Source organism: Pantherophis guttatus, chromosome 16 (assembly GCF_059756535.1).
Source record: "Pantherophis guttatus breed Tessera chromosome 16, ASM5975653v1, whole genome shotgun sequence".
Classification (NCBI taxonomy): domain Eukaryota; kingdom Metazoa; phylum Chordata; class Lepidosauria; order Squamata; family Colubridae; genus Pantherophis; species Pantherophis guttatus.
Window position 1 is genome coordinate 1,851,663 of NC_142078.1, and position 121,896 is coordinate 1,973,558.

The following is a 121,896-nucleotide window of genomic DNA, read 5'->3' on the forward strand; positions in this document are numbered from 1 at the left end:
ATTAGCCCTGTTTACTTGTGAGGAGGCTGTTTTCCCTGATTAAACAACCTAAATCAGACAAAGCTCCCTCAGTCGCTGAAACTCAAGAAAAGGGACCTGCAGTAGTGCCCAAAATTGTGGAAACCTTTTGGGAAAATTATATTTTCTAAAACTTAGCTAATAACATCACTTTTTTCTTTTGAGTAGTACCATAAAATTATATATCAATGGAAAGATTATTTAATCAAGAATGTAATGCAATAACTTTTATGAAGGATTTGCTATTAGAGTAAAAGTTACAGTATAAAGAAGAAAAGTGAAACACGTAGAAAAAAATGAGATATACAAAAATGATCACCATGTCAGTTAATACTTTGTTGGGTAACCTTTAGAATGAATTATAACATCTTCCCATGGAATAAACGAAGTCTTTGAGTTCTGCAGCTGTTATCATGTGAAACCAAGATTGAAGGATGGCTTCTATTAACTGGGTTTTATTGCTGGGTTGCTTCTGACTAACAAGTTTCTTTAGTCGGCTGCATAGATTTTCAATTGGGTGAAGGTCTGGCCTATTCCCAGGCTATTCATTCCAGCAGTGGAATAGGATTATCTTGGAACTCCAAAAAAAAGTTGTGTTATTAGCCATCAAAAATACACTTTTCCCAAAAGGTTTCCACAATTTTGGCCACTACTGTAATCCACTGAACTATCACCATATCCGTCAAGTTGGCAGCTTGTGTTAAAAACACAACAAAACCCATCAAAATGCAAAATGTTTTTAAAAAGCAAACAGGGCTAGAAGGAAGTCAGAATAACTTTATGTTGGGCATTTATGGTGGAAATGTTCCATAGTTTTAAAAAGAAAAGTGAAACTCACAAAATGCCCTTGTCAGTCTTAAAAGAAAGATTTCGGCTGAAATTACAGCACAGTTGTTGTTTGTAGTGTATTGATAACTATTCTTGTATTAATGCACTAATTGGTGGGCCGATGACCCCTTCAAAAAAGAGAGGACAGATAACAAACCGGGGTCCTGATTAAAACGGTGTCCAACAAGGTTGTCTCTTGACCTTATGATGGTTTGATGTCAGCATCAGATCTTCAATACGCAATGTTGCCTCCCTAATGCAGGATGAGCATTGCACAACGAGCGTGCTGGTAAAACAGTTTTACGGCACCCAGATGGTGGTGTTGTGATCTCACCAAGGGTGGTTGGAAACTTTTGGGCAGTTTGAACACGAATGGTTCTCACAGGAGAATTGTCCAAACGTCAACAGCAGATGGATAGGCAAGAAACGAGGGGAAGAAGATTGCTATCTGCTGGTGATATTGCAGAACAAGGTGGTGGGCTGTCTCACCCACCCAGCAGAATTCAATCAGAATAGAGCTGGAAGGACCTGGGAGGTCTTCTAATCCAACCACCTACTCTTAATAGGAAACCCTATACTATTTCAGACAGGTGGCTACCCAGTCGCTTCTTAAAACAACTTCTGGTGGCAAGCTGTTCCACTGGCCTCACTGTTAGGAAGTTTCTCCTTAATTCCAGATTGCTTCTCTCTTTGATCAGTTTCCATCCATGGTTTCTTGTCCTGCCTTCTGGTGCTTTGGAGAACAAGTTGATCTCTTCTTCTTTGTGGCAGCCCTTCAAATACTGGAATCCTGCTATCATGTCCCCCCTAGTCCTTCTTTTCTCTAGACTGGCCATACGCAAATCCTGCAACCGTTCTTCATATGTTTTTGCCTCTAGGTCTTTAATCATCTTAGTTGCTCTTCTTTGCACTTTTTTTCCAAAGTCTCAACATCTTTTTTGTAATGTGGTGACCAAAACCGGATGCAATATTCCAGGTGTAGCCTTACTAAGGATTTATAAAGCGGTACTAACACGTTCATAGGGACCTGGTGGCTCAGTGGCTAAGATGCTGAGCTTGTCGATCGAACGGTTGGCAGTTCAGCGGTTCGAATCCCTAGCGCCGCGGAACGGGGTGAGCTCCCGTGACTTGTTCCAGCTTCTGCCAACCTAGCAGTTCGAAAGCAGGTAAAAAATGCAAGTAGAAAAATAGGGACCACCTTTCGTGGGAAGGAAACAGCGTTCCGTGCGCCTTTGGCGTTGAGTCCTGCCGGCCACATGACCGCGGAGACGTCTTCGGACAGCACTGGCTCTTCGGCTTTGAAACGGAGATGAGCACCGCCCCCTAGAGTCAGGAACGACCAGCACAAATGTGCGAGTGGAACCTTTACCTTTACCTTTACTAACACTTCACCTGATTTTGATTCTATGCCTCTTTTTATGCAGCCAAGGATTATGTTAGCTTTTTTGGCTGCTGCATCCTCGGGAGATCCTTGTTAAAATGGCAATGATCCCCCACCCGCCTTGCATGGCTGAGTTTTCCCCCTCTGCGTCCATCCTTTTTGAGACAGAAAAGTGTTTATATTTTTTTTCCGGCAGGCTCGATTCTGCTCAAGCCTATCTTTTTCTAGGAGCAGAGAAATGTGTCTAGAGTTGTGAGAATGTGTGAAATCTCCTTGCTGCCGGTGCACAATAGCTCAGTTATTGTTAATTCTGGCCATGGGGTGGGGGTGGGGGCTTCTTTCCAAAAAGGGGGCTTCCTTCTGGAATGGGGAGGAGGGTCTCACATCCAGCCCTCCCAAGCCAAGAAACCTCCCCTCCCCTCCCCTCACTTCCCTCCCCCCCCTTTGTTGGCAGCCTGTGGGAGGCCATGATTTATGGCAGGGCTGGGGAAGGGGGTGGCCGAAAGGAAATGCCTGGGCCAAAAGATTGGAGCACCTTTGAATAGACTTCTCTCCTGGAGCCTTCAAATGGCGTCTACATCCTGCCCTTTCTACCGATGGTGGGGCCAGTTGGGAAGGCTGGCACAGGGTTGATGATGGCCTCTTTGGTCTCAAAAGATGTAAAGTTGAACCATTCCTACAGCTCAGGTCATTTTTATCCCATCTTCAGGCCAGGAAAAAACCTTGCCCCATTTTGCAAAATGACACCCATTTGGGGGTCATTTTTCACACTGAATCTGTTTCCCCGAATTGTCTGGAGCTGCACCAGTGCCATTTTGTGAGGGTCCCCATTTATTCGACATCAGTGCCCACCGAGCAAGTTTCAAACTTGGGGGCTTCAGGTTTGAATTGAAGCCTGCAAGTCTTAAAGTTGCCAAGTTTTGGAGACTCCTGTTCTACATCATTGGGTGTTAAGCTACAGATCGAAGCTGGGATAATGGAATGGGAATGGGAATGGGAATGGGAAGAGGAGAGGAGAGGAGAGGAGAGGAGAGGAGAGAAGAGAAGAGAAGAGAAGAGAAGAGAAGAGAAGAGAAGAGAAGAGAAGAGAAGAGAAGAGATATCCGTATCCATTTCATGTATTCATAATCATGTTTATACTTTTATCTGTTATCTTATATATGCTTGACAAATAAATAAATAAATAAATAAATAAATAAATAAATAAATAAATAAATAAGTAAGTAAGTAAGTAAGTAGGTAAGTAAGTAAGTAAGTAAGTAAACAAATAAGAGAGCTGGAAGGAATCTTGGAGGCTTTCTAATCCAACCCCCTGCTATATCATTTCAGACAAATGGATGTCCAGTCTCTTCTTGAAAACCTCCAGTGATGAAGCACCCACAACTCTGGTGGCAGGCTGTTCCACTGGTTAATTGTCCTCAAATTTCTCCTTAATCCCAGGTTGCTTCTCTCCTTGATTAGTTTCCATCCATTGTTTCTTGTCCTGCCCTCTGGTGCTTTGGAGAATAATTTGACCCCCTCTTCTTTGTGGCAGCCCCTCAAACACTGGAATACTGCTATCACGTCACCCCTAATTCTTCTTTTCTTTAGACTAGCCAGACCCAAATCCTGCAGCCGTTCTTCATATGCGATTTGAAGCTTCTCAGCACCCCTAAACAGACTGTTGACCATGAAATAAGTTCTAACGCACACAGAAGACCTTCCCTGGCAAATCTCTTTAATTTCCTCATTTTCAGACATATAAAATTAAAAACATAAAAATTCTGCAGCTGAAGGCAAACAGATCTGATCCTGAATGGCAATCATCTTCTGTGTTGATCTTATTTCCAGCTCTATTGCGCTCAATCGGTAAAGTGACCTGTTGCATTTTAAACACAATCATGCCAGACAAAAATACTGTTATCAGTTGCACAGAATATTATCCCAAGGAGGGAAAAAATGCCGCCAAAGAACTGAAAAAGAATAAGGGCTGTGACGATTCAGATTGTAAATGAACAGTTGCAGGAACTGGGCACGGCTAGTCTAGCGAAGAGAAGGACCAGGGGAGACAGGATAGCAGACTTCCAATATTTGAGCCACAGAGAGAGCCCTTGACTTACAACAGTGTCTATTGCAGTGTTTCTCAACCTTGGTAGCTTGAAGATGGGTGGACTTCAACTCCCAGAATCCCCCAGCCAGCAGCGCTGGCTGGGGGATTCTGGGAGTTGAAGTCCACCCATCTTCAAGCTTCCAAGGTTGAGAAACACTGGTCTATTGGAAGTTACAATGGCACTGAAAAAAGTGACTTATGACCATTTTTCACACTTACGACCATTGCAGGGTCACGTGATTTACATTCGGATGCTTGACCACAGAGTAACATTTATGACGGTCGTCGTGTCCCAGGGCCACGTATTCAGAATTCAGGTGCTTGGCCATTAGTTCGTGTTTATGACCATTGCTGTGTCCCCGGGGTGTGACTTTCCGACAAGCAAAGTCAACGGGGAAACCGGATTCCCTTAACAAGCGTGTCACTGTTCAACAACCGCAGTGATTCGCTTAACGACGGTGGCAGGAAAGGTCGTAAAATGGGGCAAAACTCACTTTTTCTCACTTCGTTGGGGTCATAAATCGAGGACTACGATTTATAAGCAGTTGTGGGGTCCTGCTAGGAAGGGGCCCTGGAAAAAGTTTCACACACATTGGAGCCTTTTTTTGCATTTTTTTTCTCCCCCCATCAAATCTTCTGGCCCTGTTTGGACTGCACGAATCCAGGAATCGGTCCAGTTGTCTCGAAGGTGCCACATGTAAATTTTCTCCCTGTAAAGAGCAGCTCCTGTTGAAACTCATTTCCCTTTGGCTCCTCCGGCCGTTACCACCCCACTCATCCCCAGCTCTCATGGGCTTTGGAACGGCAGCTGGCCGTATCTGAGAAGCTTTAGGTTTAGGTTTATTAAATTTGTATACTGCCCTTCTCCCGAAGGACTCAGGGCGGTGAACAGCCAAGATTAAAACACATACAATATAAAAATTAAGATGAATTAAAACAGAATTAAATCAAATTGGCTTCCCAAAAATGTAAAATCCTTTGCCCATAAAATAACCCATTAAAATTTTAAGCCAGCCCAGCTTGCTGGAATAGGAAGGTCTTCAAAGCTCAACGGAAAGTACGGAGGTCCAGGATCAGTCGTATCCCTGGGGGTAGCTCATTCCAGAGGGTGGGTGCCCCCACAGAGAAGGCTCTCCCCCTGGGGGTCATCAGTCGACATTGCTTGACCGAGGGCACCCTGAGGAGACCCTCTCTGTGGGAGCGTATTGGCCGGTGGGAGGTTATCGGTGGCAAAAGGTGGTCTCGTAAATACCCGGGCCCTAAGCCATGGAGCGCTTTAAAGATGAGGACCAATACCTTGAAGCGCACCCGGAAGACCACCGGGAGCCAGTGCAGTTCGCGCAGGAGAGGTGTTGAATGGGAGCGCCATGTCGCCCCCACATTCACCCACGCGGCTGCATTCTGGACCAGCTGGAGCCTCCGGGTGCTCCTCAAGGGGAGCCCCATGTAGAGAGCATTGCAGCAGTCCAGGCGAGAAGTGACGAGGACGTGAGTGACCATGCATAAGGAGTCCCGATCCAGAAAGGGACGCAACTGGCATATCAGGCGAACCTGATAAAAAGCCCCCCTGGCCACGGCCGTCATGTGCTCTTCTAAAGACAGCCGTGCATCCAGGAGGACGCCCAAGTTACGAGCCCTCTCCAGATTCAGCCATTGCTCAGGATTTGAAGCAGGGTGCAGAATGGTCCAGTGGCATCCTCTGTCTTTCTTCCCAAACTGGGCATTGGGCTGCCAATCAACCCAGCCCCTGGCTTCAGCTTGCCAAGGAAGCTGCGGGTGGGCGGGGGTGGGTGGGTTGAGTTTGACCTGAAAGGCCCAGAGGCTTTATTTTCATTGGATTCATTTTAAAAGCCTTCATTTTTTGGTCTGTAAATCGGGCACCTTGGTTGATTTTCAAAGTCCTGTCATTAATCAGGGGAGGGGAAGCAAGAGATCCCCCCCCTCCCTACAAAGGCAGAATTCCACTCGCTAAGAAATGATGGACACCCTACGAAGAGCTGAAGGACCTCTTCAGAGGCAAAAAAATATGTTCTCCTCTTGCAGTTCTGGTCCCTGGACCACTGGAGAAACTTCTAGCAATGCTTTTTCTTCTCTTTCTCCTCCTCCTCACCTCCTCCTTCCCTTTCCCTTCTCCTTCCCCTTCTCCTCCTTCTCCTACTCCATCTTCATCTGCTCCTCCTTCCCTTTCTCCTCCTTCCCCTCTCCTCTTCTCCCTCCTTTCTCTTCTCCTTCTCCTCCTCCTCCTCTCTTCCTCTTTCCTCCTCCTCTTCTTTCTCCATCTCTGTTTTTTCATCCTTCTCCTCCTCCTCTCCTCCTCTTTCTCCTTCCCCTTCCCCTTCTCCTCTCCTCCTCTCTTCCTCCTCTCCTCCACTTTCCTCCTCCTCCTTCTCTTTCTCCTCCTCCTCTCTTCCTCCTCTTTCCTCCTCCTCCTTCTCCTTCTCCATCTCTGTCTTTTCATCCTTCTCCTCCTCCTCTCCTCCTCTTTCTCCTTCCCCTTCTCCTCTCCTCCTCTCCTCCTCCTCTCCTCCACTTTCCTCCTCCTCCTTCTCTTTCTCCTCCTCCTCTCTTCCTCCTCTTTCCTCCTCCTCCTTCTCCTTTCCATCTCTGTCTTTTCATTCTTCTCCTCCTCCTCTCCTCCTCTTTCTCCTTCCCCTTCTCCTCTCCACCTCTCCTCCTCCTCTCCTCCACTTTCCTCCTCCTCCTTCTCTTTCTCCTCCTCCTTCTCCTTCTCCTTCTCCATCTCTGTCTTTTCATCCTTCTCCTCCTCCTCCTCCTCCTCTCCTTCTCCTCCTCCTCTCCTCCTCCTCCTCCTCTTTCTCCATCATCTCCTCCTTCTTTTCCTTCTTTTTCCTTCTCCCTCTTCCCTGCCCACAAACGACTGTCACACCAACATCGGATGATGCCCCAGGCGTGGCTTCTACAGAACCAGCCAAGCTCCCTTGACCAAGGGGTTTCACCTAAGCTTTGAGAGGGAAATGGGTTGGGTAGCCCATTTTCACCCGGCGCTCTGGGTTGCAAAGAGCTGGTTGATGGGCCACCTGCCAGACCACCCTCTCCCTCCCAAGGCCCCCAGGGAGAAGAGCCAGACCTGCCAGCACGATGGCCAGCCGAGCAGCTCTAGGAAACGCCACGGGACACTCCTGGACAGGAAGCCTGGAAGAAGCCGAGGACAAAGGGAGGAAGTAGCAGAGGAGTTATCTCAGGGCTGCACTCGCTGGCTGTTGATGGAGGAGGGGGGGGTGTCTTTTTCAGCTTGGCTCCAAAGGGCCGGAAGCCTCCCCTCCCCCGCCTCATCCCACTGCCCTTCCTGATTTGGCTTAACGTTCACCGTGAGGTTTCCAAAGTGAGGGCTGAGCCCGTCCACACCCACCTGCCTCTACGTGGCCCAGGACGTGGCTCAAGGGCCTTAGTGCCCTTTGGTCTGCTAAGGGCTCTCTATGTCTTTGATTAGCATCTTTGGCCAGGGGAGGCTGCCTTTCCTCCAGGGAGTTTGCCTGGGCCACGGATGGTCCTTGTGCAATATTGTTCCTTTTCTCTCCCAAAAACATGTTTTGTTTGTTTGTTTTTGCTAGACAGGGACAAATAAACCCACAAACACTCACGGTTTGGATGCGTCCGTCCAGACCTTTGCCCCATGAAGCAAAGGGTTAAGAGAATTCCACAATGACTTTTGCAACTTACAGCTTGAGCAGATCAGGAAAAATGTTGAAAAAGATTTTTAGAGGATGCCCAAAACAGAAATGCCCGACAAAATGTTTTTTGGCTGAAGCTGAAGCCAATGGGCAACCAGAAGGAAAGGCCTTGCATCAGATTATGAGCATAGGTGCCTGAAGGCAGGACAAGAAAGAATGGATGGTGGATAATGGAGGAGAGAAGCAACCTGGAACTAAGGAGAAACTTCCAAACAGTGAGGACAATTAACCAGTGGAACAGCTTGCCACCAGAAATTGTGGGTGCTCCATCACTGAAGGTTTTTAAGAAGAGACTAGACAGTCAATTTATCTGAAATAGTATAGGGTTTCCTGCTTGAGCAGAGAGCTGGACTAGATAACCTCTAAGGTTCCTTTCAACTCCGTTATTCCGTGCTGTTATGCCTTTCCCTGTATCCCTCTTTACTCTCACTGTAGAGAAGGGGAGTGGAGAGTGGGAGAAAAAGAAAGAGAAAGCATTACCTTCTAGAAGTTTCTCCAGTGGTCTAAGGCAGTGGTGAAATCCAATTTTTTTTACTACCGGTTCTGTTGGCATGGCTTGGTGGGCGTGGCAGGGGAAGGATACTGCAAAATCCTCATTCCCTCCCCACTCTGGGGCCAGCCAGAGGTCGGTGGTATTTGCCGGTTCTCCGAACTACTCAAAATTTCCACTACCGGTTCTCCAGAACCTGTCAGAACCTGCCGGATTTCACCCCTGGTCTAAGGGCCAGCAAGACTGAACCATTGATTTTTTTTGCCTTTCAAGATATCCTTCACCTCTTTTTAGAGTCTCCCATCATTTCAAGTTGTCCGAAACACTGCTCGAAATATTTTAAATATTTAGAGCTTTAAATATTTTAAAGCCGTTGGAAATAAATAATTATGATATTATTATCATATAATGCAATGATATTAAGTTTATAATAACATAAATGCTCCTATTACAAATTTTCACTTCTGGAAAAGTAGGTTGCCGTGTCTTCACGTTTTCCTTTTTCCTGCAAAAGCAGCTTCTCCCTACTTTATTCTCGGGGCGCTCCAGAATTCTTGGGGATGCCCGTTAGAGGCTTTTTAGGAGGGGAGGGCACAGATTGTGGAGGGGAGGGGTGATTTCTAGGGCATCCTTTGCAAAAGGCAGCCTGAGAACCCTGCATGGCCCAATGCGGGATCCCAGAGACATTTTGTGTTTATTTGTGTGTGTGTGTGTGTATGTGTGTGTGTGTAACAACATGGAAGGTGCCCATCCTTGCCACTTCATCACTATAAAAAGTACAAGAACATCAGCCTGTGAGGGTGTTGCTGGCACTCAAAGAGAAATAACGGAGAAATAACTTGTTGTTCTGAGTTGCTTTTCCTTTTCTCTCTCTCTCTCTCTCTTTTCCTTTTTCCTTTTTTTAAGTAGGCGACATGATTATTTATTTATTTATTTATTTATTTATTTATTTATTTATTTATTTATTGGTTCGATTTATATGCCGCCTTCTCCGGAGACTCAGGGCGGCTTACAATGCGTTAAGCAATAGCCTTCATACTTTTGTATATACCTGCTTAGTAGGGCTTTTGGGGGCCCCCCAAGCGGTGTTCCTTTTTATACAAAGTCAGCTTATTGCCCCCACAAACCGGGTTCTCATTTTACCTACCTCGAAAGGATGGAAGGCTGAGTCAACCTTGAGCCTGGTGAGATTTGAACTTGCAATAATTGCAGGCAGCTGGTGTTACTTTAGTCTGCTGCGCCCCCAAGGCTCTTTAGTAGATAAGAAAGAAAGAAAAAGTCTTAATAAAGGGTGAGATGATTAAAAGCTAGAATAAGTGATAGAAATAAGAGAAGGGGGAATATTAGTGTATACGTTTTCATATCATAAAATGAAAGTAATAACAAGAGAAAACGTGGAATAATTGAACAACGATAGACTATAATTTAGGAGCCTGGATAGCTCAACAGACAGAGCACTATAATTTAACACCAGCTGTCTGCAATTAAAGTAAGATCGAATCTCACCAGGCTCAAGGTCGACTCAGCCTTCCATCCTTTCTATGGTAGGTGAAATGAAGACCCTTATTTGTGGGGGCAATAAGCTGACTTTGTATAAATATACAAAAGTATGAAGGCTATTGCTTAACGCCTTGTAAGCCGCCCTGAGTCTCCGGAGAAGGGCGGCATATAAATCAAATTAAAAAATAAAAATAAAAATTAATGCAAGTGTGTATTATTATTAGAAATACGTAAGCGGATTGAATGTAAGGATTGTGATGAACTTGATTAGTTTAATTTGTATTAGAATGTAGGACACCCAAATTCCACACTGTTCATGTCCTGATTTGATATCTTTATAAAAAATAAAAAAAAATGAAAAAAATGAAAAAAAAAGAAGAAATAACTGGAAAAAAAAATCCTGTTTCATCCCGGTGGCTTCAGACTTGAAGAAACCAGAGTTTGCAGCTCAGAATAGATGCCAGTTTGCTTCTGAACGTGAAAAAATCACCCACACCTGCAGGAAGGGAAGGCACTTCTGGGCGCCTCTAGTGCGGTCCTTTACAAGAGATTCCAGCGTATTTCCCAAACTTGCTCACCGACTCCCCCGCCCTGCTTTCCTCAGCAGACGCAGCTCCCTTCTCCGAGCTTCTCCATTGCAGGACGGAAGAGCTATTTCCATGATATCAACCGTGCCAAATAAATTCCTTCCCCCCCCCCTCTGCCCCCCAGTTCATTTTCATACAGCCATACAGACTTTGGAAAAAGTGCAGAGAAGAGCAACTAAGATGGTCAAAGGCCTGGAGACTAAAACATAGGAGGAACGGCTGCTCAGGATATGGGGGTCTGGCTAGTCTAGTGAAAAGAAGTCACGTGATAGGAGTCTTCCAGTGTTTATGGGAGAAGAGAAGAGGAGGGGGTCAACCTATTTTCTAAAGTACCTGAGGGCAAGACAAGAACCAATGGATGGAAAGTAACTAAGGAGAGAAGCCACATGGAATTAAGGAGAAACTTCCCAACAGTGAGGACCATTAACCAGTGGAATGACTTGCCTTCAGAAGTTATGGGTGCTCCATCACTGGAGATTTTCAAGAAGAGACGGGACATCCATATGTCTGAAATGATAGAGGGTCTCCTGTTTGAGCAGGGGGTTGGACTAGAAGGCCTCCAAAGTCCCCTCCAGCTGTCTTGTCTTGTCTCTTCTCTTCTCTTCTCTTTCTCTTTCTCTTTCTCTTTCTCTTTCTCTTTCTCTTTCTCTTTCTCTTTCTCTTTCTCTTTCTCTTCTCTTCTCTCCTCCCTTTCTCTTTCTCTTTCTCTTTCTCTTTTCTCTTTTCTCTTTTCTCTTTTCTATATTCTACCCTACCCTACCCTACCCTACTCTACTCTACTCTACTCTACTCTACTCTACTCTACTCTACTCTACTCTACTCTATTCTATTCTACTCTACTCTACTCTACTCTACTCTCCCCTCCCCTCCCCTCCCCTTCCCTCTCCCCTCCCCTCTCCTCTCCTCCTCTCTTCTCTTCTCTTCTCTTCTCCTCTCCTCTCTTCTCTTCTCTTCTCTTCTCCTCTCCTCTTCCCTTCCTTTCCCTTCCCTTTCATTGCCTATTCCATTCCATTCCATTCCATTCCATTCCATTCCATTCCATTCCCTCTCTCTATTCTATTCTATTCTATTCTATTCTATTCTATTCTATTCTATTCTATTCTATTCTATTCTATTCTATTCTACTCTACTCTACTCTACTCTACTCTATTCTTTGTTTCAAAACATCTTCCCTGGAAGGGCTAAGTTAACAGTCTCCTTGGGGTGCTGCGCACAAAGATAAATGAATTGGGGGGAGGGAAAGGGAAGGGAGCACCCAGTTAGATCCCCCAACGCACTCCTTTCTCATTGTTGGAAAAACTGCTTCTCTCCAAAAAATGTCAGTTTAGTCTTTTTAGGTTGGAAAACAAACCCAGCCTTCTCCACGAATGAAATGAAGTGGAAACAATGGACCGGGAGGGGCGGTGAGTGTTATTGCTGTGGGGAGGGGAGGGGGCAGAAGATGAACCTGCCTTGATGGCCAAGAGCCACATTCAACATGGGGGAGCTGAAGGCTTCCCCTCCCAGAAATGAGGACTCCCATCTGGGTGGGGCTGGCAGGATTTTCATGGTGATCGGCCTCTGTTCAGCCTTCGGTTTTTATCTGTTTCCCAGCTCATGGCAGGAAACGGTGCTGTTGCCCTCCGCTATCATGGCCAGCCTTGGTGTCCAGTGGAAAACCTGAGATCCACGTCCAGTTTGCTCTCTCCACGGCTAAACGTTGTCCACACTTTCCAGAATTGCCCCATTTCGGTGACAGCTCCAGCCTCCTCCCTTGTCTGTACTCAAAAACTGAAAGATTGGCACCAGTTACATGGGGATGGGGATGGAGCACCACCAGGAAATCCTACAGGGGATGCTCCAGACTGGGAAGAAAAGGAAAGAAAAGAAAAGAAGAGGAAGAAGACACTGGCAAGCTATTTCAGATGCCCATATGCTGATTTCTAAAATTTTTAGAAATTCAGCTGGGGGAAAAAACTCTCCCTGTGGGGATGAGACAGTGATTGGTTTCATTCAAGACAACGACGATGCAAATGGGAGGTTGAACAACTAACCTTGTGGTGCAATCGGAAGAATCTTGAACTGAACACACTCAAACCCATAGAAATGGTGATAGATTTTAGGAGAAACCCCCCATACTACCACCTCTTTCAATACTAGACAACATAGGATCAACAGTAGAGACCTCCAAGTTTCTAGGTTCTATCGTATCTCAAGACTTAAAATCATCAAAAACGGCATCAAAAAAGCTCAACGAAGAATGTACTTTCTGCGCAAACTCAGGAAGCTCAAACTGCCCAAAGAGCTGCTGATTCAGTTCTACAGAGGAATGATTGACTCTGGCATCTGCAGCTCCATAACAGTGGTGAAATCCTGTCTGGCTTGCGCGAACTGGTAGCAGCAGCGGCACATAGTTTGGCAAACTGGTAATGGCGGCACCCGCCTGGACGTCGTTACTTCCTGGTTTTAACCAGGAAATAACCCGTTTTTGACCCTCTGTGCATGCGCAGAGGGTCAAAAATTGGACCTGACAATGGTGCGCGCACTCGCTCTGCTCGCTTGCATGGAGGGTAGGGATGGTAAGTAGATTTCACCCCTGCTCCATAACTGTCTGGTTTGGCTCTGCAACCCAACAAGACAGACACAGACTTCAGAGGATAATTAGAACTGCAGAAAAAACCATGGCTACCAACCTGCCTTCCATGGAGGACCTGTATACTGCACGAGTCAAAAAGAGGGTTGGGAAAATATCTACAGACCCCTCGCATCCTGGACATAAACTGTTTCAACTCCTACCCTCAAAATGACGCTATAGGGCACTGCACACCAGAACAACTAGACACAAGGACAGCTTTTTCCCCTAACACCATCACTCTGCTAAACAAATAATTCCCTCAACACTGTCAAACTATTCACTAAAACTGTATTACTATTCTTCTTCTCATCCTTCCTATTACCTATCTCCTTTTTTACTGATGGCTGTAACCTTGCAATTTATATTGTTCTATTTGTTTCCTAATGTGATTTGATTGCTTATTTAGTACCCTATGACTATCACTAAGTGTTAATCACACTTGGCCAATAAAATATTCTATTCTATTTATCTATTTAACAAGAAAAACTCAATACAAAGGCAGAATCTTCGTTCCAAGAGGTGTTATGCTTTTCCAAGAGACCATAAAATCAAGATGGTGACCACACAGAAACCCCACCCCTTCTCACTGGCTGACTGGGGGATTCTGGGAGCTGAAGTTCACCCATTTGAAAGTCTGAGATCCACTCAACTCTCACCACCCTCAACAGCTTTTGAATTAGATTCCAGGTCCCACTTTCTATTGACATTCGCTCCTGACCTTACGTCCAAAGCAGGTCTAAGACCTGAACTAATATTTTGCTTGGAAGGGAGGAAAATTGCTTAGAAAATAAGTTTGGGTAAAACTCTTGGGAATAGTGAGTCCAGGGACCTCTGCCCTCTCCGAATGACCCTGGAGACCTTTGCTGAGTGCTCATAAAGATTTCAAAGCAAACCAGCCAACGACACAACATCCGAAAAGCCAAAAGCCATCAAAACCAGCCCCCCCTTCCTTCAAAGCCCAGAGGGCAGGTCCCTTGGCTCTGCCCCCCACAGCCGACCCCCGTCCATCTTTATTTGGCATTCTTGAAAACCTGCCTTAAAGATAACTGTCTATACACCCGTTTCCCTGGGCTTTTCATTTCTGTGAACCTGCCCAGTTTGTTTGGGCTTTTTCGTCTTCTTCCATTTAAATCTTTCTATCAACTTTGTATTTTTTCCTCAAACTTGGGGTTTTTGATCAGAGATTTTTGAGCAGAGAAGAGCAACCAGGATGATGAGGGGACTGGAGGCTAAAACATATGAAGAATGGTTGCAGGAACTGGGCATGGCCAGTGAACAGCTGCAGTGATGCACTTAACAACTGTGGCAAGATAAAGAGGGACTCAACTCATTGTCTCCCTTAGCAATGGAAATTTGGGGCTTAATTGTGATCATAAATAGAGGACTAAAGATGGAAGAAACAGCTGCGCTATCCTTGAGTTTTGTGTCTGGAGCAGCCCTTGGTCAGCAATGCCATGGGTTCGAGACTGCTAGAATAGAATAGAATAGAATAGAATAGAATAGAATAGAATAGAATAGAATAGAATAGAATAGAATAGAATAGAATAGAAGGGACCTTGGAGGTCTTCTAGTCCAGCCCCCTGCTGAAGCAGGAGAACCTATACCATTTCAGATAAGTGACTGTCTAGACTCTTCTTAAAAACATCCAGTGATTAAAAACATCCAGCCCATAATTTCTGGCGGCAAGCTGTTCCACTGGTGCATGGTCCTCGCTGTTAGGAAGTTTCTCCTTAATTCCAGGAGTTGCTTCTCTCTTTGTTTAGTTTCCAACCATTGTTTCTTCTCCTGCCTTCTGGTGCTTTGGAGGATAAGTTGACCCCCTGCTCTTTGTGGCAGCTCCTCAAATACTGGAAGACCGCTATCATGTCATCCTTAATTCTTGTCTTCTGTAGACTAGCCAGACCCTAATCCTGCAGCTGTTCTTCATGCGTTTTAGTCTCCAGGCCTTTGATCTTCTTAGTTGCTCTTCTCTGCACTTTTCCAAAGACTCAGTGTCTGAATTCGGTTGAGATGGTCATCTGAATTTCAAGTTACTGTTGTGAAAAACCATGGATCATCTATGTGACCCACTTTGGCATTTCCTTCAACTATTCCTCCCAAGGAAAGAATTGCACGGGGCAGCCAATGGGCCTCCTTCACCCCGGCAGATGGATGCTGGGCTGGGAAGGGTGATGGGAGTTGTAGTCCAGTACACCTAAAAGAACCAGGCTGAGAAAGTTGGTTTAATAAGGGTTCAGGGCGGCCATGTAGGTATACAGATACAGATTAACAGAGTTGGAAGGGTGTCAGCACTCCAAACTACATTCGTTCCAGTGCTGACATAAGGAGGAGAAGAGGGGGCAGCTGGCAAGAGGACGCTTGACTTTTCACCTACTTATTTTCCCTGAAGATAATATCCTCTAGGAGATGAGATGGGAGGGGGGACATTCCTGGGAGCTGAAGTAGTAATATGGGGAGAGTGATTTAGAAGATGGCCAATGAGACGCAGAGAATTGGGGAACGGAAAGGGAAGGTTTGGGGTCAGGAAGTCAGTGTTGGCTACAACATAATCGGGGACAGATTGTCGTGCTTAATAAATGAAAGATTTCATCAAAGACTGTTTGGAAATGCAATTTATTTGAGACGACACCAAAATCTGACAAAGGGATCTTGTAGGTCATCTAGTCCAGGGGTCTCCAACCTTGACAACTTTAAGACTTGTGGACTTCAACTTCCAGAATTCCTCAGCCAGCAAAGCAAAGGAATTCTGGGAGTTGAAGTCCACAAGTCTTAAAGTTGCCAAGGTTGGAGACCCCAGATCTAGTTCAACTCCCTGCTTAAGCAGGAGACCCTCCACCATTTCTGACAGATGGCAGCCCAGTCTCTTCTTGAAAGCTTCCAGGGATGAAGCTCCCACAACTTCCGAAGGCAACTTCTGTTCCATGGGTTGATTGTTCACAGTGTCAGAAAATTTATCCTTATTTCCAGGTTGAATCTCTCCTTGGTCAGTTTCCATCCATTGTTCCTTTTCTGGCCTTTGGGTCAGTGGTGGGTTGCTCCCGGTTCTGTCCGGTTCTTGCAAACCGGTAGTAAAAGCGGTGGGAGGCTCCGCCCACCCATCCGGATGTCATAATGGACGATCTGCGTGCATGCTCCTGTTGCGAACCGGTAGTAAAGGTAAGTAGAACTCACCCCTACTTTGGGTGCTTTGGAAAATAGCTTGACCCCTCTTCTCTGTGGCAGCCCCTCAAATATTGGAAGACTGCTATCCTGTCTCCCCTGGTCCTTCCCTTCACTAGACTAGCCATGCCCAGTTTCTGCAACCATTTATCGTATGTTTTAGCCTCCAGTCCCCTAATCCTCCTGGTTGCTCTTCTCTGCACTCTTTCTAGAGTCTCAACCTCTTTTTTATAGTGTGGGGACCAAAACTGGAAGCAGTACTCTATAATCCCAAACCAGAGTGGGTTTGATTCCTTATTGCAAGGCTCGGCCTGATGGTCTTTGGGGACAAACCAGTCCATTGATATTGTGCTAACTTGGAAGAGAATGTTGGATTTTCTACTGAAATGCCAGATTATTCCCCCCCCCTATTTTTGTGGTTGAAGGCAGACATGGATGGTCATGTCCTCCATCTGCACACATCTACACAATTGCTACTGCACCACAGTGGCCCCCTTGAAGAGGAAGGCCTGGGCTGCCGAGCACCCCATTCCAGGAAAGGCCTTGAGAAGCTATATTTGTCGCGGGTTTCCATGCCTCCCGAGTTCTTCGATGCAAAGGTCACTGCCTCTTCCCTTCCCAACAAAGTGATTTTGCTTTCCTGACGCAGTTCCTGTTTCCTCCAGGATGAGATTTGCATTGTTCTTCCAAACTCCCAATCTCCCAATCTCCCCCTTGCATTCACTTCCTGTTTCCGGAGAGGGACAGGAAACAGAGATTTGCTGCTGCTTAGTGTGAATTGTGAATGCTGGATTTGTGGGCACCCGAGGAGGGGTGGGCAGGCGGGTGGGTGAGGGGAACTGGAAGGAGAGAAGGCTGTTTTGCTGCTTGGGATAAAAACAATTTTTTTTTTTTTTGCACAAATAGCTCGCCTGCCCAGATTCTCTTTTCTTGCAGCATCTTTTTATGTATATAGTTTTATTAGTTTATAATATAACATACAAAGAGAATACAAAAGCCAGGATTAGGGAAATTAGGGAAGGAAAAAAGGGAAGGAAATAGTGGGGGGAAAGGAAGGGAAAAAGACCAAAAAAAGGGCATTGACTTCCAACTCCTTTGGTGCAGTTGAATATGACATTAAGATCTACGCTCAACTTTTAACTTTTTTCATAGTACTAAAAACTAGCCATTTCTATAACAACAAACCTACCTAATCGGTAAAACCCAAAATCAAAGTTTCATTTTTTTCCCCACCTCGAGCACAAAGTCCAGAAGTGGTTTCCAAGTGGAAGAGCAGTCAATTTAGCCATCTCTGCTAACTCCATCAGTTTTTGCAGCCATTCATCCGTTGTGGGAGTTGAGGTGACCTTCTCTTCTTGCAATATCAATGGGATTGCAAGCATTGATCCAACCCTTGATAGGACCTTCGGGGAGCTCTGCAGACCCGGGCCTTCACCTCAACTTCCCACCCTTCAGGGTCCATCTGGAAGTCCAAACTTTCTTGAGAACCGGGGGGACCAGGGAGTCCAACCAAGCTAGTGAGCAGGAGGGTTAGGGTGTTTATGGACCCTGAAAAGTTGGAATAAAGAATGGAAGGGGACTTCCTTCATTCAGCACTTCTGCCGAAAGCGGTCTGTGGACCTCATCGAACGCTGGACAGAGCCAAGGAGAAAAGGGTTGGACTGCCCTACACATTTTTTTATTTTTTTTTTAGTTTGTCAAACACGTATGAGAAAACAGGTATAAGTATAAACATGGACATGATCACAGGAAATGAGTACGAATAAATGGGGACAGTAGGGCAGGGATGGTAGGCACGCTGGTGCACTTATGCAAGCCCCCCTTTACAGACCTCTTAGGAATGGGTTGAGGTCCACGGTAGACAGTTTAAGGTTGAAGCTGTGACGGTTTGAGGAAGTAACAACGGAGTCGGGGAGAGCATTCCAGGCATTGACCACTCTGTTGCTGAAGTCGTATTTTCTGCAATCGAGTTTGGAGCGGTTTACCTTGAGTTTGTATCTATTGTTTGTCCGTGTATTGTTGAGGTTGAAGGTGAAGAAGTCGTTGACAGATAAGACGTTGTAGCAGACAATTTTGTATACTATGCTTAGGTCAGATTGAAGGCGGCGTAGTTCCAGGTTGTCCAAGTCCAAAATTTGAAGCCTGATGGCATAAGGGATTCTATTGTGAGCAGAGGAGTGGAGGACTCTTCTCGTGAAATACCTCTGGACTCGCTCAATTGTATTAATGTCTGATATACAGTGTAGATTCCAGGCAGATGAGCTGTATTCAAGAACTGGTCTAGCAAAGGTTTTGTATGCCCTAGTTAGCAGTACAATGTTACCGGAAAAGAAGCTTTGCAAGATTAGGTTAACAACTCTTAATGCCTTTTGGGCAATGTTGTTACAGTGAGCTCTGGGGCTTAGATCGTTTGAGATGAGCACTCCTAGGTCCTTGACAGAGTGAGAGTCATCTATGAGGTCGTATCCGCCCAGCTTGTATTTGGTGTTCTGATTTTTGTTGCCAATGTGTAAGACAGAGTATTTGTTAGTACCGATTCTCCGAACTACTAAAATTTTTTACTACCGGTTCTTGTGAACCGGTGTGAACCAGGAGCAACCCATCACTGGAGTGATAGCATCTTCCAATATTTGAGGGGCTTCCCCAGAGAGGAGGGGGTCAAGCTATCTTCCAAAGCACCTGAAGGCCAGACAAGGTTAATGGATGGAAACTGATCAAGGAGAGATTCAACCTAGAAATAAGGAGGAATTTTTCTGACAGTGAGAACAATCAACCCATGGAACAGAAGTTGCCTTCGGAAGTTGTGGGAGCTTCATCCCTGGAGGCTTTCAAGAAGAGACTGGGCTGCCCTCTGTCAGAAATGGTGGAGGGTCTCCTGCTTGGATGGGGGGATGGACTAGATGACCTACAAGGTCCCTTCCAACTCTATTAATCTGTTAATCCTTGTGATTTATATAAAGTCCAATTTTGCATCAGTCTTCCTGAAAGCCGAATTGCAGTGGCCTCCAGTATACCGGGTGATCTGGTCCAGCTAACTGTGGCAGGCATCATATCCTCTGCAGTGTCTCCACCATAGGGCATTCACAGATACACTGTTTCTGAAAGTGGAGGCTCCATTTACCCAGCACGGATATTTGTCTATTTCTTTTTCAGTACTTTCTGAGCTCTCAACAAACCGACTGTGCCTGCGATCTGTCAGATGAAAAGATATATATCCCGCTCGAGTTTCTATCATGAGAAAGGAAGAAAGCTGTTTCCCCAAGCTAAGCGATTCTTTCTTATTTCTGGCTTCTCTGGAATTGTGCAACAGCTCAGGAAGTGGTTTTCTGAGATGCAGTTAGTTTGCATTTATCCTCAAGCTCTGCGGGCATTTGAGAAGATTATTCTTTCATCCTGTTCCCTGAACTGGCAACCTCCCCAAAGTTCTGGAAAGGTACCAGGCTGGGGACCATTGTTTTCGCTAATCGCTAGCAAATTTGCAAAATGTGCACTCCTCGTGATCAGTGACCATATTTGGAGGATCAAATTATGACTCTGGCAGCCAAGTGGGACCGGTATCCATCCATCTGCTTTACTTCCTCCTTTACAATGGTGTCAAGGAGCTGTTGCAATTGGCACTTCTCCGTTCAATCAATCAAAATAGAGATGGAAGGGACCTTGGAGGTCTTCTAGTCCAACCCCCTCAAGCAAGAGACCCTAGACCATTTCAGACACGTGGAGCTGTCTAGTCTCTTCTTAAAAACCTCCAGTGATGAAGCACCCACGATTTCTGGAAGCAAGCTGGTTAATTGTCCTCACTGTTAGGAAGTTTCTCCTTAATTCCAGATTGCTTCTCTCCTTGATTAGTTTCCCTCCATTGTTTCTTGCCTTCTGATTGTTTGGAAAATAATTTGACCCCCTCTTCTTTGTGGCAGCCCCTCAAATACTGGAAGACTGCTATCCTGTCGCCCACCCCCCTCAGTCCTTCTTTTCTCTAGACTAGCCAGACCCAAATCCTGCAGCCGTTCTTCATATGTTTTAGTCTCCGGGCCTTTGATCATCTCAGTTGCTCTTCTCTGCACCTTTTTCCAAAGTCTCAACCTCTTTTTTGTAATGTGGTGACCAAAACAGGATGCAGCATTCCAGGTGTGGCCTAACATAAAGCGGTGCTAACACTTCATGTGATTTTGAGTCCATGCCCTGTTTATACAACTAAGAATTGTTCTTTAGGTGGGGAGTCTTGACGGCACTCTATGCCATCACCTTGAGTGGGTTTTTTTTGTCCACACCCTGCAACCACAACCTGCCTCTTTGTGTAAGTGGGGAAACAAATCAGGGATCCAAAACGTTGCTTTCTTGAGATCCAAACTGGGGGGAAAAATATAGCTAAGCTATGCAGGGCATCTATAGCAGAGTTTCTCAATCTTGGCAACTTTAAGAGGTGTGGACTTCAACTTCCAGAATTCCCCAGCCAGCGTTCTGGGAATCGAGGTCTGCTTAAAAGTTCCTAAGGTTGAGAAACACTACTCCAGAGGTCTTCAAACTTGGCAGCTTTAAGACTTGTGGACTTCAACTCCCAGTATTCTCCAGCCAGCTTAGCTGGCTGGAGAATTCTGGGAGTTGAAGTCCACAAGTCTTAAAGCTGCCAAGTTTGAGGAGCCCTGCACTCCTCTAAGGTGTGAGGTCCAGGTTATTCCCCAGCTAAGTAGACCCCTCCACTAAGTAGACCCCTGCACTAAGTAGACCCCTGCACTAAAGTGTGAGGTCCAGGTTATTCCCCAGCTAGGCTCACCCCACCTGCTAAGCTTCAACCAACCCAGGCAGTGGTGACTCAAGGACTCAAGAGTCTCCCCATTGAGGGCACCCTCATTTAAGATAGATGTCCCCAGGGAGACCCCTCCTAGCTACGGAATCTGAGGCAGAAATCTGCCCTTTCTCAGAAGCTGGTTAGGAGAAACCAAGTTAGAAGTTCAGGTGGAGAGAGCTGTTCCCGTCTCATGGCTTCCTCCTGAGTCAAGTGGGGGAAACCGGGCATTCCTGAAGTGGCTTCTGTATGCAGAGCCCCTCCCTGATCGAACCTGCCCCCCCTCCTCTCCTCCCAATCCCCCAGCCGCCTCTTCCTTTTGGCATAAGATGGCTGTTTCGTACCAAATTCCCTGCTGAGCTGTTCGGTGTTTGCTTCTGCTCGCCCATCTCCTTATCAGGCACCAACATTCACAACACTTCCTGCCTGGATTGTCCATCCCAGGCCTGATTTATACAGGAAGGAGGACATAAAAAGCCGCCCTTCCACTTCCAAAGGGACCGTCATTGCTGCTGACCGCCATTGTTCCATGACTTGGACAGCAGAAGCAGAGTAGAAATCCCAGAGTCAGCCCCAACCAGGGTGGGGAGGCCTTGAACCATGAAGAAGCAGAGTTCAGCAGAACTTGGTCAGGTGGCGGCAGGACGCCAGGAGAGCTGGTGGGGAAAGCTGGGCAGAGGAAGCCCCGTCCCAGGCCCACCAGAGAAGACAAGACGAGAAGATCCCAGGTAGGTATGAGAGTTGATGGGTCAGGTTTCCTACGATGTGGGGCTTTGGAGGGACTTCTATGCAGTGGTGGGTCTCCATTGCTGGTTTATTCTCCACCTGTGCTCAAGTGAGGACATTTGCATCTAGTAGAACGTATTTGCAGAGGAGACGCTCTTCAGAACAAGTTGGGTTGGGTTGGCTTCACATCACACATTTCATATGGTTGCAGAAAAAAGCCCATTTTTGCGATTCACACAATGCTCCACAGGCTGGGTTCACACAACCCATTTAGCCCCAAAGAGAGAGAGAAAAAAATCCCTGAATTGAGCAGGCTTATGTAAATGCAGTTGCTCCTTCTTTACCCGACTGTTTTGAACCTATCAAGGTTATGAACTTTACTCTGAACGCCACTTCTACGTTTTTGCTTAGCAGTTGGGTCTTCCTCTCAATCTTTGGCTAGGTTGATCCGTTGTGTGAATCTGGTATTCGGGTCTCGGCTGGAGCCAGAATGGCAGAGAGAAACTCGGGTTCCTAACGGATGGAGCTGAGCTTTTTAGTGCCTTACCTAATTGGATTCACATCCAAGCCAGATTGAAGGCGAGAGGGACAGCACTCCTGAACCCGAGGCTGCATGTGAAGCCAAGGAACTGAAATGGCCCAGGTTCGTTGGGAAGACCAGGACTGGATTGGCACAAAAGGCTTATCCTGGTTTCTAAGTGAGCCTATCTTCTAGCTTCATGCCATGTCCCAAGTCCTAAAGGGACCTATTAAGCTAAGCTAGCCCAACCTCAAAGCTGCTTATGAAGGTAGGCACGGTTTGTGTTCTGGCTTAGGGGAGATCTGGTTCTACTTTCCAGTATTCTGGGGATGAACAAGGGCAGGCGAGGTCCCCCAACAGCTCCATCACGGGGTGCTTCCAATGGCTTGGCAGCTGCCACTTTGGACTCGTCTGGACTGCCTTGAAGTGTTCCCAGGCACGGCCATCCGTGCCGGAGAAACTGTGTGCTGTACAACAGCTGGGAAATCTTTTTCTGTGCCTAGGATCAGCCTTCTATGTCCCAACCCACCTTTTGGGACTTGATGGTTTAACAGATGTTTTTTAAATAGATTTACAGAGTTGGAAGGGACCATGTAGGTCATCTAGTCCAACCCCCTGCCCAAGCAGGAGACCCTACGCCATTTCTGATGGATGGCAGTCCAGTCTCTTCTTGGAAGCCTCCAGTGATGAAGCTCCCACAACTTCTGAATGCAACTTCAATTCCACGGGTTGATTGCTCTCACTGTCAGAAAATTCCATCCATTGTTTTTTGTCCAAGGTCTTCGGATGCCTTGGAAAATAGCTTGACCCCCTTCCTCCTCTCTGTGGCAGCCCCTCAAATATTGGAAGATGCTATCCTGTCTCCCCTGGACCTTCTCTTCACCAGACTAGCCAGGCCCAGTTCCTGTAATCATTCATCGTATGTTTTAGCCTCCGGTCCCCTAATCATCCTGGTTGCTCTTCTCTGCACTCTTTCTAGAGTTTCAACCTCTTTTTTATAGTGTGGGATATTATGAAAATATGGGGCTTGGAAAGCAGCACCCTCTCCTTCGCCTTAAGAAACATGTTTCCACGTATGGTCTAAGGCAGGACTTATCTGAAATAGTATAGGTAGACAAGGTAGAGCAGGGAACTAGACAAGACCTCCAAGGTTCCTCCCAGCTCTATTTTAAGTCCTGATTGTCCAGGGAGAATTTGCCTGGGATGTCTGTTTGTCCCCAAGGATTTTGACTCCCCCATCTAATTTTGACAGAGTTCCCAGCAGCATGGGAGGTTTTTGCCCTAATAATCTGTTTTATAGTTCACTGTGAAAGCATACTGTGTTTCCCCGAAAATAAGACCCTGTCTTATATTTTTTTGAACCCTGAAATAAGCGCTTGGCCTTATTGCCATGCACTCAAAAAACCCGATTGGGCTTATTATCAGGGGATGTCTTACTTTGGGGGAAACAGGGTAGTTTATAGTTTAATGAGTGGTATCAACTCAGCCAACTTATTGTGACTTATTCAATAAGCAACGTACAAACCATGGCTTAAGACCAGGCGTAAACCCAGCCACTAACTGCAAGATCATAGCAATGTCCAGCACCGAAATGAGAGAGAACAAACAAAAACTTTATTCTTTAGAAATGACTCCCATTTTCCCATGGGATATATATATATATTTGAAATTCATCTTTGTTTTTCCAAGGTCTGAAAGGAATAGAAAAGATTGAGGCTGTTTCGTTGTGATTTTTCATTTCAACGGATGCCTCACCCCCTCGGTTTTGAAAATTCCTGGAAATCCTAAATAAAGGGATTTTTTTTTCCCTTTCTGAAAAAGCAGGCAATTTGATTTCTTTCCTGACTTGAAGAAGAAATCTTTTAGCATATTTCAAAGGTGCAATAAAATAAAATAAAATAAAATAAAATAAAATAAAATAAAATAAAATAATAAAATAAAATAAAATAAAATAAAATAAAATAAAATAAACTGCTCTCTCTCTCTCCCTCCCGAAGAAAATAGCAGGTTGGTTTTTTTGGCAGGACTCTTGCCAAAAAAAGGGTCTTGGGACAAGGGACATAGCTGTCCTACAACTTGGACAGAAGAGCTGAGTTTTAGGGGAGAAGAAAAGGAACAATTTCAATCCATTTTTTTCTCCTTCCCAGCTCCAAAATTTGCCCAAGAAAAACGTTTTTGTTTCTGGATGTGATTTGTATCTCTCCATCCTCCCTTCCCAGCCGTGTCTGCGACTTTCCATTCAGTTGCAGGGCTTAAACTATACAGATAGAGATTAACAAGGAAGAGACCCTGGGAGGTCATCTAGTCCAACCCCCGGCCGAAGCAGACCCTACACCAAATTCCAAATATTTGCTTTGCTCTCTTTGCACTCTTTTACCTGAGAGTAAGAGAGTAGGTGTGTTCCTCTTCTTGCACTACCTACACGCCTTTTACTCACGGATCCTATTGTAAGGCTGCCTCTGTTTCTACAGCATCATTTTTTTATTTTTTTTTTACTTCTGAGGTTTTGCTTGGCTTCGTTTCAGGAGGAATGAACGTGGTGTAGTTGTGGGTTAATTGTTGGGAATTGTCTTTGTGGTGGAGAGAATTACACACATTTCCTTCTGGGCTTCCCTCTTTTCTCCCACACTTCTTGCCTTAACCAGGCAACCTAAAATCTTAGCAAATTGCAACGGTTTCAAAGTATTTATAATCCACCCCAATCACAAAGGATTCTAGGCGGTGTCTGACATCAGACATGAAAAGCCTAATGAGATGACCCTAGGCTAAAATGTCACTCACTTCCCCCCCCCCTCAGATTCTTTGCTCCCCTTTTTCCTGAGAATATGATTTTGTATTATTCCCAGTTACTTTTGTTTCTGATGGAATGTGCTGTCTTCAGCTTACTTTATTTTTTTTAATTTTTTTAAAAATTTGATTTATATGCCGCCCTTCTCCGGAGACTCAGGGCGGCTTACAATGCGCTAAGCAATAGCCTTCATCCTTTTGTATATATTTTATACAAAGTCAACTTATTGCCCCCACAAACTGGATCCTCAATTTACCTACCTTAGAAAGGATGGAAGGCTGAGTCAACCTTGAGCCTTGGCGAGATTCGAACCTGCAGTAATTGCAGGCAGCTGGTGTTAATCACAGTGCTATCAGTCTGCTGAGCCACCAGGCCCTTTAGAGGGAAGCCCCCAGTTTCAACCTTGATAGTTAAAAAAAACCCACCACTTTATTAGGATTAAAGAAAACAAAAATAATTATGCGATGGGTTTTTCTAAAAGACTGCAAGCAGGAAGGAAACTGAACTGGACAAAGCAAGACCAGGGAGAAAAAAAGGAAAAATTAAAAGAAAAAAGAAAAATAATGACTGATTTTGCTCCTGTGTGTTTAAAAACCTGAAAAAGCCAACCAACATCTGTTTAGCCATCTTAAGGTGGTCAAGATGGGAACAGACAAACATTGGCCTCAGGGATGACTTCATGTGCTGAATGGACACTTGAATATCTGTGTTTTTGTTTTTTTGCTCCAGCAATAAGAAATCAAAATACCTGAAAAGGAACAAGTTCTGTTTAATGATGAATGACCAAGTCAGAAACAGGTAAGGCCTGAAATTAAGTTTATTTCCTCTGCTGTCCATTTTAAAAGAACTCCAGGTTTCCAGGAGCTGCATTTTTTTAATATTTCTAATCCACCCTCCCTACAACTGCTAAATTTCCTCTCCCATCATCCCCAGCCGGAATGGGCAAAAGGTAGGGGAAGATGATAGTAAGTAACTACAGTTATCCTGGGATTTCTTGAATCAAAATTTGAAGGAAACTGGTTTAAGGGAGATGCCCGAAGTCCTTAAAAACCGCATCAGAGAAGCCTATTTCCAAATCATGGCTTATGTTCAGTTTGCCAGCTGATCTTTATAGGCGTATCCTGGCTAAGTGCTGTTAACCACTTTTAAGCTGCAGTCCTAAACAAGCCCCATTAAATAGTAGCTACAATTTACACCTTCTAGGAGGCAAGGCTGTGGGGTAGAGAGACCGAAGGTTGCCCTTGGACATAGGAAAACAATTGATGGTTTCTAACTTGCACTTGAATTAAATAAATGTGATAAATTAAATGCAAGGAGCCGATTATGTTGATGGGGTTTAATTAATTTCTCTACATTTAATTCAAACAGAAATTAAATAATTCCTGTAAATTTACTTGTGTGTGTGTTTATATATATGTGTGTATATATATGGTTCTAAATTCTATATGTGTATATATGTGTGTGTGTGTGTGTGTGTGTGTGTGTGTGTGTGTGTGTGTGTATGGTTCTAAATTCTATATGTATATATATATATGTGTGTGTGTATAAGAACTTTTGGGGTTCTTATGAACCCAGAGCTGGAAGGGCATTTTGGCAGTGTTCTGCTTGAATCTGGCGGAAGGGATATACTGGTGACTCATACAACAAACCACAATCAAGCACACCTTGCTTAGTATGAGAGCTGGGCACAAACAAGGTTAGTGCGCCGTGTGCCAGAAACTCTCCAAAAATTAAGCAGTTATGCTACAATTTTTAATGCGCGAACTAAGGTGGCATGAGACCTGGGGGGGAGAGGGCTTTACCACAATGATTGTTCCTTGACTGTACCAGTAGCAGCGGGAAGGGGGGGGGGCATCAAGAGCCCCAAAGAAGGTTAACATTGTAGTCTGGATGGGAGACCACCAGGAAACCCACTACAGCTGTATACTATCTTGGGAAGTAACTCCTGCCCCCACGCCCAAAGGGAGTCACATCTGTATGGTTGCAAAAGAAAACCTCTGGAGATATCTAGGTCCCTATCCCCCAGGAGATGCGCTCTACAGAAGGAAGCTACTGGGACTTTGGAAAAATGGGGGGGGGCTGGCCAAATTTAGGATGGAAGACCACCAGGAAACCTAAGAAAATCTTCCTGCCAGAATGCCAGGGCCAAGGGGCTTTGGTAAGGGAGAGGAGCGCCTGGTTGCAGTTGGAGCCCACCTCCCCAAATGGGGCTCTACCCCCAGATCTGGAGACGGGGGGAGCCAGGACCCCTTCCAAGCATCTCTCCTCCGCTGCGTTCCTGACCCGGGTTCCTGGCTCTGCTGCATCCGGGAGAGACCCGCTTCTGTCTTGCCTGCCTCCCACCCCCAAAAGAAAGGAGAGAGAGGGGGGGTATTTTCTTCCCTCTCTGGAAGGAAAAAGCGGGCGGGGGGGGGACACACGAGAAAGACCCGCTTCCTCCTTGCAGTTGAGAGCAGCCCAAATTGGGCGGGCGAACCTTCCCGCGGGCGCATCCTTGGAGGTCAGGAGCCGGGCAGGGAGAGGGAGAGAGACGAGACCCCCGGGCCGGGCGCATTGGGGGGGACTTGGGGAGGGGGAAATCCCCCCTCCCGCAAGCCCCGCCGTCTGCAGCGGGGAGGTCAGAGCGGGACAAGCCAGTCCAACCTCCGGCGGCGCTTGCCTGCCTCGCTGCCTTGCCGCCCCCTCCCCAATTTCCCTTGGGCGAAGGAACTAGCAAACCAGGTTTGCATGAGGGGTCGTGGGGGGGGGGGAAGGGGGGGCGGCTGCCGGTGGAAAGTAGCCCGTTGCTGGCCAGGAACTCCGGCTGGAAGCAGGCTGTGAATTTGGGGGTGGGGTGGGGGCGAGGAATGGGGGGGGGATGCTGAGACAATGGGGCGCCGGGGGGGGTCAGTGGGGAAGAGTGGGGCGTCTCCCCGGGGGGGGTCTTTCGGGAGGGGGGGGCGTCGGGATACTGAGTCAATGGGGCGCAGTGGGGAAGAGTAGGACGTCTCCCCAGGAGGGTCTTTCGGGAGGGGGGGCGTCGGGGTGGGGGGATGCTGAGACAATGGGCAGCCGAGTTGGGAAGAGTGGGACGCCTACGGAGAGGGGGGCGTCTTTCGGGAAGTGGGGGGGCTACCCACGGCTGGTGGAGCGGGGGTGGGTGGGGGGGGGAAGCCCATCATCCCCATTGAGTTTCTCAAACTCCAGGTATTAAAAAAGCGATCTCGAAGGGGGCGCCCTCTAGCGGCGGCGATGGGGAGGCGCAGCCGAGCGGAGCGTGGGAGCGAAAAGTTTGGATTTCTTTTGGCAAAGTCCGTTTTCGGAGCTGCCGGGCGCCGGTTGGGCTGGGCAATCCCGCCGCCCGAAGGACGCGCCCGAGGCTCCCGACCTGCCGAGGCCGCGCAAAAGGAGGACCTGAACTGGTCAACGGGCAGCTGATAACTTAGGGGCTTTTGTCACCAGGGGGGAAAAAAGTCGACTGTCGGAGATGCATTTTTTTCTTACTACGGGTCTTCCCCGATTTACGACCGAGATTGAGCGCCCCCCCAATTTATCTTGTTAAGTGAGACGTTTGTTAAATGAGGCTTGTCCCGTTTTACGACTTTTCTTGCCCCGTTTGTTAAGCGAATCACTGCAGTTGTTAAATTAGTCACAAGGTTGTTAAGTGAATCGGACTTCCCCCCATGGTCTTTGCTTGTCAGAAGGTGGCAAAAAAGGGATCACGTGACCCCGGGACACTGCGACCGTCATAAATGTGAAACAATCGTTTAGCATCCGAATGTAAATCAAGCAACCCTGGGGATGCTGCAATGGTCATAAGTGTGAAGAATGGTCGTAAATTACTTTTTTCAGTGCCGTTGTAACTGTGAACAGTCATTAAGTGAATGGTACAGGCATTCCCCAACTTACGACCCTAATTGAGCCCAAAATTTCTGCTGTTAAGTGAAAAAATTTGTTAAGTCAGTTTTGCTCCATTTTACAACTTTTCTTGCCACAGTTGTTAAGTGAATCACCACAGTGATTAAGTTAGTAACATGGTTGATAAATGAATCAGGCTTCCCCTTACTTGTTGGAAGGTCACATGATCCCGGGACATTGCAACCGTCATAAATATGAATCAGTTGCCAAGCATCCAAATTTTGATCACATGACCGTAGGGATGCTTGCAATGGTCGTAAGTGTGAAAAATGGTCATAAGTCGAGGACTCCCTGTATATGTGTTTCATACATCCATATTTCTCAGGCTTGTTTGTTTGCAGGTAAAGCGATTCTGGCATAGCATTTTGTATGAATCCAGTCTCTGCAGCCTGTTAATCATGGTTTATGATCCTGGCCGGATATCCAGCCATTCTGGTGTGTTCAACAAACTTAGCATCGTTACAGCAAACTTTGACACGGTGCAATGTGTGAACTAACTCGCCCAGTTTTTAATTATTACGTATTTTCAGTCCACCGCAATCCAAAAGCTTCTCAGCCACTTAGCCAGAAGAACTTATGCTCAAAACATCCGCAGTAAAAATGAAATAACTCAAATACGACTTGGCTTGCTGAACAGGTGGGGGTAGGCTGGGTTCACGCCAATAGCTGCCGCAATCCCCATTTTGCATGCCATAATGGCTGAGTTTGCGCCACACTTTTAAAAGGAAGAATGGTGTGCACAAATTCAGCAGACGGCGGCGACCTCCCTGCTTGGAGACACTTGGAAATTAATCCTAAATTTCTTTTAATTCTGTCCTGGGTTGGAAAGCTGTAGGGCGATGCAGAACTCCTGCAGTTTCAGCTCCGGGGCGCTTAGATGTGGCCCATGGGCCAGCCTGGAAATAGCAAAGGACTGGCCCACGGTGCCTCTGCTAGTGAAAACAGGGTGTGGGGAGGCTGTGGCCGGCCCCATATGCCCCGTTTTTGGCCTGGACAGCCTCCTGCAGCACCCTGCCAGCCAAAATGAGGCATGAGGAGGCCCCGGGCAGCCCCCGCATGCCCCATTTTCGGCCTGGACAGCCTCCTGCAGCACTCTGCAGGCCGAAACACCCCCACATGCCCCGTTTTCGGCCTGGACAGCCTCCTGCAGCAACCTGCCAGCCAATACGGGGCATGTGGTGGCACCCCCCCCCCGGTGCCCTGTTTTGGCCGGCAGGGTACTGCAGGATGGCGTCTGTTATGTCTCCTCCTCCCCCATCTCCCAGGCTGGCCCGTGGAGGACAACTACAATGTTTTTCCGGCCCTCTAAGAAATCCAGTTTGACACCGCCGGTTTAGGTGGTTGCAGAGCTACAAAGAAGCTGCCACTTTTTTTTGTTTCATTCTGCTTGGAAGCTTCTCACATTTGTCAACAAGAGTTCAAGGAATGCCACGGGCACCTCATGCTCCAAATTGGCCCCCACTTGCTGGCATTTCAGCCACTAAAATGGCTGAAATATAAGTGGGCTTTCCTCACTTACAGATCTGAAGAAGCTTCTTCAGTTCTCAGTTCTGATGCTTGCAGATCTTGGGGACATCGGAGGTTGTCCTCCCTCTGGCCTTAGGTTTCAGAGTCTCCTTCTGGATTGCCGCCCCATAGATCCGCTCGTCTGCTTTGCTCCTTAGGCACTGCTGCTCAGCCTGGCCAAGGAATGGCTTTGGTGTCTGGGAACAGGGCTGTTTGCAACATGTGGAAGGGGGCACCCCAAGGCAGTTTGCAAAGAGCCTGGTGGCAGATAGGGATAACAAAATAACAGAGTTGGAGGTCCTTGGAGGTCTTCTAGTCCAACCCCCTGCTCAGACAGGAAATCCCATGCCATTTCAGACAAAGGATTGTCCAGTCTCTTCTTAAAAACTTCCAGTGTTGGAGCATTCACAACTTCTGGAGGCAAGTCGTTCCACTTATTAATTGTTCTCACTGTCAGTTCTAAGTTGCTTCTCTCCTTGATTGGTTTCCATCCGTTGCTTCTTGTCCTGCCTTCAGATGCTTTGGATAATAGGTTGACCTTCTCTTCTTTGTGGCAATCCCTTAGATATAGGAACATTACTATTATGTCACCCCTAAGTCCTTCTTTTCATTTCAGGCTGGCAAGAAAAGGCATTAGGGCTGGGCTACCTTGATCTGATCCAGACAGGAATTTTCCTTCTTTTAGGTCAAGGATGTCCAATCTTGGCCACTATAAGACCTGTGGACTTCAATTCCCAAAATTCTCAGCCAGCACAGATTGATTGGACACCTAGAAGTCTAGGTTCATTGCTTCATTTCCTGTGGTCCAGATACTGTTTGAATCTGTGACCATTGGGCATCCATCTCAGCCAATATGGCTACCAGGGAAGTGATCTGATGGCCATTCCCCATCTGAAGTTGGTCTCTCAGCTCATGTGAAGCCACAACTGGGTTTCTTCAGCTTTGTTCATTCTCTAGCATTGTGTTACAAAGCCAGTTTGTCTTTTATAGCAAACGAGGATTGCTTCTCTTGGGGTTCGTGCAACTTGCTAAACCTTTAGCCCAGTGTTTCTCAACCTTGGAAGCTTGAAGATGGGTGGACTTCAACTCCCAGAATCCCCCAGCCAGCAGCGCTGGCTGGGGGATTCTGGGAGTTGAAATCCACCCATCTTCAAGCTTCCAAGGTTGAGAAACACTGCTTTAGCCCAACTTCACAAGACAAAATTAATTTCACGTGCTTTTTCCAATCACATAACCTCCGACCCACAACAGCCCTTCAAATAACGCAGCCCCGTTTTTAGCCTAGATGAAGGAGGTTGTGAGAACGTGGACTTGGGTTCAGCTTGGTTTGATCTTTGGTTGTGTAATTATTTAGATTTTAGATTTGGGAATGGTATTAAAAAAAACCCCTTAACTTTTAAAAACTTTCTTGTTTTCCTCCTCCGGAGAGAAGGGGATTGTCGGAGAAAAGACAATACAGGTTCTCCTTTTTCATGTCAGCAAGCTTGTTTTTAATTTCACAGCTAACTTGGGACAAGTTTTTTCCCCGGTCTTTCAAAATTGATTAACATCTAAGTGGAAATTTGCAGAGGTGAATAGAATGAGCCTTCTCGAAGGGGTGAATTTTGATTTGGGAACGGGAAAGACTTCGGAGGAGGATGGGGTGGGTGGGTAACTCATTGCAATGGTGTCTCTTGGCCAATCCTTGGAGACGAAGCATCTCTACCTTCAACACAAATGTCCAGTTGGAGTCAGAGATCATTTCATTCAAGACCACAGAGAGGAAAAGTGGCCAAAATTGTGGGAACCTTTTGGGAAAAGTGTATTTTTGAGGTTTGATGGCTAATAACAGCACTTTTTTGGGGGGGGGGAGTTTCAAGATAATCCTATTCTACTGCTGGAGTGGCCTGGGAATAGCCCAGACCTTCAACAATGGAAAATCTATGGATTTTCCGACTAAAGAAACGTGTTAGTCAGAAGTGACCCAGCAATAAAACCCAGTTAATAGAAGCAGTCATTCAATCTTGGTTTCACATTATAACAGCTGCAGAACTAAAAGACTTGGTTCACTCCATGGGAAGACGTTGTAAGGCCGTAATTCATGCTAAAGGTTACCCAACTAGGGATTAACTGACATGGTGATCATTTTTGGATATCTCGTTTTTTTCTATGGTGATAATTTTTGTATATCTTGTTTTTTCTACGTGTTTCACTTTTCTTCTTTATACTGTAACTGCTATTCTAATAGCAAATCCTTCATAAAAGTGATTGCATTACATCCTTGATTAAATTATCCTTCCATTGATGTATAATTTTATGGTACTTCTCAAAATAAAAAAGTGGTGTTATTAGCTTGTTTTAGAAAATACACTTTTCCCAAAAGGTTTCCGCAATTTTTGGCCACTACTGTATTTGAGGAAACTAGCAATATCTGACTTAAGCCAAAGGGTTGATGTCCTGAAGTCGCCCACTCAGGTGGAACCCCATTGTATGGTTTGACATGACGTGATGCACAAAGCTAGACGATGGTGGTTGTTTTTGCCAAACCATGATCAACAACCTGGGTTTGAATGATTGAGGCTTATTGCCACATAATGGTAAGAACAGCCTTCTTCAAAGCGAAGACTCCATTGTCTGGGGAACTGAAATCCAGCATATTTAAAAGGCCGAAATAAATGCATGGGAGTGGTCCTTGGTGGTCTCTGAGCTGAGTTGTTTTCTTGAAGATGTTTCATTACTCAACCCAGGTAATATGATTACGTCACCTCCCGTCTTGATTGTTGCAACACGCTCTACATGGAGCTGACCTTAAACAGCTTCACTTGGTCAAAAATGCAGCAACACGCATGGTTTTGTGCAGACCTCGGTGTGCACATGTGTCACCTCTTCTGCAGGAGCTGCATTGGTTGCCGATTTGCTTCCGGGTGCAATTCAAGGTGCTGGTTGTCCCCTTTAAAGCCCTTCATGGCTTGGGACCAGCTTATCTGAGGGACCGTCTCTTGATGGTCACATCTACCCGACCCACAGGAATATTGCGGGTCCCGTCGCTGAAGGAAGTATGTTCGGTGGGACCCAGGAGAAGGGCCTTCTCTGTGGTGGCTCCCTCCCTCTGGAACATCATCCCTTCAGAAATTAGACTGACCCCCATTCTGACACTCTTCGGTTGGCCCTCAAGATGTGATTTTGTCAGCTGATGTGGTCTGGGGAATCCAGAGTGGGAAGGATGGTTGATTTGAGTGTGTGGTGTAGCCGAGTTTTTTTTTCTTTTTTGTTATTTTACGTTTTATTATTTTTATTTTTTTCTACGTTGTGTTTTTGTTGTCTGTAAGCCTCCTAGAGTCGCTGTGAGCAAGTAGGTGGCTATATAAATTCTCTAAAATAAATCAGGACCCAGATTGTTGGGGACAATATGCTGACTCTGTAAAGCGCTTAGAGAGGGCTGTAAAAGCACTGTGAAGTCTTAAGTGCTATTGCTAAAATGAATAAATAAATGATGAAAACACCCAGAAAACACTCATTTCAACCCTTTGTGCAAGAAATATTCTCCCCTCTCCTGATAAAGGATGCAATTTTGCCAAGGGTGGATAGGTAGGATTCTGCCTTGGGCTGCATTCCAGGACAGCATTAGAAGCCATCTGTCGAAAATGATTTAGGATCTCCTGCTTGGACGGGGGGTCGGACTAGATGACCTACAAGGTCCCTTCCAACTCTGTTCATCTGTTCAAAGCCAGCTCATTGATCTGGGTGGACTTGACTTCTGAGGAGGCCAGCAGAGAGCAGCAGGGCTCGTGACCCTGAAGAGATGTTTCTGGGTGCAAAAAATTCCTTTTTCTTTCTGCTTCATTTGTCAGCAGTGGCTGGTTGCGTGGGATCTCATTCTTAAAAAGCTCATTTTTTTTCCTCTTTGGGGCTCCCGGGGCCTGCGTTTCATCTAATTTTCAATAAAATGTGTGGTGAGTTGAATTATTGCTGCGGATTCCATGCAAAACCAAAAAAAAAAAAGATTCAAATACTTGCTTATCTTTTGCTTTGCTATTGTTAGCTGCAACTACTAATAGCTTGCAGATGTTTGGAATGGCATTGTTTCATTAAAAAAAAAACTGGTTTGTGTGTCTGTTTGTGTAATAAGCCCCCTGTTAGAATGTATTGATTCAGTGCTTAAATATGTGGCTGTTACTTGAGAATGGGTTTGCAAATATTTGGGGTTCGGTGCTGGCAATTCAAAACCGCTTCCATTCTTGCCTTCGATTTTCTGCAGGAAAAAAGGGGTTGTGAGAATAGCCGTGAAAACAGGAGTCGTTGCCGGAAGGGCCCGATGCCTGGATTTCTGCAGAACGATGCCTGTCTTTGCTCATTGTTGCTTAAACCCTTTTAATACATGATTTCCTGTGATGGCATTGAGATCCTGTACATGCGGCCATGAGCCCAATCTTAGGATTCACACCGTTTGTATCGGCAATCTGGGCTAAAAGTTGTTGCTAATAAACATTCCGAGTTACCATTTTTCTTCATTAAAAAATAATCATTCTATTTTCTTTTTTTTTCTTTTTCTTTTTTTTGGCTCCTTTTACACTCAAGAATTTCAAGCCAGGCAAGGGGGAAAAAAATCAGTGTGCAAAATTAAAACTTGCGTTCTGGCATGATTACTCACATGTAAATGCCTGGGAATTACACAACCCCTTCGCGATCTCTCCAAATTGTAAATATTTGCAAAGTGCGATACACATAAAGTTAAAAATTAAGAGAAATTGGGTTGCTTGTTTCCAAAAAACAGCACGATTAATTGCTGCTTTTTTAAAAATTTTCTTTTTGATGATAATTTGATGAAACTTGCTAAAGCTCCTTTTTTTCCCCCCATTCAATTTGTTTTGTTCTTTCTGCTTCTAGTCTAGCTTGCTGAACCGACCTCTGTTGCAGTCGCTCGTGGGAATCCTCCCTCCGTCCTTCAGGCGATAATGATGATGATGCAGTAGCGAAAAGGCCCAGCAAAGGGGAAAGGATGAGAAGGGGAGGCTGGCTGTGGACCATGGGGCTTGCCATGGTCGTGGCAGCCACCAGCATTGAGAGTTTCTCCAGCCCCAGGTGAGTCCTTGCCCTCATCCAGTGAAGAGGCGGCGCTGACTAAATTATAGCAAGCACTTTCAAGGTTTTCTGCAAAACTAACAGGGGCAAGCTTGGGTGGTCCAAAGATGGCCCTCACCCACCCAGGAGATGGGTGAGAGCAAGGGGCACCTCTTCCGCTACTTCGAGCCATGGTGGCGCAGTGGTTAGAATGCAGTACTGCAGGCTACTTCAGCTGACTGCTGGCTGTCTGCAATTTAGCAGTTCGATTCTCACCAGGCTCAAGGTTGACTCAGCCTTCCGTCCTTCCGAGGTCGGTAAAATGAGGGCCCAGATTGTTGGGGGCAAGAGGCTGATTCTGTAAACTGCTTAGAGAGGGCTGTAAAAGCACTGTGAAGCAGTATATAAGTCTAAGTGCTATTTCTTTCTTTCTTTCATCTATCTATCTATCTATCTATCTATCTCTATTATCTATCTATCTATCTATCTATCATCTATCTATCTATCTATCTCTGTCTATCTGTCTATCTATCTCTGTCTGTCGATCTATCTATCTATCTATCTATCTATCTATCTATCTATCTCTATTATCTATCTATCTATCATCTATCTATCTATCTATCTATCTCTGTCTATATGTCTATCTATCTCTGTCTGTCGATCTATCTATCTATCTATCTATCTATCTCTATTATCTATCTATCTATCATCTATCTATCTATCTATCTATCTATCTATCTATCTATCTCTGTCTATCTCTGTCTATCTATCTCTGTCTGTCGATCTATCTATCTATCTATCTATCTATCATCTATCTATCTATCATCTATCTATCTATCTATCTCTGTCTATCTATGTCTATCTATCTCTGTCTGTCGATCTATCTATCTATCTATCTATCTATCTATCTATCTATCTCTATTATCTATCTATCTATCTATCTATCTATCTATCTATCTATCTATCTATCTCTGTCTATCTCTGTCTATCTATGTCTATCTATCTCTGTCTGTCGATCTATCTATCTATCTATCTATCTATCTATCTATCTATCTATCTATCTATCTATCTATCTCTACCTAAGAGCTGGGGCCGAAGTTGGCTCAATGGTTAGAATGCAGTATTACAGGCTAATTCTGCCAACTGCCAGCAATTTGATCTGGATCGGCTCAAGGTTGACTCAGCCTTCCGTCCTTCTGAGGTGTGTAAAATGAGGATCCAGATTGTTGGGGGCCAGAGGCTGACTCTGTAAACTGCTTAGAGAGGGCTGTAAAAGCACTGTGAAGCAGTATATAAGGCTAAGTGCTATTGCTATATTTTTTATTTTCCTTACCTTTTAAGGTATAGGTGAAATCATTGTGGTGTTAACAATTTCACTTGTATATTGTAGAGACATCAATTGTGTACCTATCTAATATCTGCATAAAGCAATTTACTATTTGCATTTAAAATACAATAAATAAATAAATAACTTGGGGGAAAAAATACGTCAAAGCAGCCGTCACGACAATGTGAGGAAACTCTGCCTGTTGTTTTTTTTTACATGTGTCACATATTTGACAACGTAAAACATGTCAGTTGCACCATCTCGGGAGTTCTGTTGACTTTTCTGACCTCTGGACTCCACCCCTACCCACCCCATGGCATTAATTGACCCTTTTCTGCTCTCAGAGGCCGGCATCGGATTGCCAAGGTGCAAAACACACCCTCTTTGTGGCTGACCCTGCGTTGTCCTTTTGTGCTTCTCACCCATAGGTGTGGTGGATGCTCCATGAAGATGAGAAGCCACACCGTGTCCTACCTCGCCTCCCTTGTCCAGCCGGTCCACCAGCCCTACCTCACCCTGTGTCCGGGAAACAGGCTCTGCAGTACATACAGGCAAGAGAATGGAGAGAAACCAGGGGATGTTCTGGGCTTCTGTCTTGACCCTCCCACATCCTGTAGCAGGGAGTTCCAGAGGTTCATTGCATGCCGTTGAAGGCCTCGGCAAGTTCCACCTACAACCCATGACAGATTATGAAAAAGGACATAAGTGGAAGTTTCTGTAGCCTTCAATGGCATGCAGTGAACCTCTGGAACTCCCTGCTACAGGGTGTGGGAGGGTCAAGGTAGAAAGGCAATGCATTTTGCATTCTCCGTTTCATCCGGGTTTATTCCCTGCTGAGTGCTGATCGAAAGGCAGTGGGGCAGATAGCGGGCAACCTTTGGGTCCAGCCAAGAACGCAATGCTGGCTTCCTTCTCCTCAGTCATCTCCCCCCAGAGAGTGGGATTTCCCACGATCTAATTCAGGGTTTCTCCACCTTGTTAGCTTTGAGATGTGTGGACTTCAACTCCCAATTAGTAGCAACCATGTTACTAACTTAACAACTGTGGCAAGATACGTCGTAAAATGGGTCAAACTCGCTTAGAAACTCACTTAGCAATAAGAAGGAATCCATGTTCTCCTCGGCTTATGACTACGGTGCTATTGAGCTGAAACTTTCTGTTGCAAAGCAAGAACTTAGTCATAGCCAGGGAGAACATGGATTCCTTCTTATTTTCCCAACAAGAATAACCCTGTGAAGTTGCCTGGAGTGAGAGAGGGGGATTTCCCCTCCGGTACGTAGTTTTTGGAGTTGTTAATGATTCCTTCTTTGTATGTTGCTTTGAAGAGCAACTAAGATGATCAAAGGCCTGGAGACTAAACCAATTATGGGTTTCTAAAGTTTTTACTACCTGTTCTGTGGGTGTGGCTTGGTGGGCGTGGCAGGGGAAAGTTACTGCAAAATCCCCATTTCCTCCCAATCAGCTGGGACTTGGGAGGCAGAGAATAGATGGGGTCCGGGCCAGTCAGAGGTATTATTTCCCGGTTCTCCGAATTACTCAAAATTTCCACTACTGGTTCTCCAGAACTGGTCAGAACCTGCTGAAACCCACTCTGGAACGGCTGCAGGATTTAGGTTTGGCCAGTCTAGAGAAAAGAAGGAGTAGGGGTTGCATGATAGCAGTATTCCAGTACTTGAGGGGCTGCCACATAGAGGAGGGGGTCAACTTATTCTCCAAAGCACCAGAGAAACAGGACAAGAAACAATGGATGGAAACTGATCAAGGAGAGAAGCAATCTGGAATTAAGGAGAAACTTCCTAACAGTGAGACAATTAACCAGTGGAACAGCCTGCCACCAGAAATTGTGGGTGCTTCATCACCTCCTCTTTTTAAGAAGAGACTGGACAGTCACTTATCTGAAATAATATAGGTTCTCCTGCTTGAGCATGGGGCTGGACTAGAGGACCTCCAAGGTCCCTTCCAGCTCTATTCTAATTCTCCTTATTTGCAAACCTCCCAAAGATGCTGGGAGTCGGGCAGCCTATACAATGTATGTATAAACAAGTATTTTTGGGCTGGGCAACTGGCCCTTTCCGATCTGCTTTTCTCCTCAAAATATCCAGCAAGTTCACATTTTGGGCCTTGTGGTTTTGCAGAACTACCTATAAAGTCGGCCATCGTCAGGTTTATCGGAAGATTTCCCAGCCGGAATACGTTTGCAGTCCTGAATGGAAACGGAGAAGTGCTTTCTTTCAGCTCGGATGTCCCCCAGGTGCATTTTCTTTATGTTGAAGCATTAACTGAAAAGACTGATGCTGGAGAAACTCAGTTTATTTGATGCAAACAGAAGCTCTTTTTCCCTTAAAAGTGTACATCAGGTTTTCTGACCTAGGCTTCCTGAGACAGTAAAAAGCACCCGATTAGTCCCAAAAACCTCTTTTTATTTCAACGGCTGTGAATTGTGTTTATTCACAGCCCGTGATGAGTCACAAATAGTGTGTAAAGAGTCCGACAGAAGTCTCCCACAATCCTTTGGGATAAGGCTGATAAGCACCCACCTTTATCTCCCGTGACACGCTGCCAAAGACCTAACTGGCAATTAGCTTTGCAAGGCCACACGGAGCACAGAGTCAAAACGGAGCTTCAGAATTTAAACCGACCAGCACGAACAAAGTTGCTTCCTGCAAAGGCTCATGTCCCTTTGCTCCTCCTTTATGTCTTATGAGAAGGGCCAATCATCTCCAAGCCTTACTCCCGAGTCGTCCCTTTTGTTTTAACTGTTCTTGCCTTCTGGCAGCTCTGCGCATGTGCGCACTAGGAACAGGCTCCTCCTGTTCCTCTGCCTCGCTGACATCAAATGCTGGAGGCTCCAGAGTCAGCACAATAACTCCCAGATGGCCCTGGCCCTATCTCTGCCTCTGACACAGAGCCCTTGTCCAAGCCTTCCCCAGATTCCTGGACTGGCCCATGCTCCTCCCAGCCTCCTCAGGTTTAAACTCCTTAAATTCCTCCTGAATTTAGGTTTGTAGGTGGTTGTTATAGAAAAGGTTAGGACTTAAGTATTTTTGTAGAAGGAAAAAGTTGGTGCTATAATTCTACTATGCGCTGAAAAAAGTTAGAAGTCTCTGGCTTTTTCTTTCTTTCTTTTCCCCTCACTCTATCCCCCTCTCCTTTTCCCTTCATCCTTTTTTTTCTTGTCTTCATTTTTGTTTGTATTTTATATTAAGAAAAATCTTTAATAAAAATTATCAAAAGAGCACCCGAATCTTTGAAAAGGTAATTACAACTTTTCAACCAAAGTCTGTAGAGATTCTCAGTCATCCAGGTCACAGTTGTCCCAAAGGTGCTTCCTGGTTTTTTCCTTTTGAAGACGTTTGGCTTCTCATCCAAGAAGCTTCTTCAGTTCTGACAGGATGATGGGGAATGGAAGGATTTATACTCCTTGCAGACAGCTGGTCATTTGCATCGTTTTAGAGAGTTGTTGAGGCTTATCTGTGTCCTCAGGGTCTCCTGAGTGGTGCAAATGTAATCTGCAATTTGCAGATCCTGTAATCTGCAATTTTTCCTCTGGAAATCCCTCCATCCCCCTGTAAGTAAGAGCCGAGGTGGCGCAGTGGTTAGAGTGCAGTACTGCAGCTACTTCAGCTGACTGCTAGTTCAGCAGATCAGCGGATCAAATCTCACCGGCTCAAGGCTGACTCAGCCTTCCATCCTTCCAAGGTGGGTTAAAATGAGGACCCAGATTGTTGGGGGCAATATGCTATTTAGTATACTGTCTTTGGTATAAGCCGCCCAGAGTCCTCGGAGTGTGGGCGGCATAGAAATATGACTAATAAAATAAATAAAATAAAATAAATAACGCGAAATGTCTTCAAAAGAAAAAAAAACAAGAAACTTCAGTTGCCTCCTGAACAAGCATCTTTGGGACAACTTTTCAACCATGTTAATTCCACAGACAGCTAAGCCAACCCTGGATCAGTCAAACCCAATAACTCTGTTCTGATAGCATGTTTGTGCCTGAGAGATAGCAGATAATGGTGAGGTAGATAGCCAGGATCGTCCCACTTCCACCTGTCTGAATGGAAGTGGGGGTTCCCCCCGCCTTCCCCTGTTTTTGGCTTTGTGGTCCCCAAGTTTCCATCTGGTATTGTATAAAATCAGCCCACACGTTGACTGATTTACGAGCAGCCGGTCTGCAGGAAAGAGAGGCCGGCAGGATGCAAACATAACTGATGTGTTTGTCTCACCGCAGCTGCTATTTGCCGCCCACTGTGCCAGCCCAGCCGGAAATGTTCGCTCCCAAACGACTGCGCCTGCCCTGGATGGACCGGGAGGTGTTGCCAGACAGGTAAAAGTCTTTGGGTGCTGCCAGGTGTTTCCTCTTCAGGAGAAGCTGCAGGACAGCCCGATGCTGGCATTGGGGAAGGTGCTGTGCTCCAAAACCTCAGATTCATACGACTTGCAACAGGAAGGAAGTGAGCGAGGTGCCGGGTTCTGCTCCCACCCGGGTCTCGGATGTCGGGTGAACTGGCCTGTGGGTGGAACCACAGAGCGAGATTGGCTCACATCACGATAAACCGACGTTTGTTAGTTTGTCTACTGAAGGGAAGTTGGGAAGCAAAGAACTCGAACAAGTGCCATTTTGTTTGTTCAAACACTATTTTACTATGATGATGATGATGATCAGACTTTAATCTCACCTTTTATTTATATATATATAAAATATAACATATTATATTAGACCTCCTGGCCCATTTTCCCACCTTGGGTGATCCAGCTCTTCTTTTGTCTCTCCTGTGCAATGGTCAAATCTATTTAGAATTAGAATTAGAATTAGAATTAGAATTAGAATTAGAATTAGAATTAGAATTAGAATTAGAATTAGAATTAGAATTAGAATTAGAATTAGAATTAGGAGTGGAGTGGAGCGGGGAGTGGAGTGGAGTGGAGTGGAGTAGAGTAGAGTAGAGTAGAGTAGAGTAGAGTAGAGTAGGAATAGGAATAGGAATAGGAATAGGAATAGGAAAGAATAGAATAGAATAGAATAGAATAGAATAGAATAGAATAGAATAGAATAGAATAGAATAGAATAGAATAGAATAATTGGAAGGGACCTTGGAGGTCTTCTAGTCCAGCCCGCTGCTCAAGTAAGAGAACCTATACCATTTGAGACAAGTGGCTGCCCAGTTTCTTCTTTAAAATCTCCAGTACTGGAGCATCCACGATTTCCAGTGGCAAGCTGTTCCACCGATTAATTGTCCTCACTGTTAAGAAGTTTCTCCTTCATTCCAGGTTGCTTCTCTGTTGAATCAGTTGCCATCCATTATTTCCTGCCCTGCCCTCCAGTGCTTTGGAGAATAATTTGGAGAGCACTGCCATTTTTGAAGTCCGGGCCCTCCTGGGACGTGCCTTTCCAGACTCCCATGTGGCTATAGGAGGCTTTAGAGACCATCTAGTTCAGGGATGTCCAGCTCGATTTCATTGAGGGCCACATCAGGGCTGTGTTTGATCTTGGGGAGGCCGTGGTGGGCGCGGTCAGCTTGACGTCACTCGTGTTGGGGGCGCCTGTGGTGGCCCGAGTGCTCTACCAGCGAAAATAGTTTCCCGAATTCTGTTTTCGGCTGCGACGGCCTCCTGCAACCGTCTACCAGCAAAAATTGAGCTTGGGAGAGCTGCACACAGCCCTTCCAAGCTCTGCTTTTGCTGGCAGAGCCACTGCGGGCTTTGCTGTTTCCAGGGCCGACCCAAGGGCCAGATCAAAGCCACCCGTGGGCCTTCAGTTTGACACCCCTGATCTAGTCCATCTCCATGAGGGACAGACCTCTGAGAATGTGTCCCTTCCCAAAGGAGCTCTTAGTCCTAGGAAATTCTTCTTGATGCCCAACAAAAGTCTTTACGGTTCTCCTATTCGGTCTTTAGAAGATCCCTTTAACTCTGTACCCTCGCCTGTTCGTGCAGGAACTAAGGCTAGCAAACTGCTACTGGTGTCTCGTAAGGCATTCAAAGCTGAGTTTTTCCAGCAGGCATTTGGGCTGGCATGTTAGATAGGCCCATTGTTCTGTCCCCGTCTCACACATGCACACAAACAGATAGCCAGGCGTTCAATAAAACTGGCAGACAACAAATTCTTTGGATAAGAGGATTGGCAGCAACCCAGTAGCTGCTTGCCACTCATAGAGGGAGGGGTTGTTCCTCCGACAGATAAACCTAAATAAGATACACACAGTTCAAGAATTGTCAAGTCCAGTCCGTATTAAATCCAAGGCAGATAACGTTGTTTCAAAGATACAATGTGACTCACTAGTAGTTAGTTTTGTCCGTCACAGAGTCTGAATGGCCACCTCACCCCCTTTTATCCCTTGTGGGGTGTGGTCCAGTGACTCAGCCTAATCTCTGGCACGCCTCCTTTTCTGCTGCGTGTGCTTGTCTCTCCGACGCTGGCGTGGATCCAGCCAAGACTTATCTCCGTCACTGTCCGACTGCGAGGAGATACCTGGCTCCTGGCCAATCTCTTCTCCTTCGGGAGACACCTGAGGCATTGCCAGAGAGGAGGGTCCTGGAGAGGGAGGCCTGGCCAACTCCTCTCCTTCATGTTCGGAGCCTTCTCCCTCCGATAAGTCGGCCTCGGGGGTTGGAGTCACAACACCCATTTCGAGAGTTGGTGTGATGTGGCGTGATTGCCAGATCATATCTCTTCCCCATCATCAGTGTAAAATTATTATTAAAATGTATTATTGTAAATGGATGCAACAAGAAACGCACTAATCAGGCCTGGGATGGAGGCAGGGGTCCCCTTGGCTCACTGCTTCCTCCTCTGCCTGCAGACGTAGACGAGTGTGCAATGGGGAAACATGGCTGCCGCCAGCTTTGCGTCAACACGGCCGGAAGTTACCGCTGCGCTTGCCATCCAGGGTACGAGCTCCAGGCGGATGGACAAACTTGCCGGGCTCTGAAAGTGCCCCCGACCCCAGCTCCCCCAGGTGAGATCAGAGTTTGCTGCTTTAATCTTTGTCTGGCAGGGCTTTGCGTGCTTGCTCACGACAAAATGCAGAGGCCAACAATTGACTTTGAGCCTTTGCATGGAATTTCTCCTCCATTTCCCCCAACATTTGGATTTGCACTTGGGCCCTCCTTCTGGCCACCTTGGTGACTTGGCTGGCTTCTTTTCGCTAAGCAAAGCTAGAGGTACTGATACAGATTAATAGAGTTGGAAGGGACCTTGTAGGTCATCTAGTCCAACCCCCCACCCAAGCAGGAGACCCTACACCATTTCTGACGGATGGCAGCCCAGTCTCTTCTTGAAAGCCTCAAGTGATGAAGCTCCCCCAACTTCTGAAGGCAACTTCTGTTCCATTGGTTGATGGTTCTCACTGTCAGAAAATTTCTCCTTATTTCTAAGTTGAATGTCTCCTAGATCAGTTTCCATCCATTATTTCTCGTCTGGCCTTCAGGTGCTTTGGAGAATAGCTTGAGCCCCTCCTCTCTGTGGCAGCCCCTCAAACATTGGAAGTCTGCTATCCTGTCTTCCCTGGTCCTTCTCTTCACTAGACTAGCCAGGCCCAGTTCCTGCAACCGTTCATCGTATGTTTGAGCCTGTAGTCCCCTAATCCTCTTGGTCCAGAAGGAGAATCCACTTTGATGACACCTTGAGTTTATTATGCAGGAATGGTGTTCCTCGCCAGTGGTAGGTGCGTCGGTGGGTGGGTGGGTGAGTAGGTTCCTTGAGTTAGAGGTCTCATGAGGAGTTGCCCTCCCAGGTAGGACAGGAAGACAAAATTCTTGTTACTTTTTTTTTTTTAATTTGATTTATATGCCGCCCTTCTCCGGAGACTCAGGGCGGCTTACAAGGCGTTAAGCAATAGCCTTCATCCTTTTGTATATTTATACAAAGTCAGCTTATTGCCCCCACAAACTGGGTCCTCATTTCACCTACCTTAGAAAGGATGGAAGGCTGAGTCAACCTTGAATTACTTAAATGCCTGGCGGAAGGCACAACCATAGCTACATTTTTCCAGGGTCCCCCCAGTATGATAAATGAATCCAGTACCTGGGCTAGTAGACAACTTGATTCAATTTGAATCGAGGTGAAATCCAGCAGGTTCTGACAGGTTCTGGAGAACCGGCAGCGGAACTTTTGAGTAGTTCGGAGAACCAGCAAATACCACCTCTGGCTGGCCCCAGAGTGGGGTGAGAATGGAGATTTTGCAATATCCTTCCTCCAGGAGTGGGGAGGGAATGGAGATTTTGCAGTATTCTTGCCCTGGAGTGGGGTGGGAATGGAGATTTTGCAATATCCTTCCCCCAGGAGTGGGGAGGGAATGGAGATTATGCAGTATTCTTGCCCTGGAGTGGGGTGGGAATGGAGATTTTGCAGTATCCTTCCCCTGGAGTGGGGTGGGAAAGGAGATTTTTTTACTACTGATTCTGTGGCCGTGGCTTGGTGGGCGTGGTGCGGCTTGGTGGGCATAGCAGAGGAAGGATACTCTTCCTCTGCCACGCCCGTCACGCCACACCACACCACACCCACCAAGCCACGCCCACAGAACCGATAGTAAAAAAAATTGGATTTCACCACTGATTTTAATCCATCAACTGTAGCCTGGATGAAAACACTAGCAGTGTTTCTCAACTCTGCCATTTTACAATGAGTGGACTTCAACTCCCAGAATTCTGGGAATTGAAGTCCATCCATCTTAAAGTGGCAGAGGTCGAGAAACACGACTCTAGAGGCTTCACCTCCAGGGTGTTGTGCGAATCCATCTGGTCCTCAAAGAGGAATGGCTGCACTGTTTCTTGTGGCATCCGAACAATGCAGGGACGTCTATCTTCTCCAAGCATTTTCTCAGATGCTACGTGTAGCTTTGTGGGGGAACTCAGATTTTTCACAGTTAGACTAGTTTAATGTGTGCAGTGCACCCAAGGTTACCTGGTCCCTAATCCTGACCCAACATGGCTGACCTGGAGCTCCCAAACGTCACTTTTAATGCTGCACACACCTTCCTGTAGCACCCCAAGGCTTTTCTCAGAGGCTTCGGAGGGTCTGCCTGCTGCCTTCCTTCTCTACGTCGCACCCCGAGCAGGAAGAGGAGACCACCAGCCGAGGCTGACCGCGGCTCATTATTACTTTTGGTACGCGCTGTGCCACTTCAAACTCGTACCGTGAGTAATAATGCGCGGAGGGGCAGCCTTTACGCCGAAGAGGAAGAGTGGAGCAACGTGTCACCGCCAGCCTTCGATCCATGGAAAGGGAAAAGAGCCACTTAGCCTGTGGCTGATTTCCTGCACTCTCTTGGGCAGACCAAGAGGAGGAGGATTTTGAACGTCTGGGATGCTTTTGGTTGGTTTTTATCACTTCTCCTCCAGGAGCGTGAGATATAGTGCTCCGTCCAAAAACAAGCTTGCGAGGTAGGCCGGGTAGAGAGCCAGCAAGTGGTTTAAGTCTGTGGTTGAGGGTAGTCTTGAACCCAGGTTTCCCTGCTTCCAGCCCAACAACTCAGCTCCATACCAGACGGACTCTGTGTGGTTGTTGGAATTTGCAATCCTGCCTAGATAAGGAGAGTGCCGGATAGATTGGAATCCCAGCAAATAAAACATCTACTCATCTCTCCACGGATGGCTGTTTGGTTGTTAACCTCTCCAGTCTTTGCCCACTGAAACAATTACAATCAACAGGGAGAAACCCCCACCTTCACTAGCACTGGTGATGTTACCTAGTTGGAGAAGGAAAAGTCTGCAAACCAGCAGCCAAACTCAAGAGAGCCCCAAGGACTCCAGAGATTAAAATCAGAAAATGAATTTAATAATGGTAGACACACACACATACAAAAACACATACATACCAGGGGTGAAATCCAGCAGGTTCTGACAGGTTCTGGAGAACCGGTAGTGGAAATTTTGAGTAGTTTGGAGAACCGGCAAATACCACCTCTGGCTGGCCTCAGAGTGGGGTGGGAATGGAGATTTTGCAATATCCTTCCCCCAGAAGTGGGGAGGGAATGGGGATTTTGCAGTATCCTTTCCCTGCCACGCCCACCAAGCCACACCACGCCGTCTAAGCCATGCCCACAGAACTGGTAGTAAAAAAATTTGGATTTCACCACTGATACGTACAAAGGTAGTCTTCGAGTTACGACCACAATCGAGCCCAAAATTTATGTTGTTGAGGGAAACATTTGTTACGTGAGTTTTGCCCTGTTTTACAACCTTCCTTGCCGCAGCTGTTAACCGAATCACTTGCAGTTGTTAAGTTGGTTGTTAAGTGAATTAAGTGAAAACACAGTTCCCCCTTGACTTTGCTTGTCACAAGATCGCAAAAGTGGATCGTGTGACCGTAGGACATGGCGACCGTCGTAAATATGAACCCGTTGCCAAAGATCTGAATTTTGATCGCCTGACCATGGAGATGCTGCAGTGGTCATAGGTGTGAAAAACGGTCCTATCTATGTCACTTTTTTCAGTGGCGTCGTAACTTTGAACAATCACTGTTCAACTGTTGTAAGTCGAGGACTACCTTATATTTCAGTCGAGCGAGACTCCTGATGGCTTCTTAGACCTATCGGATTGTTTCTTGGCTATAACTGGGAACAATTTGCCTTGGGAAGCTGTTGTGGGAAGCCGTTGTGAAGGAATGCAGACCTGGCTTTGAGGAAGGAAGAAGAGAGACGTCAGGGGGTGGTGGAACGTGGACAGAGAGAAGGAAGTTCAAGGAAGAAACTTGAGAGGACCCCATCCTGATTCTCTTAGTGTGCGAAGGGACCGAGAGAAACTTGGACAGACTTTCGGGAGCCTCTTATTATATCCTAAAATAGCAACAAACACAACCTTCTTGGAATCGTTGCGATGTCTGTCCTTAACCTGGTTCTTACCAATGTTTTGTTTTGTTTTGTTGTGAATTTGTGCAGCAGGAAGTGACAGCCTTCCCGTTCCAGACGAAGTGAGGGAGCTGAGAAGCAGGTTGGCGGCTTTGGAAGAAGTGAGTCTCCTTCTGGTAACTGCAGTTAGGAACGGAGGTTGTCTGAATGGAATAGATAGAATTTTTTATTGGCCAAGTGCGATTGGACACACAAGGAATTTGTCTTGGTGCATATGCTCTCAGTGTACATAAAAGATACATTCATCAAGAATCATAAGGTACAACACTTAATGATAGTCATAGGGTACAAATAAGCAATCAGGAAATAATATCAATATAAATCATAAGGATACAAGCAACAAAATTACAGTCATATAGTCATAAGTGGAAGGAGATGGGTGCTGGTGAGAAGATTAATAGTAGTGCATACTTAGTAAATAGTTTGACAGTGTTGAGGGAATTGTACAGTGGCCTTCACTGCAACTAAGCAACATAAATCCATAGGGTCAGGCAGAGATCAGGGAGGAAAATTTACTCAGTGATTAAGGTGATGGGCTTGACTTAGAAAAGAAGGTCCTACGTTGAGCTTCCCTGATGGAGTCTTCACGAACACAGCTGTAGTTGGCAATGGTGCATATAGAATAGAATAGAATAACAGAGTTGGAAGGGGCCTTAGAGGTCTTCTAGTCGAACCCCCCTGCTTAGGCAGGAATCCCTACACCACTAACAAATGGTTATCCAACATCTTCTTAAAAACTTCCAGTGTTGGAGCAGTCACAATTTCTGCAGGCAAGCTGTTCCACAGATTAATTGTTCTAACTATCAGGAAATTTCTCCTTGGTTCTAAGTTGCTTCTCTCCTTGATTAGTTTCTACCCATTGCTTCTTGTCCTACTCTCATATGTGGTTGATTCTTGTAGAGTAGAGTAGAGTAGAGTAGAGTAGAGTAGAGTAGAGTAGAGTAGAGTAGAGTAGAGTAGACTAAAATAGAATAGAATAGAATAAAATAGAAATAGAAATAATAGAAATAGAAATAGAAGTAGAATTCTTTATTGGCCAAGTGTGAGTGGACGCACAAGGAATTTGTCTTGGTGCATACGTTCTTGGAGAAAGGATACATTTGTCAAGAATCATAAGGTACAACACTTAATGATAGTCATAGGGAAACAGTCAATAAATCGTAAGGATACCAGCAAGAAGGTTACAGTCATACAGTTATAAGTGGGAGGAGATGGGTGATAGGAACGATGAGAAGATTAATAGTAGTGCAGACTTAGTAACTAATTTGATAGTGTTGAGGGAATTATTTGTTTAGTAGAGTGATGGCGTTCAGGAAAAAACTGTTCTTGTGTCTAGTTGTGCCCTATAGCGTCGTTTTGAGGGTAGAAGTTGAAACAATTTATGGATGATTCTCTTGGGATGTCCTGGTGGTCTCCTTTTCCAGGACTAACTCAACTGGCTCTCCTTGGCTCTTTCTGAATGAGGCAGCTCTATATTGCCACCTATTGCTGCACAAGGGAAGGTCTCATCGACGCTCAGCTCATGATTTAATACATGGCTCCCTTTTCTTGGCTACAACCTGGAAGTGACATGCCTTTGGGAAATATGTCTGGGGATTATAAAAGAGACTTTCCCTCTGTGCTGCAGTGGGTGGCAGCTGATCAAGACAGAAAGAGCCAAGGAGGGTCAGCTCAGTTAGTCCTTGGAAAGGAGTGTTGGAAGAAATATCCATCTGGTTCAGTTCCAAGCCGGGAGAAAGACACTGGAAAAAATGGAGGCTGATTGGAAAGATGGTTTAATGATGAAGCAGAAGCACAGGGGTGGTTCTGGGCAGCGGACCACATGGAGTTGAGAGGGGGGTATTTATACCTTCTCTTGGGCTTTGCACTTGAGCTTCCTGTTCCTGTGCAAGAACATGTATTCTATTGGCTGTTGTCAGACTCTCATGGAGCCATGTACAAATCCTAGGAGTTGATCTGCGCTTAAGTTTGGTTGAAGTTTGTCTGATGCAATGAAGGGGCATGTTTACCACCTTGAGTTCGCTATAAAGTAATAAAAGCAGGATAAAAAAAATCTAATACATTAAAAAAAAAAAAACCCTGCCAGGAGACCTCCTGGGAGCCACGCTTCTCCCTTTCTCATGTTTATATAGTTTTATTAATTTATAATATGACATCCAAAAGGATACAAAAGTAAATATTAGGGAAATTAGGAAAAGAAAAAAGGGAAGTGGATAGTGGGGGGAAAGCAAGGGAAAAAGAAAAAAATGCATTGACTTCCAACTCCTTTGGTGTAGTAAAATAAGGCATTAAGCACTTCCCTCAAGTTTTTACTTTTTCGTAATAATAGAAACTAGTCATTTCTATAACAACAAATCTAATCTAATTATCTAATCGGTAAACCCCAAAATCAAAGTTTCGTTTTTTTTCCGCCTCAAGCAGAAAGTTCAGAAGTGGTTTCCAAGTAGAAATAAAAGTATTTGTATTTTTTTCCCTTAATCAAAGCAGTCGATTTAGCCATCTCTGCTAACTCCATCAGTTTTTGCAGCCATTCATCCATTGTGGCGACCGAGGGGACCTTCCATTTCTGTGCGTAGAGTAGTCTTGCTGCCGTCAACATATACAACGTCAAAGTTCCGAATTTTTCCCCCTCGAGTCTTGTTCCATTAAACCCGAAAGAAAAGTCCCTGTTTTCTTTTTATCCTCTTTAAGGATCCTCTTTAAGGATTTTCTGTATTAAGACGCTTCTCTCTCTCTCAACAGAAGTTCCAGCTCGTTTTGGCACCGTTTCTCAAGCTGGACCTGCCTGGTGCCGGAGACGGCCACGGGGCAGAACCCATCAGCCTGTTGGTCCACGTGATCCAGCAACTGGACCGAATAGATTCGCTCAGCGAGCAGATCTCTTTCCTGGAGGAGCGCCTGGAAACCTGTAGGTGGCGCCAATGGATCTCCCTCCCTCCCTCCCTCCCGCCCACTCCCACTTTCCATCTGGGCCTGTCCCAGATCCATCACAGGGTTTCCGTTGGTGCAAAGTGCAGGCAGAATTGAGACACGGGGGGCTGGTCTGCAGAGCCCTACAGGCTCTTCTGTGGCGCCCCAAGAGCTTCCCACCCCATTTCCACACATTTAGGGATACCATTAGCTCCATATCAGCACCAGGGATCCCTTCCCCCAATTTGCAGGCAGAAGGTGTGCCCTAAATAGCTTTAGAGGGGGGAAAAACCCTAAAATTTTAATAGAAGAGAGTATTTGTAGCTCAGGGTTGCAATGAGGGGTCCTTGGTTCTCACTTTCTTGCAGGCATTTCATGACCCAACTAGGGAACATCATCAGTGCAAGAAGGAGTTTGCTCTCTGTTTATATACAGTGGCTTGGGCTGTCAGTGGGGGCATTTTTTTCTTCTGGGTAGTTTCTTAATTTGGCTGTTATTTAGTGTTTGATAGTTAGGTGGGCCCACGGGGGAGGGCCTTCTCTGTGGCTACCCCAGCTCTCTCGAACCAGTTACCTCCTGAGGTCCGGACCATCCCCACCCTATTGGCCTTCCGAAAAGCGGTGAAGACCTGGCTTTTCCGGCAGGCCTTGGGCCGTTGATCTCGCTCTTGTGATCTGGTGAGATCTGGCCATGAATGGTGTGAATGGGTTTTAATGTTTTTAATTTTTAAATGTTTTTTATAATGATTTTAAATGCATTGTGAGCCGCCCTGAGTCTTCGGAGAGGGGCGGCATACAAATTGAATAAATAAATAATAAATAGTCTGACTTGATAATCCCTGGATATGTTTACCGTTTGCTGCTTGAAATTTGAAGCAATAAACAAGACCCCAATGGAGGAACTAGCAACTCAGACAAACAATCCAACAGCCCGATCAAGGAATCAACTCCAACAAGGACTGTCAGGGAAGCCACTAGTATCCAAGCAGAGAGCAAACCCCACCTCCTTCTAACACTGATGACGTTATCTAGTTGGGTTATGAAACATCTCCAAGAAAACAACCAAGCTCAGAGAGCACCGAGGACCCCACGAAGCAAAGGTGGGCGATGGGGAACCGGAGCTCCTGTTTTGCTCCAGACTCTTTTGAAATAGCGGACAGATGCTTTCATTCCTCTGAAGTCCCCTCTCCCATGTTCTTTCCTTTCCTTCATCCTCACAGACCCTTCCCCCTTGGAAAGCGTGAGCAAGTTCCCCTCCCACCACCCAAGGTTGACTTTGCCATTTTGCCCCCCCCCCCATAGGTTCCTGCAAGAACCGGCTCTGAGGCTGAAGAAGGATGGAGGTCCTTGGTGCTCCCCACATCTCACTGTTTTTCTGGTGTGTCTCTCCGTTGAGTAGCAACTGAGCCTTGTTCCAGCAACCAAGCCAAGCCAAGGCAGCGGAGAGGATTAGGAGGCTGAAAATATCACGTTCTCAGCGAGCTCCCCCCCCCTTTTCCCTCCAGCTGGCTGGCTCCCAGGATGGGTCACCTCTCCAAACCCTGCTGGCCAGAGGTTGTGGGAGGGAGGGAGGGAGGGAGACTGGCAGCCTCCTTAGCAAAACATCCCTTGAAACAGGAAGCGTCTTGCTTGCTGAGTGGACAGATTTGGGTAAGGTGGGCAGGTCTCGCCTCCCCCCCCATGAGGTACAAGAGCAGCAGTTTGGCAAAGGGGCCCCTTTGGCAAATCTCAGAAGCTGCTCTTTTCCAGGCTGTCACCCAAAATATCTTGGCAAGGCTGGGTTATTTCGGTGGGGAGGGTGGTGCTAAAACAGCCCCCCCCCCTTGTGTAAATGCACCATTAGTGTCCTGCTGGCTTCACTTTCCAATTGTAAAAAAAAAAAACTCCCACTGTGTTTCCCATGTCCTCCCTTTTTAAGAAAGAAATAGAACAGAATTATAGGGCCAGAAGGGACCTTGGAGGTCTTCTAGTCCAGCCTTCTGCTCAAGCAGGAGTCTCTATAGCATTCCAGACAAATGGCTGTCCAATCTCTTCTTGAAAACCTTCAGGGATGAAGCAACAACTTATTGTGGCAAGCCGTTCCACCGGTTAATTGTCCTCACTGTCAGGAGGATTCTCCTTTTTTTTTTTATTTGATTTATATGCCGCCCTTCTCTGGAGACTCAGGGCGGCTTACAGTGCGTTAAGCAATAGCCTTCATACTTTTGTATATTTTATACAAAGTCAGCTTATTGCCCCCACAAACTGGGTCCTCATTTCACCTACCTTAGAAAGGATGGAAGGCTGAGTCAACCTTGAGCCTGGCGAGATTCGAACTTACAGTAATTGCAGACAGCTGGAGTTAAATTACAATGCATTAGTCTGCTGAGCTATCCAGGCTCCTTTCTAGGTTGGATCTCTTTAAACCAGCTTCCACCCAGTTCTTCTTAGCCTGCCCTCTGGTGCCTTCAGAGCAGTGCCCCCCCCTCAACCTTTTGGGCACCAGGGGCTGGTTCTGTGGAGAGACGTTTTTCCAGGGACCGGAAGGTTGTGGTTTCGTGGGTTGCCTGCATCCCACGGATGGGGGCTTTGCTCGTTTGCGTGGCCCGGTTTCTGGCGTGCCACAGATCAGTGCCGGACCTTGGACCTGGGGTTGGGGATCCCTGCCTTAGAGAGTAAATCAACCCGTGGTGTATTCAGCTGGTTCGAACTGGTAGTGGCGACCTGTGGGTGGGGTGGGCCCGGCTCCCCGTCCTCCCGCCCCGGCACTATACCATCCTATTTAGCCACGTTTTCTAAGCCGTGCGCCAGGGGTGGGTTCTACTTACCTTTACTACCGGTTCGCAATGGGGCCGCGCGTGCGTGTGCTCTTCTGTGTATGCGCAGAAGCGTTCTGATGACGTCGGTTCTATAGAACCGGTGGGAACCAGGGGCAACCCACCACTGCCGTGCGCATGTGTGCAAGCCATGTGTGTGAGCAAAGCACATGCACGGAAGGCTGCACCCAGGTCCGGCAGGTGTGTGCACACTCACATTTTCGGTGCGTGGCGAACCAGTGGTAAAATGATATGAAACCCACCTCTGAAATCAACCCCCCCTTCTCTGGGACAGCCCCTCAAGTACTGGAAGACCGCAATCATGTCACCTTTAAGCCGCCTCTTCCATAGGCTTAGACACACCGAGCTCCCTCAGCTGTCCGGCTTATGATTTAGTCTCCAGAACCCGAATTGTCTCCGTTGCTCTTCGCTGCACTGTTTCTAGGGCAGTGATGGTGAATCTTTTCGGCACCGAGTGCCCAAATCGGAACATGTGTATGTGTCATGCCAGAGCACCGGAAACCCAAAGACCAGCTGCCAGCCTGCGCATACCTGTTTTTTGGCTGTTTTTCTGGCCTTTTTCTGGCTGTTTTCAGGCCGTTTTCAGGCCATTTTTGGGCTGTTTTCCTAGCTGTTTTCAAGCCGTTTTCCAGGCCGTTTTCCAGCTGGTTTTTGCCCTTTTTCAGTCCATTTTTCAGAAACCAGAAGAGCAGCTGGCGACAGTGCGCACGCCCACATAGAGGGCTCTGCGTGCCACCTCTGGCATGTTTGCCATACGTTCGCCATCACAGTTCTAGAGTCTCAGATTCTTTTTTGGCGTCATGGTGACCAGAACTGGGTGCGGTATTCCAAGCGTGGCCTCACTAATTCAGTGTAAAGTGGTACTCTCACGTTCCGTGATCTTGAATCTTGTCCCTCTGTTGAATGCAGACGAGGTCTGCATTGGCTTTTCTGGCTGTTGCAGCAGACTCCTAGCTCCACTTTAAGGGTTGGTCTACTAAGACCTCTCTAAATCCCTCACACTGTTACTGCTGTTGAGCCAGGAACTGCTTATTCTATACCTGTCCATTTGGTTTTTCCTACCTAGGTACAGAACCTGATTTCTCTCGCTGCGGAATCGCATCTTATTGGATAGGGCTTGTCGAGATTCTGCTAAATCTTGAAGCTCTCTTCCGAAGTGTTGGCGTTTCCTGTCAGCTTGGTGGGAATTTATACTTTTTCTCCCGTGTCCTTTATAAACACAGTCCTGATTCTAGTAAAGCAGTCAGAACTCACTAGCGGGAACGTCCTCTTCTAAAATAGCTACTACAGGTAATCGGCCTCAACAGCCTTAAAGGAACCCAGACTCTGTCCATGTTCCGCCTCAAGCATTTTCAAAATCTTTTCTTTGTGTCATTAATCCAACCCCTGTTGAATTTGCCCCTCAAATACTGGAACTGGCTGCAATGAGTTGGCCATGGCAAGTTATCCCACAGTGTTGTGGGCCCAGGTCCATGTAGTTAATATTAAATGCAAAACAGTTCCAAAAAACAAACAGATTTTATTAAAACAGCTGAGAATTAACTCATTCTCAGCTTATTCCAAATTAAATGAAAGCAAAGTTCTCAAAACACCTTCAGTTTATCTCTGACTTTGGGATAATTAGGCAAACTGCCAACGGCTTTTCTTGGCAACAGTTCAGGAACAGAAGACTCTGACAAGAAAGAAATACATCTAAACACAAAGCAAATTTCTCAACAGTTGTTTTCCAGCAAAGAGGCCAAGAGCCGTTACTGGTCTTTTAAGCTTTATGGGAGGGGCCAATCATCTCTTGGACCTACTCCCGAGTTGTCCTCTCTGCTTTAGCTGCTCCTGCCTTCTGGCAGCTCTTCTCATGCATGCATTCGGAACAGGCTCCTCCTGTTCCTCTGCCTCTCTACTCTCAGCCTCTGGAGGCTCCGAAGTCCGCGCATCACTCCCCAATGGCCCTGGCCCCATCTCTGCCTCCGATGCAGAGCCCTCATCCGGGCCTTCCCCAGCCTCCAGGACTGGCCCATGTTCTTCCTCAGCCTCATCGCTGTCCGACTCCGCTGCCAGCTCCTCAGGCTGTTGGCGGACCACAACACACAACGAATTGGCTGTGGCAAGTTGTCCCATTCCCCTCATGGTACTTCAGTGCTGCAGAGCTGCTTTCACTAGTTAGACAGCCTAGCCAGGTACTTTTGTGTCAGGAGTCCAAGGCTGCATCGCATGGACCAGGTACTAGCACCTAAAGCAGGAACTTGGGCCGTTAGTGCATCAAATTGCCTTGGCCTTTGCCGAGGTACCAGAGGCAGCGAAGAAAGCAAAGGGGACAATCCTGAGTCGTCCTTTTTTTTTTTTTTTTACAACAGTGGAAATGTTTTTGCTTTTCTTTTTTCTTGTTTGGAGCGTGTATGTTTCCGGCCACGTGCTGACCTCCATGGTGCTTCCCAGCACATTTTGAGCGTTATCGTCTGACGGTGAGGGTCATTGCAATATTGTGCATTAAAGAGCACAATGGGGCAATGGTGACAGGGATTTGTGAATGAGCTAGAGCAGGAGTGTCAAACTCAAGGTCTACGGGCCAGATCCGGCTTGTGGGGTACTTAAATCTGGCCCGTGGAGCTGGCCTGGAAATATCAAAAGGACCGGCGTGTGGTGCCTCTGCCGGCTAAAACAGGCCATGGTAGGGCCATGGACAGCTCCTCTGCAACCCATTTTCAGCCTCCTTGGCCTCCTGCAGCACTCTGCCGGCTGAAAATGGGCCGTGCGGAGGCCCCAGGCCCGTTTTTGGCCGGCAAAGTGCTGCAGGAGGCCGGGGAGGCCCACCATGGCCACGCCCAGCCCCATCACACACACACCCAGTCCTCCGAGGTCAAACACAACCCTGATGTGGCCCCCAGTGAAATCGAGTTTGACGCCCCTGAGCTAGAGCCACTTTGTATGCGGAAAAGCTATTGTAACCTGCGTGTAACCTCTTGAAGGAAATGAATGGCTCTTCCCAACGGTTGACCTCCCCATTTCTCATATCTCAAGTCAAAACACGATTGTGACCGAGGTTGGATGGAAGCAAAAGGAAGCAATTAGGAATGGTGGGAACGAGGCCGAGCAGCTGATAAGGAAGGAAACAACTAGAATAAAAGAATGTTCGGGGTTTTGCTGAAGTCTGCAAAAGTTTGAATTGTTATCGTAGAAATAGCACTGGGGTGTTCCTGGTTCCTAATAAATCTGTTCTTGGCTAAAATACCTAAAGAAGTGGGACTTTTAATCTCATTAAAATGTGGAAAATTTAAAATGGTCTCGTTCATTGAACTGGAGGGCCTTGGGAGTGGATTTTTCAGTCTCAAAAACTGGTGAGGTGCTAAACGGGTTGCTGGGGTGGAACTGCCTCTCGGTGGAAATGCCTTTTAAGTGAACTTGAAGTTGTGTGTGGGGGGGGGGGGTCCTTTGCTCTGAAGGTCTTGGAAAAGCCAAGGATAAAGATTTGGGTGGCATCATTCCAGACCGAGCTGGATTTTCCATGGAGATCATTCAGACACCCTCCTGGTGAGGAAAAACGGTAATGGGCCAATTTGGTGAAATGGTGAAGGTGCTGGGCCTAGGAACCAGGAGATTCTGAGTCCCGTCTGGACTACTGTAATGCTCTCTACATGGAGCTCCCCTTGAAGAGCACTCGGAGGCTCCAACTGGTCCAGAATGTGGCCGTGCGGGTGATTATGGGAGAGACGGGGCGCTCCCATGTAACACCTCTCCTGCGCGAGCTGCACTGGCTCCCGGTGGTCTTCCGGGTGCGATTCAAGGTGCTGGTTACCATCTTTAAAGCGCTCCATGGCTTAGGACCAGGGTACTTACGAGATCGCCTTCTGCCACCGATAACCTCCCACCGGCCAGTACGCTCCCACAGAGAGGGACTCCTCAGGGTGCCATCGGTCAAACAATGTCAACTGGCAATCCCCAGGGGGAGAGCCTTCTCTGTGGGGGCATCTGCCCTCTGGAATGAATTGCCCCCGGAGATATGGATGATCCCTGATCTACGTACCTTTCGCCGTGCCCTCAAGACATTATTGTTTCAACAAGCTGGGCTGGCCTAAACATTAATTTTAATGGTTTGATTTAGTTTTTAATAATATTGGGGGCAAATTATTTAATATGTTTTTAAACTGTTTTTAAATTTTATGGATATATGTGTTTTATTGTTGGCTGTGCACTGCCCTGAGTCCCTCGGGAGAAGGGCGGTATAAAATTTTAAATAAATAAATAAATAAATAAATAAACAAACAAACAAACAAACAAACAAACAAACAACAATAATAGTCCCATTTTAGGCACAAAAGCTGGTTGGGACACTTTGGGCCAGTCCCTTTCTCTCAGCCCAACCCACCTCACAGGCTTCTTGTAGAAGAAATAGGATGGTGTATTGTGTGCGTTTGCCACCTTGAGTTATAGCAATAGCATTTAGACTTGTATACCGCTTTACAGTGCTCTGTAAGTGGTTTAGAGAGTCAGCTTCTTGCCCCCAACAATCTGCATCCTTGTTTTACCCACCTCGGAAGGATGGAAGGCTGAGTTGACCTTAAGCCTGGTGAGAATCGAACTGCTGGCAGTCAGCAGAGTTAGCCTGCAATACTGCATTCTAACCACTGCGCTACCACAGCCGATGGATGGAGGGATGATAGACATAAAGATACAGTAGCAATAGCACTTAGGACTTATATGCCGCTTCACAGTGCTTTACAGCCTGCAATGTTGCATTCTAACCCATACAAAGTGAATATAGCACTAAACGCAGAACATAAGACGGATGTAACAAGGTAAATTAACCCAGGCATGGCTATGGAGCCTCTGCCTCCCTTCCCCCTACCCCCCCAATTCCCCAAAGCAAACGTTTTGGAAGGAATCAACCACTCCAGCCTTGATTCTCTTTAAATAAAATTCTTTATAAAAATAGTACATTTGACAATACCAAAACGCAATCCACGGTTTTGCAATAAGGCACTTTGGCACATGTTTTTGGTATGCTTTTGAAGGGGTCAGGAGAACCATTCTTCAGCTGTCGGAACTACAACTCCCAGCAGCCACCTACTCTTTCTTGTCTTCACCCCCTGAAGTCAGGCTGGTGATGAGTGCTTTGCCTAAGGTTGAGGGCCTCCCTTCCAGTTGCTTGTCCCCCACTTGGACAAGACAACCGTGTCCCCCAAACCCTGTAAATAAAGCTGTCAGGATTCCAAGTAACACCCCCCCCAGCCATCTTTTTTGTTGGTCCTTCAGGCCTGCCAAAAGCTGGAACTGGTTTAAGAGGTTGGTGGATCCAACAGACCCTCTGAATGTTGGAGTTGTGCTTGATGGGTCTTCAGATGCTGAATTGCTTCAGGGGTAGCTTCATCCCCCGCTAAGTGGGAGATGGGCTTTGTTGCCGAATTGGAGTAGGGTGGAGGGTGGGGGTACAGCAAGAACAGCATCCCAGATACTGAGAAATCCTGGACATTTGGCTGTTCTCCTGTCCACGGAAGGATGATTGATCACCAAGCCCAATGAATTCTCCAGAGAGTCTGGAGCAGTCTTTTTCAACCTCGATGACTTTAAAATGGGTGGACTTCAACTCCCAGAATTCCCTAACCAGCAAGCTGGCTGGGGAATTCTGGGAGTTGAAGTCCACCCATCTTGAAGTTGGGAAAGGTTGAGACCTCCTGCTCTGGAGCCTCCAGATAAAGGAAGCTGAGTTGTGCCTAGTCTCCACCCTTTTTGGGGGTCGGGACTGGGACTGTAGAAGAATGATCCATGGGGATGAGTGCAGGGCCACAGCGGATTGGATGAAACCAAGGGAACACTTTTGCCTGACGGGGCTGGCAAGGACCTTAAAGATCATCTAAGCCCACCCAACTTGGTTCAGGGTCCCAACAGGTTCAGAAACAGACAAAAGTCTCCACCCTTGAGCAAATTGTCAACCAACAGGCAGTGGCTTTATTGACTGGGATCGGTGTCAAGGCTTGGTGGGGAGCAATCCCAGTTTAGCAGGGCAGCAGCCCAACATGCCGGGAATGTTGGCCAAATAGCAAGTTCTCCATCAGAATTCCGAGTGAACACGATGTCTGTCTGAAAGTACTTCTGATTCTCTTTAAGAGTTTACTCCTGGGAATCTCTGCCCCAACACAACTCAACTGTTGGACTCACAACCCAGCTGAGGGTGACAGTTAGGGAAGAGTTGCTAGCAGCATTGTGCCCTCCGTTCTCACAAAAATCGAAATAAAACAGCCATGCTTCACTGAGCTGATGGGCAAATCCAAACACTACGGCAGGTAAATTTAATCAGATCTCTTTACATGTTCGTAACTGTTTTGAAATCCTCTCCAGCAAAAGGATTCACCCCGTGTCAGCTCTTCTCAGAGATCTCATGATGATGATATCTCAGAATTTCCAAGTTAGTACATCTGCTTTGCAACTCTGGCACCCAAACCATGTGAGGCAACTTTTGGTGACTAAATTATCTCTTCTTGCAACAGAGCGATAGTTATCTCGAAAGAAAAGAACACGGGGGAAACTTTGTCCCAAATAAATAAGAAAGCTTCCTTATTCTTGGGCAAGATTTAAAGTTGGAAGGACTTTATGATGTAGGGACTTCAATGCCCAGAATTCTCCAGCAAGCATTCCCTAGCACAGCTGGCTGGAGAATTCTTGGAGTTGAGGTCCTTGCATCACCAAGTTGGTGAGATGGAGAAGCACTGCACTACAGTGTCAATAGGAGTCCTAGGTAGAGGATGGAATTTGCTTGGTTACCATAATGGCAAACTCTGCCATGGTCCTTCACATTCTCCCCAGCTTACCTGTGGGAGTCTACTTGCACACCTTGTCCCCAACAGTAATAGATGCCATCTATCAGGACAGCAAATACCCAGCATCCCCTCTTCTGAACGAGGATCATTACTGGTTCAGGAACATTCCCCATCTCAACCTGAAACTATGTCAAATACTGGTAGTGGGGCCTGACCCCCATCTTCCTTTAGGAAAAAGTGCCAAGTGGACCAGGCTCTGGGCCTGCCCACCCAAATTATCCCTGTGCCCAATGAAGGGAAGTAAGCGCCTTCACACCCATCACCCCGGAGGTCAAGGAGGAAGCCATGGACCCAATTCCTGGAGACACCAGGAGACAAAAGGCACTTGGGATTGTTTAAGCTGCTGGGTTGTGAACACAGAGAAGGTCAGGAATCTTTGGTAATAGCAATTTGTGAAGAAGAAGGTGGGGAGAGGAGATTCCTCCACCTGAGAAATTTGAGCACATCCACCGGTTGAATTTCCTTCTCCCCTCACTCAAGTTCTTTGGGAATATCTACACGTTTTCACCACCACGTCAAGCAAGGGGGCCATCACCACTCTTTGGGGCAATTGAAGGATCTGTCCCACACTCCCCTCCCCTAGCCATTTTGGCAAGAGACCCTACTGCCCAAGGATGGAGGCCTCTCCGTTGGCTTCTCGGTTCTTTCCCGACAATCTGAAGAAGGTTTCCCTCATGGTGGTGTAGCACTGCTTGGCGAGCTCATCAACATCCTCAGTTGTCAGGTCCTTCGTTGAGATGGGCGGGAAGATTTCCACCTTGATTTTGCCTGGAGACAGAAAAGACAGTGCCAAATTCATCTCTACGGACTCTGGTCCTACTGCCCCACTCCACACACTTAGAGCAGGAAGCTCTGTTGGTTGGCCAAAGCCAACTCCCCAAGTATTTGGGAAGGGGGACCCACAAGGCAACTTCTCCACTCACCCAACACATGGCCCAACCCTCAAACCCATCCTCTGTCTTGACCTTATGTTTCTCCCGATTAATTTCCCTCATTGTTCTTTTGGGTTCTCACAACGGAATGGGACCACTCACTGCAATCAACTCGCTGCAGGACAATTCAACAATTCAACTTACTTACTTAAAAATAATGAAAACATTGTTTTAATTTTTGTCATTCACATTTCATTTTGTCCCTCCTTTGGCATCCTTCCTTAAAGGATTCTATTCCACTATTTCTTCAATATTAGGGTAACTCTTGTCCCGCAACAAGTTCTACATGATGAGTTGGCTGCAGCAAATTGGCAGGGGTGACTTAAGTCGCAGACCCTCTATTGATGAGCTGCTTGCCTGGAAGGTGTTATAGAGCCTCACTTTATTGCTTTGACTGGGAGAGGGGGGGGCTTCCAGAGAAATAGATTTTGGGAGAGCCGAGAATTGGCCAAAAGGCAGTGAAACCAGGACCGTGGGAAACCCTAATCCCGTGATCGCGAACTTGTGGCACACGGAGCCATATCAGTGGGCATGTGAACTCAGCTCCGGCGGGCATGCGTGTGCCAGCCAGTTGATTTTCGGGCCTTCTGGGCCCACCAGAAGTAGGGAAACAGGCTGTTTCTGGCCTCTGGAGGGCCTCTGGGCAGGTGGGGAAGGCCGTTTTTGCCCTCCCCAGGCTCCTGGAGAGGCTCTGGAGCCTGGGGAGAGCAAAAAAACGAGCCTACTAGGCCCATCGTGCTATCACGTGCCAGAAGCAGGGGGAGCATAGGGGGGCATGCGCACATGCGTGGGGGACAGGACACCTATAAGTATGGCTGTGGGCGTGTGTGCGCAACCCCCCCTCTGTTTTCCCACGCTTTTGGCACGCGATGGCAAAAAGGTTAGCCATCACTGCCCTAATCTCTCAAGGGTTCTTTCTGACCCTGACTAGGTGGCTCACTGGCTAAGACACTGAGCTTGTCGATCAGAAAGGTCAGCAGTTTGGCGGTTCAAATCCCTAGTACAGGTCTCCTGCATGAGCAGGGGGCTGGACTAGTTGACCTCCAAGGTCCCTTTCCAATGTTACTGTTACTATTTGCTAGTCGAGAAATCTGATTTGTTTCTTGAAAAGCTCTATCAGGGTGCCATCGGCCAAACAATGTCGACTGGCGGCCCCCAGGGGGAGAGCCTTCTCTGTGGGGGCACCTGCCATCTGGAATGAGCTCCCCCCGGAGATACGGAGGATCCCGGATTTACGCACCTTCCGCCGTGCCCTCAAGACCTTTTTATTTTCCCAGGCTGGCCTGGCCTAACTTCCCTTTTAAATTGTAAATTGTAAATTTGTTTTAAACCATTAGGGGTGTTTTAATTTGTTTTGGGCCGAACTATTTAATTGGGTTTTTATATTGTCTTTTAAATTTTGTAATTTGGATGTTTTATCTTTGGCTGTTCACCGCCCTGAGTCCTTCGGGAGTAGGGCAGTATATAAATCCAATAAAATGAATGAAAATTAAATGGGAAGGAAGGGATGCTGCTCTGAACCCACGCATATTAGGAGTGAAACCGAGCATGCTCACCAAGCCAGAAACCTGGATTCCTTTTAGCCATGCAAGAGAAATTTGGATCTCCAAGGACACTAAAGAGAAACAGAACAACACTCTAAGCTGTGCATTATCCTACCTGATGTAAACTTCTTCTTTTCTGGGTTGTAAAACGAAGAAAAGGAGGAATAGACCACAGGAATTATTGGAACCTTCAAAGGGAAGATAATAATAAAAAAAAAAGTTAGAAAAATCTGGAATGTTTATAGAGATTCTCAGTCATTCAGGTCATGGTTGTCCCAAATGTGCTCTTTTTTTTAAAAGAGGCAACTGGATTTTCTGGTTTTTCTTTGAAGACATTTCGCTTCTCATCCAAGAAGCTTCTTCAGCTCTGGCTGGCTGGTCAGATTCTTCCATTCCCCACCATCCAGTCGGAGCTGAAGAAGCTTCTTGGATGAGAAGCGAAATGTCTTCAAAGAAAAACCAGAAAGTCCAGTTGCCTCTTGGAAAAAAAAAGGGGGATCTTTGGGACAAAAATCTGGAAGTTCTTAAATTTGCAACGATCCCCATTTTTTGACTCCCAGGATGACTTAGACTTCACTTTTTATATACATAAAATATACATATTTACATAATATCGAAGAAAATAATGAAAACTCCCTTCTATCAGGACTGAAGCTCAAAGGTTAAGACTTTTCTTACTATGGTGCTTTATTCAAAAAAAAAAAAAAAGAGAGAGAGAGAGAAATTTTGCCCAGAAGAGGAACTCGGAGAACTGTAGAAGGAAGTCAACCAAAAGGGAACTTGACCAGAGTCAGGTGTTCAGGAAAAAAAGTTGCACAAGAAGGGGCAAGGGGTAACCATTACGTAACATAACATGATGTTGAGTTCACCATTAAAAATGTCGAAAAGTTGAACCTCGCTGCGTGTGTATAAGAAAAGGAATGAAGTGATCATAATGTTGTCGTGATGCAGTTGAAAATAACTCTGCATTCAATTGTGTGTTTTGTTTTTTTTTGCAATGTCCTAAAGTTATGTTCTGGGAGGAAATAATTAATATTGGAAGGGACCTTATAGGTCATCTAGTCCAGCCTTCTCCCGCTCAAGCAGGAGACCCTACACCATTTCTGACAAATGGCAGCCCAATCTTTTCTTGAAAGTCTCCAGGGATGAAGCTCCTGATTAATGTATATTTAGTGGTCAGTTCCTTCCTCAGAATCAGAATAAAGCTGGGAGGGTTAGGTTTAGGGTCTTCTAATCCAGCCCCCTTCTCAAGCAGGAGATCCTATACTGTTTCAGACAAGTGACTGTCTAGTTTCTTCTTAAAAACCTCAGTGGTGGAGTGCCCACAACTTCTGGTGGCAAGCTGTTCCACTGGTTAATTGTCCTCACTGTTAGGAAGTTTCTGTTGTGGTCCGCCAACAGCCTGCGGAGCTGGCAGCGGAGTCGGACAGCGACGAGGCTGAGGTAGAACAGGGGCCAGTCCTGGAGGCTGGGGAAGGCCCGGATGAGGGCTCTGCATCGGAGGCAGAGATGGGGCCAGGGCCATCTGGGAGTGATGTGCAGACTTCGGAGCCTCCAGAGGCTGACAGCAGAGAGGCAGAGGAACAGGAGGAGCCTGTTCCTAGTGCACGCATGAGAAGAGCTGCCAGAAGGCAGGAGCAGCTACAGCAAAGAGGACAACTTGGGAGTAAGGCCTGGAGTTGATTGGCCCCTCCCATAAGGCTTAAAAGACCAGCAATGGCTCTTGGCCGTTGATAGACTTGTTCTTGTCTTGCTGCACTTATCTCTGGTTGGCGTCTTCTGCTTCTGACCTTTTGCCAAGAGAAGCCTTTGGCAGTTTGCCTAATTATACCAAGGTTGGTGATTAGACTGAAGAATTTGTGTTATAAAGAATTTGTTTTGATTTAGTTTGGACTACGCTGAGAATGAGTTAATTCTCAGCTGTTCTGTTTGCGTCGACTATTACCTATTTGGGCCTGGGTCACAACAGTTTCTCCTTAATTCCAGGTTGCTTCTCTCTCTGATTAGTTTCCATCCATTGTTTCTTGTTCTGCCCTCTGGTGCTTTGGAGAATAATTTGACCTCCTCTTCTTTGTGGCAGCCCCTCAAATACCGGAATACTTATATCATGTCACTCCCTAATTCTTCTCTTCCCTAGACTAGCCAGACCCAAATCCTGCAGCCGATCTTCATATGGTTTAGTCTCCAGGCCTTTGATCATCTTAGTTGCTCTTCTCTGCACTTTTTCCAAAGTCTCAACGTCTTTTTCACCACAATTCACCAAAATTAATCTTTTCCTCTTGCTCTTGCACGGAATTCATGCCTCGCAGCCATTCATCATAACTAGAGAGAAGCTTTGAAGCTCAATCTTTTTATGAGTTCATCCAGGGCCCCAAAAGATTGTTTTTGCACATGGTGGTTAATCTGTGAATCTCCTTTTTCCCACCTGTCATTTATCCGTTCTGGAACCTTCTGACTTCTCAAGGCCATCCCTGACCCCTGTTCTTGCTGCTGCTGCTATTTAATTCTTTGCCTTAATCTTCCCTCTTGAGTTTGCATTTTGCTTCCACTTTTTCTAGAAAGATTTGAAGATTTTGAAAAGGAGTACAGATAGTCCTCAACGTACGACCACAATGGAACCCCAACTTTGTTGCTAAGCAAGACCGTTGTTAAATGAGCTTTCCCCCATTTCACGATCTTTCTTGCCACAGTTGTTACGGTAAGTGAATCACTGCAGCTGTTGAGTTAGTAGGTTGTGAAGCGAACCTGGCTTCCCCTTGACTTTGCTTGTCGGAAAGTCTCAAAAGGGGATTGCGTGACCTTGGGACACAGCGACAGTCATAAGTATGAGTCAGTTGCCAAGTATTTGGATTTTGATCAAGTGGCCATGGGGTCATTGAAGAAATTATAAAACAGAAGTTGGAAATGAGGCCGGAAATCTTTCTATTGGGAATAATTACAGCACAATATACCAAAGAAATAAAATACTTAATTATTCATATCTTAACAGCAGCACGCATACTCTTTGCCCAAAATTGGAAATCTGAGCAATTACCGACAGAAAACAAAATAATAGCAAAAATTACAGAATGCGCAGAAATGGATAGGCTTACAAAGGAACTACAAGAGAAAGATGATACTGATTACTATTTAGTGTGGCAAAGATGGTATAGCTGGCTGGAGGAAAAGATAGGAACATAAAAATAACTTTGAGTACCTAATTGGAAATGTAAAGAACTAAACAAAGAGTGGACTATAATGTTTTATATATAAATATGTAAATATGTAAATATAGATAGCCATAGAGAAAGATAAGAAAAATAGAAAAATAACCCACCGATGTGATAGCTATAAGAGTCAGTCGCAAGACTGAATTGTTGTTTGTTTGTTTTGTATGTCGTTTTAATGTATTTGTTTGTTTGTATATTTTTAATCAATAATTTTTTTTAAAAAAAATGGCCACAAGTCCCTTTCTGCAGTACCGTTGTTAACTCCGAATGATCACTAAACAAACTGTAAGTCGAGGACTATCTGTGCTATGTAATGTTTGCCAACTTGAGTTATTTATTAAAAAAAAAAAAAGGCAGGATATAAATAATCATAGTTATAAATAATCCTATTTCAATCCATGGGGCGCAAGTCACTTCTGCAAAGAAGCGTCCCTCACCTGGCTCTGGACTGCGAGATGAAAAGCCCCCTTCTTAAACGGCAGAAGGTCTCCATTCATGTTCCTTGTTCCCTCTGGGTAAATCCAGATCTTGAGCTGCAAGCAAAAGGACAGAAAGACTTTAGTACTTTGTGTGTATGTGTGGCACACATTCAGTTTTGTGACAGGTTCCCCTGGCTGTGAGGCTCCTAAACCCTCTGAGCCAAAAACAGCCCTTGAAATCTGAGCAGCTACCCATCCTCCCCTGGTCAAGATTTCAGAAATACCACCAAAAGAAAATGTCCTCCTTCTTCCACTCCATTCCAAGATTTCTGCTGCATTTTCTGAAGGGGGAAAAGTTCCTCCCGGCGCAAAAACTGCAGAAAACTAGAAACTCAGTTGCACTGGTTGAAAATCTAACAGCAAAGCAGGCCATTAGTACATAAACAGAGAGCAAACCCTACACTCGCTAGCACTCGCAAGCTCAGGGAGCAGAGAGGACCTCACAGTTCAACCTAGAAAAGAGAGGCAGATCTTTCAAAAGATAAGTTTTGGCTGCTACAGCATTCAAAGATAGTGTTTGAAAAGCACATTTCTTACTTATGGAAAGTTGCGTCTTTTAAAAAGGTAAATCTCTTCCGCCTCAGGACTTTTAAAACGAAACACTTAAAAAACAATTTTGCAGAATTTCTATTGATTTTCAGCTAACATGAGATTCATAGAATCCTAGATCTGGAAAGGGACTGTGGAGGTCTTCTAGCCCAACCCTATTTTTGAAAACCTCCAGCAATATCTTGATTTGATTTGATTTGGCAGTGAATTCAAATAACTTTTGAGGCTGTTTAAACTTTAGAATTAATTTTGCCACCTCCAGGACATTGTTTGAACAAGAAAGTGTCAAATTTTGTTTTCACAATATCTACGGCTGGTGGCATCCTCTAGTTGATCCTGGCTTACCTTGAAAAAAGATAAGCAAGATGACATTTGATTAGGACGCTGGCTGGGGAATTCTGAGAGTTGAAGTGTCCACAAGCCTTAAAGTTGTCCTGTTTGAGAAAGACAGCTCTGAAGTAAATTTTTCTCTTTGGCTGGATGGAGTCAGTGAGAAAATGCAGTCTGACCCCGGCTGCGTGCATCATATCAACTGCCAGAAGGGGGTGCTGTTGCCCTGGCACACTTTCAGGTGTGGGAAGAAGAGCAGATTTGAACCAAACTTACTTAGAACTTACTTAGAATAGAATGAGCTGGAAGGGACCTTGGAGGTCTTAAAGTCCAGCCCCCTGCTCAAGCAGGAGAACCTATACCATTTTAGTTAAGTGACTGTCTAGACCTGTGATGCGAACCTGTGGCATGTGGAAGCCATATCTGTGGGCACACAAGCGTTGCCCTAACTCAATTCCAGCATGTATGTACGTGCCAGCCAGCTGATTTTCGGGCCTTCCAGGCCCACTGGAAGTTGGGAAATGGGCTGTTTTCGGCCTCCGGAGGGCCTCCGGGGGGGTGGGGGAAGGCCGTTTTCACCCTCCCCAGGCTCCTAGAAAGCCTCTGGAGCCTGGGGAGGGCGAAAAACAGGCCTACCTGGCCCACTGTGCCATTGTGTACCAAAAGCGTGGGGAGCGTGGGGGGGGTCATGCCCGCATTCGCAAGGGGCAGGGCACATAGAATTATGGGTTTGGGCACACGTGGGTGTGACCCCCCCCGCGCTCCCCCCGCTTTTGGTATGCCCACCCAGTCACATTACCTCACCACCACCAAGCCACGCCCACAGAACCGGTAGTAACAAATTTTACATTTCACCACTGATTCCTTATGTCACATGTCTCACAGAACTGGCATAGAAGTGAGAAAGCCTCAATGTAGAATAAATTCTTGAAGATGACCTGACCCAGTTTTTATTGCAAAAGATTAACTGATTTAGTAAAAGGAGTTGCATCTAGGTAGCTGGCACAAGTCCAAGCCACAAATATAAAAGCTTTCTAAATGCTATGCGATAAGACCACATTTTATTTTGCTGCACCCACCTCAGTTCAAGAGGGCGATTTGGGTCACATTTCTTGGAAAAGTTTCATTGATGACATAACGTTCCAGAATTTTATTCTTCTTTACATACTGATAGTATATTAGCACTGTCATAAAATACTTTCAGCTTATCCTTGACTTATGACCAAAACGGAGATCGAAACTTCCGACTGCTAAGCAACCGGTGTTTAAATGAGTCATGCCGAATTTTACAACCTTTTTTGCACGGTTCTTAACTGAATCACATGGTCATTAAAGGGAATCCACCTTCCCCCAGTGGCTTCGCTTGTCCAAAACTGGTTGTGAAGGTCACAAATGACGATCATGTGATACAACCCCTGCCCCCAGGACTTTGCAACTGCCATAAATGCATGCCAGTTACCAATCGTTACCAAATTTTGATCCCATTAATTCTGAGGACAAGTTGTAACTTTATATTGGTTGTTACACAGTTGTAACTCAAGGACTATCTGTTGTGGCCCGTCAGCAGCCTGTGCAGCTGGTAGCTGACTCTGACAGCGAGGAGGCTGGTGTGGTGCTGTGCCAGCAGCCTGTGCAAACGGCGCTCGAGTCGGACAATGAGGAGGCTGGAGAAGATGTGGTGCCAGAGGTGGGGATTCAGCCAGGGCCTTCAGAACCTCCAGAAGCTCCCATAAGTGAAGAGGAAGAAGAGGAGGAGCCTCTTCTCAATGCACAGGCACGCAGTGCTGCCAAAAGGCAGGAGTGGCTCCTCAGGAGGAGGTCTCCTCGAGAGTAAGGCTTGGGGCTAATTGGCCACTCCCTTAGCCTATTTAAGGAGGAATGCCCACTGAAGCAATTTGCAGGGAACAACTTAGTTCACATACCTTCGTGTCTTGTCTTGCTTATCTTATCAGCTTCCTGCAAATTGCTTCTGGGCATTCTGCCAACCATAGTAAGCTTTCAGTTATTATTCTTTGAATTCTTGGCAGCTGTTAATGCAGTTAATTAACAGCCGTTGTTGTTAAAGGCTGTTTTATTTAATAAACTAAGGTTTGAATGGACTTTGTGTGTGCTGCGTTCTTTGGGGTCCATAGCTGGGGCAGAACACTATCTGTACCTGCGCTCCCTTGTGGCTTTGTTACAGTAAAATTATAAAAAGAAATTGCACTGTGGTTTGTTTGTTTTTTTAAACCTGGAAGGCTGCACAGGTAAGTCCTTGACTTACAACAGTTCGTTTAATGATGATTCAAAGTTTACAACGGCATTGAAAAAAGTGACTTATGGCCATTTTTCAAACTTACATTCATTGCCGCATCGCCATGGTCAGGTGATCAGAATTCAGATGTTTGGCGACCGACTCATATTTACGACGGTTGCATTGTCCGAGGGGTCATGTGATCCACCTTTTGTGACCTTCTGAGAAGCAAAGTCCATGGGGAAGCCAGATTCATTTAACAACCATGCTACTCACTTAACAACTGCAGTGATTCACTTAACAACAGTGGCAAGAAAGGTCGTAAAACAGGGCAAAAGTCACTTAACAAATGTCCCACTTAGCAACAGAAATTTTGGGCTCCATTGTGGTCTTAAGTAGAGGACTACCTGTACAACCTACCTGTGTGAAATGATATAAAATCTCCTGCTATGGGCGAGGCATTGGGCTGGAAGACTTCCAAATTCCAATGCTATGATTCTGTGTTTTATGGTCTAACTTCCACTTTGGTCTCTCAAATTATTGAGAACGGGGAGAAAATCTGAAGCTCTTCTGGGAAACCAGAAATTTAAAGTGCTCTAAAATCAGCTGATCCCATTCTACCTGGCCAGCAAAATTAATGGCACCTTTTGTATCTGCTGGGCTGCTCTTGTACAAGTAGCCAGATGGGTTTGAGCCGATTAGGAAAGAAAATAGCTGAAGGACTCTTGAGGTATTTGAAAGGTGGCATTCAAATATTAGCTTTTTCTTCAAAGTTATTTGGACTGGAACGTTTGCAAATATCTTAGGGAGCTCAGGTGAGGAACAGATCAGGTCAGGTCAAAGGTCAGGAAAGGCACGTGGAAGCTGTTAGCCAGCCTGGGAGCAGCTTCCTCCGAGTTGGCCTTCTGCCAGTTGGTCAGTTGCCTGATTCCCTTCACGGTTAAGTTTAGCTGGAAACAACTCCTGGTATCCTTGTTGTTGTTGTTGTTGTTTTTAGTCGCAGAGTCGTGTCTGACCCATTGTGACCCCATGGACAATGTAACTCCAGGCCTTCCTAACAATAACAGAGTTAGAAGGGACCTTGGAGGTAATCTAGTCCAACCCCCTACTCACGCAGGAGATCTGTACTAGGGATTCAAACTGCCGCACTGCCGACCTTTCTGATTGACAAGCTCAGTGTCTTAGCCACTGAGCCACCTAGTTGGGCTGTCCTCTACCATCCTCTGGAGTCCATTTAAGCTCACGCCGACTGCTTCAGTGACTCCATCCAGCCCCCTCGTTCTCTGCCGTCCCCTTCTTCTTTTGCCCTCCATCTTTCCCAGCAGTAGGCTCTTCTCCAGTGAGTCCTTCCTTCTCATTCGATGGCCAAAGTATTCGAGCTTCATCTTCAGGATCTGGCCTTCTAAAGGGCAGTCGGGGTTGATCTCCTCTAGGACTGACCGGTTGGATGGCCTTGCAGTCCAAGGGACTTGCAGGAGTCTTCTCCAGCACCAGAGTTCAAAGGCCTCCATTCTTTGGTGCTCAGCCTTCCTTATGGTCCAACTTTCACAGCCATCCATTGCAACTGGGAAAACCAGAGCCTTGACTATATGCACTTTTGTTGGCAGGGTGATGTCTCTGCTTTTTAGTATGCCGTCTAACTTTGCCATGGCTTTCCTCCCCAGGAGCAAGCGTCTTTTCATTTCTTGGCTGCAGTCCCCATCTGCGGGGATCTTGGAGCCCAGGAAGATAAAATCTGTCACTACCTCCATTTCTTCCCCATCTATTTGCCAGGAATTGAGAGGGCCGGATGCCATGATCTTAGTTTTCTTAATGTTGAGTTTCAAGCCAACTTTTGCACTCTCCTCCTTCACCCGCATCCAGAGGCTCTTTAGTTCCTCTTCGCTTTCTGCCATTAGAGTGGCATCATCTGCATATTTGAAGTGGTTGATATTTCTCCCGGCAATCTTAATTCCAACTTGTGATTCATCTAGCCCCGCCTTTCTCATGATCTGGTATCCTTAGAAGAGTCAAAAGCATTTTAGCAAGAAAAACACAAGCCTTTTCTCCTTCTGTGTCAGTGGTGGGTTGCCCCCGGTTCGGACCAGTTCGCAAGAACTGGTAGTAAAACCGGCGGGAGGCCCCGCCCACTACCCCAGATGTCGTTCTACTGGTTCACACAATCCCGTTGTAAACTGGTAGTAAAGATAAGTAGAACCCACCCCTGTTCTGCCTGTATGGGTGGGACAAGACAGCTTCTTCATCAGCAAGGTAAAAAGCCTGTGTGCGCAAGGAAATTGTGTGTGTGAAATGCAGGGTGATTGGTGTGCCCTGATAGTCCGATCTGCTGGTCTTGGAGGTCTCCGATGCTGTTTCGGTATCCAAAGACCCCGGCTGTATGAATCTGATTAAAATAGACAAGATGGGAATCCCAACAGTACCGTAAAAGTTCCACTTGTTTTGCAAATAAGTGCAAATAAGTAAACAGTTAAAAATGCACACTTGCAAGGAACAAAGAACTTTTTTTATTATTTCATCAGTTCCTTCTGTTGCAGGTCTGGGGCTTAAAATGCATATGGATCTCGCCAAAGGATCTTGCCACATCTCCACCTTTTAACTTTCTTGCTTAACTTTTGGGGAGGGGAGGGGCACATCCAGCCACCCTTTTAGAGGGCAACAATTCACTCAACCAGGCGTGTCTTGACAAGGTGCTGGGTGTGGTTGCTTCAGCTCAGACATATTTACTTCTGCTTAGAATCTGCAGCCTTATTGGGACGAAGCAGTGACTGCATTCCTGAGGTTGTTAGTGAAAACCCCTTCGAGATGCCTTCACAATGCTAAGTCCATCTTTTCCCCCATCGTGAAGGAAGACCTCTTCAGCAAATCATTATAGAAGATGGTTGCATTCACACAAAGGTTAGAGTGTTCCAAGGTTATTGGAACACCCTAACCCTTGCAGATGGGGACTACAGCCAAGGAATTAAAAGGTGCTTGCTCCTGGGGAGGAAAGCCATGGCAAATCTAGACAGCTTACTAAAAAGCAGAGACATCACCCTGCCAGCAAAAGTGCGTAGAGTCAAGGCCAGGGTTTTCCCAGTTGCAATGGATGGCTGTGAAAGTTGGACCATAAGGAAGTCTGAGCGCCAAAGAATGGAGGCCTTTGAACTCTGGTGCTGGAGAAGACTCCTGCAAGTCCCTTGGACTGCAAGGCCATCCAACCGGTCAGTCCTAGAGGAGATCAACCCTGCCTGCTCTTTAGAAGGCCAGATCCTCAAGATGAAGCTCAAATCCTTTGGCCACTGAATGAGAAGGAAGGACTCCCTGGAGAAGAGCCTGATGCTGGGAAAGATGGAGGGCAAAAGAAGAAAGGGATGACAGAGAATGAGGTGGCTGAATGGAGTCACTGAAGCAGTTGGTGTGAGCTTAAATGGTCTCTGAGGGATGGTAGAGGACAGGAAGGCCTGGAGGAAAGTCGTCCATGGGATTGCGATGGGTCGGACACAACTTCGCAACTAACAACAACAACTCTTGGCAGCATTGTGGAAATTGTTTGCCCTGCCTTCTTCCAGAATGGTTTCATTTTCCTGGTTCTGCGATTTCTTATTCATTTATTTATTTATTTTGTCGCATTTCTATGCCGCCCAACTCCCAAGGGACTCTGGGCGGCTTACAACAAAGAATAGAACAATGCAAACAATCTCATAAAAAATGTTTTAAAAAACCATTAAAACATTAAAAACTTTTAAAACGTTAAAACTCATGCACTCCTATTTTTGGTGGTCTCCTTCCAACAAGCTTGTAATTGTCCAGCAAATACAGGTAGCCCTTGACTTACAACTGAGCCCAAAATTTCTGCTGTTAAGTGACACAGCTGTTAAGTGAGTTTTTCCCCATTTTGCGACATTTCTTGCCATATTTGTTAAGTGAATCGCTGCCATAGTTAAATTAGTAACCTGGTTGTTAAAGAGAATCTGGCTTCCTCATTGACTTTGCTTGTCAGAAAGTCGCAAAAGGGAACACGTGACCACTGGACACTGCAACTGTCATAAATGTGAGTCAGTTGCCAGGAGTATCAATTTGGATCACGTGACCGTGGGAATGTGGCAACGGTGGTAAGCGTGAAAAATGATCATAAGTCACTTTTTTCAGTGCCGTTGTAACTTCAAACAATCACTAAATGAACTGTTGTAAGTCGAGGACTATCCGTATAACAAGGGTGGCTTCACAAACATCTTCTTTTAACGACCCCATAATCCCTTGCATGGTGGAGTCTGGGCAACTGAATGGAGGTAGCAGAATGTTTTAATGGCCTGATGCCCTTCCTGTTGCCAATGCGGAGTTTTGTTCAGCAGATATACCGTATTTTCCGGCATATAAGACGACCCCCAACTTTTCCTGTTAAAATATAGGGTTTGGGCTATACTCGCCATATAAGACTGCCCCTCTTCCAATGCACACCAAATAAAAATTAAAAAACATCAACTGGCTCACCTACAATGTAAAAGCAGCTGTGCTAGACCCAAAATGGCCCCTGCAACAAGCAGGAACCTCACACAGCCACAAAAAGTCCAAAAAACCAACTTTCACACTTTACACACACAAAATTCCACATACAGCTTTGTGAGATTTTGTGTGTTTGTGTAGTTGGAGTGAAACACTACAGAAACACACTAAATCTCAGAAAGCTGCACAAATATTATTTTATTTTATTTTATTTTTATTTTTATATGAAAGCTAAATTTAAAACTTCCTAAACTTTAAATGGCTAGGTCTAAAAAAAAACAACTAAAAAAACCCCAATTGACTATTTTTTTTAAAGCTCCCAAAGAGGAAAAAAACTTACCCAATAGAACAGGGGTCTCCAACTTTGGCAACTTTAAGACTTGTAGACTTCAACTCCCAGAATTCCTCAGCCAGCTTTGCTTTGCTGGCTGAGGAATTCTGGGAGTTGAAGTCCACAACTAACTCCTTGCTTGATTGCAGGCAGGGAGTTGCTTGCTTGCCTGAATAGATTCAGGCAAGCAAAGCAAGGCAAGCGTTGCGACTAGCAGCTGAGGTAAGCAAGCTGGAGGGGGAAAACTTTTTCCCTTTTACATGGCTCTGGCCATCCCAGCTGAGTTGCAGGGAACTCAGCTGGGATCCTCAGAGCTGGGATCCTCAGAGTAAAAGGTAAAAAACTTTTTCCCTTTTACGTGGTTTCTGGCGATCCCAGCTGAGTTGCAGGGAACTCAGCTGGGATCGTCAGAGCTGGGATCCTCAGAGTAAAAGGGAAAAAACTTTTTTCCTTTTACGTGGTTTCTGGCGATCCCAGCTGAGTTGCAGGGAACTCAGCTGGGATCGCCAGAGCCATTTAAGGCTCGTTAGAGCCTTTCGGGCTGGTCTGCCTGGTTACAGGAGAACTACACCCAGCGTATAAGACGACCCCCGACTTTTGAGAAGATTTTCATGTGTTAAAAAGTCGTCTTATACGCCGGAAAATACGGTATTCCCAACGTGCCCAGAGAGAGAAATATCTGCCTCTACCTAGGATCGAACACACAGCCTCCCAACTGTGAGGCGAGAGCTCCAAATAGTGGCTTCACAAACCCTGTGTCAAAACAAAGGCTCAGTTACTACCAACCTGCCTTCCATGGAGGATCTGTATGCTGCAGGAGTCAAAAAGAGGGCTGGGAAAATATCTACAGACCCCTCACATCCTGGACATAAACTGTTTCAACTCCTACCCTCAAAACGACGCTATAGAGCATTGCACACCAGAACAACTAGACACCAGGACAGGTTTTTTCCCCGAACGCCATCACTCTGCTAAACAAATAATTCCCTCAACACTATCAAACTATTCACTAAATCTGCATTACTATTAATTTTCTCATTGTTCCTATCACCCATCTCCTCCCATTTATGACTGTATGACTGTAACCTTGTTGCTGGTATCCTTACGATTTATATTGACTTTCCTAATATAGTTTGATTGCTTATTTGTTCCCTATGACTATCATTAAGTGTTGTACCTTATGATTCTTGACGAATGTATCTTTTCTTTTATGTACTCCGAGAGCGTATGCACCAAGAGAAATTCTTTGTGTGTCCAATAAACACTTGGCCAATAAAGAATTCTATTCTATTCTATTCTATTCTATTCTATTCTATTCTATTCTATTCTATTCTATTCTATTCTATTCTATTCTATTCTATTCTATTCTATTCCATTCCATTCCATTCCATTCCATTCCATTCCATTCCATTCCATTCCATTCCATTCCATTTTCTATTTCATATCCTATTCTATTTCCTAAAAGTATAAACATGATTATGAATACATGAAATGGATACGAAAATCTCTTCTCTCTTCTTCTCTTCTCTTTCTTCTCTTCTCTCTTCTTCTCCTCTCCTCCCCTCCCCTCCCCTCCCTCCCCTCCCCTCCCCTCCCTCTATTCTATTCTATTCTATTCTATTCTATTCTATTCTATTCTATTCTATTCTATTCTATTCTCAAGATATCTGACACCCAGCCCTGTTTTGCCTCGTCCAGCATCCAAGCTCTGTGGCCGGGGTCTCCTTCCAGAGGGACCAGGCCAGGGGGCTGCAGCTGCCCTCTCAGTCTCCACGCACTCACGTTCTCGCTGGTCATGATCTGGCCGACTCCGGACATCACAGACTTGGCGTTGCCGGTGCTCTTCCGATTGATGAAGATGATCCCGCCCAGGTAGATGACCAGCCCCACCGGCCCGAAGTACAGCAGCTCCCTTTTGGCAATCTGGACGCAGCGCTCCGGAAGGATTTCCATCAGCCCTGTGGATGGCAAAAAGCAGGAGGAAGAGGCGTGAATAGCTGCCTCTGAAATCGGGGGGAGATCCCGCCAAGCGTCCCTCTCCCCGTCTTTGCCGATCGTGACTGGCAGAGACCCAGAGGAACGTCCCGTTTGGGCTGGGTAACCCCAACTTAAGTCTGCCTCGAAGGCAAGTAAAGATGGGCAGGTAAAGAGCCTTGGTAGTACAGGGGTTTAAGGCACCCTGTTATTAAGCTTATTAAGACCAGCTGCCTGCAATTACTGCAGGGTTCGAATCTCGCCAAGGCTCAAGGTCGACTCAGCCTTCCATCCTTTCTAAGGTAGGTGAAATGAGGACCCAGTTTGTGGGGGCAATAAGCTGACTTTGTATAAATATACAAAAGGATGAAGGCTATTGCTTAACGCCTTGTAAGCCGCCCTGAGTCTCCGGAGAAGGGCGGCATATAAATCAAATTAAAAAAAAAAAAAAAAAGATGGACCCTTATTCTGTAGTGTTGAAACCCGAGTCAGGATTTTATGGTCTCTGGGGAAATTAAAGAGTCTCTCAGCTGCATTTCACAGCTCGGGGCAGGGAGGGGGTCTCAAAGGCCGGGCTGTGGTGGGACAGGAGGCAGGACCAAGCAGGGACCCCCCCCATTGAATTAGGAAGGAGATTCCCACCCATTCATATCATGCACCTGGTCTGACTAATAACCCATTTACACTGGTCACAGCCTATTTATTTATTTATTTTAATTCAACTTGTATACCGCCCTTCTCCCCAGGTGGACTCAGGGCGGTGGACAGCCAAACTTAAAACACATATAGTACAAAAGTTAAGAAAAAACTAAAATAAATTAAATCATCGGCATTTCCAATTTAAAATCCCAGATCTGCAAAATCGAAAAGTTCCCAATTTAAAATCCCAGATCTGCAAAATCGAAAAGTTCCCAATTTAAAACCCAGAATCAATAAAATCGAAAATTTTAAAACCCCATTAAAATCATTTTAAGCTAGGCCATCTTGTTGGAATAAATAAATCTTCAGGGCCTTTCGGAAAGTGCCATGAAGCAGCCCCAACACACTTTCAATCCATCCATCCATCCATCCATCCATCTTCTATCAATCATCTATTTCACAAGTGATTAAATAATCTATCAAACTTTAAATCATCTGTTATTTATAAATATATATTTTTTAATTGGGGAATTTTATGGGTAAGGGGTTTTAAATTGGAGAAACCAAAGATAATTTAATTTCGTTTTAATGTATTTTAATATTTGTATTGTGTGTTTTTAATTCTGGCTGTTCACCGCCCCGAGTCCTTCAGGAGAGGGGGCGGTATAAAAATTTAATAAATAAATAAATAAATAAATAATTCTGCAATGCACCCGTAGTCCTTAGAATCACCTGATTTCCTGATTTCTTACCCCTGACAAGTCTAATTTTAACAAACTATTATTATTAATTAAACATTAATGAATTGTCTATCCAGGGTACAGAGCTGGCAAGCATTCTTTGTTTCTCATGGAAACTTCCTGTCTCTTTCATAGAAAAATGGCAAACTTTTTTTCCATGTCAAACATACTTTCCCATCTGAAACATCAATCTGGAATTAATTAGAAACCATTTCTGGATTATAATCTTAAAAACGGGTTCCTACCACATCCAAATATTCTTTCTAACATATGATTATAATACCGTACCCATTTTTTTTTTTTTACATCAGGCAGAAATTATATTTTATCCCGGCTCCTAATTTATAACCTGAGTCATAGTCTTCATAGTTATTAACCATAATCACTTGTTAACAATGATTCACTCCAAAACTTAGATTTTCAAACTGATATAAGGGATTTTAATATGTAGATGTTAATCCTTGTTATTTGGAATTTTTACAGCAGACATGATGATGTTGCCAGCACTTCAAGCTGCATTTACTCTAGTGCTGACATAAGAAGGAGAAGCGGAGGCGTCTGGAAAGGAATGTTTGACTTTTCATCTACTTATTTTCCCTGGAGATAATATCCCCTAGGAGATGGGATGGGAGGGGGGAAATTCCTTTGAGCTGGAGGAGTAGATTAGGGGTTGAATGACTTGGATGATGGCCAATGAGTGCAGGGGAGTAGGGAATGGAAAGGGAGGGTTTTGGGTCTGGAAGTCAGTGTTGGCTACGATGAGTCGGATTTAGAATATCGTGCTCAATAAATGGGAATTTTTATCAAAGACTTTGTTTGAAATGCAATTCATTTGAGACGACCTCGAAACTTGACAGATGTTAGTAAAAGAGCTGTGTCTGTTTTTCTTCTTTGTTTGTTTTTGTAAATAATAATAATGCCAATTCTGGTCCGAGTATCTGGCTGACTTGTGTGCAACCAAGTAGAAATATTATTATTCCAAACATACATGAGTTGCATAATTAGTCAATGAACGGAAGAGAGACAGGCAGCCAGACAGGTTTAATCTAGCCAAGTTTGGTATATTGTGCAAATATACTACTTAGGTTTTTAGCAAACCTGGCTATACATGTGATGTTCTATCTTGATTAAAAAGACTGGGGCTGGGTGTGAAGAGCCTGTTTTCAGTTGCTTCTCCCTTTCCCTTAAATCTCAAGCAAAGGCCATGAAATGGGAATGGCTCCTCCTGGTCTATCTACGCCTGCAGGAAAAGAAGGGGCAGAGTCAAGTGAGCAATAAGTCTGGAGTGCTTACATTGCCACAAGCAATCCAAGCCTACTTCCTGTGAATTCCGTTGACCCTTACTTAGCACCAATTTAGTGCTGATGGCTAGTTGGCTAGATTCTTGTGTGTAAGCATGAGCCACAAATCTTAATTGGAAATTAACGTGTAGATTAACACGTACAATTCTTGGGTCTGTGACAATTCGCCACGGCCAACTTGCCATGGCCAACTCAACTGCAGGACAAGAGTTACACTAATATCAAAGAAATGGTAGAATAGAATCACCGAAGAAAGGATACAAAAAGAGGGACAGAATGAATTGTGAATGGCAAACGTTAAAATAATTTTTATTTCTTTTAAGTAATTAAATAAAATTGTTAAATTGTCCTGCAATGAATTGTCTCGTGGTGAGTTGGCTGCGGTGAGTTGGCCATGGCAAGTTGTCCCACTCCCACACAATTCTACGTGCCCGACACATTTTCAGTGGCTGTAGAAGCCAAGGTCAAGAGGATCTCCTCCTTCGGTGACCGGCTGAACCCCCTAAGATCAGCCCTCCCGCTGTGACCCATGGAACCCCAAACCCCTACCTATCATGTCCAGGATGCTCTGGTGGTTTGAAACGATGACACAGGGACCTTCGATCTCAAAGTGCTCCAGACCCTTCACTTCAAACCTCAGGCCGTAGACGTACTTGAAGGTGCGAACCACGTTTTTAATGAGCCTAAAAAAAAACAACAACAAGCAAAAGTGAGGGATGAGACAGCTGGCCTTTCCAGAGAGGTGAAGTCAAAGATGGCCCGAAGCCAGGATGGATAAAAATCAATGATTTTTTTTTAAAAAATAAAAAAAAACAGATTTTTTTTATTTAAATCGGGTTTTTTGATTTTTATCGAATTTATTTTAATAAAAAACTTTTGGGGTAAAAATCTATCGTAAGATAGTTTTCTATTTAAGATACATAAATAATTTAGTTTATTCAGCATGAAATGGAGCTTAGTTATGTAGCACGAGGCTGTATATTCTGCAACACTGGGACTATTGGTGAGTCAACAGTGGGTCAAAGGAGTAGCAGAGATGACAGTTGCTCTTTAAAAATTATGATTTAAATCGAGTTGATTTAAATCAAGCCTTTTTACTAGGGATTTAAATCATGATTTAAATTGTGATTTAAATCAACTCGATTTAAATCAAATCCACCCTGCCCGAAGCTGTTCCTCAACAAAAACCACATTTCCCCCCCAATTCTCTTCCCACTTGCCTGCATACAATATTTTCTTCGCACATTAAACCCGAAATTCTGGCTACTTAAAAATGGTGAAACCTCTTTTTGGTGAGGTATTAAAGAGGGCTAGGAACTGCCTGACTTTTCCTGCTTTCAGCCCCCCAGCTGGAAAAACAGGTTTCTCTCTTTTCCGCCCTTCCAGTCACCTCCATCAACGGCTTTCTGGATGAGGCAAGAAGGTAAAATATCCATGAAAATGACTCAGGTATTTCAACCAAGACTATGGCTGGGCAAAGTCCTTCAGTGTCACTCTCGTCTTGACATCACAGCTGCCTGCATCCCTTTGCTGCCTCTCCCTCCCTCCCTCCCTCCCTCCCTCCCCCTCCCTCCCTCCTCCTCCTCCCTCCCTCTCCCTCGAACCTAAAACACATGAAGAACGGTTGCAGGAATTGGGAATGTCTATTCAGGGGTCAGCAACCTGCAGCTCTGGAGCCGCATGCGGCTCTTTGGGCCCTCTGCTGTGGCTCCCTGTCAGGTGATCCCACCATTGGCTGGCCCTCCCCTCCCAGTCACTCCTCGCCTGGCCTGAGAAGGAAAGGGTGATGGTGGGGGATGGAGAAGCGACCAGGGCAGAGACAGCGAGATACAGAGAGAGAGGGAGAGGGGGGGAGAGATACAGAGAGAGTGGGAGAGGGGGGGAGAGATACAGAGAGAGAGGGAGAGGGGGGGAGAGATACAGAGAGAGTGGGAGAGGGGGGGAGAGATACAGAGAGAGAGGGAGAGGGGGGGAGAGATACAGAGAGAGAGGGAGAGGGGGGGAGAGATACAGAGAGAGTGGGAGAGGGGGGGAGAGATACAGAGAGAGAGGGAGAGGGGGGGAGAGATACAGAGAGAGTGGGAGAGGGGGGGAGAGATACAGAGAGAGTGGGAGAGGGGGGGAGAGATACAGAGAGAGAGGGAGAGGGGGGGAGAGATACAGAGAGAGAGGGAGAGGGGGGGAGAGATACAGAGAGAGAGGGAGAGGGGGGAGAGATACAGAGAGAGAGGGAGAGGGGGGAGAGATACAGAGAGAGTGGGAGAGGGGGGGAGAGATACAGAGAGAGAGGGAGAGGGGGGGAGAGAGAGGGAGGGGAGACAGAGATATGTTAAAAGAATTTTGTGGTTCCCGGTGTTTTTTAACAACTGATTCTCTGCCCTAATGACCGGCTGGGTAGGTGTGGCTAGGGGTTGGTCATGTGACTGATGGAAGTGAGTGACATCGAGTTGGCCACACCCACCCAGGTTTTGTGGCTCCCAGTGTTTTCTTTTCTGTGGGAAAGGGGTCCAAATGGCTCTTTTGAGTATTTAAGGTTGCAGACCCCTGGTCTAGTTTGATGAAAAGAAGGACTAGGGGTGACATGATAGCAATATTCCAATATCTCAGGGGCTGCCACAAAGAAGAAGAGGGGGGGGATTTCAACCTAATTTCCAAAGCACCTGAGGGTAGGACAAGAAGTAACAGATGGAAACTTATCAAGGAGAGAAGAAAGCAACCTAGAACTAAGGAAAAAAATTCCGGACAGTGGGAACATTTAATTAGTGGAATGGCTTGCCTCTAGAAGTTGTACGTGCTCTTTAAGAAGACCCTAGACAGCCATTTGTCTGAAATGGGACAGAATCTCCTGCCATGGATAGGGGATTGAATTAGAAGATCTCCAAGATCCTTTCCAATCTTATCCTGTTTCTCCGAAAATAAGACCCAACCGGAAAATAAGCCCTAGCATGATTTTTCGAATGCTCGTAATATAAGCTCTACCCCCAAAATAAGCCCCAGTTAAGATCGTCAACCAGACAGAAGTGCTTAGTTACTGTATTTCCCCCAAAATAAGACCTAACCGGAAAATGTTGTAATTTAAACAAATTTAAACAAATAAAATAAGCCGTCATGCGTCTTTTGGAGCAAAAATTAAAATAAGACACAGTTTTACTTTTGGGGGAAACATGGTATTATTCTGTGTTATTATCTGCAGCTCAGGACAATGGGAATCATGGGATCTTGGAGGTCATCTAGACTACCACCAACCCAAGAAGATCATCCTGGACAAAGGGCTGCCCAACTTTCACCTCTCCTGGGCTGGATGAAGAGGCAGATGGAGATGGGGGAGGGGTGGCCCTTTCCAATCCCCAAGTTAGTGATGCCAACCGATGGTCCCACCTGCAGATCTCTGATGGTTCTGCCTGCATGGGAATTAAGACCAGAATAGGGCAGCTAGGATTGGCAAGGGAAAAATGTCTCTTGGTTAAATTTTACAGAAGGGTAAGAGGCAAAGGGTGCCTTCTGAGCCTTTTACACTTATAAAAAGACAGCAAGCCCAGTAACAGAGATGGAAGGAACCTTGGAGGTCATCTAGTCCAACCCCCTGCTCACGCAAGAGACCTGTACTAGGGATTCGAACCACTGAACTGCCAACTTTTCTGATCAACAAGCTCACTTCAGACTGAAACTTCCACTCCTGGTTTGTAAAAACCCAAACTTCCTAGAGAAACTACCACACCTAGAATTCCCAGCCGTTGCCCACATGAGTAGGAACTGTAGTCCCAGCACTGTCTGGCATTGCTAAAAACCACCAAGATCTGCTAATTAGTCCTTGACTTATGATTATAATTGTGACCGGAATTTCCACTCTTAAATCATTATAATTGTAAGTCGAGTCACATTCAATTTTAGGACAAATTTCATGGTAAGCAAATCACGAAGTTCTTAAAGAAATCCAGCTTCCCCCAAACGGTGTTTTTTTGCCAGAACTTGGCCAAAAAAAGATCACAAAATGTGATCAGGTGACTGCAGGATGTTGAAACCTGTCATAAAGAGGAGCCGGCTGCCAAGTGCTCAAATTGTAATCACACCAGTGTGGCGTGATGTGAAAGTTGTAAGTGTAACTACAGGTTGTTAGGTTCTTTTCTTAGCACTGTTGTAACTTTGAACCTTTGTTCAGTGAAAGGGGAATCATTGCTAAACTACAAGTCCCAGTTTAGATACAGATACAGATTAACAGAGTTGGGAGGGACCAGGGTGGATTTGATTTAAATCGAGTTGATTTAAATCACAATTTAAAACATGATTTAAATCCCTAGTAAAAAGGCTTGATTTAAATCAACTCGATTTAAATCATAATTTTTAAAGAGCAACTGTCATCTCTGCTACTCCTTTGACCCACTGTTGACTCACCGATAGTCCCAGTGTTGCAGAATATACAGCCTCCTGCTACATAACTAAGCTCCATTTCATGCTGAATAAACTAAATTATTTATGTATCTTAAATAGAAAACGATCTTACGATAGATTTTTACCCCACAAGTTTTTTATTAAAATAAATTCGATAAAAATAAAAAAAAATCCGATTTAAATAAAAAAAAATCCGATTTAAATAAAAAAAATCTGATTTTTTTTATTTTTTTAAAAAAATCATTGATTTTTATCCATCCTGGGAGGGACCTTGTAGGTCATCTAGTCCAACCCCCTCCCAAGCAGGAGACCCTACACCATTTCTGACCGATGGCAGTCCAGTCTCTTCTTGAAAGCCTCCAGTGATGAAGCTCCCACAACTTCTGAAGGCAACTTTTGTTCCACTGATGGATTGTTCTCACTGTCAGAAAATTCCTCCTTATTTCCAGGTTGAATCTCTCTTTGATCAGTTCCCATGCATTGTTCCTTGTCTGGCCTTTGGGTGCTTAGGAAAATAGCTCAACCCCCTCCTCCCTGTGGCAGCCCCTCAAATATTGGAAGATGCTATCCTGTCTCCCCTGGTCCTTCTCTTCACTAGACTAGCCATGCCCGGTTCCTGCAACTGTTCTTCATATTGTCAAGTTTTGATGCTCTCTCAAAATAAATGAACTTCCAAACTGACACATATGTTTTAGTCTCCCTAATTATCCTGGTTGCTCTTCTCTGCACTTTTTCTAGAGTCTCAACCTCTTTTTTTATAGTGTGGTGACCAAAACTGGATGCAGTTTTCTAGCTTGCTTTGCTATCAGCTGCAGGACTTCAACAGCTCCTGAGATGAAGGCAGGTGGGGTAACGAAGGTTGAAAGAGCTGGTCGGGGCGAAATAGGAGGAGGAGCCATGTTGCTATCCCAGAAGATGGAAAGCGCACTGCTTCTCCTGCCCTGGCTGCCCAAGGGAGGGGGAGGGGCAGATGGCACACCACCCTGAGAATCTGGATCTGATTGGCTCTCTGCAGCTGCTCCATCTTCATGCAAATGGGGGCAGAGTCCACTTCCAACGTTTGGAGCAGAAAGAGCGGTGAGTAACCCTTAGGCCAGACATCAAGGCCAGAGGTCCAACCCATCTCTGGCATGAATGGCTAAGACTTTTTCAGAGTCAGCAGAAGAGAAATAAGGATGGAAAGGGCAGCTTTGCAAATCTCTTTAGCTCAAGAGCCCAAATGCACTAATCCAGGGTGGATAAAAATGGATGAATTTTTTTAAAAAATTAAAAAAAAAACGTATTTTTTTTTTTTAATTTGATTTATATGCCGCCCTTCTCCGGAGACTCAGGGCGGCTTACAATGCGTTAGGCAATAGCCTTCATACTTTTGTATATTTATACAAAGTCAGCTTATTGCCCCCACAAACTGGGTCCTCATTTCACCTACCTTAGAAAGGATGGAAGGCTGAGTCGACCTTGAGCCTTGGAGAGATTCGAACCTGCAGTAAATTGCAGGCAGCTGGTCTTAATAACAGGGTGCTTAGACCACTGTACCAGCAAGGCTCTTTTAAAAATTTAAATCAGATTTTTTTTATTTCTATCAAATTTATTTTAATAAAATGCTTTTGGAGTAAAAAATCTATCTAAAGAATAGAATAGAACAGAATTCTTTATTGGCCAAGTGTGATTGGACACACAAGGAATTTGTCTTTGGTGCATAGGCTCTCAGTGTACATAAAAAGAAAAAATAAAATGTACGAAGTATTCATCAAGAATCATAAGATACAACACTTAGTGATAGTGTTGTATGGGATAGTAATAAGCAATCAAATCATACTAGGAAACAATAAAACAATATAAATTGTAAAGATACAAGCAACATGGTTATAGCCATAAGTGGGAAGAGACGGGTACTAGGAAGGATGAGAAGATTAATAGTAATGGCAATGCAGACTTAGTGAATAGTTTGATAGTGTTGAGGAAATTATTTGTTTAGCAGAGTGATGGCATTCGGGGGAAAACTGTCCTTGTGTCTAGTTGTTCTGGTGTGCAATGCTCTATAGCGTCGTTTTGACGGTAGGAGTTGAAACAGTTTATGTCCAGGATGCGAGGGGTCTGTAAATATTTTCACAGCCCTCTTTTTGACTCGTGCCGTGTACAGGTCCTCCATGGAAGGCAGGTTGGTAACCATGGTTTTTTCTGCAGTTTCAACTATCCACTGAAGTCTCTGTCTGTCTTGTTGGGTTGCAGAGCCAAACCAGACAGTTATAGAAGTGCAGATGACAGTTTTTAACAGTTTTTAGTTTTCTTAAATAGAAAACTAAAGATAGTTTTCTATTTAAGATACATTAATAATTGACTTTATTCAGCATTTGAAATGGAGTTTAGTTATGTAGCAAGAGGAAGCTGTATATCTGCAATATTGGGACTGTCGGTGAGTCAACAGCAGATGAGATTAAGAGCTGCTGCGGGACAGAGACGACAGTTGCTCTTTAAAAATTATGATTTAAATCGAGTTGATTTAAATCAAGCCTTTTTACTAGTGATTTAAATCGTGATTTAAATTGACTTGATTTAAATCAAATCCACCCTGCACTAAGCTAAGGCCTCACTTTTCTGCCAGTGAGGAAAAAGGCATTTTGCAGAACCCTCTGCAGAGTGATGCAGCCTGCTTGAGGGATTTTGTACTAAGATATCGTTTCAAAGGACTTTTTGTTCTCAGTTTTCTGGTTCACATGACTTCAGAAAAGAAACTGAGCTGTAGATGGTCCCACAAATGTCGATCACTACTGTCAGGACGGCCTCCTTTCACTACCCAAGAAAGAAAATCCCCGACTCCATTTTCATAGAGAAAGGTAACTTTTACTGGATAAGAACTGAATGCAGTCAAAGAAAAGCAAGGTCTGAAGCAAAGGCGTGAAAATCACATATAGAAAGCATCCCCCACCAACTGTCCAGCGTAAATCATCCAATCCACAAGGTCTCCAAGGGTCATGTAGGAGCAAACGTCTGGCAGTGTCATCCTCTTACTATGCCATGACCGTTGACCTTGAGACGTTATCAAGCTTCAAAGAAATCGTTACAGCAAAGATTCACTTTCATTTTCCTCCAGCTCGCTTCTCCCCACCCCAAGAATCCCAAGAACTCCCCCACCCCCCATTTCATGGCAGTCGAGCAAGTAAGCAACGAAAGAGCGGAGGCTGACAGCTACAGGACTTCAACCGGAAGCATCGTGGCGAGACAGTCGGGAAATTAGTGGGCTCTGATGAGCTCCGCGAAAACCTGGACTGACGAACCGCTGCCGAGGGGTCTTTGGACCGGAACCATCCTGTAGGGACGGGGAAGAAGGAGAGGCACCTTGGAAGACCAAGAGGAACAGGCAAGTTCCTCGAAGGTCAGAGGAATCTCTCTCTGATTCGGTGGCGGGGGCAGCAGCCATTGCGGCTCTCAAGAAGCTGGGGCAACCGGATTAAGTATTGAGCAGGAGCAGTGATTGCAACAGAGTTTTTGAAGCCGGAAGAGTGACAGCAAACCCACAGGCGAAATAATAACAAAGAAATTTTAAACCTGAAAAACCCCCATCATAAAATTAGCGGCTAAGGGGGAAGAAAAGATGTAAGCTGAATTTAAAGGGGCAAAAAACCCGAAAAGAAAATTGACTTTTGAATAAAACTATCTGGAAAAATTTTAAAAATTAGAAGAAGTAACCCCAAAATTGGCTAAAGGATTGGAAAGAAAATAAATAGATCCTTTTTTTTTAATGTTAAGAAAAACAAAACAGAAATTGGACAATAAGCCCTGCAACAGAAGTGCTGTATAACTAAAAGATAAATAAAAGAAAAAAAAGAGGGGAAAAGTATTGTTTAATTTGGACTGGACTATAAAATTGATTTGGTATTTTCAAAGTTAAAAAGAAGAAAAAAGAAGCTAGTAAAGATTGTTAATATGGATTGATACAAAATGTATACTTCAGACAATTAAGAGGAATTGTGGATTGTAGAGAGAGGATTGTAACCTCCCGGGAGGTTACACGAGGCTGGCTCCAGGGGATTATAGGTGCTTCTCTGAGTGAGGGTGACTTTCCTGCCGCCTTGAAAGAGGCGGTGGTGAGGCCCCTCCTCAAGAAGCCTTCCCTGGACCCGGCTGAATTAGCTAACTATTGTCCAGTCTCCAACCTTCGTTTTGTGGCGAAGGTTGTTGAGAGCGTGGTGGCACGACAACTTTCCCGACACCTGGATGAAGCTATCTATCTAGACCCGTACCAGTCGGGCTTCAGGCGGGGGTACAGCACAGAAACGGCATTGGTCGCGTTGGTGGATGATCTCTGGAGGGCTCAGGACAGGGGTTGCTCCTCTGTCCTAGTCCTATTAGATCTCTCAGCGGCTTTTGATACCATCGACCATGGTATCATGCTGCAGCGGTTGAGGGGGTTAGGAATAGGGGGCACCGTTTTGCGGTGGTTCTCCTCCTTCCTCTCCGACCGCTCGCAGTTTGTGTTGGCAGGGGGACAGAGGTCGACCTCGAGGCGTCTCACATGGGGGGTGCCGCAAGGGTCAGTCCTCTCGCCCCTCCTGTTCAATATTTATGTGAAGCCGCTGGGTGAGATCATCCGTGGTTTTGGGGTGAAGTGCCATCTGTACGCTGATGATACTCAGCTGTACATCTCCACCCCAGACCACCCCAACGATGCCCTTGATGTGATGTCTCGCTGCCTGGAGGCCGTGCGGGTCTGGATGGGGAAGAACTTGCTCAGACTCAACCCCTCCAAGACCGAGTGGCTGTGGCTTCCGGCGCCCCGATATAGTCAGCAGGTGCCATCGCTGACTATTGGGGGTGAATCTCTGCCCCCCACAGAGAGGGCTCGCAATCTGGGTGTCCTTCTGGATGCACGGCTGTCCTTAGAAGAGCATATGACGGCCGTGGCCAGGGGGGCCTTTTATCAGGTTCGCCTGATTCACCAGTTGCAGCCCTTTCTGGATCGGGACGCCCTACGCACGGTCACTCATGCCCTTGTTACTTCCCGGTTGGACTATTGTAATGCTCTCTACATGGGGCTCCCCTTGAAGAGCACTCGGAGGCTCCAACTGGTCCAGAATGCAGCCGCGCGGGTGGTTATGGGCGCAACTCGTTGTGCCCATGTGACACCCCTCCTGCGCGAGCTGCACTGGCTCCCAGTGGTCTTCCGGGTGCGATTCAAGGTGTTAGTTACCACCTTTAAAGCACTCCATGTCATAGGACCAGGGTACCTCCGAGACCGTCTTCTGCCACCAATAGCCTCCCACCGACCAGTCCGTTCCCACAGGGAGGGTCTCCTCAGGGTGCCGTCAACCAAGTTATGTCGACTGGCGACGCCCAGAGGGAGGGCCTTCTCTGTGGGAGCCCCAGCCCTGTGGAACGAACTACCCCCGGAAATTCGTAAGATCTCCGACCTCCGGGCGTTTCGCTGCGCACTGAAGACCCTGTTGTTCCGCCAGGCCGGACTAACAACACAATAGTTTTTAAATTGGGATATTTAAATTTATTGGGGTTTTAAATCTGAGCCACTTTATTTAATTATTTTAAATTTTATATTGTTGTTTTCTTTGTGTTTTTAAACAGGCTGTACACCGCCCTGAGTCCTTCGGGAGAAGGGCGGTATAGAAATAAAATTATTATTATTATTATTATTATTATTATTATCTTCAAAAAAAATTGAAGATCTCCAAACATTGCAATTTGGAACCTTTGTTTTGGAAAATTTTGAACTGCATTAGTGATACAAGTCGTGAGAACTTTTAGGGAGGATTGCTTTGTCTGCAAGCAGCTTGACTTTTGAAAAAAAAAAGGAAAACAACGAAACTTTTAAAACTGGAACAATATCAACACAGAAAAAATGAAATGGCGCAGGAAATTAGAGAAATGATGTAAATGGTGTACTTGTCATGGAAAGCGGAAATAAAAGGAATAATTACAATGTTACATGGAGAATCGAAACTTGAGGACGCAAAAATTGAGATAGAGCATGCTCCAGCCGACAAGGAAATAAAGACAGAGAAGCAAGACACAGAGACTGAAAATAAAGAAGATAAAGAGATTAAGATGAGATTAATTTTGGAAAATTAATTGAATATGTGGATAGTAAGGATCTGGATGTGAGTCAACAGACTCAGACTTAACCCAGACAAGACTGAGTTGCTGTGGGTATTGCCTCCTAAAGACTATGTTGACTGTCCATCCTTGGTCCGGGGGGGGAGAAATTGTCCCCCTCAGAACGGGCTCACAATTTGGGTGTCCTCCTAGACTCACAGCTAAGATTAGAGCAACATCTGGCAGCTGTGGCTAGGGGGACCTTTGCACAAGTTCGCCTGGTGCACCAATTGCAACCCTACTTGGATCGGGAGGGTCTCCTCACAGTCACTCATGCCCTTGTCACCTCACGGTTAGATTATTGCAACACGCTCTACATGGAGCTACCCTTGAAGAGTGTTCGGAGACTACAGTTGGTCCAGAATGCAGCCGCATGAGCTATCGTGGGTGCACCTAGATACACCCACATTACACCAATTCTCCGCAAGCTGCACTGGCTCCTTATTGGTCTCCGGGCACAATTCAAGGTGTTGGTTATTACCTTTAAAGCCCTACATGGCTCAGGGCCAGGTTATCTTCAAGACCGCCTTCTACCGCATAGCTCCCAGCGACCGGTAAGATCCCAGAGAGTTGGTCTCCTCCGGGTCCCGTCAGCTAAACAATGCCGGCTGGTGGGCCCGCGGAGGAGGGCCTTCTCTGTGGCTGCCCCAGCTCTCTGGAACCAGTTACCTCCTGAGGTCCAGACCATCCCCACCCTATTGGCCTTCCGGAAAGCGGTGAAGACCTGGCTTTTCCGGCAGGCCTCGAGCTGTTGATCTCGCTCTTGCGATCTGACGAGATCCGGCCATGAATGGTGTGAATGGGTTTTAACGTTTTTAATTTTAAATGTTTTTATAATGGTTTTTTAAATGCATTGTAAGCCGCCCTGGGTCCCCGGAGAAAGGCGGCATATAAATTGAACTAAATAAATAAATAAATAAATAAATAAAATAATAATAAAAAGGAGGTTTTTAGATATTACATTGGGATTAACAATGGAAAAAACAGAAAGGGCGGAAAGAGACAAAGAAGGAAAGAAGAGTGGAATAGAAAGAACACAAAAAAACTTAAATGATTACACTGGAATTAACAGTGAAAAGATAAAAAAGGATGGAAAACAACAGGAAATGTAGGGCAAAATAGAAGAGTCCAGGTCTGTGAAATACAGAATGATTACATTGGGATAATCAGTGGGGAGATAAGAAAAGGAGAAAAGAGATGGGAAACAATGGGAAATTTAGGGCAAAATAGGAGAGTTCAAGATTTTAAAGCACAAAAAAAAAAGTGGGGGAAGCAAAAATAAAAATGGGAAGGGTGAAAAAGAAATGAAAGAGAAATATGCTGTATATATTTAGAATTGAAATATGAACTGTAGTAAGAAATAAATGGGAAATCATATGATTGCAAAAATGAAATGAAGAATAATTGGAATATTTTTATTTGTATCTTTGAAATTTAGATAATGACTTTTTTTTTTTTTTAGAAATATAAATAAGTTTAAACTGTAACAATTGAAATACCTTTAACGGTATATGATGGTGAAAGTAGAAAGGATTAAGTTGTGGCTTTGAGTAATATATGGGGAAAGCTTTAGGATTAGAGGATAACAGCTAGAACTGTTATGTTTTGAAATTTAATTAGGGAAACTGTAATGATTGAAATATTTTTAATTGTATATTGTGATGAAAACAAAAATGACTAAGTTGTGGTTTAGAGGAACATAAGGGGAAAATTATTTGGTTTTTTATCATGTAAACATAATTAATTGATTTGTAAGAAATTGGATTGCATGGAAATAATTGGAATATTCATGTTCATATTGATTAATATACAAAGGAAAAAAAGAGATAGTTATATAACTGATTTATATTAAAATGTTGGATCTGTATTATCAAAGGAAATGTATGTTATAAAATAAGTGGGTTTATTATTTCTATAAGAATTGAACAATTGTAACACTACATAACTAATTAATTTGAGGATAGATATAAAAATAGGTAACAATGGGAAGTTCTATATTATAATATAGAATAGAAGGAAATATAGAATAGAAGGAAAAAACTGAATTTGGTTAAGTTTAGAGATGAGAATGAAGGGTAATATTGGTTCTTAAAAAAATAGATGCGAAATAAATATGGCAAAAAGGAAATATAGAAATTGTAAATTTAAGTGAAATGACTAAACACTGTCTAAATTTGTGAATCGGCCAAATACTCTGTTCAAAGAAAATATATTGTATGTTTGTATGTGTGTCTAAAAAATAAAAAAACTTTTAAAAAAAGTTGAATGCTACAGTGGAAAGAAGAGCCAGCAAGGAAATTGTTTTTTTGTAATTCCTCTCCGGATAAAGAGAGGACCTGGGATCACCCATAAGTGCTCCGGACAGCTGCTCCTTATGAGGAGACCACAAGCAATACTCTCCAATTGGTTCAGAGTTCTGGGAGACAAAACAATAGCCCCCTTTTTACTCAAAACAAGGTCAGCGTCTTCAAAGGGATGCAAATGGATTTACATATTTCCTTTTCTAAAAAGAAATGTAATCCTTCCTGTGGGAAAATGCTTTTGTTTTGAATTCTTTTTAAAAAAAATCTGATAGGATTAAACTATGAAGCTTGGACATAAGAGGGAACCAGAAGGAACTAAAATGTACAATTAAAGGGGAAGGGCACTTAATTTGATTTACTAAGACAGAATTAAGAAAATTATTTTTTAATACTGAATAATGTTTTGAGCAATGGACTCAGAAGTTAATTTTAAGAGTGTCTGTTCTAGACAACTGTGTTTAAAAAATATTGTGGAAGAGGAACAAGTTTTACCGGACCAGATTGAGACTCATCTGACAGTGGATTTAAAAATGAAAGGCTACAAGAGATGGAAAAAGATGATGCACTTAGAAAGAAGCCATCTGATGTCTTAATAATTAAAGGGGATTAAAAAGAATTTGCAAACCAGGAGAATGACCTAGATTTCCCTATAATGGATTTACAAAAGAAGCTTGCTAAAACTCTGTAGAAAGTTAGCACTCACCCTCCTAGAAGAATGAAATATTTTAGGAAATATTAAAAAGGCAGAATATTTTATTTCCCCTAAAAGAGAAATAGAAATCTTAAGGGAGACAGGAACTCAAAGCTTCATCTCCCTGCTCCCAGCAGATATTTGGTGCCTATTAAGAAGGACAAGGTGGATCAGTGGCTAAGACACTGAGCTTGTCGATCGAAAGGTCGGCAAATCGGCAGTTCGAATCCCTAGTGCCGTGTAACGGGGTAAGCTCCCGTTTACTTGTCCCAGCTTCTGCCAATCTAGCAGTTCGAAAGCACGTAAAAAACACAAGTAGAAATACAGGGACCACCTTTGGTGGGAAGGTAACAGCGTTTCGTGCACCTTTGGCATTGAGTCATGCTGGCCACATGACCACGGAAACATCTTCGGACAGCGCTGGTTCTTCGGCGTTGAAACGGAGATGAGCACTGCTCCCTAGAATCGGGAACGACTAGCACATATGTGAGAGGGGAACCTTTACCTAAGGACAGCCTCTCTACAAGAGAAAAGACCTTCAACTCCAGGGTGATGGGATTAAGACATGAGCCCCCAAGACATAATAGGATTATCTAGCAGCAGGGCTCATTGCATTGCAAAATCACCTGGGGACATTGCATCACCCTCCAGGCTTCAATCAAACTTGATTCAGACAAACATGACCCCACATGGCCCCATGGGAGTCTGACAGCAACCCATAGAATACATGTCCTTGCCACAGGAACAGGAAGCTCAAGGGCAAGGCCCAAGAGAGAGTATAAATAACCCTCACTCACCACTCCATGTGGTCAGCTGCCCAGGACCTCAAACTCACGTGGTCCTGTCCATCAATAATCCATCTTTCCAATCACCTCCCATGTTTCCAGTGTCTTTCTTCCCACTTGGAACTGAACCAGATGGTTATATTTCTTCCAACAGCTCTGAAGAATTTTCTGCACTTTCTATTTTTCTATTCTTTTAATTTTTTATACTTCGAATTAGCTTTTATCATTGTAATTTTTAATAAAATTACTTTTAAAAAATTCCTGAGTTAAAAAAAAAAAAAAACAAGCTGCCAAGTCACAAAGGCCCAAAAGGCTTAATTCACCTTTGGGCGTTGCCAGTCTTTGGGAAGCAGTTTGCACCTAGTCAGCCCCAAGATGACTGCGCCTAGGTCCCAATTCCCTCTTGTCTAGAGCATCTTCAAATGGGGCCCCTCACAAAAGCAGGAGGAACAACTATCCACCAATGCCTAAAAAAATAATAATAATTCAGAGCCCTAAATGCTAGACCAGGGGTCAGCAACCTGCAGCTCTGGAGCCGCATGTGGCTCTTTCACCCCTCTGCTGCGGCTCCCTGTCACTCAAAATATGCGTCACAACTGCCAATGTGCGACACCCGCCGGCACGCGATTTATTGAGCTTTTCAATCCCCAGTAGGCCAACCATGGATAAATCCAAGAAAAGAAAAGTTTCAGAAGAAAACAGAATGTTTAATTCAACTACATATGCTAGTTTTGTGGCCGCACAGGAAATAGTCAGTCATGGGAAGGGTTTTGTGGCTCCCGGTGTTTTCTTTTCTGTGGGAAATGGGTTCAAATGGCTCTTTGAGAGTTTAAGGTTGCAGACTCCTGATCTAGACCAACGTTTCTCAACCAGGACAATTTAAGAGGGGTGGAACCAGGGGTAAAATCCATTTTTTTTACTACCAGTTCTGTGGGTGTGGCTTGGTGGGCATGGCAGGGGAAGGATACTGCAAAATCTCCATTCCCACCCAACTCTGGGTCCAGCTTGAGGTGGTATTTGCTGGTTCTCCGAACTGCTCAAAATTTCCGCTACCGGTTCTCCAGAACCTGTCGGAACCTGCTGGATTTCACCCCTGGGTGGAACTTCAACTCCCAGGGTGCTAGGTGGGGTATTCTGGGAGTTGAAGTCCACCTATCATAAAGGTGCTGAAGCTGAGAAACAATTAGACCACAGTTCCCCAACCTTTCTGGCTTTGCGGACTGGCGGGGAGAGGAAGGGAGAGGATGGTTCCACATGGGCAACGAGGAAACACGTGTGTGCACGCAGCCCCATTTGTGCAACAGGCAGGCACGCCACTCATGCAAATGGAGCATATGCTTGCCCATCATTTCCGCAGCCCAGTTCCGAATGGCTCAAGGCACAGTAGTGGGCTGTGGCGCATGGGTTGGGGACTCCTGTGTTAGACAGTATCAGCAACTGAGGGGGTCCTTGGTGCTCTCTGAGCTTGGCTTTCTTGCAGGGTTTCATTACCCAAATTAGGTAACATCATCAGTGCTGATGTTATCTAGTTTGGATAATGGAAATGTCTGCAAAAAACCCCAAGCAAGCTCAGAGAGCACCAAGGACCCCCTTATGTCAATTCAAGTCAAATCTTTGTCAGTGCACAACATATGTACAATGAGATTGGTTGAACTCCCTCAGTGCATCCCCCCCAAACCAGGGGTGAAATGCTCCCAGTTCGGACCGGATCACCCAATCTGGTAGCGATGGTGGCGGGTAGTTCAGAGAATAGGTAGCAAAAATCCCTGCACCCCCCCACCATGCCCAGCTGAGCCGCATGATCATCAGAGGCTTTCTTATTTTTATTTTTAAAAGCATTTTTTCTACAATCTCTTCCGACGAAAAAATGCTTTTAAAAGTTAAAAAAAAAAAAAGCCTCTGATGATCATGCAGTTCAGCTGGGATCGTCAGAGGCTTTTCAAAGCATTTTTTTCTGCAACCTCTTGGCCAAAGAGGTGGTTAAAAAATGCTTTGAAAAGTCTCTGACGATCCCAGCTGAGTTGCCTGATCGGCAGAGGCTTTTCAAAGCATTAGAAAAAATTCTTTGAAAAGTTTAAAAAAAAAAAAAGTTGGCCACGCCCACCTAGTCACATTACCCACCACCACCACCAAGCCACGCCCACAGAACTGGTTGTAACAAATTTTACATTTCACCCCTGCCCCCAACACAATACAACTCACAGTGAAGACAGAAAATCCCTAACCCAATAAATCATATTGGTCTTATTGCAACAGTGTGAACATGTTACACGCTGTGCTAGCATTCAGGAGTCTGACAGCCCACGGATAAAAACTGTTCTTCAGCCTGTTTGTGCGGCTGGCTATGCTTCTAGGCTTCTATGCCAACCCTGAGCTACAAATATTCTCCTTTATTAATATCAGCAACTGCCTGGAAATTGTTTTGGGACAAAATTTACCGAGCCCTTTTACAAAAGAGCAAAGCCGAAGGACTTTGCATTGGCGAAAACTGCTTCAGGTTGAAATAACGAAAGAGGGAGGTCATTGCCATTCCTGTCCCACCCCCTTCCCAATTCCAGAGCAAATACACGGCTATTTTTACCAAGCAAAGGATGAAGTATTGCATTCACACTAAAAGGTTCAGTGCTGTCAGGCTGCCCCGTTACAATCCAACTAAGTGGGATATCTAAGTCTTCCTTCTGTGACGATCTCTCTCTGCTCACAAAACGTTTCCGGAGTTTTACAGCCAAGGAAAAGACGAAAACCAGTCTATCAGGATTGTGGGGCGTTTGCCTCTGTGCCTTACAATCTCAGCAGTTTTCATTAAGCGGATTATGACAAGGAAGCTGAGAAGCAACTCGCAACTCTAAACACTTAGACCAGAAATTGTTCTGCCCCAGCTCCGGATTTCCAAGGATATTGACACACACCAACGGTCCTTATCAAATTTATTAAGTAGCAAGAATAAACCAAAGTCCGGCAAAGGTTGGCAACCAGCCCAGAAAACAAGATAGGATAAGACTTTTCCAAAAATGCTCTGATGATAATTACAAGTTGTTTCCAGCAAGAAACTTACTAACCGCGTGTGACTTAAATAGGCTAAGGGAACGGCCAATTATCCTCAAGCCTTACTCCCGAGGAGACCTCCTCCTCCTCCTAAGTAGCCACTCCTGCCTTTTGGCAGCCCTGCGTGCCCGAGCATTGAGAAGAGGCTCCTCCACTTCGCTCTCTCCACTGGAAGGAGCCTCTGGAGGTTCTGAAGGCCCAGGCTGAGTCTCTGCCTCTGGCACCACATCCTCTTCAGCCTCCTCGCTGTCCGACGCAAGCGCCGGCTGTGCAGGCTGCTGACATGACACCGCACCAGCCTCATCACCATCAGGATCAGCCACGATCCACGCAGGCCTCTGGCGGGCCACAACAGAAATACCAAATGCATAGGTTGTCCCAAAAGTGCTTTTTCCAAGAAGCAACTGGACTTTTTTGTCTTTCTTTGAAGACGTTTTGCTTCTCATCCAAGACGCTTCTTCAGTTCTGACTGAATCTTCTACCTACATCCCAAAATACACAAGTGAGACTGTCCCATTGTCTCTATTCAGTTCCGTTCTTCTGACAATGACTAGCCTCAGCCTTATGCTAACAGCACTCCCAGCTACCTACAAGATACCACCTAAGGCAGTGTTTGGCCTCTGGACGATGTGTGAACTTCAACTCCCAGAATTCCCAGAATGTGTGGACTTCAACTCCCAGCTCTGCTGGCTGGGGAATTCTGGGAGTTGAAGTCCACACATCGTCCAGCAGCCAAGGTTGAGAAACACTGACCTAAGGGGTCCTAAGGAAACTGAACCCTGCGAGGCAATCTCCCCAACAACCCCATTTTAGTTCCCAAGGATGTTGAATAGCTGTATATCAACATCCCACACAAGCATAGATTTCAAACTATCAGGAACATCATCAGTAATGTCAACACCGCATCCACTGGCATCAAACTGTGCAAAGTACAGACCCAAAATTAGTTCAGCTTTGGGCAGTTACATGTATCGACAAGTCAACGGCATAACCATGGGCACATGGATGGCTCAACATGCCAACACCTTCTTGGCTGAACCTGGAACGATGCTTTCTCAACTCTTATCCTCAGAATTCCTCCCAAGCGATTCCCTGATGAGATTTTCCCCATCTGGACCCACGGAAAGGAATTCCATCAGGACAGTAGTGAAATGTAAAATTTGCTACTACCGGTTCTGTGGGCATGGCTAGATGGAGGGGGGAGGGTAATGTGACTGGGTGGGCGTGGCCAATTTTTTTTTTTTTACTTTTAAAACCATTTTTTCTACAACCTCTTCGGTGAAGAGGTTCTTAAAAAATGCTTTCAAAAGGCTCTGACGATCCCAGCTGAGTTGACTGATCATCAGAGGCTTTTTTTTACTTTTAAAAGCATTTTTTCGGCGGAAGAGGTTGTAGAAAGAATGCTTTTAAAAGTAAAAAAAAAAAAACCTCTGATGATTTCACGCTGCTTTGGGGGGATAAATCAACTCTTTCCTGCAATAGCCCTTCAAATATTGCTATCGTGTCCCCCGCTAATCTTTCTCTTTGTTTTTGATTCTGGATGGGGGTTGCACTTCCCCAGATTGAACTTGGGGGGATGGGAGATTTTCTCTTGGACTGCTCAAGGAGCAAGTGGCAGCCATGGCTGGGGGAAGGGCTTTGCACAGGTATTGGACTAGAAGGTCTCTAGGATCCCCTTGCAGATTCTCCTAGTGCACCAATGATGCTCTTTCCTGGACTGACAGCCCTTGCTCATGGTCACTCACACCTTGGTCACCTCCAGGGGTGAAATGCTCTAAAGCCTGCTACCGGTTCACTTCACTACCAGTTCCCTTTGCACGTGCATGTGCAGTGCATGCCAAACATGCGTTTTGTGCTCATGCGCACCGCAGGCGCTACTGCGCAGCACTGAAAAAGGAGGATTAAGAAGCCTTTTGGTAAGTAGAATAGCGCTGGGGGGGAACAGCTGTGCCACACAATTTAGATTCACTAGAAAGCAGGATTTCCTGTTTTCTAGCGAATATAAATAGCGTGACACAGCTGATCGTCGGAAATACCAGTTCAGACAAACCTGTAGCATTTTTTTACTATCGGTTCAGGCGAACCGGTCCAAACCGGTAGCATTTCACCCCTGGTTACCTCCCTATTTGAAGTAGTGGAACATGCTTCACATGGGGCTGCCTTTGAACACCACCCTGTGAAGAGCACTGCACACAACAATGGCAGCCCCCTAGGTTTACACAAGTAAAAGTTTTGTTGTACAATGCTGCACTGGTTTCCAGGTTCTTCCTAAATGCAAGTCAGAGTACTAGTTACACCTTTAAAGCCTGATTAGACCCAGATTATTGGTGGGACCTCCTTTCCCCAAGGACTTCTACCCTTCCTATCAGGTCAGACGCTGTGGGCGCGCTCCAGGGCCTTCCCCTAAATATTGATGGGAGCTAGGAAGCATGTTTTTTCCAAGGCAGTACCTGCCTCAGTCCTGGTTGCAAGCTGTTTACTCTGCAGCCCAAAGTGTGCCAGGCCTCCTCGACTCTCCTTACTTTCCATCAAGCTTGCTTTTTGTAATTACACATTTTTTAAAAATTGATTTGGTGCGACGCCTTTGTGATTTTTAATATTCTAATGCAATTAGTTCTATGAGTTTAATATGCTTTTAACTTTTGATTGGGAGCCGCCCAGAGTTGATTAGAAAATGGGCGGCTATATAACTCACTTTCAACAAATTATGAAATAAAAACGCCGGCAGCGCATAGCTCAAGCCAGGTGTTATTTCATAAGCTGCAGCCTATATTGGACAGCCATTCTGCACTTTTTCAGACACTGCATAGCAAAGGCCATACCTGCAAGCCAACAACCACCCAGCCTGATGCTGAATCTCACAAGGAGCAATAAAGTTAATGTGAGAATCTTTCTTTCACAGCTACACCAAGGCCAGGGGCCAGCAAGTACACCCCCAGGATTACCCACATTGTCACATGCTCTTCCTCTAAGGGGACCCACCTACGCCATCATCTGTTAGCAATGTCCCTCTGGATTCTGTGTGGGGCAAACAGGGCACATTCACAAGCCTTGAGGATAGCCATAGCCCTTGGACTTATACACCGCTTCACAGTGCTTTGCAACCCTCTCTAAGCGGTGTACAGAGTCAGCCTCTTGCCCCCAACAATCTGGGTCCTCATTTTAACCCACCTCGGAAGGATGGAAGGCTGAGTCAACCTTGAGCCTGGTGAGATTTGAACTGCCAAATTGCAGCTAGCAGTCAGCTGAAGTAGCCTGCAGTACTGCACTCTAATTACTGTGCCACCTCAGCTCCCTCTTCGCTCCTCCTGCCTCTCTTCGCTGCATCTGGGGGCATGGTTGGGGCTTACTTCTGAGAGCAGCCAGCTGGCTTTTCCTTAGATTCTGCAAAGGGTGCAGAAAGGGCAGCGTCGACATCAATCTTGCCTGCGAGGTTTATTAATTCAATTTATTATTTATTAATTCAATTTGTATGCCGCCCCTCTCCGAAGACTCGAGGTTGCCTTATGGCCAAGAGCTACAGACTAACAAGAGTTCACACTTCTGGTCAGCTCTCCCCAGGCCGTTGGCGCATTGTGGGGAGCGAGAAGCTGTGTCCAGGGACCTTTGGTTCATGAATTACATTTTGATGCCATCTGAGCTTCCCATAACATTTAAATTCACACAGTGCGGCAAGCCATAAACCAGGCTTTACAAATCCCAGTCACATTAAAGGTAAAGGTAAAGGTTCCCCTCGCACATATGTGCTAATCGTTCCCGGCTCTAGGGGGCGGTGCTCATCTCCGTTTCAAAGCTGAAGAGCCAGCGCTGTCTGAAGACGTCTCCGTGGTCATGTGGCCGGCATGACTCAACACCAAAGGCGCACAGAACGCTGTTCCCTTCTCACCAAAGGTGGTCCCTATTTTTCTCCTTGCATTTTTTTTACGTGCTTTCGAACTGCTAGGTTGGCAGAAGCTGGGACAAGGAACGGCAGCTCACCCCGTTACGTGGCACTAGGGATTTGAACCGCTGAACTGCCGACCTTTCAATCGACAAACTCAGCGTCTTAGCCACTGAGCCACCACCGAAACCCAACGAACTGCATTAAACCTCCAGCCTAATTTCCCAAGACATCATTTTTTTAAAACAGCACTTGAATGGCATTTTCAAAAGAACATATATTTCAATAACTCCACCCTTCTCAAAGATCTTTCCCACAGCCTGCCACGAGCAAAACAGGAAGGCTCCTGCAACAGGACGGAGATGTTTTTCCTCCCTGTGAAAACAGACTCTTCTTTTGACACAGTAAACTTTCCAATCTGGATTGGGTAACTTGCTGTTTGAAGCCCTGGCTTCCTTGGTTGTCTTCCAGCGAGTTTTCAGAGCCAACCTCCAGAGCATGTACAGCTCCATAATCAAAACACGGTTTATCCGAGGGGAGGACACAACCTTTTGGGTTGGCTCATTCATGTCACAATCAGCCAGACATGTTGAAAGAAGGCAACTGCAATCTGTGCAGTTCAGAGAACCCCGAAATCCCACTCCTGGCTGGCCATGCCCACCCTGCCCCTCCCCTCCCAGGAGTCCCCACACAGCTCCTTTTGGATGCATGTAAGTACAGGGCACGCACGGAGGCTCGAGGAGGGCAAAAAACAGGCTTACCGGAAGTTCGGGAAGGCCAGAAACAGCCTCATTTCTGGCCTCCAGAGGGCCTCCGGAACCTGGGGAGGCCATTTTTGCCCTACCAGAGGCTCGAGGAAAGCCCCTGGAGCCTGGGGAGGGCAAAAATGCCACCCCCACCCCCCTCCGTGATGCAGGAGGCTGACTAAGCCATGGCCACCATGGCCACACCCACCCAGCAACTGGGCAGAGAACCCCTTGCTCAAAATTTTGGAGCCCACCCCTGGAGGCAACCACTTCCCCCCAAAGGACAGGGCCTTTTGGGAATTCAGGAGCTGAAAGGGAGAAGAAGTCTCCAAAGCTTAAAATATCTATTTCCCTCTTAAATAAACATGGCAGGAAAAGATCCAGGTTTTTTTTTTTAACTGCATCTACCCCATGGGGATGTGGAGAGAGACCTTGGCCCATAGAATTGCCAAGAGTCAGACACGACTGAATGGATAACATCATCATCACCTCAAGGGACTCTGGGAAAGTCAGTAAATGGAGGCTGATGGGTTGAGCTTGTCCCCATGTCCTGGGGGAAGAGCGTTCGAGGTGAGACAAGAAGTCCCTCCTGAAAAAACAGGTGCTCTTCAGCTGCTAGTCTAGTGAAGAGAAGGACCAGGGGAGACAGGATAGCATCTTCCAATATTTGAGGGGCTGCCACAGAGAGGAGGGGCTCAAGCTATTTTCCAAAGCACCTGAAGGCCAGACAAGGAAGAATGGATGGAAACAAGGGGAGAAATTTTCTGAAGGTGAGAACAATCAACCAACAGAAAAAATTAATTGCCTTCAGAAGTTGTGGGAGCTTCATCTCTGGAGGCTTTCAAGAAGAAACTGGATGGCCATCTGTCAGAAATGATGTGGGGCAGGGATGTACAACTCAAGGCCTTGGTGGTGCAGCAGACTAAAGCACTGTTAAGTAACACCAGCTGCCTGCAATTACTGCAAGTTCAAATCTCACCAGGCTCAAGTTTGGCTCAGCCTTCCATCCTTTCGAAGGTAGGTAAAATGAGGACCCGGATTGTGGGGGCAATAAGCTGACTTTGTATAAGAAAAAACACCGCTTGGGGAGGGGCTGAAAGCCCTACTAAGCAGGTATATACAAAAGTATGAAGGCTATTGCTTAACGCATTGTAAGCCGCCCTGAGTCTCTGGAGAAGGGCAGCATATAAATTGAACCAATAAATAAATAAAGAAATAAATAAATAGAGGCTCGGGAGCCGGATCCAGCCCGCAGGGTGCTTAGGTTTGGCCTACGGGGCCATCCTGGAAACAGCGAAGGACCAACCTGCACGCCTCTGCCAGCAAAAACAGAGCTTGTGGGAGCAACATAGATTTCCTGTCTCTACTTGTTGCCCTGACTTAAAGGCATTCCAGGAATTGCATATCTACTAGATTTATACACCCAACCGTCACGTAGGTGGGAAGGTGGTGGAGGAGGCGGTGTAGACTGGCACAGAGAAGCCATAAAGGACTTTTGTCCCGGTTTATGCCACACCTTTCAAGAGGTTGGGCAGCAAACAGTGTCACCTTGCCCAGAGGACGAGTGCCTTACAGGTAGCTAAAACTTGAGAGGAGCCTGGTAGCCCCTTTTCCAACTAAGAGATTTAATTGAAAAACTGCTTGTTTGCAGCAACACTTAGTTGCTTTCCTTGGCCTTAAACAAGTGTAACATAAAGTCTCTGGACTTTCTTTCCATCTTGATCCATCTGCTTTTTCAGAGTAAGGTCTTTGGCCCAGAGTTAGCTGTGGCCTTGAGTTTGCCACCCCCCAAAAAAGGCACAAATACCCTGTTTCCTCGAAAATAAGACCCAACTGGAAAATAAGCCTTAGCATGATTTTTCAGGATTCCCGTAATATAAGCCCTACCACCCCAGGGGTGAAATGTAAAATTTGTTACTACCGGTTCTGTGGGCGTGGCTTGGTGGAGGGGGCTAATGTGACTGGGTGGGCGTGGCCAACTTTAAAAAAGAAAACTTTTCAAAGCATTTTTTCTGCAAATGCAAAAAAATGCTTTGAAAAGGCTCTGAGGATCAGGCAACACAGCTGGGATCGTCAGAGGCTTTTCAAAGCATTTTTTAAACCACCTCTTCCCCGGAAGAGGTTGCAGGAAAAAAATGCTTTAAAAGTCTCTCTGATGATCCCAGCTGAGTTGCCTGATCCTCAGAGAGACTTATAAAGCATTTTTTTCTGCTTTAGTGCATGGAATCTCACCAATTGCGTCATTCAGCAATCATTTGACGTTACAACAGCGCTGAGGGGAAAAAATCTTTAAGACCAATGACTGCATTTATTACCTTTGCAGTGTCTCTCGGTCACATGATTACTGTTACATTCAGTATCTGTTGCCTCTGCCTGACTTTTCTTTTTCCCAGAGCAAAGCAGAGCAGAGACGAGACATTGGAGAGGAAGGGATTACAAGAGAGTAAGCAAGCACATCAGAAGGAATATGTCCGCTGTTTGCAGAGCACACTCAAGGCTGCAGGTGTACTCTCCTGTAATCTGTCCCTCTTTAATAAATGTAAATACAAAATTACTGTTATTACCCTCTTGCTAATTATTCCAGGATTGATAAGAGCATTCCCAAGGGCAAGGGAGTGGGGTGAAATGGCAGCACTGTTACAAGGTGTCCCACTTAACAATCACTTCATTTAATTAGAGAGCCACCAAACCCAATTGTGGCTGCTAAATGAGAACTATCTAGAGCCTTGGTGGTGCAGCAGACTAAAATACTGTTAAGTAACACCAGCTGCCTGCAATTACTGCAAGTTCAAATCTTACCAGGCTCAAGGTTGACTCAGCCTTCCATCCTTCCGAGGTAGGTAAAATGAGGACCTGGTTTGTGGGGGCAATAAGCTGACTTTGTATAAAAAAGAACACCACTTGGGGGGGGCGAAAGCCCTACTAAGCAGGTATATACTAAGCAGGTATATACAGGTATGAAGGCTATTGCTTCACGCATTGTAAGCCGCCCTGAGTCTCCGGAGAAGGCGGCATATAAATCAAACCAATAAATAAATAAACATGATGGCAAGGCAGATTCATCTTTCATTCACAGTAATCTACTTCAAGCTTCTCCAATATCATCCTCAAGAGGTGGATTTGATTTATATGCCGCCCTTCTCCGGAGACTCAGGGCGGCTTACAATGTGCTAAGCAATAGCCTTCATACTTTTGTATATTTATACAAAGTCAGCTTATTGCCCCCACAAACTGGGTCCTCATTTAACCTACCTTAGAAAGGATGGAAAGCTGAGTCAACCTTGAGCCTGGGGAGATTCGAACTTGCAGTAATTGCAGGCAGCTGAATGTTAATAATAGGCTATTAGTCTGCTGCGCCACCAGCTTTAGAATTCCTTTCCTTGAGGAACCCCGTAGCAAGCTGCTTAGCTCATTCTTTCCATCGCAAAAAGAAACTATAGCCCAACCTACCAAAAACATAACTGTAAAAGACAGGCTAGAAAGAAAAATTAAACTATGCAAGAAAATGGTAAGAGAACACCTTTTCTGATCTTGATGAACATAAGTCACTGGGACCCGATGGATTACATCACAGAGTTCTAAAGGAGCTGGCAGATGTCATCTCAAAACCACTGTACCACATCTTTCAAAAATCCTGCAGCACCGGGGAACTACCAGAGGACTGGAAAAGAGCTGATGTGGTTCCCATCCTGAGTCTCCGGAGAAGGGCGGCATATAAATCGAACCAATAAATAAATTAAAAAAATAAGAAGGAAAAAAAAAAACAGACCCAGGAAATTACAGACCAATCAGCCTAACATCCCTAACCAGGGTGGATAAAAATCAATGACTTTTTTAAAAAAATCAAAAAAATCGGATTTTTTAAAATTTAAATTGGATTTTTTTTTATTTAAATCGGATTTTTTTATTTAAATTGGATTTTTTTGATTTTTATCGAATTTATTTTAATAAAAAACTTTTGGGGTAAAAATCTATCGTAAGATAGTTTTCTATTTAAGATACATAAATAATTTAGTTTATTCAGCATGAAATGGAGCTTAGTTATGTAGCACGAGGCTGTATATTCTGCAACACTGGGACTATTGGTGAGTCAACAGTGGGTCAAAGGAGTAGCAGAGATGACAGTTGCTCTTTAAAAATTATGATTTAAATCGAGTTGATTTAAATCAAATCTTTTTACTAGCGATTTAAATCATGATTTAAATCGACTCGATTTAAATCAAATCCACCCTGTCCCTAACCAATCCCTAACCTAGACCAATCCCTAACAACTGGGAAGATACTGGAAAAAATAATTTAAAATACAGATCTGCGAACATCTAGAAACAAATAAAGCTATAACTAGAAGCCAGCAAGGGTTTGTTAAAAACAGATCATGCCAAACCAATCTTTTCATTCTTTGACAAAGTGATTAAATTAGTAGACCAGCGAAATACTGTGGACATAATATACTTGGACTTCAACAAGGCATTCGACAAAGTAGACCACAACCTACTTCTTGGTAAGCTAGAAAAAAGTGGCATAGATAGCATCACCACCAGACGATAAGTCAGTAACTGGCTGACAAACCATAAATGAGTAGTCCTTAATGGTACTACATCTACATGGAAGGAAGGAAGCAGCGGACTACCACGTTTCCATCTTAGGCCCAGTACTCTTCAATATCTTCATAAATCAAATATGAGTCAGCCGTGTTCAGCGGCAGCCCAAAAAGCCAATGCAATCCTACATTGCATTAACAGAGGGATACAATCAAGATCAAATGAGGTGCTAATACCACTCTATAAAGCCTTAGTGCAGTGATGGCTAACCTTTTTGCCATTGTGTGCCAGGAGAGGGGGGGCGGGGGGGAGGGTCACGCATGTACGTGCCCACGCGCATGCGCACGCAATCCCACCCACCCCCGCTCCTGGCACATGATGGCCTGGTAGGCCCATTTTTCTTTCTTACCTGATTCCAGATCCTTTCTATGCATCTGGGAATGGCGAAAACAGCCTTTCCCACTCCCTTGGAGGCCCTATGGAGGCTGAAAGGGCCCATTTCCCAACTCTCGGTGGGACAGGAAGTGACATTTTTTGCTGTCCCCAGCCTCCAGAACCTCTCTAGGTGTCTCTAGGAGCCTCTCTAGGAGTCTCTAGGAGCCTTTCTAGGAGTCTCTGGAGGCTGGGGACAGGAAAAAACATCACTTCCTGTCTCACCGGGAGTCGGGAAATGGGCCCTTTCAACCTCCGTAGGGCCTCCAAGGGAGTGGGAAAGGCTGTTTTCGCCCTTCCCAGATACACAGAGAGGATCTGGAGCCAGGTAAGAAAGAAAAACGGGCCTTCCCCACCCCGCCCCAGGCCCTCCAGAGGCAGGAAACAGCCTGTTTCCCTACTTCTGATGGGCCCAGAAGACCCGAAAATCAGCTGGCTGGCGCACGCATGCGCCCCAGAGCTGAGCTGGCGTGCCCACTAATATGGCTCCGCGTGCCACCTGTGGCACGCATGCCATAGGTTCGCCATCACGGCCTTAGTGAGACCCCACGTAGAATACTGCATCCAGTTTTGGTCACTACCCTATAAAAAAGATGTTGAGACTCTGGAAAGAGTGCAGAGAAGAGCAACCAGGATGATTCGGGGACTGGAGACTAAAACATACAAAGAACAATTGCAGGAACCGGGCCTGGCTAGTCTAGGGAAGAGAAGGACCAGGAGAGACAGGATAGCAGTCTTCCAATATTTGAGGGGCTGCCACAGAGAGGAGGAAGGGGGTCAAGCTATTTTCCAAAGCACCTGAAGGCCAGACAAGGAATAATGAATAGAAACTGATCAAGGAGAGATTCAACCTGGAAATAAGGAGAAATTTCCTGACAATTAACCAATGGAACAGAAGTTGCCTTCAGCAGTTGTGGGAGCTTCATCCCTGGAAGCTTTCAAGAAGAGACTGGACTGCCATTGGTCAGAAATGGTGTAAGGTCTCCTGCTTGGACTAGATGACCTACACAGTCCCTTCCAACTCTGTTATTCTGTATTCTATTCTAGAAAATTCTTCCAATTTCTTGCTAGACATCCCCAAGGCTCCGGTTTAATTAAAACCATGACTCACTTTTCCACAATTAAGTGCCCGTCTTATGCAAACATCACAGCACTTCAACCAGAAAAAGGCACCAGAAGCAAAGCAATAAAAGGGATTTTACTCAGAACTGGGAAAATGTGAGAACTTTGCAACTTCCATGGCAAAATGCAATGGCAAAAGGTTGGATTCCTGATCTGTCCTCCTAACCAGAAGGAATCCAGTCCTGCTCGTCTTAAGCAGAGACACCGAGAACCCAGATCGGGTTTGGGAGAGACAAAGGTTAATAGCAGGGATGGAGTTTGGTGTGAACTCCTATAAAGGTTTCTCCCTGTGTTTGGACATAAAAAATACCACATTAATGTGTAATACACTCTCTTTGTTGCTTTCAAATCATTTTTTTAAAAAATTTGGGGCTATGGGGCACAGCTGGGTCTCAAGGCAGGGGCCCCTCAACAGTGTTTTAGCTGGATTTGACCGGAAGCATCACAGAGAAACAGTCGGGGAATTAGTGGGCTCCAATGAGCTCTGCGAAAACCCGTACTGACGAACCGCTGCCAAAGAGTCTTCAGACCGGAACTGTCCTGTAGGGATGGGGAAGAAGGAGAGGCACCTCGGAAGACCAAGGGGAACAGGCAAGTTCCTCGAAGGTCAGAGGAAACTTTCCAATTAGGCAGCAGGGGTGGCAGCCATTGCGGCTATCAAGAAGCTGGGGCAACCGGGCTAAGAATTGAGCAGGAGCGGTGACTGGAACAGAGTTTTGAAGCCGGGTGAGTGACAGCCAACCCACAGGCGAAATAACAACAAAAAAACCTTTCAAACCTGAAGAAACCCTGGAGTAAAAATAGCAGCTAATGGGCATGGGGGTGGGGAAGAAAAGAGGAAGTGTGAAGCAGAATTTAAAGGGACAAAAACCTGAAAAGAAAATTGACTTTTGAATAAGATTATTTGGAAAATTTTAAAAACTAGAAGAAATAACCCCAAAATTGGCTAAAGGATTGGAAAGAAAATATTTTTTTTTAATGTTAAGAAAAACAAATGAGAAATTGGACAATAAGCCCTGCAACAGAAGTGCTGTAGAATTAAAAGATAAATAAAAGGGGGGAAAGAGGGGGAAAGTATTGTTCAATTTGGACTGGACTATAAAATTGATTTGGTATTTTCAAAGTTAAAAAGAAGAAAAAAGAAGCTAGTAAAGATTGTTAACATGGATTGAAACAAAATGGGTACTTTGTCAGACAACTGATAGGAATTGTGGATTGTAGAGAGCCATCTTCAGGAGAAAAAAGATAATTGCAATTTGGAACCTTTGTTTTGGAAAATTCTGAACTGCATTAGTGATAACAGCTGTGAGAACTTTTAGGGAGGATTGCTTTGTCTGCAAGCAGCTTGACTTTTGAAAAAACAAAAAGGAATACAACAAAACTTTTAAAATTGGAATAATATCAAGCCAGAAAGAATAAAATGGTGCAGGAAATTAGAGAAATGATGAAAATGATGTACTTGTCATGGAAAACAGAAATATGAGAAATAATTACAATGTTACATGGAGAATCAAAACTTGAGGACCCAAAAATTGAGATAGAGCATGCTCCAGCCGACAAGGAAATAAAGACAGAGAAGCAAGACACAGAGACTGAAAATAAAGAAGATAAAGACGAGATTAATTATGAAAAATTAATTGAATATGTGGATAGTAACAATGAAAAGGAGATTTTAGAGATTACATTGGGATTAACAATGGAAAAAACAGAAAGGGTGGAAAGAGACAAAGAAGGAAAGAAGGGTGAAATAGAAAAAAAATATAAAAAATTTAAATGATTACACTGGGATTAACAGTGAAAAGATAAAAGAGAACAAGGGTGTAAAACAACAGGCAAAATAGAAGAGTCCAGGACTTTGAAATACAGAATGATTACACTGGGATAAACAGTGGGGAGATAAGAAAAAGGAGAAAAGGGATGGGTAACAATGGGAAATTTAGGGCAAAATAAGAGGGTTCAAGATTTTAAAGCACAAAAGAAAAAAAGGGGAAAGAAAAAGGCAAAAATAAAAATGAAAAGGGAGAAAGGGAGAAAGAAATGAAAGAGAAATATGTTCTATATACTTAGAATTGAAAAATGAATTATAGTAAGAAATAAAATAATTGGAATATTTTTATTTGCATTTTTGGAACTTAGATAATGATAAGTTTTTAGAAATATAAACGTTTAAACTGTAACAACTGAAATACCTTTAATGGTAAATGGTGGTGAAAGTAGAAATGACTTAAGTTATGGCTTTGAGCAATATACAGGGAAAGCTGTATGATTAGACGATAACAGCTAGAACATTTTTAAAATTTAAATAGGGAAACTGTAATAATTGAAATATTTTTAATTGTATATTGTGGTGAAAGTAGAAATGATTAAGTTGTGGTTTGAAAAAACATATGGGGAAATTATTTGGTTTATTATTATCATGTAAACATAATCGATTTGTTAGAAGTTGGATTGCATGAAAATGGAAATAATTGGAATATCCATGTTCATATTTTTGGAATTTATATAAAGAAACATGGGGAAAATTATTTGGTTTATGATTAATATACAAAGAAAAAGATAGTTATATAACTAACTGATTTATACTAAAATGTTGGGTTGTATTATCAAAGGACATGTATGTTATAAAATAAGTGACTTTATTATTCCTATAAGAAATGAACCATTGTAACACCACATAATTAATTGAGGATGGATATAAAAATAGATGACAATGGGAAGGGAAAAATTGAATTTGGTTAAGATTAGAGACGAGAACGAAGGCTAATATTGGTTTTTTAAAAAATAGATGAGAATAAATATCATGGCAAAAAGGAAGTATAGAAAATTGTAACTTTAGTTGAAATGACTAAACACTATTTAAATTTGTGAATCAGCCAAATGCTCTGTTCAGAGAAAATACATTGTTTGTTTGTATGTGTGTTTGGGCAAAAAATTAAAAAAAAACTTTTTATAATAAAAAAAACCCAGTGTTTTAGCTATGCTGCCCAAATTACAATAATCCAAGGGCAGCTATCCTAATCCCAATCCTGAATCTCTTTATTTAGTTCGGATTTATTGCCGGATTTGTGCGGCTACCTGTTACCAATGAGCTGAAGCCCGATTCATTTTATAGACTTTTGAAAGAGATTCCGCTACTTCTGCCTTCTCCCAACTTGGCAGCTACAATTCACAGAACGCCCAGGAGCCATGTTGGCTGGGAACTATGGTGTTTACAGTCCAACACCTCCTGGCTGGAGAAGATGGGTTGTCGACTGCTTAGCCAGAAAAGTCTTCTACAATGTTTCACAATCAGCTACATGGGAAGCATTGTTTTCAAACAGTAAGAACAATTTGTTATGAATTGTTGAAAGTGTTTCATTTAGATACAACAACATAGTTTCTCAACCTTGACAGCTTTAAATTGCTCGGTTTAAAAAAGCTCTGGGAATTAATTGTGAGGATCGAAGACTTTTTAAAGCTTGAGAAACACCGAGTTCAAATCCTGCCTTGCAGTGTACGTTGGGGTCTGCCTGCTCTGCCCTGCCCCCCAATTCCTTCCCCTTGGGGGCTCAACGCTGCCCTTGCGGTTCCGGCTTCAGTGTCCGGAGAAGCAAGCCAGGTTAACTTCCTAATTCACAGAATCCCAGGTGTGTAAACCTTAATCTACTTCTCCTCCCCTTTTCTGGATAATGGGATTGGTGGCCTCCTGGGAGGGTGGGCCTTGTATCTTAGGAAGAGCCACAAACAATACCTGCCACTGGCTACTCATCAGATACTATTAGCAGCCCAGAAGAGGCTGGGCAAGCAGGGAGGGCTGCATAGGGGCAATTGGGGGGGGGGGGGCTTACAGGTAAAGTTCTTACAGAGGTGCCAGGGCAGGACACCCATCGGCCAAAGCAGGGGAGGCCACCCTGGGTGAGCCCAGATGTGCTCCAAGGACCAGGAGACCACAACTTCTACAGCCGGAAGAGGGGAGAGGCAGTTTGGGGGGGGGGGCTCAGAACTTAAGCAGGATTCTTAGGAAGGCGAAAGAGCATGTCCAGAGTCCAGGCCAGCTCCCACCAAAGAAGGGGCTCCTTTCAGGCACATCCACTGAGGGGGTCAGCCGGGGGACTTGCAGCGAAGGACCTAAGAGTCCTGGGACGAGAGACCACCAGGCGATCCCACCCGGCGGAGCAAGCCGAAGAAGAGCCCCTTCGCCGGCCAGGGCTTCAGGGTCCCGGCAGCCGCGAAGCCCTTGGGTGAGGCGTTAAGAATCCCGGGACGGGAGACCACCAGGCGATCCCGCCCTTCGCAGCGTGGAGAAGCGCCGCCCTCCTGGAGAGAAGGAGCCCGAGCAGAAGCCGAAGAGCGAGCCCGGCTCCGAGCGGCACGTGGCCGGGGAGGCACTCACGTCATGTTGCGGACGGTGCGGCCGCCGTTCCAGAGCAGGCAGGCGACGCTGGTGAGGGCCGAGGCGACCACGCAGAGGACGCAGTAGCTGCCCACCTTGGCGCGGAAGCGCAGCGCCGGACTCAGCGCCCCCAGCAGCAGCAGCGCCAGCAGCAGCAGCAGCAGCAGCGCGGCGGCGCCCATCCTGGCCGGGCGAAAGCTCCGGAGCGCGCCCCTGCGCAGCGGCCCCGGAGCCCGGCGGCTGGAGCGAGAGTCGGGAAGCGCCTGACGCGGCCCCGCCGCGCTCGGCACCTCTTAAGGGGCGGCCGCACACGCCCTCCCGGCCCTCCGCCCAGGGGCGGCCCCGCTCCGCCCGCCTCTCCGCCTCTCCGCTGCGCTCCTCCGCTCGCCCTTCCTTGGCCGGCAGCCCCAGAATAGCCCTAGCGCCGGAGGACTTGTATACCGCTGCTCTGCAAGCTGCGTCAGCTGCCATCGCGGCTTCTCGGTGCAGTTCAAGACACCCGTTCGTGAGCCGTAAGCAGCAATAGCCCTTAGGCTTTTTTTTTTTTTTATTGAAAAGTTTTATAAAAAGTACAAACATTTTCACCCCCCCACCCTTCCCCCCTCAACCCCCCCTCCCCTCCCCTCCCTCCCCCCACCCCCTCCCTAGACTTCCCAGAACGAGCACAGGGTATAGCATTCACAAACCAAGAACTAAATAAAACTTTTTGAAGGCCCAGAGAATGTGGGGTCCTTTCCACATGGATCAGTCTTTGCTTCTCCTTTTCATCCTGTTGCTTGGGGAGATGGGATTATTTATTGATTTAATTTCTTTGTCACACATCTGGCATGGAAACGACTCTGGGTGCCTTACAACATTAACCCATTAAAATCCTAACATGTATCTCAAACAATAAAAAAATGAAAACTACAGTAAAAATGCAAGTATAAATTATTTATAGGAATAAAGCAAACTTGGAGATCTTCGGATGGGTTGAAGATCCTATTTTTATTTGTTTCATTAATATTCAATGGCTGCCGAATTCCAGTGGAGCTGAAGGAGTGGGGCAAATTGAAAAGCCCTCCACCCGTCAAGGACAAAGACGCCAAGGAGTAGCTGTTTAAAGACCATTTAATCATGTCAATTTTGTAAAATGCAAGCTCTCTATCAAGGTAGCAAATCGAAAGCAGAGGGGATGGACTAGATGCCCTTTGGAAGCCCTCAGAAAGAAAAAGCCCCTTCAGCTGAAGGAGCTGCCTAAGCCACAGGTCGGATTTTCATTTCGGAGCGCTTGTAGGAGTAGAAGTAGCCTTTCCCCGTTCTCCAGTTGATGCCATCGGCAAAGGTCTTATGTTCTCCCAGCCAGTATCTCCCATTGAGGTTGGAGTGGTGGCAGCTATTGTACCACCAGCCACCTTTGTACTTCTCAGCACAGTTGACGCTCTTGAGGTTCAGCCGCTTTTCCCAGGTGGAGAAGGGCATGTTGTTGTGGTAGGAGAGAGAGTCACCTGGGAGGCAGAGAGCAGGGTGGGTGCCTGGAAGGCCAGTCCAAGCCATCTCCAGGAAATCAGTCTACCAGTTAGCCTGACTGGCACTGCCCAATTCCAAGAGGCTCATGGAGAAGGGTGCTAAGCCCCACTGGACTTTGTCAGGGACTCACCTATAGAGCCCCCTGTGAAGGAGCCCAGAGTTAGCTGATACCAGTTGGATTCTGCTGCCACCTGGAAGGACGCATACTTGGCGAAGGTTTGATGATTGTCGAAATCAATCAAGTCAACACGCAATTCGTTCTTTCCTAGGAGGAAGAGAACAGCCATGTGGGTCAGTTTTCACACTGCCCAGACACCAAAACTCATGTTTCTCTGGTCCTCCTCCATCCATAGAGGGTGCTGAGGCTCTAACAAGCGAGGACCCTGCTCCCCTCTCCCCTGGCAACAGGAGAGTTCAGGGCTGTGAGGGGAAGTCCCTCACCCAGTGAGGTCAAGCAGTGAAGGTGGTCATTCCCCAGCCAGAATTCAGTCAGATGGCTTCCAAATCCCCTCTTGTAGGCAGCCCAGTTCCGGAAAAAGTCCACCGAGCCGTCCGACCGTCTTTGGAAGACCTGCGGGGGAGAATCGGGACTCCTAACCTTCCGCCTGGGCAGGTCCCGAAATCAAAAGTTTTCTCTCCCCACAACCCTCTGTTCCCAAATTTTGGAAGACCTGCAGGGGAGAATTGGGACCCTTAACCTTCCAGCTCAGCAGACCCCCAAATCATACTCTTCCCTCCCTTCCCAAATTTTAGGGGTCTCATGGCTGGCCTTCTCCTCCCAGAAGTGCTGATCCCCCTCCAAGGATCCCTCCGGCCCCCATTCTGGCCTCAGAAAAGACTCTGATTTCTGATTCATCCCATTCTTGGCAAGCAGCAAAGTTACAATCCTGGGCGTGTCTGCTGTGGGGCATAACCCCCTTTCCCCACAGAAGGCTCCATCCAAGGCATGGAGGTAAGAAGCTCTGCGCCCCTTGGCCACGCATGGGTAGAACCTCCTCTGCCAGACTCACGATCCAGCCGCCTCCGTCAGTGTCCATGTCGCACAGCACCTCCAGGGGCTGGCAGTCCTGGGGGTAGATGGTGTACCAGCCACTCAGGACCACTCCTCTTTTCAAGAGCTCTTTGCAGTTTGGGGCACCTGGGCAGAAAAAGGGCAGGAGAGTGTAGAGTGGAACTGAAACCTGAAACCTTTCTGTTGGGGTTTAGACCCAGAAATATTGGATTGACTAAATGGTATCTGATGCTGCACATAATCACTGCAGGGAGACTGGCATTCGCACAAGAATGGAAGAATGAGGACTTACCAACAGACTCAAAAATAATTTATAAAATTATGGAATGTGCGGAGTCTGACAGATTTACAAAACTGAGGCACAACTATGTCTGATGTGCCACAGCCTCCCAATCTGTCGGAAGTCCCTTTCAGCCTAACTTCAGCTATCTTATCTAGATCCGCTCCAGTCTGGCTTCAGGCCTGGGTACAGAATGGAAACGGCATTGGTCGCGTTGGTGGATGATCTCTGGAGGGCTCGGGATAAGGGAAGCTCCTCTATCCTCTTATCCCTCTGGAGGGCTCGGGATAAGGGAAGCTCCTCTATCCTGTTAGATCTCTCAGCGGCTTTTGATACCATCGACCATGGTATCATGTTGCACCGGTTGGGGGTGGGGGGCACTGTTTTGCGGTGGTTCTCCTCCTACCTCTCTGACCGATCGCAATCTGTGTTGGCAGGGGGGCAGCAGTCGACCACCTCACCTTTTGGCCCTGGGGCTCCAATTTTCCCAGAGATTCCCTGAAAGCCTCTTTTAAGAAAAGGCATGGTGAGGCTTCCAGGTGCCCCCTTCTCAGGGAGGGAGGGGAGTAGCCCCCAGCTGAAAGGTGGGTGACAAGACGGGTTATTTCTTTCGGAAGGGGTCGGGTTCAGGAGCCAACTTCACCCTCTGTCCACAGACCCACCTTTGGTCCCTAGAATGCCAGGGGGCCCCCGTGGCCCTTGTGGTCCTCGCAAGCCTGGACTCCCCCGCTCAATGGCTATTGTATCGTTGACTTCAGGGTCAAGCTCCTTAGCTTCTGCAAAGGAAGGAAACCATTTGGAGGAAAGAACTTTGTTTAAGCGAAGCAAATTTCTCATCCGAGAAGGGCGGTAATGCTGCCCCTCTTGCTCCTCAGAGCTAACCTGCCTGTTACTCACCCGGGCAGGACTCCTGTGCCCCTCGATGGATTGCAATCATCAGGCAGAAGAGGAGGAGACCCACTTGCTCTCCAGCTCTCCTCATGGTGCCCGCTGGACTCCGACTGCAGCCTCCCCTGGACCCTCTGCTTTTATTTGGGCAGCCGGCTTTTGTCCCTTTCCCCTTTAAGTGAGGCCTCCAGGGCAACATCACAACACCACAAACTGCTTCCTTGTTGATCAAAACACACCCCGGCTAGTTAAACACCTGGGTAATTCTTCATTGTGGAGGGAGGCAACCCATCTGCTTCAAAGCAAAGCTGCAAGGGGGGAAAATGGGGCTACTGCAACGTGAGATGCCTTCAGGTGAGTCTCTCTTCCTGCTGGTGGGTTGTCAGCAGAACCAGATCTCCAATTCGGACTTAAGGGACCAGTGGTCCAATGGCCAAAATTATGCCAGACTTCAAATCTGGGGGCTGTTATCTTTCACTCCACTTTTTCAATGCTTGCTTGTCGGCTGCCATGGTAACGGGGGGGAGGGGGAGCTAGTGAGTTGCTAGATGGGGAAGCGTGCTGGAGGATGAGAGGAAGGGGAAACGAAAGCGAAACTTAGCTGCAGTCCTGTGCCTTTGAAGCGGTTATCGAAACAACGGTCCTGACATTCCAGATTGATGACACTGCCAGATGTGTGATTCCAACTGACCTCTGGAGGACCTTTGGATTGGATGATTTACGCTGGACAGTGGGAGGGGAGGCTGCTTTCTATATGTGATTTTCCCGCCTATTGCGTCAGATCTTGCTTTCCTTTGGCTGCATTCAGTTCGATTTTAGTAAAAGTACCTTTACTCCATGAAAATGGTGTCGGGGTCATTCTTTTCTGAATTCTGAAAGGAGGCACGCCTGACACGGTGTGAACCCGCTAAATAGCCACAGAGTAACCTTCCCGATTTTGTAGAAATATGAACAACATGGCTGAAGGATTAAAAGCAACAAGGCAAGGAGAAGGTTTCAATCAATCAAAATGCAGCTGGAAGGGACCTTGGAGGTCTTCTAGTCCAAACCCCTGCTCAAGCAGAAGACCCTCTACCATTTCAGATAGTATTTTCTTAAAAACCTCCAGTGATGAAACATTCACAACTTCTGGAGGCAAGCTGTTCCACTGGTTGATAGTTCTCACTGTTATTTCTCCTTAAATCCAGGTTGCTTCTCTCTTTGATTAGTTTCCATCCATTATTTTATCAGGCGTTTTATCAGGTTCGCCTGATTCGCCAGTTGCGTCCCTTTCTGGATCGGGACTCATTAAATACGGTCACTTATGCCCTCATCACTTCCTGCCTGGACTACTGCAATGCTCTCTACATGGGGCTCCCCTTGAGGAGCACCGGAGGCTCCAGCTGGTCCAGAATGTGGCCACGCGGGTGGTTATGGGAGCGACAGGGCGCTCCCATGTGACCCCCTTCCTGCGCGAGCTGCACTGGCTCCCGGTGGTCTTCCGGGTGCACTTCAAGATATTGGTTACCACCTTTAGAGCGCTCCATGGCTTAGGACCGGGGTATCTACGAGACCACCTTCTGCCACCAGTAGCCTCTCATCGATCAGTACGCTCTCATAGAGAGGGGCTCTTCAGGGTGCCGTCGGCCAAACAGTGTCGACTGGTGGCCCCCAGGGGGAGAGTCTTCTCTGTGGGGGCACCCGCCATCTGGAACGAGCTCCCCCCAGAGATACGGAGGATCCCGGACCTGCGCACTTTCCGTCGTGCCATCAAAACATTTCTTTTCCAACAGGCTGGCCTGGCCTAACCTCTCTTTTAAACTTTTTAAAATTTTTAAAATTTCTAAATTTTAAATTTTGTCTTATGAATTTGGGGGTTTTAAATTTCATTCTCTGAGCCAATTATTTAATTGTATTTTAATGATTTTTAACATTTGTATTACATGTATTTTATTTGGCTGTTCACCGCCCTGAGTCCTTCGGGAATAGGGCGATATACAAATTTAATAAATAAAAATAAATAAATAATAATAAATAATTTCTTGTCTTGTCTTCTGGTGCTTTGGAAAATAAGTTGAGCCCCTCTTCTTTATGGCAGCCCCTCGAATACTGAAATAATGCTATCATGTTCCCCCTAGTCCTTCTATTCTGTAGACTAGCCAAACCCAAATCCTGCAACCGTTTTTCTTCATATGTTTTAGTCTTCAGGCCTTTAATCATCTTCTTTGCACTTTTTCCAAAGTCTCAACATCTTTTTTATAATGTGGTGACCAAATCTGAGTGCAGGATTCCAGGTGTGGCCTTAATAAGAATTTATAAAGAGGTACTAACACTTCACGTGATGTTGATTCTATGCATCTGTATATACAATCAAGAACTGATTTTACAACCAAGAATTATACAACCACCGTAGCTCAGATTCTCCTCTTACGATGGGAGGCCAGGTGTTCTCTTGGAAGGCTGCTAGAGCCCAATTTCAGCCTCCTAGTGAATGTTGGGGGTCCCTTTCGGGGAGCAGATTTCCCCTTTTGGCATTTGCAACCCCAACTCTGATGGACGGCCACTTGGATTGGGAACAAACACCATTTCAAGGGGATTTTTATTCTCCAAAAGCCCCTGAGGGCCAGACATGAAGTAACGGCTGGAAACCTATCAAGGAGAGATGCAACCTGGAATTAAGGAGAAATTTCCTGACAGGGAGAACAATGGAATGTCTTGGCTCCAGATGTTGGGTGCTCCATCACTGGAGGTTTGCAAGAAGAGATTGCAGAGCCATTTGTCTGGAATGGTACAGGATCTCCTGCCTTGGGCAGAGGGATGGACTAGAGGACCTCAAAGATCCCGTCCAACTCTTGACTTCCGGTTTCCTTGTCTTCGGCGACGGCGGCGCTCTTTGAAGCTCCGCCAGCCCCGCCGCCTGTAGAGCCGCTTCGCGATCGAGAAGCGGCTCGAAAACTTCAAAATCCTGAGGATTGTTGGAGGAGAGATCGCAGGGCACAGGTCGAGCCCCTGTAACCCCCCAGGGAATCGTTTCTGGGGAGAGAACAGGCGTGGCTCCCTTCCAACCTGCTGAGACTCCGGGTGGCGTGGGACGATTCTGCTTCTGCAGAACAAGCCGGCTGCAGGAAACTTAAAGCGCAAAAACCAGTTTTAATAAACAGCGAAACTACCTGAATCCTGAAATTTGGAAACGCAAGTATTAGCACTTTGTTGACTTTTCAATCTGATAAAATGCGAATGAGTGAAAGTGCTTTGAAAAAACATGGCGCCTAGCTTCAGAGTTAACGAGCCAGCGAGTGTGGATTGGTGAAGTTACTTTGTTTTGCTACAAAATTTCCAAGTTGCTACTAAGCTGCTTTGCTTGTTATAAGAGAAATAACTGGGAAATTTTTTCCTTTTCAATATTGGACTTTGCTTTATTTTAACCCTTGTTTGATTAAATCTGGGGGACTTTTTTAGAAGTCTTTGTGCAGGAGGGAAAGGAAAAGGAACTTCCCTCTTTAGAAAAACTAGATCACGAGCCAGGATGGCTTCAAAGAAGCAGGAAGGGAAGGCATTAGGGGGGGGATCCCCCACACACAAACATCAAACGCAACTTCCCCCTGCTCAACAGCTACAAACTCAGAAAAAAGAATTTGATGTGGGAGATTTAAAAGAATTTATTTCTAAAACTCTGGATGACAAATTTCAAAAATGTCAACAGGAGATAGATGATAAACTTCAAAAATCACATCAGGAATTTATGCAGGAAATTAATGAAGTTAAAGACATGGTGAAACAGAATCAAAATAAGGTGACCAAAAAAATATCAGAAGTGGCGTCTGGCCTGGCAGAATTTATTGGGAAAGTTGATTTTAAAGTTGAAGAATTCAAATCAGAAGTTAATGTTAAGATGAAAGACAATGATTATAAAATTGATGAAGTTGACAATAAAATGCAGAGAATTGAAGATGAGATTGTTATGATACAATTCCGGGCGATGGAATTTGCCATACGGCTTCGGGGAATTCGAGAGGAGGAGAGACAGGTTTGCTCTGAAACCTTGGCTAAGATTTTACAAGCTAATCCTGATTTGGTATTTCATAAAATAGATAAAATTTACAGAGTGAACTCTTGGGTGGCCAGACAAAGACAATTGCCTAGAGATGTGGTCATATACTTTACTGAGAGAGAAATTAGAAATGATATCCTGCAAAAATCTTTTCACACTTCTGTACAAGTGGGGGGCTCAAGACTTGAAATTTTTAAAGAATTACCTCCTAAAATGCTGAAAGCTAGAAAAGAATTTGGTTTTCTTGTTAAGGAATTGAGAAATTTACAGATACCCTTCCGGTGGGACGCACCAGCTGGGATAATTTTTAGATATAAGGGAGAAGGATATCGGTTGAATACCGTGGAGAAGGCACAACACTTTTACAGTACTATTCTTAAGGAAAGAACACCATCTCCACGTACATCTACAGTTTTGGAGATTAAGGAGAGTGAAGAGAGGCAATTGAAAGAACAGTCTAAGCAGGAATTAGAAAACGTGCAAGGTGCAGAAGGAGGTTTTCTGAGTGAGCCCTTGTTGGATTCTTCTCCAATTTTGGATTTGATTCAGTTGACAGAAGTTAAAGATCAACGTATAACTAGAGCCCAATCCAAGCTACTTAAACAAAAGCAACAACAACAACAGGAAAGACAAGACAAGAAGGCAGTTAAGAGTACCGTACAAGAGAGTGGAGCTATGGGAGGAGCGAGATCGAAGCTCTCGGATGAACTTCAAATATTTTGCTCTGTGCTCCAGAAAGAGGCTGATGACCTTTAAGTGTCTATCTTGGAATGTCAATGGGTTGAATTCAGCACAGAAAAGGAAGAAATTATTTACATATTTGAAACAATTTAATAATGATATAATATGTTTACAAGAAACGCATATCACAACTCAAGATCAAAAATATTTGATAAACTCAAAACTAGGAGCACATTATATATCCTCAACTTCGCAGAAAAAGAATGGTGTGGTTATTTATGTAAATAAAAAATTAACAGCGAAAGTTATAGAAGCAGATCAAGATGGTAGGTTTGTAGCAATTGAATTGCTCACAGCAAATGGTCAAATTCTTTTGATTGGAATTTATGCTCCCAACCAACAACAGGATTATTTTTATAAGATGTTACATACTAAAATATTGCAATGGGACTATAGATCTATTTTAATTATGGGAGACTGGAATGGAGTAATTGATTCTAAACTAGATAAAAAGAGCTTGGCAAAGTCTAGAATTAGACTACCACAGACTTTTTTTGATATGAAAGAAGATATGGAATTAAAAGATGTTTGGAGAATACATAATCCAAATGAATTGGACTACACTTTTTTTTCGGATAGACATAGATCTTTTTCTAGGATTGATTTTATCCTGTTGTCAAATGATCTACTTGTTAAGACAAAAAGAACAAAGATTTGTCCAAGAACTCTGACTGACCATAGCCCTGTATGGATAGAAATTGAGATGGATAAGGTTGAGAGACGTTCTTGGAGATTAAATGAGAACTTGTTTAGATATGAAAAAAATACAATAGAACTTAAAAAGCATTTGAAAGAATTTTTTGAAATAAATTTGAATAAAGGTACCCCAATTGAAATTGTTTGGGATGCAAGTAAAGCTTATATGAGAGGGGTACTCATCTACATGAATTCTAAACATAGACTGTTCCGACAAAAGAAAAGATTTGAGTTGGAAATGGAAATAAAGAATAAAGAACAGTTACTTATTAAAAACCCAACAGATGAAAGAATACGAAGTGCTATAAAACTTTTGAAAGACCAATTTCAAATGCTTATGGCGGAACAAGTTGCAACAAGTTTACAATACGCGAAGCATAATACATTTTGCAACGCTAACAAACCGGGCAGATGGTTGGCTTACACATTGAGGAAAAAACAAAGTATACGGACTATTGATAGTATTGATATTGGAGGGAAAGAAATCTTTCAACAAAAACTAATTAAAGAAGCTTTTGTGGATTATTATACTAAACTATATGCCAAAGAAGAGGTGCAGAATGGACTTATAGAAAAATATTTAAAGGATAAGAGAGTTACAAAAATTACTGATCAACAAAAGGAAAGAATGAATTATCCTATAACAGAGGAGGAGATAACAGCAGCAATTAAACAGCTAAAAACAGCCAAAGCTCCTGGCACGGATGGTTTGACCGCAGTGTATTACAAAACTTTACAAGCTGAAATGGTGGGACAACTTAGAGATTTATTTTGCAATATTCAACAAGGGGGCAAAATACCCCCATCTTGGACAACTGCTTATATATCTTTGATACCAAAAGAACAAGTTGGTCCTAAAAAACCAGAGAACTATAGACCAATATCTCTTTTGAACACAGACTATAAAATTTATGCGAAGGTATTAGCCAACAGGTTGATGCCAGTAATCCAAAAGGTGATTCATGCGGACCAAGCGGGATTTATTGAGGGCAGATATATGAAGGACAACGTAAGGCAAGTAATAGACTTATTGGAATATCTTGACAAGAATAAACAGATTTCTGCAGTGCTGGTTTTTTTGGATGCGGAGAAGGCCTTTGATAGAGTGGATTGGAATTTTCTACTAAAGACTTTAAAAAAGATGGGCTTTGGGGACCAATTTATACAGGCGATCTCAGCAATTTATCAAGAGCAAAAAGCACAGATTATTATTAATGGAAGTTTGACGACAGAGTTTAAAATTGAAAAAGGAAC

General features: G+C 45.3%; 3 protein-coding genes and 1 long non-coding RNA gene across 9 annotated transcripts; 2 read left to right on the top strand and 2 right to left on the bottom strand.

Moving 5' to 3' along the window:
* Positions 1 to 21,498: 21,498 nt before the first annotated feature.
* EGFL7 (EGF like domain multiple 7) lies at positions 21,499 to 56,794 on the top strand. 6 transcript variants are annotated; one of them, XM_034427163.3, is made up of 10 exons: positions 21,499 to 21,869; positions 25,905 to 25,973; positions 35,445 to 35,639; positions 37,374 to 37,496; positions 39,081 to 39,196; positions 41,177 to 41,272; positions 43,749 to 43,904; positions 47,829 to 47,896; positions 50,538 to 50,703; positions 52,007 to 56,794. In XM_034427163.3, exons 3-10 carry the CDS (start codon positions 35,557 to 35,559, stop codon positions 52,027 to 52,029), a joined length of 831 nt encoding a protein of 276 aa, XP_034283054.2. In that variant the 5' UTR covers positions 21,499 to 21,869; positions 25,905 to 25,973; positions 35,445 to 35,556; the 3' UTR covers positions 52,030 to 56,794. The 6 variants fall into 6 exon arrangements, with proteins under 6 accessions (XP_034283054.2, XP_034283051.2, XP_087735871.1 ...); XM_034427160.3 differs by having other exon boundaries at positions 21,566 to 21,869; positions 47,826 to 47,896; XM_087879745.1 differs by lacking the exons at positions 21,499 to 21,869; positions 25,905 to 25,973 and adding an exon at positions 27,577 to 27,675.
* A 1,621-nt stretch (positions 56,795 to 58,415) lies between these two features.
* LOC148111699 (uncharacterized) lies at positions 58,416 to 59,814 on the top strand. Its single transcript, XR_015730220.1, has 2 exons — positions 58,416 to 59,087; positions 59,167 to 59,814. It is a non-coding gene; the product is annotated as an uncharacterized LOC148111699 (long non-coding RNA).
* On the bottom strand, positions 59,432 to 111,803 carry AGPAT2 (1-acylglycerol-3-phosphate O-acyltransferase 2). Its single transcript, XM_034427159.3, has 6 exons — positions 111,487 to 111,803; positions 79,622 to 79,755; positions 76,201 to 76,376; positions 66,452 to 66,547; positions 62,921 to 62,993; positions 59,432 to 61,097 (listed from the first exon to the last, which is right to left on the bottom strand). Exons 1-6 carry the CDS (start codon positions 111,666 to 111,668, stop codon positions 60,931 to 60,933), a joined length of 828 nt encoding a protein of 275 aa, XP_034283050.1. The 5' UTR covers positions 111,669 to 111,803; the 3' UTR covers positions 59,432 to 60,930.
* Positions 111,804 to 112,454: 651 nt separating this feature from the next.
* LOC117659592 (ficolin-2-like) lies at positions 112,455 to 115,300 on the bottom strand. The gene is made up of 6 exons (XM_034407619.3): positions 115,185 to 115,300; positions 114,950 to 115,063; positions 114,006 to 114,133; positions 113,437 to 113,566; positions 113,126 to 113,260; positions 112,455 to 112,973 (listed from the first exon to the last, which is right to left on the bottom strand). Exons 1-6 carry the CDS (start codon positions 115,267 to 115,269, stop codon positions 112,723 to 112,725), a joined length of 843 nt encoding a protein of 280 aa, XP_034263510.3. The 5' UTR covers positions 115,270 to 115,300; the 3' UTR covers positions 112,455 to 112,722.
* Between the last annotated feature and the right edge of the window lie 6,596 nt (positions 115,301 to 121,896).

Excerpts from the sequence above, each read along its gene's own strand:
- LOC117659592 (XM_034407619.3), bottom strand. The coding sequence starts at position 115,269 with ATGAGGAGAGCTGGAGAGCAAGTGGGTCTCCTCCTCTTCTGCCTGATG. Across the intron at positions 113,567-114,005 it reads CTGACGGAGGCGGCTGGATC|GTCTTCCAAAGACGGTCGGA; the intron begins GTGAGTCTGGCA and ends TCTCCCCCGCAG. Across the intron at positions 112,974-113,125 it reads CTTCACAGGGGGCTCTATAG|GTGACTCTCTCTCCTACCAC; the intron begins GTGAGTCCCTGA and ends TCTGCCTCCCAG.
- EGFL7 (XM_034427160.3), top strand. The coding sequence starts at position 35,557 with ATGAGAAGGGGAGGCTGGCTGTGGACCATGGGGCTTGCCATGGTCGTG. Across the intron at positions 47,897-50,537 it reads GGTTGGCGGCTTTGGAAGAA|AAGTTCCAGCTCGTTTTGGC; the intron begins GTGAGTCTCCTT and ends CTCTCTCAACAG. Across the intron at positions 50,704-52,006 it reads GGAGGAGCGCCTGGAAACCT|GTTCCTGCAAGAACCGGCTC; the intron begins GTAGGTGGCGCC and ends CCCCCCCCATAG.
- AGPAT2 (XM_034427159.3), bottom strand. The coding sequence starts at position 111,668 with ATGGGCGCCGCCGCGCTGCTGCTGCTGCTGCTGCTGGCGCTGCTGCTG. Across the intron at positions 79,756-111,486 it reads CGCACCGTCCGCAACATGAC|GCTCATTAAAAACGTGGTTC; the intron begins GTGAGTGCCTCC and ends GTTTTTTTTTAG. Across the intron at positions 66,548-76,200 it reads AGATCATGACCAGCGAGAAC|CTCAAGATCTGGATTTACCC; the intron begins GTGAGTGCGTGG and ends TTTTGCTTGCAG.